At 52.1% G+C, this 133,767-nt stretch overlaps 1 protein-coding gene across 4 annotated transcripts; it reads right to left on the bottom strand.

Moving 5' to 3' along the window:
- Positions 1-12,401: 12,401 nt before the first annotated feature.
- Positions 12,402-120,113, bottom strand: FAM222A (family with sequence similarity 222 member A). Of its 4 annotated transcripts, XM_073312860.2 has the most exons (5): positions 119,200-120,113; positions 97,887-97,995; positions 96,894-97,109; positions 65,451-65,582; positions 12,402-15,534 (listed from the first exon to the last, which is right to left on the bottom strand). In XM_073312860.2, exons 4-5 carry the CDS (start codon positions 65,530-65,532, stop codon positions 14,291-14,293), a joined length of 1,326 nt encoding a protein of 441 aa, XP_073168961.1. In that variant the 5' UTR covers positions 65,533-65,582; positions 96,894-97,109; positions 97,887-97,995; positions 119,200-120,113; the 3' UTR covers positions 12,402-14,290. The 4 variants fall into 4 exon arrangements, with proteins under 4 accessions (XP_073168961.1, XP_073168960.1, XP_073168963.1 ...); XM_073312859.2 differs by lacking the exon at positions 96,894-97,109; XM_073312862.2 differs by lacking the exons at positions 97,887-97,995; positions 119,200-120,113 and adding an exon at positions 97,742-97,853.
- Between the last annotated feature and the right edge of the window lie 13,654 nt (positions 120,114-133,767).

Below are 133,767 nucleotides of genomic sequence, written 5' to 3'. Positions count from 1 at the left end.
ATGCGTGTCTTCCTCTCACTCTTACCTGCCTTGTGGCCTCGCGTTCTCCCTTTAGCGCGCAGGCTTCCAACGAGAGCTCCAGAAATCACATGGTCCTTTTCCTGCCCACGTGGCAGCTGGACAGATTGCGAGAGGCCCGTGTGGTTAGTTCAGGACAGAATAACGTAAGCGGTTCTTCGAGAGCCTTCCACGCAGGCATCTCTGAGCCGGACGGCATCGCGTCAGCCCAGCCACTAAGAACAGCACCCGCCGTTAGCACCAAGGGGAAGAGAGCCAGAGATTTACATACCCGCAAACAAGATCGGACACTCCGTGGCCACAAGTGCAGTTTGATTTCATTGTCCTTCTGCCTTGTCAACTTGAAATATGTGAAGTATTTAGAAATGGCACGAAGCTGGAGCTGTCTGTCAGGCAGTGACCAGGTGCCAGGCAACAGCGAGCTGCTGAGGAAGGGAAAGTTTGTGTTCTGGGGAGACAGGCGGATTCTCCATTGCCGTGGACATGGGTAGCCATTTGCATCTGCACAGGTGGAAATGACAACACAGGCTATAAGGGTACAGCTGCCATCAGTGATTGCAATTGCAACATCTACAGCGGGAAACAATCTCTACAGCTTAAGCTGAAGAGCAGGCTCGGTAACTAGGGCTTGTAATGGATCCATACTAGCCTCTGTGGATTGGGTGGAAAGGGGGACACACGAAGCTGGGGATAGAGACCCAGAGCGTGTGGATATGCGGGTGTGCACACATGCACTCTTGTCAGAACCCTGCTGGGAGAGAGCCTGCCCAAGAACCATCTCAAGGGACATTGTTTTGAAGACTCCTATATTCTTAAGTTGTCTCCTCCCCCGTGTTACTAACACCCTTTAGTCTAAAAGCTGAACCATGCTGAGACCGTGCAGCTATTTAACGCCAGCACATACAAAGCAGGGACTGGAAAATTGGACTGGGCTGGAGTAACACTGCAACACGGGATAACTGGCTCACATCCCCAGTCAAAGATGACACCATGCAGTGGAGTTCCCCTGCGATCTGAACTGAGCCACTGGAATCCAGGTCTTCTTCCCACGCACAGGGGATTTCCATTCTCCGAGGGAGGAAGCTTCATTCTCTTCATGTTTGGCCTTAGAGATCAAATGAAAGCCTAATGAAAATTTCTCCGCAGGGCAGCCAGAAAGGGCTTTAGTGCCCATGTATGCCAATAAATCGCATTGCGATCGCTACGACCTGTCATTCATGCGAATCCTGCATGCACCACTGAGAAGCTGCGCTCCAGCTGGATGCTGGTGAGGAATGAGACCATCAGGCCGTAGTTCTGCAGCAAAGCCTGGTCCTTGCACCAGCCCAGGCTGCCTAGGAGACAGGATCCCAGCAGGAGTATATCATCCATAGCTCCCCTGGTGTCAATGAGGGAAACCCTGAGGTGGTGCAAACTGGTCGTTGGAGTCAAAAGGGCCAGATCCCCAGCTGGTGTCAATCAGGCGTAACTGTACTGGAGTCAATGGGGTAACACTGATTCACACCAGTTGCGGCTCTAGCCCATTCGATGTGAATTTACTATTGACGTGAGGGGCTGGACCGAGCGCCCTGGAGACTGACCCACGTTCGGTTCAAAGCAGTCACCTAGATAGGCAGGTCGCATTACTGATTCCCACGTGACTCAAACCTGAGTCCTGCTAGCAGCATGTAGAGCTGGGTTCGCAGTTTGGCTTGCTTTGCCAGGAGAATTTTCAAATGAGAAGTTGCCCAGATCAGCTGAAGACTCCACTGTTCTAGCCTTGGTTCCTTTCACCGGCACAGTGCCTGGCTCCTCCACTTCCCTTTAACAGAACGGAGGCTGGATCTCTCTGCACGCTCGCTGCTCTAATCCCCATGAAGGGCAGTGGCTGCTATCCATTTTGCTGGGCCGGCTGCTCCCCGTCAGCCGCTGTGGTTTAATACGGCTCATTAACGGCCAGGGTGGTGGAAGAGGAGCAGAACTCCAGGGAGAAAAGAAACAAAGCGTCGGGCGCTGCCAAGGCCAGGTCCGAGCAGGCCGACATTTCTTCTCATCCTGCAGGCAAACAAGGGGTCAGGAGACTGGGGGACGACAACCGCATCCTCCAGCCAGCATGGGAAGCTGGCAGCACCCAGCTTTCCTGCCTCACAAGCTGCTCCCCTGACAGGCCTTAGGAGCCAGCGCCCCATGGTGCTTTACCAGCTGTCCATGCCAGTGGAGATTTGCCCACTGAGGAAGCCGGTGAATGCACCTGGAGCCTCCTGGGGGTCTGGGAGGGGGGGCTCAAGCAGCACAGCTGCCCCGCGGAGGGAAAGGAGTCTCTCTAGCTGAGTGGTCGTCGCAGGAGTGTCACAGGCAGGGCAGTGGAAGGCTAATCCCGGAATGAGGGGTGGTGTGAGGAACGGGCCCGGCTGGGAGACCTTTGTTCAGAGCGGCACCTATTGTGGCAGAGCTGGTGGCCGAGGGAACCCTGCTCGCTCCCGGCCCTGTTCCAGCACCGAGTCGCCCCACGGAAATCTGGAGGGGATGGAGCGCAGCGAGGGAATTCAGGCTGGGCGGCCCAGCACGCGCTTTCCTAGTGGGCCCGTGTCTGCCGGGCACTGGTACACTTCCCTCGGGTATGGCTCCCCACGCCTGACTGGGCCTCTCCTCTGCTAGCGTCTCCAGAGGCTGCTGCTGCCCATCTCGTGCAGATGGCGTCTCGGGAAGGGGTCGTGGCAGCCCTTCTCAAAGGGCTCGTTACAAACCAAGCCCGCATAATGAAGCCCTGGGGGCTGATCCCATGCCAGCTGAGTAAATGGGGGCCTTTCCGCCAGGCCACGGCTCAGGCCTTTGGAGCCTCCGATCTCGCCCTGAGTTCAGCCCGTGGCTGGTCACTGAGCTTGGCCTGGGGCTGGCCCCCAGGGCTCAGGGGGAGGTGCTGAAATGGTTTCACTCTTTCAAAGAAAGCGCCACTGGTCCCAAGATCCGGAAACCCAGTGCCTGGCTCCCCCCAGTCATGTGATCTAACCCCTCCGGGCTGGTGGTTCCAGAGCCCAGCCCAGCCCAGCACTGGCCCGGGGGAACCAAGTAACAGGGACTATAAACACAGGTAAAGTAGCCCAGTCTAGCTTCCCCCTCCCTGCTCGACTCCATCCAGCCTAGCTGCCTTCCCCAAGCTGTGCATAGCATTACACTGCCATCATTACACCATCAAATGCCAGCCCCCCTTACACACCTGCACCCTCACCTTCCTGCAGCAACTCTGCCCTGGCTGCCTGCACCCCCACCTTTCTTCAGGGCCTTCTGTCGGACGTGGAGAGGCACCAAATCACAGAGTCTCAGCAATACAGCTGCTCCCCCTGCATCAGTGAGAACCGTCACAGCAGCGCTGCTGCCATCCATTCCTGCTTCCTTCTGCGTCTCCTCTGCCAGGGTGCAGGAGGCCAACCAGAGCAGAGAAACAGCCTCCTCTCCAGAGTTTCTTCCAAGTCCATCTCTTGGCTTTGCCAATGAGCAGATGAGCCCCGACTGCAGCCTCTCCCCTGCTCCTGGGGAGCCGAGTATTTGAGAGGCAATGCGCAGGTGTGGGGCAATCTCTAAGCAATGCCCACTGGTAATGGGAGCAGAGGTTAGCTCCTGTGTTCTTTGCTCTGACACTGTTCACTACTCACTCCTCTCTCCGGGTCCTTGGAGCCCATCGCCATGCTATCCGAACACTCACAGTATTGTCTCAAATTCAGCAGCTTGGACCCTCTCATTCATATTGTCCTGCAGGCAAGTCCAAGGGCATTTTTGCCAGAGAAATTAACTCCAGGTTTTAGCACTGGTGGGAGGTAGATTTTCACCTCTGGCAGGTCTCACCCAATCAGTGGCCAAGATTGTCTCCCTGCTCACTTGTCTAAACTTCAGTTGATGTGTCTCACTGAGCTCTCACCAGGCTGGATCCTACCCAGAGGTCAGTGCGCGCTGCCCGGCCACCTTGAATCACCGATAATCAAGCACTTGATGCAACGTCGCCCATTTGGTCCAACTCACAGAAGCTGCTGGATTGCAGCACTGGTCTTCGATTTCTCTGGGGACATGGTGCACTCTCCTGAGTCATCAGGGTTGAGAGAAGCTGGGAAGGCTCTGGTTTCTTAAGTCCCTCAGTTCTGTCTCTGAGGAATGAAATATAGGCCCGGCTTGATTTATGGGGTCAGTGGATAGCTTTATCATACATGGATCACCAATTTGCCTCTTTCAATTGTATTCATTACTCCCACATCCACCTCTCCCTGCTATGTCCTTCAGAAATGAGACCCAAGAAAAGGAAAGAGGCAACCAGGGTCAGATGCTGTTCTTACGAGATTAACAGTAAATCAGGTGTCACCTGGCAATAATATTTCAGAGGACTTGTAGAAAATTGTTTTCTGTCCATTCCAGCCATGCTTGGGAGATCAGGCAGCCTAAAGCTTGCTGGGCAGGAGATAAAGCCTGATCGCTCATTTCAGTTTTGATAAGAATATTTGTAACCTTTTGGCACATGTTGAGTGACCTCTATTACTAATCTGAAACAGTGAGATTCTCCTGGTGCTCACTACATGGTGTGTTTACTTTTTTTAAAATATGGGGACCTAATCTAGTGGTTTGAGCAGGGAAGAACTAGGAGCAGGACTCTGGGGTCTGAGGCTCACCTGGGGCTTCTCTCCATGACACTTTTATTTGGATAAAAGGCGTGTAAATGCTAGCGTGCACCAGTGTGTTGGGGACTAACTGCTTCACATGGCCTCTCCTGGCAAGTACAAAACATTCTCTAATGCACTTGAACATAGCACAGTGTGAAATGGGTCCATGTTAACTGCATGCTTTGCAAGCACAACCCACCCACCATGTGGTGTGTTGGGGCAGGGAGCTGGTTCCAGAGAAGCCTGGCTCTCCAATGCACAGTTGCATTACTTGCATAATGCAAATCTTTTTTTTTTTCTTTTGGTTAAAATCTGAATCACTCTCTGGGAAGCGGGGGACATTTGGTTTCATGACAGTGCGTCGTCTCTACTGAACAGCAAGTAACTCACCCAGGAGGCCAAAAGAGGTGTGACGACACCTATGTGCTCTGCATTGTGTGAAAACCATTCTCCCCAGTCCCCGGCACATCTCACATAATTCATCAAGAGGAAAATGAAGCATATAAAATGAAACCAAAATCTCTCTCACTATAGCGTGTGCTCCTTACTTCCCTGAGCGGACCAGTCAGTCCCTTTAGCAGAGGGAAGGTGAGATTTGCTCACTCTGGTGTGTGGTAAATCATGGCCCAGGCTGTATTGTACACCCTTAGGTTTTAATCTGTCCACAGGCTGAGAGATTCCCATTTCCCTCTCCGTAGGCAGCAACATGCTCGTAAGGCTGAGCCATGTTCATTTCAGCATCGTTCTAGTGACGCGGATCAGGCAGCAGGATAAAAGCAATATGCCCTGAAAGGAGAACGATTGCTCCACTGTGCCAACGGTATCCGGCCAGGCACACAAATGGCATTGCCGTGGAAACCCATGTCACCAGGGTGTGAGATGTTCAGCTCCAAGCCAACAACCCTATTCCAGCAGCCAGAGTGCTCGCTCTCACACTCACGCTCTCTCTCACACGCTCGCGCTCTCTCACACGCTTTAACAGAACAGGCACAACTTTCCAGAGTCCCTTTCGAAGGCACGAATGTGCTGCATCGTCACATTTCTTTTAACGTGGCATTTTTTAATAGCAAAGATCTAAGCAAAGATTTTCCTGCCGACAGTTTAATTTTAACGTGCCAGGCAGGCAATTTCAGTCCCTTTCCCCAAGTAGCATTAACCTCTGTGTCCCAATTTCTCTTTGTTCCCTTGATTGGCTGTCCTGCTAGTTACACTGCATGTGACAGAGAGCTCCCCTCCTAGCATGCAATAAATATCAGGAGAAACATGTTCGCAGTTATGGTAAGGGAACAAATAAGACAAATGTCACTGGTTTACCATTCTGGAAGGAACGTTCTCCAATCCCTTCAGGCAACCGGGAGACATCAGAGTGCCTGCAAAAGGGGCAGACAAGGCACCTCTTTCATCATTTGACTATCTCCCCACACTGCTGGAAACCTGGCATTAGTGCCTGAGGCCAGGCCATTGTTCTACGTTTACACACTGCGCCTAGCAAGCTGGGGTCCTGATCCATGACTGGGGTGGCTAGATGCTACGGTTCTATAACGAAACTGACCAGTCGAAGGGGAAATGCAATCAAATAGCATCGATTGTGCAAAGGGTTAACAACACAGGCAAAGAATATTTTTCTACGTAGGATTCTGATTTCACGGTTTCCCTTTGAGGGTTTTAACTGGGGAACTTCTGAGTGAAGTGTCTAGAGATGCTCTGATGGAAAGTTCTCTGGGAGTGTCAAAGGGACACAGGTGATACAACTCAGAACAGCCTCTTGTCTGGGTGAAAGGAAAGAGACAGATGCAAAGATGCAGACTCAGGCCTTGGCTACACTAGCACTTATGTCAGCAAAACGTATGTCACGCAGGAGGGTGGTTTTTCCACACTTCTGAGTGACAAAAGCTTTGCCGGCATAAGAGAGCGTGTGCACAGTGCTGTGTCGCTGGGAGACGCTCTCCCACCTCTCGGTGAGCTTGCTTTATTATGTTGACAGCAGAGCGGTCTCCCGTCGGCACAGCGCGGCTCCACGAGCGTCCTATCGACGCAGCAGTGCCCCTGGAAGCTCGTAAGCGTAGACGTGGCCTGAGAGAGGGGGTCACTTTATTATCGTTATTTGTTACAAGTCGAACAATTATGGAAGGCTAAATTAAAGAGCTACACAACATCAAGACTGACAACACGCAAAGGGCTGCTCTGCTTCAGACCCGTTTACAACAACGGCAGCAGCAGAGATGCACGTATTTCAGACTCCGAGATAAGAGCAGTCAAATGGGAAGAAGGAATTGTAGGAAGGTTTGAGAAGAGTTAGTGCAAAGGCTGCAGCAATTTCAGTGAAAACAAAAAATAATCAGGCTCTGGAGTTCTTGGAGCTTCCTTAAAAACAACCAAACCCAACCCCTACAATAAGACAGGAAACAGGCTTTTAAAAACAAACTCAAGGTGGGAAATTAATGCAAATGGGTGGATTTATCTCAGCACTAAATCCCTGTGCTGTGCTCATCACTGGAACCTGGATCCAGCACGATACTGAACGTGCTCAGTTATCAATGCATTCCACAGAGCCTCCTCTACAACAGTTATTGAGCTCCACCAGGCTAAGCGATGTCATGGGTCCCAGTGTGGGCAGGCTGCAGCTGCTGTTTTAAGCACTGGATTGATTAGACCTGCTCAGAGGAGGGTGAGAGGACACAAGAGCAGCCTGTCTAAGCTGCAACTCCTGGGGTCACTAATGGAGGTGAACGGGTGCTAGAAACAGCGGGAGACTTCTTGCAAAAAGTCCCTAGCACAGAGAAGGCTGAATTGATTCCGGTACAGGATTGGGTCTCACAGCAGCAGTATTTCCGCTATGATCACGTCACAGCTACCCCCACTAGCTCCTGTTAGACTAATTCAATTACCTGGCGCTACCCAAAGAGAAAGCGAGCACGTGACACTGGCCTCGCGGGCTATTAACGTTTGACATGGCAGAAAGAGCCATATTCTTAAAAGGCTCGTGCAATTTTTTAATTTCATTTGACTGAACTGAAACTGATCAGCTTTTTCCCAACCTGCTGTACTCACTGGCCGCCAGGAACCCAGCCACCCCGGATCTAACTCGGCTGGGGCGTTTCAGGAGGGAGGGGGTGGGTGTTTGCTGGTTTAGGAGCGTGTGAATTCCAGTTCGTCAGCGGCTGGAATCAAACACAGAGAGGTTTCCTTGAGACAAACCAGCAAAGCAGAACTGTGGTGCAATATCGCTCTCCACGTGTTCTGAATAAATCAATACCAGACTGGAACACAAGCGCGTTGCTCTCCGCTGTTCTGCTTTCCATCCAGCTCTGATGAGTGTGTTACAGAAATGCATTCATCATCTATGCATGCTTCATACATAGATCACATTTGCCGCTGATCATGTAACCCTGAGAGGCAAAAGCTAGATCAACTTTCTCGAATGCTGGGAGGCTGCAAACCCTGTCGAGGCTGACATACCTGTGTAACTTTACTCATGTGAGTAGTCCTGCTGATTTCCTTTGCTAGAGGATTGGGCAGGGATGAAACATCATGCTGAGTGTCCCTCACCTCTGTTTGCCAGATGCTGGGCATGGACGACAGGGAATGGATCACGCAATGATTCCCTGTTCTGTTCATTCCTTCTGGGGCACCTGGCCTTGGCCACTGTGGGAAGACAGGATACCGGGCTAGATGGACCTTTGGTCTGACCCAGTGTGGCCGTTCTTATGTACAGCCAGGCTAGAACTGGGGCCAGGGAGATCAGCAAACGCCACAGGGCAAAGGACTGCAGCGTGACTGGCTTACGTGGCGGGCAGGAAGCTCCTCAGCATCACAGCGTCCCCTGGGTGCAGCGGGATGGGAGCGTTTTGCCAGTCAAAATCAGCAGATGGAAGCCGATAGGAAGAAGCCGATCTCCTGATGCCCCCCAGCAGTGCTGGAGAGAGGAACGAATCCGGCCTGCTGCCTCCGCCCCTCAAGGATTAGCCGCTCTCCAGGATGCCCTTGAAACGCTGATATCAAGACAAGAATGGGCAGCCCTGGGAGAGCAGCTGGCTGGTGCTGCGGGCAGGGACCCATAGGGGTCTGGGGGCGCTATTCCAAACAGCCAGAGGCCTCGCTAAGCAAGGGAGGCCTTGGATGCCTTCTCAGGTGCTTCCTGGTTTGACAGGAGCTTGCCCCCAGCCCATGAGAGGAAGCTGGAGGTTCCCTGAGGCCAGGGTCTTATTTCCATTGTCCGTCCCCAGGCGGCTTCGGCAGGTCTCCTGCTCTCAGTCCGTCCCAGGTGGCCGCTGGCTGGGGCCATCAAACCTCACTGCAAACAGCCCTGGAATCTGGGGGAAGCTTCCGAACCCCCCCATGCACGCAGCTATTGAAAGGCGACAGCATTCAATGCTCTCAAGAGCACTAGGACCAGGCTGAGCACTGCAATAGTCCACCCGTTACTGGTTATTGCATCTGTGGTTGGGCAGATGTGATTTAAACTCCTGCTCAGCTCCTTGCTGCTGCTCTCCTCCCAGGTTACACCCAGCTGCTTTCGAGGAACCTGCTAGGCCAGGGGGGTTGTTATTAGTTGGTTTTAGAAGCAGCTTTCCACCAGCAGAGGGAATCAAACCGTGTGTCCTGAGGCTCCCTCCTCCCTGCCGCATGCGCCAGGGAGAAACAAATGGAGGCAGTTTGGCAAAATGCAAAGTAGGGCTCAGGCAAGAACCATTTTCCCCTAGATCAAGCGAAGGCAGCACTGGAGTCACAAGGGCTGAGCTCACGGCGCTGGAAATTATCTCATGCTCTGCGATGAAAACACAGCTCCCCCTCCCCGACCGAACTGTATCCTCAAATACACAGCAGCCCTGTTTGCTAAGCCCCCTCTCCGCTAGGCCAAATCTCATTTGGTTAACAAAATAGCAGTAACAAGATGTGAAATATGGAACCAACCCATATTTTTCCAGGATTTCCTCTGTGTATTGTGCAGAATTACAAACAAATCCTTCCTAGGCCTCCGTGCTGAATTTTTGCCCTTGAATGGGAGCCGGGCTCAATGCATAAACATCCAACCATTTGGCACAATCAGCATTGTTATTAGGCTATTTCTTTCCCGTTATTGGGCGACAGGAAGAACAAAGCCACCTCTTTCTGCGGTGCTGAGCACTGCGGGGTGAGCAAGTGAAAACAAAATTCCTTTCAGATTTGTGATCAAATGCTATCCTCAAGTGAACACGCAGAGCCTTCGAAGGCCGCCTCCCTGTTTGTTTAAGCATTAAAGCCTTTTTGCTAGGCCGTAGGCTCAGATAATGGAACACCATATGTCGCACTGTCTCCACAGCTGAGGGACACAAGGGGCTGAGTGATAGCAGCCCGGAGTTGAAATCTATTTGGAATTTAATACTATTATCCTAATGCAAGCGGCTCATTGTTTGGGCCAGGAATCTGCTGCCGCTGCCAGAGTGGAGAGGGTCACCGTAGGTGGAACTGAGTGGAGTTAGCAGAGACAGTGGATTCACAAATAGAGTGGAGCCTGCCTTCCTTTCACACAAAGCCCCTTGCCCCCCACAGCCCCCTAAAGAGGTGAGAATATTCCCCTGAGACGGGAAAACCAGGGGGCTTTGCCTGGAAAAGGGGAGGAAAAACGCAGGGCTGATTTCTCAGCTGGGGCAGTTTGAATATACTACTGCTCCAGGGCAGGGTGGGGAGAGCACATGGCACGCTGGGCAGGACAGTTTGTAGCCTTCAGAGCCTTGTCAGGGCCCAGGGCCCCCATGGAGCCAGTTGAGGTCTGCAGGGCAAGCGAGGATTGCCCCAGCCCGGCTGCCTCTGCAGCTAGATGCCATGCAGGGGCCTTGAACAGAACCCCAGGGAGATTTCCATTTCAGACTAGCCCACGCAGCTGGTCCCCGCCCTCCCAGCCATTCCCCCCATTAACCACATGCCAGGAGCCGCACAGGGGCCTGCAAACCTCACTGCTCAGGCTGTGTTCACCCTAACCCGCCTTTGCCAAACCCGTCCCCACCCCATCAGCTCCAACAACCCAGGCACGCTGCTGGGGAAGCCAAAGGCAGCTTTGGCCACAGAACTTGCGCAAGAAATCCAAGCCTCCGGGAGAGCGATTTGTTTTTGATAAACCATAGTCCAGGTTGTGCTCCCTTCTTCCCTCCCTCCCCCGTAGTCTGAGCTGTCCAGCACAGCTCTCCCTTCCACACTGCCCCTGTTAGCTGGGCTCAGAGAGTGCCATGTTTCAGCATCTTGCTAGGCGCACGTGCTTTGCAAGAGAGCCAGGTGTCTGGCAGCAAGCGGTGGTAAAAACATTAAGTGCAATATACGTATGTGAGCGTGGGGGGTGTATCCCGGTTTGGTTTAATGCACTGGTTTGGGTGAGACACAGATGCTGGAACCGAGGCTGAACTAATGGCTCACCAGCATTAGACATTTATTTACAGACATTTCTTTGGTGCCCAAGCACCCTAAAAATCTGAGCAGCCTACATAGAAAAGACCTCTTGGACCATCGCCTCCACACCCACGAAAGGGTACAATGCAGTGCTTCCCTTTGTGGGGACAGCCCAGAGCGAATACGTCCCAAGGACAAGCTGCAGTGGGCACTGTTCTCCCACCCTGGTGCCTGGGCAGCACCAAGGACAAGCTCTCTTAACCTGGCTCTGTCCCATAGCTGAAAACCCCCAGCCACCAGCCTGTTCAGCTCCTCCAGCTAAGCCTGCAACCCACCACTTGAGACGCAGGCGAATGACAACAGGCCATGTATCCTGGCACCTCCTTGCCCCTTCTCTTTGTTTCTCTTTGCCTTTTCTTCTAAAAGCCGCAGTTCCCAGCACCACCATCCTGGCTGTGACAGTTTTTATGTCTCGGTTCCAGGGGAATTCCTAGGGCAAGTCAAAATGATTGATAGTTATCCAGGTGGCACTGCATCTAATTTGGAATTCTGCAGGGTGACGGCGGTTATGAGCAAGATACATCTTGGCCTGAAAATTCCAATACAGAAAATCGAGAGCGAGCACCTGCTCTGCTTAAAGCTGGGGGAGCGGACGGCAGGAGCAGGTACCTTCCATCTTTTAGGGGCACAGACATGCACAAAGGGAGGGATTGATTCTGCTGACCCAACAGGAGAATTGGCCCTAAGCATAGTGGCCCAGGAGCCTGTCTTTCTATGTTCTTGCATTGTGTAAAGTCCTGTCAGTAACGCACATGCTGCCCTGTGAGAGGGGAATGGAGCGGGGTGTGAATTAAAGATATAACAGTCCAAACACTCACTGGCACTGGGAGGGGAAGCAGGTCACCAAACAGACAACGCGCCAGAGGGAATATGCGAATGGACCTGGGAGCTGACATCCCTACAGTTCCAGCCAGTTGTCCTAACTTTGGAAAGACCCAGACTCAGTATGACTCCCTTAGGCATGAGGCCGGTCAGCACAGGCCTAACCAAACAGTGTTATCAGCTGGTTAGGACACAGCTGGGCAGTAACTGGACCCAATGCAACCGTCCGGTCAAGGCTGAAGGGTCAGGTAATAATCAGTAAAAGGCTAGTTTCACGCTGCCCAAGACCCACCCTGCTGGCTGCAGATTGTTCTCATGCCCGCCCCCGCCAAGAGTCAGGAAATTCCTTGTCTTACTTGCCGCAAGTGCCAAAATCCTGAGCACGCAGTGGGGTGGGTGCCCGGGAACCTTCGTTGACGCTCTCCGCCTTCGCCATTCCTGCCCCCACCCCTGCAGATGGGCTGACATGATCCAGGAGAAGCCGCAGCCAGCGAACAAAATCCAGAGCACACAGCCGATGATATCCTGGTTTTACTTTGGGAAAACAACATTCGGACACACAGCTTGTGGGTTTTGTTTTGTTTTTTTTTCCGTTTTCTCTCATTTTTAAAACAATATAGTGCAGACAGCACTTCTCACAGTAGAATATAATGGTCAATTTTAGTATAAAAAAACATTCTCAGAGATTTGTAAATGCACTTAGTGCTTGAACAGGCCTTTTAAGGATACAGTACCTCTTTTCTGAGCACAATCACATTGGGTTTCGTTGGGGTGGGGTTTTTTTTTTTCCTTTAAACATCAAAAAACTTTGTATTTTCTGTAATGTAGAACCGCTTTTTTAAAAATGAATAAATCTATTAAACACATAATTACACATACTGAATAACAGACCATAATGAACATTTTTGAACTGTTTAAAAAAGAAAAAGTATGCAAATTACAACCTGGTACAATGGCTAGATGCATTAAATGTGATTCTACTTCTCTTCACCTGCAAGTTGCCTCTACAACAGAACAAAGGTATAATTGACAGTAAAAAAAAAAAAAAAAAAAAAAAAAAAAACCAAACCAAAAAAACCACAACCTTGGAAATCTTAGAATTCAGAATGTTCCTGTGATGGGACCTGGGCAGAGGGTGGGGTGAGGATGGGGGGTGGGGGGGACGGGACAGACCATTCCTCTGAGCAGACTGCACAGAGCCTGAAGACACCATAATGGCTCCCCATTCATCTCCTGATAATAAAGAAGAAATTGCTTGTGGGTGCTCAGCTAGCTTTACATTTGTGCCCAGGCGGATTCGTGACTGCTTAGCTGCTTTGAGAGCGATGGAGGGAGATCACAAGCTCTTGTATTTGGGGATGGGGTGAGGGTGGGTTTGTTAAGCGGGTGTGGATTCTTTTACAAATTAGAACAGGGGCCCTGGCTCGGATCGGTCCGAGGTAAGTCACATTTTGCTTCTGCCCTCTCAGACTCTCTTGTTACCACGGGGGCGAGGGAAACACTTGGAAAACCGCAAGAACAACGAGGAGGGTAAAATATCCTTAACTTCGTGCCCTTTTTGCTCACCCAGGTCCCTGGCTCCTTAGCTTAATGCGGCTCTCCCCCCCACCGCGTGGGCAACTGGGCAATAAAACCTTTCCACTGAGAAAGCATCAAAAACGTATGGTTTAATGAAAGTAACAGACTAGGCCCAAGCAATGGGGGCGGGCGGGGGAGGGAGCGGAGGAAGAGACTCTGTAGCAGCCAACACATAAATGTACAGTATATTTAACTAAAAAAAAAAAATCTGTTCAAGTTTTCAAGTGTTTTTCTTTTTCTTAAATAGCCTCCAGACTGTCCCCAATTATTAGCTTTACTCAAAGCAGTGCAAGTTATGGACTTAAACTAGAAATTAGGCATTAGCTCTTTCTGGTCATGACCAAGCTGCAATGGCATAGAATTCTCGGGGATTGGAGCTCTTCTTTTACGTCAGACTTTCCTGGGGACTCAGCGCAGGACAGAATTGGGGGGTCTCCCACATGCAGATCCGCCTGGCGCACGCACACAGACTCGCACTCGCACACACGCACACACACACGCGCACAGAGCGAAACCGTCTCTCCCTGGATAGCAGCAACTTGTGGCGATTCCCTGTTCACATTCGTGGAAATGAAACGACCATTTCAGAGCTCTAGAAACAAGCAGTCCTTCGTCCGTGGCTTCCAGCGGGTTTCAGGTGTATCCAGTTCAACGACCCCAATTAATTCCAGCGTCTTTGGGGCCCCCAGCCCCTTTCGTTAACCAACCCCTCCCTCCCCAGCCCTCGCTTTGTTTCGCCACAGACCCTGGCGGTACCGGAGAGGAGAACGGGTACCAGTCAAGTTCCCACCGTGGCCCTTTGTTTGGAAAGCAGCGTCAGGCTCTTATCTGTAGACGGGCAGGCGAATGTGGGCGTGTTGATGGTCCAGGAGTCTTGGCACAGACACTGTCTCGTAGCCCTTGCCCAGCATCTGCTCTTTGATGCACGGCGGGTGGATGTCGTTGATGAGATACTCCAGCGACTGGAGGCTGCTGCTAAGGATGGAGGTATTGCAGAGCGTTTTGCTGGACAGGCCATCGGAGGGGGGCACTCCGAGCTCGCGGTGCCCGTTGGCGAGCTCCTGGGGGTTGTAACAGTCGCTGTTGGGGGTGACCAAGATGCTGTTCCAAGGGGGGGCAAAATACTGGCCCACCGAGAAGTTGCCATGCATGCCCACACAGTTCAAAGGGGAGGAGCTGACCTTCTCCACCGCGCCCGCCAGGGTGTAGGGGCGTGAGACCCCCGCACATGTCTCCGGGGACTTGCTGACGGCGCCCCCCCCTCCGCTGCCCCCGCTGTACATTCGGAGCTGCTGCTGTTTCTGCTGCCAGAGAAGGTAATCCATGCCATCCGGGTAGAGGCCGGCCTTGGGGCCGACGGTCATGGCCGGGTTGGAGCTTATGGCGAGTTCTGCCCCTTTGCGGCAGTCGGGCAGGACGGCACCGGCATAGGCCACGGCAGCACCCGCCGTCGCCATGCTAGCGAAGCCACTGGCCGCGCCATGCTTGGCGGGGCTGGGGTTGGTCACCACTACCCCTTGGCAGGCCTGCTGGGAGCCCTGGGCCTGGCACTGCTGATTGATCTGGTAGATGATGCTCTGGATAGAGGGCAAGTTGGACTGCTGCAGGGTCAGGTTCCGGCCTGCGAGCGGGATGACGGACGTAGCTACGGTCACGTTTGGGGGGACCGGAGCATCAAGCTGCTTCTGAGTACTGTGATAATTCAAGTGCCCGGCGCACGAGAGGCCTGGCGCTAAAGTGCTTGACACTGGGTAGGGGGCAATGGCCACCTGCGCTGGAGACATCTTAGTCCGCTTGCCCTCCGAGTTCTTCACGATGCTTTTGCTGGAGGCCTTTACGATGGCCAGGAGGCCCTGGTAGCCGCTGGAATGCACAGGGTAGGGACTATAGCGCTGCCCTGTCGTGTCGTACCCATTGACCGTCCGGTTAAGGTGCTTGTGCTGGGGGACCCTGATGTTGGTGGGAAAGATCTTGATCGTTAGGGGGTTGTTGGCGACTTTCTGTGCATAGGCGTCCAGTTCAGCTGGGCTGGGGTAGCGTGGGGAATGCATGGAGGCCGCCGTTTCACCTGCGAGACACAAACGAGGGCAGAGCATTAGACTCGGCCAGGAACGGCACTAAAATGCATGTGGCGAGAGGCCCCGGCAGCAATGGCTGGCACAAGGCCCTGGCAGCTCCAACTCCTGGGTTCCATTCCCAGCTCAGGGACAGGGCACGACTAGTGGTTAGAGCCAGGGACCAGACGCTCAGACTCATCCTGCTCCTAATGTTGGCTCCCTGGGCAAGTCACCCCTCCTATCAGCGAGCCCCCGGTGAAACGAGGACCTGCCGCCAGGTCTCACAAGGGCTGCGAGGTGCCTCGTTAATTGCTGTTTGGAAAACGGTTTGGGAGCTAGAGAGCACGCAGAAGTACTTACAAGGGAATCCTTCATTTCGGCATCCTGCTGACACTGACGGGGCCATCGGTACCCATGGCAAAACGCCATGCCAGCCTCCTACGGGCACAACTGTTGGCAATGCAGCCTGCCCCAACAGCCAGCTAGCCTCCTCCCCACACCTTGTAAGTGTCGGCTGCTGGCACCGGCTGGACCATCCAGCCCCCTGCAGTTTCTCCCCGTCACGCCAACAAGCGCGGCTGGAGAGCAGCCACCCACCCCGTTTACCACACTCCTGGTGCACGGGTGAGCGGCACGTCACCCGTTTAATGCGGCTGGCCTGGCGCGGCTGCCGGATCCCCGCAGAGTACGTTATGAGAAGTACGGCGCTGTTACTCCTTTACAGAGCACGGCATTACGAATGAAATCCGGAGGAGCTGCCAGACCGTGCCCAGCCCCTGCACCAGGCCCGGGAGCCAGCCAGGCTCACGCTCAGGACTGGAGTTCGACCGCGCCGCTGCTGCCATGGGAACTGCTCACTCTGCACCGTCCGGAATGGGGAGCACAGAATAATTTCCGGGGCACCCAATCTGTCCAAGCTGCTCGAGGGAGCATCAGCACTGAGCCCAGGGCACCTCAGAGAGAGCCCTCGCCTCTCCGCGCACGCCCCCGCCACGTGCATGCACGCACCATCACATACACGCCCCCACACAACCTCCCCCCCACAACGTGTGGACACACACCCGGCCACATCGGCACGCACAACTCCCCCCCCGCCACATGCATGACACCCCTCCACATGCACCCCTAGCCCCCCGCAATGCGCACTCCCGCCACATAGATGCGCACACACGAACTGCCCCCACAAGGTGCACACACTGTCAAACACACACACCCCACCATGTGCGTGCTCACACATCCCCTCTGCCATGTGTGCACAGTAACCGTTGCCCAGGCACGCACACACCAACAGCCACACCTACACTTCCTGACACACACACACGAATCCTCGCACACAGCGCAGACTCCTCGCCACACAGACACACGCGTTCATACTTTAACAGCCCCATGTCATTCCCCACAATCCCACCCTTTATATACACTCACCTGCCCCCCCAAATGTCCCCCAATGTCTCACCCCCCTTCTCCCCACCCACATACCCCAGAGACCCTCCTGCACCAGTAGCTTCCCCCAACAGCATCTCTACAGCATGGATCACTCAGGCAGGAGCTGCGAGAGCAGATTCATGTGCCCAGTTCCCGCCCAGGGGCGATGCCTTGGTCATGGAGCCATCCCGAGCTGGGCTTCGGTCCTGCCAGCCCAGAAATGCAGGTGCAGAGCATGAGAGTGTGCAGAAATCCCCTCCCCCCCACAGCAGGGGGACGGCCTGGGGACCCAGAATCAGCCCGGCCAGGCACTATGCAGCCCCCAGAGCCAGCAGCTCCTCCGTTCTCCTTCCCAGCACGGAAGAGATGAATCCAAATGGAAAAATGGACATTTTCAAAGTAAGTTAAAAAGGCAAAGCTGCAATTTGATCGGGTATCTGTTATCTGCCATCCACTTGGGCTAGGGCCATACAGCTGGGGAAGACAAGATTACAGCCATTAAGCTAGTCATGGGGCAAATAGGCTGAAGACGTGTGAGCAGCTCTAGGCTGATGGGGCACTGCTGGCCCTTCTGAACCGGCTCTCTGGGGCCGGCTCCGTTCCCGCGAGCAGTAAGGGGAAGCTGCTCTGGAGAGAAACAAAAAGAAATTCTCTCAATCTTGGAGCCGAATCCATTTCCGAGGAGCTTTGGGAGTGGAGACCGTGCTGGGGGCTCATCAGGCTCTTGATTGAGTGAAACCTCAAAGGAAGCCGTGTCCCTCTCGGGCGGCTGGGCTGGGAGGAGGCTAAGGGGAGGTGAGGAAGTGGGGCGATAACAGAAAGCGCTGGAAGGGCAGAGCCTGCTGCTTAGTCAGCAAGAGGGGAAGTAAAGGCGGGCGCCTCCATGACAAGCCCCCTCGCCCCAGACTCAGCTGCATTCACTAGGCTTCTTGCCGTACCCTACCTGGAGTGGCCTAACGCAGCCCATCAGATGCCATCATCTTGTGACAGGCCATGCAGCCACCAGATATAAATGGGGCACTGCATTCCTCAGTGCACTGAGGCATATAAATGGGGCACTGCTGGGAGCGGTCATTCCTCTGCGCTGCAGGTTGGGGGCCATGGCTACCTGCAGCCTTTCCACTGCACTGGGGCCTTGTTCAGGCAGCTGGCAAGCTGCCCGTGCAGCCCTCAGCCAGGAGCACCTCTTTGGCATGGGTGACCCAGCCGCAGGTGTGCCATCAGCCAGTCTGGCAGCTTCCAAGCCACCAGCAGCTGGAAACACGATGGTGCACTCCACAGGGACAAGCTGCATCTGAACGGAGAGCGGGGCGATGAACAGGCCTTGGGCCCACAGCAGAGACCCTTGTTGCTCCCCGCATGGGAAGGAGAATGCACTGTGACCCCCAGGGCCGCACTAGACCCAGGAGCTGCCCAACATCTCACAAGGCCGACCCAATGAGGCTGCCAAGGACAGAGATCTCAGATTAACAGGGTGCCTGATCCCCTCCCCAACCAACCATTCGGGGCCTTGTGTTCTGGGGGGGTCTGATGGCTCCTGCCAATAGCAGCACCCCAGTAGCAAAGGCTCCTGCCTCCGAAGGGAGAAGACACGCACAGCCTGTATTTCCCACCCCAGCAGCTGGGGACTTTGCCCTGTACTTCCCTACAGCCATCTTCATAGCCCTGAATTGGCTTGGGTAGAGCTGCAGCCCCCTGTACCAGGGCAGAATGTGGACTCCAGAGGAAATACAAGTGGCCCATGGGGACGTAACCAGGAAACATGGAGGTTGGATAAGGGGGGCAGTAAATGATAGTGTATTGGGGGAACATGCCCCAGTTGCATCTGGCATCTAGAGCCCAGCGTGCCAGGTGTAGCAGAACTGCCCATGACAGGCAGATAAACAAGGTTCCACTGGACCTGGGAGAAAAGCTGTTTCCACCCCTGCATGTTAACTGCACATATTCATGCCTGTGCCTCTCTCTCCTGTCCTCTGGCAGTCCCCCACTGCACCTGACTAGTGAGGTATTATTCAGTTTTTCGGGAACGCATTGCTCTCGCTTCTGCTCATCTTACTGCCTGATCATTTCACAGTCAATCATCTCTTCTTCTTGGACAGTTTGAGGCTCCTCACTTGAAAGTTCTTCTGGGTCAATTTTAGAAACAACTTGCACAAACCCAACACCCAGCAGCAGGCTTCAGGGAGCTTCTCGCAAGCAATCCCCATTGAGTGCTCTTTGTACCTCAGCCTGGCAGAAATGAGGTCACAGCGCAAACCTGCCCCCTTTCTCTTACAAAGTCACTTCTAAGTGGCCTAAAATAAACTCAGTGTGGAGAATGGAAATGTCACTTTACCCAACGGGGGGATCTTTCTCTGAGATTGGATTTAAACTACATTATACAAGCAATTTCATGGGTGCTTTGCGCTGCTACGAGAACCTCACCAAAAATGGAAAAGCATTCCATTTACTAGCTATAAATCAGCACTTCCTATAATGAGCACAAAAATGTCACTTTTATGCAATTTTACAGATGAACAAAACTGGTGAAATTAACTGTGGTAACCTACTATAGTCAGCAAAAGCCACTGCAGGAAAAAAAATTATATATGTATATATTTTTGTTCCTCTCAAACTCTTTCCCAAGCAAGTTTCTGCCATTCTGGTGTGAAAACTCATTTGTCGTACCCATTATACTTTCATTTGGAGTTTATCTTGAGTATCCAATGAGCCACCAACTGTGAAAATGATTAAATCTACAAAATCTATCTAATAGATGGAATAAATTAGGTGTTTAAAATCTCCACACACACAAGAAGGCAGAAAATGATGGTTGCTACTGAGTCATTCATAAACTAAACCCTTTCAGGCTTAGGTAGCTGCCGGCCTTCTCCTGTGAGACACAAGGGTCATCCAACCACAGCTCTGACCTCTGAGTGAGTTACACAAAACAGCAACCTGCGGCCTTGGGGCAAGCTTTTTCCATCATTATATTGCGAAAGGGAAGTTTCCTCTCGGGCACTGGGCTGAGACAGGTGAGAATTACCAGGCTCTGGAGCAGATACCCGACTCCTGACAGGACGCACCATGCTCTACAGGGTACATGCTGAGGCATGCCGGGTCTCTACTCCCCTTGAAGCTGACCCAGGTTGGTAGTGGCTGAATGAGACCCCAACTCACTACCATGTGATGGCCAGGTGGCGACGGGGAGGGGGTCTCAGTTAGACCCGCCCCTAGAGGAACCGGTGTCAATGTCACACAAACCACTGTGGTATTGGAGAGGTTTTTGGTCTATTTCAGCAGAGGGGTCAAGGACCTAATGGGCCCTGGAGACGGAACTCCCTTGTAGTCACCCTCCGTTCAGGGGGCGGTATGCTGGGTGGTATACGCGAGGCGGCTGGCCCCGCAGGGACGTCCACCTGCTCCCCTTCACCATTAGCACGTTTACACTAGGTCTTTCAGTGCCGGCATGAGGCACAAAGGCAGTTTCAGCCACATGTGGAGCTCTTCGATTCCACAGGGAAAGCAGGGTTCGTTTTAGGAGAGGCAGTGTGGCCTAGAGGAGAGGGTACTGGGCTGGGAGTATGGAGACCTGGCTCTGCCACTGATCTGCCGGGTGACCTTGAGCAAGCCAGACAAAGCGCCTCTCTTTTCCCTCCCCTCCCGTCTGTATTGTCTACTCAGGCTGGCAAGCTCTCAGGGGCAAGGCTGGCTCTTACTGTGTGCACATATAGAGCCCAGTGCAACGGGGCCCCGAGGTGCTACTCTAATATAAATACACAATACTCGTATCCTGGAGACCCAGGGACCATATTCACACCTCAGCAGCACTAGCTTGCACCAAGCCTGAATTTGACCCTCAGCCTCACCGCGGTTCCCATGAGATTCAGGTAGAAGCAAAACACATTGCCCTGCAGGACCACTCGATTCTCGCTGCATGGAGAATCTTCTGGGGCCCGCCTAGAGCAGGGCAACCTTCTACCAGTCTTCCACAAGCAAAGGCAGATTTACAAGCCAGCAGGAGGTTCCCTGGGGGTTGCCAGAAGAATCAAATCTCCATTACCAGCAGCTTAACTATCGTGTTCCAATGACTCCAGGTGGGGCGCAGAGACCAGCCAGAGGAGTGACAGCACCATCAGTGGGTGAAAGAGGAAGACACCGGAGCTAAACTCTGAGCTGCGAGATCTCCAACACGTCACATGGGCAATGCAAGCCCTCCAGGGACCCCACACCTAATGCACATGGCTCAGCTCACCAGCAGTCTGAAAGATCCCATGGCCTCTTCTCCCCAGGAATTAACCAGGAGATGTAGCAGACACAACACGTCTGTTGTTATTTAGACGTTTCAAAGTGGCTGCAGTTGCTGGGGGAGGGTGTGACACACCCCAGGAGCCCAGGGGACTCATTGCCAGCTTCCCACCTGCTGCAGTGGTGGGTTAATAATAGAAATGAGAGACTGAGTTCAAAGCCCGGACTAAGAGTTGCAGATGTCCCATCTCACTGTCCCAGCATTCCACAGCGATCAGACCAGGGTCTGGGTCTGGTGGGAAGCAGGCTGGACACAGGGTTAGTAGGGGCCATGGACCCAGCCCTCCAGGAAACCTTGAAGTCAAACTCAAAGTGGACCTTTCTGAAAGCCTCAAAACACAAAACTCTCCCCCAAAATTCTGAGTTTCTCTTCTGAACCGGAAGGGCCAAAATGTCTCAGGAAACATGGCTCTGGTGAGATGTCCAACACGCTTTTGCAGATGCAAGAGGTACAGAGGCGGGTCCACGGCCAGTGCCGAGGTTCTGAGCGGGTCAGCCATCACTGCTCGGATGTCACTAACAGCATGGCCAAGACAGGACCTTGCTTTTCAATGACAAACACACACGTTGTCCACATTTCATCCTGTCCCGGCACGCAGGGCACTGGGCCACGTCACCTGCTCCAGGACATGGTTTTCCTTTAACTGTCGCTGGTAATTGTACAAACCGCAGAGCAAAGGACTATTAAAATACTCTTAAAAATGAGGCTGAGCAGTTTGGTGGAAGTGGAACAGCAATCCCACGTAATAGAGACATTAGCCAGGAGGACATGGTTTCACAAAATCTGTTTTCCGAGCATGCTGAGAAACCCTTTTTTTTTTAAAGCCACGGGGAGTCTTTTTTGGAATGCGCACACCACCATATAATGAAGGCACTAGAAAAGCGGTCCCTGTGCAGCACTGTAATGTCTCCCCTGGACTATCCAAATCATAGGAGATAGTCCAGCCCCTGAGGTTCTGGCTGTGTGGGGCAGGCAGAGCGGAGGATGCATTGGGCTCAAAATGCAATTGCACACACTCAATTCCAGTAGAAGCAATGGCATGGAAAAAGACAGCGTATAAGCATTTCACTCATACTTTATGAAGATGGGGAAATCGTTCTACATGACTGGGAAGTGTCCTTGCAGCTCCATTCCCAAAACGGAAGGGCTGCTCCGGCAGGTATGGGAAAAGTGAGCTGGCTAACGAGAGGGAAGGCCCCTTTCCCTTTAACCCAGTGGACAAGGCAGGGAAGTACACGACTGTCCCAACCTTCATTCGGGGCTGGGACGGGTGCACCCTCACCTCCCGAGGCGGATAATGGAGGTGGGGACATAAACAGGCCCTTCATGCAAGAACTCTCCCTGTGCCACAAGGCATGCCCAGCAACGCAGGACAGAGGAGCGGCCCCTGCTGCTGTGTGGCCGAAGGACACGGTGGGGAACGGAGAGGCTGACAGCATTGGGAGCAGAATTAGGACAGCGGTCTAAGCTCTCCGCTTGTGAGCCCATCTCTGCAGCGCTACGGCTCTTAGAGAGCTACTGTCGTGATATACAGATTGCTGCCTTGGGGAAGGTCAATTGCTGAGGTCAGAGGGCAAGGCCTGGATACCTAGATTCCTGCCACAGGTCCTGGGATTGATCAAGTTTGTTCCCAAAGGCTGCCTGACGCCCAGCCCCCCTGCCTCCCCAAATAAAACAGAGCTGATTTATCTTGTTAACACCAGCCAGTCCAGGGCACGTAGAGGAGTACCCCATATCCTCGGGGGGCAGGCTGTTAAGCTGTGCGTGGAAGGCTTCAATCTTTGTGCAAGAGTCCGTGAGTGATGGAGGAGAAGCTCCAAATGGAGCTGGTACAGCAGAACTGATGGAACAAGAGATCGGACCAAGCGATGTGCCGCTGAGCAAGCTGCAGGGAGTGAGTATGAATTACACACGCCACATAAATACCACCCAGCATCTAAACCAACCCTCCAGCCACCCGCTCCCTGCTTGCGTGAGAACAATTACCACTGAATAAGCTCACTGTGCAAAACCCAAGTTAATTGTAAACTGTTCAGAATTCGCCATTGTAGTAAACGTCACCTTTAATTTTAGCTAATTAGCGCCTATCTAGACCATCTGAAATTCTGTGGTCAGCCATCCCTCTGCCAGGCGGAAATGACAGACAATTCGTATTCCAGCGACTGGCGAAACCCCCTTTTATATTGATCAGAACCCGCAGAGAGCCTGGTGCTAGGAAGAGACTGTGGGTAACAAGCAGTGGAATCTCACACACTGTTCAGCTGGTGGAGTTGCTCCATTGCCCCCAATGTCTTCAAATGACAGCACAGCAAATTGAGATTAAATTTCAGGAAAAACTTCCTACGGTCAGAACAGTAGGCCAATGGAACAGCCTGCCTTGGGAGGCTGAAGTTTCTTCACTGGAAGTTTTCAAAAGGAGGCTGGAGCCATCTGTTTTGGATGGTTTAGGCCCAACAAATCCTGCATATTGGCAGCGGGGATGGTTTAGACTGGATGACCTTTGCAGACCCTTCTAACCCGATGACTCTCTGAAATGGAGAGCTCCCTGGCATGAGAGAGTTGAAGGAATGCTGGACTCCACGCACCGGCTGACCCCTGCTTAAATGAACCCTTCAAGTCAGCTAAAATCCTGCAACTGGCATCTCATTGCTGAGAAACACATACAACTCTGTGGCCACCTAATCAGCATCTGGGTCCCCCTACAAAGACATGGGGTTTCTGCTCTAGCTGCCTTGTAGCGAAAAATATTCCCGTGCAAAGAGTCCATCTTAGCTGGTGGAGCGGAAGGTGATAGGTCCTACAGAGACTACAGGTCCCAGAATACTGAGATTGCTTGGATTCATATTCAAATTGCTTGGATTATTACCACTGACATCAACAGGGTCCGGCTCAGGCCCGATGACTGCATGGCATGGCAGGCTGAGATCGTCTGCAAAATGCTCCTTTGTGCGTAAGAGGAAGGCAGCTGCCGTTTGCTCCAATGTATGCACCCTGGGCTGCACTCTGCACCATCTCCCATGCTGTGCGACCTCACTGCAGCCCCTGGGATTGCAGGTGCTGTCAAGGGGCCACGTGCTGCTGACTATCTGGTGTCTGCTACATTGGACAGGCTGCAGTTTGGCCTCCCTTGGCTTATCGCTTGCTTGCAAAAGACAAATCCTGCTCTTGAAGTCAACAATATGATGAGCGGTTGGGCCCTATGCTGTTCTGGAATTCCCTCGGCACCTCCGTGGGGAAGCAAGTTCCATGTGCAGAGGGAGGGCAGCAGTGGGTCCTCTGCTCTTGGTGCCATTAGACGCTCGGTCTATGTCACACGTGGAGGGCACATGCCCTGCTGCCTCGGAGATTGTGACATGGGGTTTTTCTGTCTCTTACAGCAGCAATGAGGGCTGGGAGGTTTTCGTTTTTTAAAGCTGCATGAGTTTTTCCAAAAGGGCCCATCTCAGCCAGCACCTACAAAGAGCCAGAAACTGGCCTCTTGGTTTAGCTTCAGCTCCTCTGGCTCCTGCTGCGTGTGAGAGACAATAACCTGAGCTGGTGTTGAAGATGAATTTGTGGCATTCAGATCCCTAGACCCTTAGTGTAAAGCCAGCTGCGTGCAGACCCACATGCACACACCGATTTCCTTGCCTGTTCATTGTTCTTCCATTAAGCCTCTGTATCAGTAATTCAAAAGGCAGAATGGAAGAGATCACCGGACATTTCTCCCATTAAGTTAATGTTATGGGCTTTTTACAGGTGTCTTAAATAGACATTGTTATTAACAAATCTATTAAGGCAATTAAAATCAGGCCCTTCGAGCAGGATTAAATGAAGCTGCTGGGAGATCTGAGAAAGACACTCCGGATCAGTGGATGCCTTCCTGCAGAACGTGTGCAGCAACCCGGTTCCAAATCAAGAGAGTGAGGGAGCTTAGATAAACCGGGATTGGGGCTGGGGAGAACCAAGGGCTTGCCCAGTCCACTTCCCTGCTACTCCTATGTGGGATGAATATTACCGACAGTTTGACATCTCTCCATCGGAGATGTAAGCTCCAAACACCAGTGGTTCGTATTCAGACAACAAGAATGGACGCATTCTGCCCCTGCCCCTATAGATTCAATGCACCCGATCCTAGCCCTGCTCAGTGCTCAAGAGAAAGAAGGAATCTAGCCTTCCTGCCAGTGCCCTTGCTTGGGAAAATAACCACTTGCAGAGGGCTTTACTTGCCGAACACACCAAGCCAGGGAGCCAGGCCGACACGTCCCCTCTCAAGACAGAAGGTTCTAACAAAGCTGAATGGGTGAAATTCACCCCTGTGCTGAGGATCGGCATGAGGCTGAGGCATCACTTAAGTTCTGCTTGCCCCAGAGGCCTCGCATTGGTCTTCTGCCCAAGGGTGAATTTCACTGGACAGGGATGGGGAAGTTTTCACAAGGCTGCGTAAGATTGTTGGTGGGAGCGGGTTTCTTCCTTTACATTGAAACATCCCTGCAGTGCCACGAATGCAACACAGCATGCCACCTGTGGGAGAGGCCAATCTGGTCTCTGTGGCTAAGGGAAAGGAATTGCAAAGGAAAACAATGTATAGCAAAAGGGGTGATTTTTTAAATGTCTTTCAGTACTAGGAAAAGTAAAAGGCCTTCAGTACTAGCACAGGAGAGGAGAAAACACACACACACACTCAAGTTGCAGTGGGGGAGGTTTAGATTGGATATTAGGAAAAACTTTTTCACTAGGAGGGTGGTGAAACACTGGAATGCGTTACCTAGGGAGGTGGTAGAATCTCCTTCCTTAGAGGTTTTTAAGGTCAGGCTTGACAAAGCCCTGGCTGGGATGATTTAACTGGGAATTGGTCCTGCTTTGAGCAGGGGGTTGGACTAGATGACCTTCTGGGGTCCCTTCCAACCCTGATATTCTATGATTCTATGATTCTATGATTCTCTCTCTCTATTGTAGCAGGGCTGGTAGTACTGCCTAGTAAGGTAGCCTGGCAATTCCTATTATAAGAACAATGAGGAGAAATCAAAATAATGAATTAAGTGTGTACTGGCCATCCTGTGCACTGAATGAGTCGGGGTCATGTGGAAAAATAGTATGTGATCATGTAATTAAAGACTGTATCATAACACGTATGCACTAGAGGACTAAATTAAGGGGACAAAGGCAACCTTAACTATGGCATTCCTTAGCTTCTGAGTGCTTCACTTTGCAACCTTCATTTTTAACATAGTTCTTTGTGCATGCAATATTATATATAATATGTATATGCACCCATATACACACAGAAGTATATCACATATATATGCACACACACACGCATATACAACAACATATCTTGTGTGTGTGTGTGTGTATTATACATATATTATACACACAGAGAAATATGTAATACATTTACATACAAATGTATATTATATATATGCTTAACATATACACACACACTTCCACCTTGCCACCCCAAGTTTTGTGTATATAGACAATGTTTGTTTAAAGCTATCTGCTGATAGTGACAATCCAGGCAGCCATGGACATGTTTTAGCCAGGGCTCCAATTCCGAAGACTTCCTATTAAAAGTGTACAAAGAGAAATCAAAGTAAAACCATGCGGAAAATTCAAAGGCCTAAAACCTAACCTTTCCCCCTGCCCTGCACCCCCCATGCGTCTCCATCACAAAAAAAACCCCACCCAAGAAGTAAAAATTGGTGGCTACAACCTGCCATCTGCTGCCCTCACACTGGTCCCTCTGTTTACATGTTCCACCATGCTCCTCTCCCCCTGGCCTGTCCAGTCCATTTAGACCATGTGCACTTTGTACGCAAAGCACCCACCACAATGGCACCCTGTTCTGAGTTGGTCTCAAGCGATTATTGTAACAAACAAATAACCCTACGTGAAATTTCCGCATCCTCCGCGTCCCGTCAGGAACATACGCTCTGCTTCGATCCCATTTTAGAAGGCAACCTTCAGGAGAATGCTGCTACCAGGCACCTCCCACTCCACACTGTCTTGACATGGCCCTGTGAGATCTGCCCTCCCGGTGCGGCACGGCAGGGGGAGTGCCAGCCAGGGAAGGGCTGTCTCCAGTGCCACAGTAATGGATTCAAAGCCATGTGACACAGACAATGCATGGCAGCCTCTGCTCTGGATCTGCCTGAGAAAAGCCACACTCCATCGGCCTTTCCAGCCACGCTCCAGCAAGAAACTGGCGAATTCCAATGCTCCTGCATCCAGCCAGCTCCAGCACTCTGCGGGCCGCAGGGAGGCCAGTCTGCTCTGGCAAGAAGCTGCTTTGCTAGGCCAGGGGAGCTGAAGAGCAGTGCAGGCCAGAGGGAGCCGGATCTCCACTTTACAGAAGGTGCCAAGGCTGTCAGGCTGCAATCTCCAGGACAGGAAGAGCAGGAGCTTTAACTAGAGCCAGTTCTAATGAGCCCCCCTCGCCCCCCAAACTTATCAGTCTCCCCCTGCCTCAGTTCTTTACACCTAGACTTTAGAAAGAGGACTCATTATTATTACTGTGTTTAAAGAATAGAATGGTTCCAGGGCTCAGGAGGAGCTGGTTCTGTGTGCAGGGTCTAGACTTGCACAATTCCCCAGCCGCTGACTCAGGTCCCCGGGCTTTCGGGAGTGTTTCGTTTGAAATCACCATTAAATAAAGCTGGAAGCTGAGATCAGGCACTGCTTGAGCACACCGAATGCGAGCGTGCCATCCATCCAGCGCCATGGCTCTAGGCTGCGGCTGGGAGGGGAGCTCTCTGCCCCCACTGCCCTCAGGCTGGAGGCTTTACAGCAGAGGCGGCTGATGGCTGGGGTGTGGCTCAGAGCATCTTGTTTGCAGCTCTGTCACGCAGCATCCCACATCACATCCAGGGCAGGGGACTGGGTCCTTAGCTCACTCTCACAGACATAAGGAAAGGATGTGTGCCTGGGGACGAGGTCGGTAACCCACCAGGGGCCACTTGGTTATCAGTGCGGATTTCAAGAGAGGATGTGACCGAGAATACAGCCTCCTGGCTGCAGATGAGGAGTCCACAAACCCCCAAGCACTTTAATCCAGTTCTAAAGACTGCACCTGGCCTGGGAGAAGCGCTGGATGCATTTCATCCAGTCTGGGGGCCCTGCATGATTTGCTTGAGGGTCTGGCTCAGTCAATATTCCCCACACCAGCTTCTCTTCACGGAGCATAGGCAGCTGTGCCATGCTGCTAGCCTTGGACGGCAACCAGAGCACGAAGACAACAGAGCCAAGACCCACGTGCCTCTTCCAAGAGCGGAGATGACATTCTGGGCACTAACTCAACAGCTGCTTGGGGCTCGATTCCCAACATGGGGTCATGACGCAAAGAGCCTCGCTTTCAAAGGACGATGCACTGAATTTGCCTATCCATGCTCCCACTGGTGCAGATGGACAATGCCATATATCTGGCTATCACAGGCCTGGCATGGCAGTGCGTGGGCCCAACACTGTGTGCGTATGCCTGCAGGCACCCCTGCAGTGTCCATTATTGCAGTTCAGCTCATGCCAGGATGGGTGGGCAGTGCCCTCGGAACAAGCACAGAGCTGGGCCCACCAGTGACCAATGTCCAGGCCAGGCCAATTGCGAAGAACTTTCCAACTGGCCAACTTGAATGCAGGGGTCTCTCGGGTGGCCTAAATCCCCTGCCAAGCCACCGCCAATCTGAGCCGTGCATCGTGTAGCTGCTGTAATCCTCCCGACAGACAGGCGGGATGAAAGACACACATCTGCATTCCCCTTCAAGATGGCACCGCTGTCCTTGGAGGTGGCAGCATTGTGAATACTCAATTAACATGCCACTAATTAGCTGGTGACACTTGCAGAATCCCTAATGAAAGCGTTCCATGGAGCAAGGGAGAAAGCGCCATCCATCTCACGGGAGGAAGGATGGAGACGGTGCCTCTGAGTGATGTACCGACGGCGCTAAGCAGAGGCTAGGCTTGCCACAGGCCGAGGCATACTCCATGCTCCTGGCGACCCAGCAGCGAGGCCAGTTGTAAGAGAGAGCGGGTTTTCCCCGGCCGCACGACTCTGCCGTGGCGCTCGGTGGACGGACCCCTGAGCCAATGGGCATTTGCTAATTTAAAGCAGGCAGGAGCAAAAGCACGACAGTGTTTGCAGCACAGGTCCACAGCGGAGCTCTCAGAACAGGGGCCGCCCTGCAGGGATCGGCTCTGAGAGAAGCGCTTCCTTGGGTGGGCTGCCAGGCAGCAGACAGACTCGGTGGAGGAAGATCCCTTTGGATCTCAGCCTGGACAGGTGGGGCAGCTGAAGTTTGCTGCTGTCCCTGCCTCACACAGAGTCAAAGCAGGCAAATTTACCAGCGCAGCTATACCGCTCTCGTTATAGCGGCACAAATCCTGTGTGGCTCTCTGGACAACAGCGTCCACGTGGGCATTCTGCCGGCAGAACCCCTATGGTCGATTATACCGGTGCATTTCCCCACGCAGACAAGCCCCAAGTCTCTCCCCACAAAGGCGGCAGAGCATGCAGCCAGGGAACAGCAGTTCTCAGGGGCAAAGGATGACGGGGGAGCTGTCATGCAGCATGTGGATGCTGTATAGCCCAGCTGCAGGCATCGCTGTGCGGCTCTGCATGGGCTCAGTGACACACCTGGGCTCGAGGGATACAGAGGAAACGAGCACGTGACCATTGCCGGAGGCTCTCTGTGCGAGGTTTGGCCAGGGCGTCCCATCAGGGATCAGCCCTGCACAGCGCTCACAAGGATGCGAAGGCAGGGCCTTCCTCACGGTGCCAGGAAGCACAAAGAGGCGTTAGGCATGAACATCCTTGGTGCGCTCATCTCCAGGAGCCCCGAGAGGAGGGGCTGCAGGTCCCACGCAGGGCGGAGAGATTACAGCAGGCTCCTGGCACCAGCATGGCATGGGCTTCTCTCTGCTCCCCGGCACCTGCAGCTGCCCCCCCCGGAAGCACTTCATAGAAAAGTAAAAAGAATAAGGACGACACAATATACAGAGGGAACAAGGAAAGGCTTTCAAGGCACATAAGGATGGTGTCCTGGAAGGCACAAAAAGGCTTCACTAAAAGTTCATTTATGGAGAGAAGAAAGAGCCCCACTTTGTCGCCCTTCTACACACCAGCTGGGTTGGCTATGACAAGTCACAAATTCAGTGTGTTGTCACATGTCAGGGTGACGCACCAAACCCCCACTGGGAAAATTACAGAGCTACCAATTTCCAAGAGGTTCCTGGCGTGTTCTTGCGCTCCACTGGTAAGCGGCTCCCCCTCTCTGGAATAATTACTGCTTTCTAACGGGCTGTAATTACTGTGAGATGCAAACTCTCCCAAATCTCCGCCATCACCCGTCACGTACAGACAGCTTGCCTGACACTCAGCCGGTCGCCGGCATTTCTTCCCCTCCTCTGAAACTTGAACTGTCAAAGACATTACAGTAAGCCCCCATCTCAGCTCACAGAATATGCCGCAAACTAGGTTTCCTTATGGGGCCAGGTCAGCAGGGAAGACAGAGAATCTGTTCTGTTCAAAAGTTAATCTGTCACGGAACAATGCACCGCAGGGCTAGATCCTCAGTCAGCTAAACGCTGTCAATCCAGAGTAACTCCACTGACTGCAAGGAGGGCATCCTGGAGCTACAGCAGTGTCATGAAAGCTCAACCTCCGTGTCCTGGGCCTGCCTGCAGACAGCCCCAACAGCCCCTGGCTTTCACCAGCACTAAATTCACACACACACAGAAAGTTAGCGCAGGAAAAGTCAAACAAGCCTGGGTACAAGCTTGGCCCAGTATCTGTCCATGTCTTATGTCATATTCTGACATCGGCACTCGTAGGGGGAAGAGAAGATACTGCAAATTTCTTGAAATACACAATCAAATGACAGTAAATGTCTCTGTCCCAGATCGCTATCAGCACTGGAAAAGCCCCAAATCGGACCTCCCTTCTTATATCAGTCTGCAGAACCCATGTAATTCTGGCTGTGTTTGTGTGTGTGAGTGAACCCATGTAATTCCATGTGTGCGTGCACACGCACCTGTGTGTGTGAGGGTGTGTGAATGCGTCTGTGGGCAAGGCTTGCTCTGCAAAACAAATCACTTAAAGCTCTTTCTCCTCGAACAAAACAATGCCAGCAATCCAACTCCCAACAGCAACCCTACAACAACAAACCAGTGGATGCACTCCCAGTTCTCATTAATCATAGAAATGTAGGGCTGGAAGGGACCTTGAGAGGTCATCAAGTCCAGCTGCCTGTGCTGAGGCAGGATCAAGAAAACCTAAAGCAAGCCTGACAGGTATTTGCTGGACATGTTTTTAAAAACCTCCAGTGATGGGGATTCCAGAGGTTAACAAACCTTATAGTTAGAAAATTTTACCTATAATCTAATCTCAATCTCCCTTGCTGCAGATTAAGCTCATTATGTCTTGTCCTCCCTTCAGTGGACATGGAAAACAACTGATCACAGACCTCTTTATAACAGCCCTGAACATATTTGAAGACTATTCTCAGGTCCCCGTCCCATCTTCTTTTCTCAAGACTAACCAGGCCCAGTTTGCATAACCTTCCCTCACAGGTCAGGGTTTCTAAACCTTTGATCATTTTTGTTGCTCCCCTCTGGACTCTCTCCACTTTGTCCAGATCTTTTTTAAGTGCGGTCCCCAGAACTGGACACAGTGCTCCAGCTAGGCCTCACCAGTGCCAAGGAGAGCGGGACAATGACCTCCCAGGGCTTACATACGACACTCCTGTTAACACTCCCCAGAATATTAGCCTTTTTTGCAACTGCATCACATTGACTCTTTCAATTTGTGATCCACTATAACCTCCACATCTTTTTCAGCAGTATTACCACCTAGCCAGTTAGTTAATCCCCATGGTGCACTTGGTTTTTCCTTCCTAAATGAAGCACTTTACCCTTGTATTTACTGAATTTCATCTTGTTAAATTCAGACCAATTCTCCAATTTGTTGAGGTCATTTTGAGTTTTCACCCTGTCCTCCAAAGTGCTTGCAGCCCCTCCCACCTTGGTGTCATCTGCAAATTTTATAAGCATATTCTGCATTCTATTACCCAGGTCATTAACGAAACTATTGACTAGTACAGGAACAAGGACTGACCCCTGCGGGACCCCATTAGATATGCCTTCCCGTTTTGACAGTAAACCCCTGATAATTACTCTTTGGGTATGGTCTTTCAGGTAGTTGTGCACCCACCTTATAGTAACTTCACCTAGAGCACATTTCCCTAGTTTGCTTATGAGAATGTCAAAAGCCTTACTAAAATCAAGGTACAGCATGCCTACTGATTCCCCCCATCCGCTAGGCCAGTAACCCTGTCAAAGAAAGAAATTAGGTAGGTTTGGTGTGATTTGTTCTTGACAAATCCTTGCTGGCTATTCCTTATAACCCCATTATCCTCTAGGTGCTTACAAATTGATTGTTTAATAATTTGTTTCAGTATCGTGGCAGGTATGGAAGTTAAGCTGACCAGTCTATCATTCCCTGGGTCCTTTTTGATTCTCTCTTCAAAGACATGTTTGCCCCACTCCCGTCCTCTGGGACCTCACCCACCCTCCAGGAGTTCTCAGTAATAATTGCTAAAGGTTCCGAGATAGCTTCAGTTGGTCCTTAAACATCCTAAGACGAATTTCATCAGGCCCTGGAGACTTGAATAGTCCTAACGTATCTAAATATTCTTTAACCTGCTCTTTCCCTATTTTGGCTTGTGTTCCTTTCCCTTTGTTGTTAATAGTAATTGTGTTGAGTATCTGGTCACCATTTAACTTTTTAAATGAAGACTGAAGCAAAACAGGCATTAGACACCTCAGCTTCCTTGATGTCACTACTCATTAGGTCTCCTTCCCTGGTAAGTAGAGGTTCTACATTTATCTTGGTCTTTCTCTGGCATTTAAAGAACCTCTTCTCACTTTTATGTCCCTTTTATGTCCCTTGCTAGGCATAACTCATTTTGTGCCTTAGCCTTTCTGGTTTTGTCCCTACATGCTTGTGTTGTTCTTTTGTGCTCCTTTCAGCAATCTGTCCACGTTTCCACCTCTGTAAGATTCCTTTGTGGTTTTGAGGTCATTAAAGAGCTCCTGATGGAGCCATACTGGCCTCTATCTATTCTTCCTATCTTTCCTTGGCATTGGAATAGTTTGCAAATACAATACAATCTTAAGTTTAATGACTGTACAGAACAAACTCTGGGGACTGTCCCAGTGCTCATGAACGACTCTGCAACAATAAACCAGCGTTCATAAGAAGAGAGAAAAATCAAAGTTTCTGGGGTAGAACAGACTCCAGTCTTCTTTTTCTTCCCCTTTATCCCCTAAACTGGGGTCAGTTCATTGCACAAGTATCCGCTATCTTCATCTGAAATATCCCAGACTGGTTTCAGTAGCCTCAGAGATCAAGGCTGATTCCAGGAGACTCCCAGCCAATCCCGGAGGGTTGGCAACCCTATAAAACGCACTTCCCGGCCTCCCTTAGCACACATCAACAATGGCTTCCCCCTTACAAAACTCTGGCTCTCTGTGGGTAATCTCTCCCCCCCGGCTTGTTTTTGAGTGGATAACAATGCTGAAGAATCAGCTTTGGATTTCTCCCCTCCTCCCCTGACCTGTTCTATTTTTCTAGGCCGCACTCAATATCAGCTAAATAATTGAATCTGCTCAGCAGCCAAAGATTTGTTTTGAATTTTATTGGAATTTTAAATTGTTTTGTTTCTTCAGTATTTTATTACTGTAAATGGAAAATGCATTGCCCGCAGTAATAATCCTATGGCTTTTTATATTACTGCAAGCTTCTGCTCAAAGCATTATTGGAAAGCTAGGCAGAAATGAGAAGCCATTATAATGGGCAGCATAGGCTTATAAGATTATGCCTCCAGCTAAACAACTTTTTACTTTAGCAAATTGGCCACCAAACAGTTCAAGATACAGATTTAACTCTCGACCCAAGAATATTGCAATATAAAATAAATCTTAGTTTATGGATTGGGGGCACTTCAGCCTAATTCTGTTCTGAGAAGTGCAGTCATTTCAAAATGTCTGGCTCTGACGGCAAGTAACATTTGGTAGCCACAGGCAGATACCGAGCCCAGAAATGCAATGAGGGCTTTTCAGCCAAGATCCCCTAGAGCGCAGAGCTATTCTGGCCCCCTGCTGAAGGCTGGATCCCTACAGAGAAAGGGCACGGATCTGAGGCGACAAAGAGACCGCAAACATACAGTCGGACCAGGGGACAGGAGACAGGACCTGGCTCTTTAATCTGAGTCGGCAATCAGCAAAAGCTTCCTTAAAAAGCCCAGATGGTTTGCAAGCTGTGAAAGCCTCCCAAAACGATTAAATAATGTTTAAAGTTACCAGTAACCACCCAGTGTTCTCCCCCAGGCCCTGCCCTGGGACAGGTTCTCTTATTGGCAGAATTCTGGAAGTGCACTGAGCTGGTACGTGTGCAAACCTTTAAATAGAAATTACACAAGTTAACGCTGGGCAAATTACTTTAACGCTTTGTGCCTCAGGTCCCCACCTTACGCTTGCACCCTGCAGTGCTGCCAATCCCGAGCATTCAAAAATCGCAAGCCAAGCCAGAAAAAAGCATGATACTGGCTTAAAAATCAAGAGATTTAAAAATCAAGGTGGGGTCTTTTGGTTCTGAGCCTCGGGGGTCACGTTTTCAAACTTTTCTCCGCAGCCATGAGAGCTACACACGTAAGGAACAACATGACTCCAGGAGCTAGGGCTTTAAAGAAAACATCAAATATAGCAACGCATGATTATAGTCCTTCCTCCTGCCCTCTGTGCACCTTGTCTAGTTAGACTGTAAGCTCTTCGGGGCTGGGACTGGCTTCCGCTGTATGTACAAACAGTGCCTAGCACAGCAGGGGTCTCCGCCACTGCAATACAAACATGAGGGGTGAAGCATTACCACCCTTTAGGGGTAGGCACTGCGGGGGGAGGTTTAGTTCATTAAGAAACTATAAGGAGCATTGGGGCAACCACCCCTCCCCAAAACACACCACCACCTTCCCCTGAGGGCAAACCCTCAGATCTGAGGGATGACCAAAGGGAATAATTAACACGCTCATTCTGCGGCCAGAATTACCAAATTCTGGCTGTGACGCTAACCCAGATGAGCCGCATGCTCCCGGACGAGAGGTGCATTTGAGCCCCACGGTTCCCAGCCCTAAGCAGAGAGGTTTGTAATAATCTATTGCATGGGGGGTGGGGGGAGCGTGATGTGCTAAACAAAAACACCCTTATTGAGGGGGAAGAAGAACCCAGCACTAATTGGAAGGCGGACAATACCTGAGCTTGTATAATGCAGGAGCCAGCCAGCCCAAACTCACAACAGTTACCAATTAAACCCGGCAGCACTGCAAACACAGTTCCGGTTATGCTCAGAGACACAATAGACCCTGGAAAAGCCCAGCTGCCAGGCCCCTAATTAACCCTGATTTTCACTGTACACTTTGAAATGCAGGAAGGCAGTTACAAAGTGGAGAACAAGGCAGGGTTAATAACAGAGACCTAAATTGCAGGCCCACAGGGCCTAGGCCTCAATTGAAATAACAGACCTGTCCAGGCTGCTCAGCTGTCAGTCAGTCAAACAATTCAACACCCAGGAGCTTAGTGACAGCAAAGGAACAGCAGCATCTGGGCTCTGACAATCGGTCTCTGCTCATTTCAAACAGCTGCAGGATCAAACTAGCATTTGTAATGAAGTGAGACGGCAGCAGGCTCCAGCCGCCCCGACCCAGCCTGGGATCGTCTCCGTTTGCCTCCCAGAAAAGGGGAGCGCGTCCCGAGGGCCTCGGACCCCCCCAGCATCCAGGCGAGGGAGAGGGCGAGCACAGAGCCAGCGTATGGCTTTAAATGTGGGCCACCAAGTCACAGGTGCTGTATGCCGTGGACGCTGGGCTCACTGGCACGGATACATAGAAAGGATACGACAAGCCACAAGCCTCCGAGAGCTGGTTCCTGTCCTCGGCTGAGCGAGATGGAAGAGATAACACAGCCGCTCTGGGGCTGGGCTAGTTCACGCCTCCGCTCCCCAGGTTGGGCTGCTGGGGAGCTCAGGCAGGCATGTGTGGGTGTCGGCGTTGCCCTGGGAGCATCGCCTATAGAACAAAGGGAGGAAATCGTAACCTGGAGGGTCCTGGCCGCTGCATGCCAGGAATCAGGGGCTTCTGCGCTCAGGGGAAGACGTCAGCGTTTGAGCTGGAACTTTACGGGATGGGGGTAGTAAATTTAAATAGCAGCTTGGCTAGAAAATGGCCCCAAGTCCTAGACGTTGCTTTTGTCTGGTCTCCGGTTACTTCCATTTGCAGCTGTTTGGCTCAGCTCTCCAGGGATAGCCTGGAACTCGGGAAAGGCTCCTGCTTCAGGGGGTTGCTGCAGAGTTGAAATCCGGTCAGGGACAGGCCTAGGCCTGAGTGGGAACCTATGCAGGAGAGAGAGCACTCAGCCTGATGTGCCAGTCAACTGTGGCAAGAATGAGCCAAGGGCCAGAGCAGGTGGATGGCTCTGCAGGGCACAAGCGTCCAGAGAATACATACAACTAACGGCACTGACCATCCAGAATCCAACCGGAGTACATATGGGGAGCATGTGTGTAGCTGAAAATCAAAGGTCTCATCATTCTCTCTGCACTCCATAGCCCAGAGTGGTGATACTCATGGGCTCCCCAGGAACATCCCTCTCAGAGCCCCCTTTCCCCATCACCAGGGATGGGGGGGGCACGGATTTCAGTGGAACATCAGAAGAACACACCTGAACATTCAGGTAAGCGTTCCAGCACTTGTCTAGCGGGCTGCCGAATATTCGGGGCACATCCAACAGGTACTCTCTGCCTGGGGGGACCCGAACTTTCAGCAGCACAGCAGATGTGCTCTAGGCAGACCCAAAGGGACCAGCAGCACAACAGATGCGTTCTACCGGGACACACCTGGAACCTCCAGCATTCAAACCAGTTAACCCTGGGCGCGCTGCCTGCTGGGCGACGGCGAGATTAGCTCCCGGCCTATGAAAAGACGTGTCCCTCCCCCGATTTCTTCACTCCTCTGCAAATAAAATGGGACAAATCTTATTTTCATACATCTAACAGGTGAAAATATTTTGCGACAAATGAAATCATAATCTTTGGGGTGAACCTTGATAATACTCCAGAAGGCAAAGCTGGAGATAGTTATACGCTACCTGGGCCCTGAATCAGTCCCAGCTTTCTGCATCTATAAACGCGGCTCTATTTAATTTATTTATTTTAGAAAGAAAAGAAGTAACCAACGTGACCAGCTCACCAAGCACACAACGAAGTGTATGAGGGCTGAGGCCAAGGTAATTTGTATCGAAGGGATCCAGCTACAGAACAAACGCCCAGAGGAGACTGGGCAGACCCAGCGTCTGTTGGTCTTTAGCCACTTTGGAAAAGCTTTTCCACTATTGCAAGAACAACCCCCTCCTCCAATATGAACACCCTCGTCTACCTAAACACCCGCCTTGGCGAAACCCCATTGGTTTTCCCAGGCCCTCCCAGCACCCTCGTTCACTGAAACCAGCCCAAACAAGCACAAAACCAGAGTTCTGACTCTGAGATAGGGAGAGTCACCCTCCGGGAAGCCCACTGGAGACTACATTGTTGCTATGGATTCTGCATGGAAGGAGCTCCGATACCATGGTGACGGGCTGCAGTCTAAAACCCTAAACGCAACTGATCCTCGTGCCGGGTGGCAGCAGGGGATCAGTACGACACATGCTGCCCATTCACGCCTATCAGTTGCCAGTTGCATTATGGTCGTTTCCTAGAAGTCCCAACCCAGCCCAGGCCCCACTGTGCTGGGGGCTGAGACAACACACAGGCAGAGGCAGACCCTGCTCTGGAGAGTTTATACTCTCGAGAAAGATGCTGGACAAAGGGGAACTGAAGCTCTGACGAATTAAGGGGCTTGCCAAGGTCACACGGGGAATCTATGGCAGAGCCAAGGACTGAACCCAGAACTCTGGAGTGCGAGTCCACTGCCCTAACCCCAGGACAATCATAGAATCATAGAATATCAGGGTTGGAAGGGACCCCTGAAGGTCATCTAGTCCAACCCCCTGCTCAAAGCAGGACCAATCTTTCCTAGGATAGATTTTTCAGCTCCTCTGCTCTGCATCTCTTCCTGCCGACAACACTGTGCGGTATCTAACCCACCCTCTTTGCTCAGGCAGGAGCAACAAACTGTTCATTTCCGCTCTGCATATCGTCCCTTCGCCTCCCGGCTCGAGCTCGGCGTGAGTGGCACAAAGTAGTGCACTGTCAACTTGCTGGTAACCACCTCCCAGGGCATGAGCGAGGCACCGAGAGACGGCAGGATGGAGCGTCTGGGGAGCCCACAGTCGTGGGTTCCTGTCTCTTCTGGGTCAGGGGGGCAGGTTCCTTTTTCCAAACATCCCCCACTCTGCTTCCCGAGCCTGTGCGGCTGGCAGGTGCCGAGTGCATGCTTTCCCTCCTCTCTCTGTACAGACAGGCCACCGGCAGCTTTCTGAAGCCCAGCCCACTTACCAATTGTCCCACTTTCCTTTTTAAGTGGAGTTTGAGCAAGGGGTTAAGAGGAGAGGAGCCAGCTCAGAAAGAAACAGGGGGATGCTGCAAAGATAGCATCACACACTCTCTCTGCACAAAGAGAGAATAACTCTGAGCTCGGTCCTGAGGGGGGCCAAGTGCCCCCAGCTGCTACAGCCTGCCCTCTGGATCAGGCCACTCACCCAGGTCTATCACCCTTACTCACTGGTACTACTCGCAGAGCATGGTACTACTTAACTCTGCCATAACCTCCATGCTTTACTCTGTTCCTGGAGCAGTCCCTTGATGAGCCAGACGCTGCTCTGACCCAGGTCATACCAATCCCTCTTTCTGCTGAAACCGTCAGTAGAGAATTAGTTAACAATGGGATCATCACTAGGGTTCAGAGTCAACGGCCTACTGAAATAAGCCCTGGTTTCAGGCTGTCTGCAGACCATTCTGCACCTGGCTGCAACTCAGAAAGCTTCATTCGCAGCCATAGGGACAGAGACGTTTAATTTGTGTGTTTATTTTAAACAGAAGCTCAGATTCTGCAGGGACAGCTGCTTCCAGCTGAGATGTGCTGGTACAGTGGGACAGTCAGCAGTGGGCCAGCATGCCCCGTGCTGGTGCAGGGGTTCAGTGCACCTAGGCAAAAGCAGGAAATGCAAAAAATATTTTTTTCCCCAAATCTCAAAAAAGTACGTTTGGGGAGGTGGTTTGAGCAGATTCCTCTTGTGCATCCAGATCTGCAGAAGCAGCCAATATGGTCAATAACCCCCTTTGGGGAACAGGCCCTTCCAGCAGACCGTGCGCATGTTGCCTACTCCCACGTTTTATTGCTCTGGCTGAGCAGGAGCATGAAAGCTGCAGTGGGGAATCACCAGTCATCCAGCATCAGAGGAAGGCATCTGATCAGGGTGCCCACTATCCTCTGCTTTCCATCCAGCAAATGTTACAATAAAGCTATCGTGTGTCCAGCGCTGGGCTTCACTCCATCCCCCCGCAGGATGCACTAGGCCTCAGGAAGATGCAGGGGCAAGAGGGCAGTAATTAAGGAGGATTTTAATTTGAGGAGGAGGGAAGGGTTTATAAGAGGCCTTTATATAGGATGGAGGCAGATATTAAAAACAGCAGGAATTGAGAACCCGCAGCTGATCAATACCGCAGTGATCAGTATGCCAATGGTGGTTATTAAGGGATAATAGCAACCCAGTTGCCTCCCCCCATTCTCCCCTCCCCCCACCAGCTCACTCCTCCAAAGCAGATCTGATAGAGCGAGCAGGCTCCCATTGCCTGGCTACTATCTCTCTGATCTGTAGCACAGACCAAAGTCATTGTGGCGGTCTCCAAGCACGTATCATCCTGTTGCTAAGGGCATCTCAGGCAGGGGGGCCGAGGACCAGCCCCGAGGTACAGCGCCAAACACTGGCCTGTCCGGGCTCTAGTGGTAACGCTAGCTGCATGACTTGGGACCTTTGAATCAGACACTTACAAGCCTGAGGCCGGTCTGTTAAGAGAGGGGAAGGGGAGACCCTAGTGAGGGTCAGGGAGCAACTGCAAGGAGCAGACCTAATTCCCATCTTCCAAGGAGGGGCACGGTGCTGCTTCCTGCCAGGGTGATGTCCCTGAATCTTCCTTGGGGACCCTGTCATCAGCATCAGCCTCTGGCTGACGAGGGCCTGATAAACAGGATGCCCCAGTCTGCATGAAAGGAGAAGGCCCTTTCTCTGCCCCCCATCCCAGAGCTTCCTGATACAGAGAGGAAACAATTTGCTGGTATTGTTTTCTGGGTCACCCTCTTATCTCACTCCACTGCCTGCCTCTGCTATTGCTGGCTGCCTCCCAAGGGGCAGAACTGAGAAACTGACCAGATGTGTAGCTGTTTCGCTGATGCCCACAGGCTTGGAATAGCAGCGGCCAGAAAGAGGCCCACAGGTCCTCTAGCGATGGGCAGTGCACAACCCTGCATAGGTTAGGTCATGAAATGGACCAGAGTCCAGTTAACATCACTATGGGAGAGCCCTGGACAGCAGGGAAGGTGCTTGAGGTGTTTGTCTGCAGACTCAGGCAGCTAGTCCCGCACAGAGGGATACTGGGAAGGTTTCCTTCCTTCCTATCATAACTAGAAACGTTTTTTTTTTAAATTGAAATTTTAAATCTTGCAAAAACGGATGGATCCAGCCCCTCCCCTGGCCAGAGAAAGTTCTGTATTCACCAGTAAGGAGTGGATTTTCATTGTCAATCTATTAGAACAATCCAATCAACAATCCCCATTTCTGTGCCCTACATATAAGGAACAGATTTGGAATACTTACTTGCAGAAACCTTTAAAATAAATAAATAAAGATGGGCAACCCCCCCCCCTTTTTTTTAAAGGGTCCCTGAAGTTAGGTTCCAAATTCCATATATAGGCACCTAAGGGCTTGTCTATATTAGAAAGCTTTGCCTTTAACTATAGTGGCATTATGATAGTGGCCAAAACACAAGAAAAATACCCCCAGCAATCCAACCAACCGTGAGGGAACAATTATACTGGGATAAAAGTGCTTATACTGGTATAGCTTAATCTGATTCAGGAAACAAAATAAGCTAATGTCCGTATATCTGAGTCAACGTTAAAGTTTATACTGATATAACTATATTGGTAAAAAAATGATGCCCTGACCAGCATAGTTAGACTGCTGTAGCTTTTCTAGCATAGACCAGTAAGTGGCTTAATTTTTGAAAAGTGATGAGCAACCAATAGCTCCTATTAAAGTAATAGCAAACTGTATTGGGCCCATAAAGAGAGATGGGAAAAATTGACCTATGGTATTCTCTTCTATTATTCCCCTTTCAGTACCGCGCCCAGCGAGAGCTAGGAACAGCACAGAACATATATGGGCTGAGAGTTCGAAAGCTGCCTGAGAGATCGGCATGCCCAAGTCCCACTACAATTAATGGGAACTGGCTTCCCCATTTGTGCAGGAGGCTTTGAAAATCTCAGCCCTACTCCCCGCGCAGAGGGACATTGAATCCAGGCAGACAACATGCGAATGCCGGGGGAGAAAAGGTGGGTGGGTCAGGAGGGGATTAGGATGCAGCAGTACTTTCACCCGGAGATACACCAGCTCCCTGCTGCATTGCTATAGAAGCATTCATGGTCATGAGCTTCGGATGGTCACATTAATGGCATAGGAGCGATGCGGCACACGAAGCCCCCTCCCCCCCTTCCCGAAAGGAGCAAAGAGTATTCAGTGAATACATTGCACTTGTACAGCTCCTTCCACACAAGGGCCTCCAAGCGCTTTACAATGGTGAGTAAATGCCAGTAAGCCCCTTTTACAGAGGAGGAAACTGGCCTGGAGATGGGAAGTGACTTGCTCGATGTCACGCAGCAAACCAGTGGAAGAGCCAGGAACAGAACCCAAGAGCCCTGGCTGCCAGCCCTCGGGCACTCACTACCTCACCACTTCCTCGATAGACAGGTTGTTGTATGCCACCTATACTCGTTTTCTGCCGGGTTCACTCTTCTTTCCAGCCCCTTTGAAGTACCTGTGTTACTAAGGAAGCGGCGTCACTGGGATGAGTGGAGCATAGGTCACAAGCACCGTGAAAGTCACTTCATAAAATGGGTTGCAGTGAATACGCTGCTTTAATAACTGCAGCGCTTTATGCCCTGGGTATCACGCAAACAGACGCAGTGCGTCTGTATGTGCCTCTGTGACGGCTGCCATCTTGGCTGACACACCAGGGATTGAACCAGGGACCTCCAGACCTAAAGCATGAGCTACTACAGCGTGAGCTCAAAGTCTGTGTAGCTGAGGGATGTAACAACTGGTATCATCTGTGGATTGGCACAGAGGGGGAGTCGTACCACACTATCACCGGCAGGTTGCTATATATAATATAGATACCCACAACCCACTCTAGTTCGTAACATTTCATATTCAGTTTTTATCAAGGATTACTGGGATTTGTTGTATCTCGGGGGTGGCAGGGAGAGGGGGGTCTACAGCCGATTTACAACACAATATTTTAGAAAACCGTGACACTGAAAAGTGGTTTTTGAATTGTTGCTGCCGCAGTCACAAAATCTAGCTGAAATCCCGTAATGTTGGACCCTTTCCCGGACCCCTCTGTGGTGGAGCTCAGCAAAATGGCCTTGAAACAACGAACTGACCACGCATGGTTGTGACTCCCTCAGAGCGGGTTCAAAATGACCAGCTCTGAGGAGTGTCTGCAGCAAAGAGGAAAACTACTTAGCTGACTTACTACAAGTACCACACGTTACTGCAACGGATTATTGGTGGTCCCCAACTTTCAGATCAGCAAGGAAATTAAACACCATCCCCCAGGCCACAAAAAATGATGAAGCGAACTAGAACAAAAACATCTCTCAGTGCAGGTCGGCTCGAGGAGTCAGGGAAAAATGCACATTCACTTCAAGGTCTTGAATTCAACCAACCACAACAGCCGGAGAAATCCATCAGAACAAACCCAGGTGGAAAGCCTCGGACAGTGAAAACCCAGCATCCTTAATGTGCAAAGACAACAACCTTCATGACAAAGCACAAAGAGAAGAGCAGAGGGTTTACCATCCCAACATACTCATCCATTAACACATTCTCTTTTTAGGCTGACATGTCATTTCAGATGGGCCTTTTTCTCCCCTTTATTCTCTGCACTGAAGAAGCGAGAGGCTTTTCTGAGACGTTTGCTGGATTGGATCACCCCAGGGCGAGCACTTTATTATCTGCAGTCAAAGCGTCACCACAAATACCATTCTACACACACACAAGTGTCACTTTCTATTTGTCTCCGCTCTGCGCACAGCACCACTTACAGAGAGTAAATGAAAAATAAACACTGCAGGATGGGGGGGGGGGGGGCGAGGCTGGGAGAGGAGCATGGGGGAGGCACTTTCCCTTCACGGCCTTGCAAGCAGAAAACTATTTATCCTCAAAGAAACACAGCACAGCCATCTCCTCTGCTCCTGGGGCTGGGTTTGGCTCCGGAGAGACCAACCACAGCCAGCCATATTCCAGGCACCCCGGGAAATTCTAGCTGGTTTATGCAATATGTTCTCCAAGGTACGCGACTCTAAAAATACTTACACCTTCCAAAGAATGCACCTGACTTTAAAAAGTTGGCCTCTTAATATTACTGTACAATCAAAATAATCACAGGCTGGCAGTGACATCAATAGTTAAGGTTGCCTGACACTTCCCTTTACAAGACCCTGTTTTCAGTTGCTTATAACTTGGCCCTCAGGCATCGACTTTCTAATTTCCCTGGGGTCTGCTCAATCTTGCTCTGCCCCAGGCCACACCCCCACCCCTTCCTCCAAGGCCACACCCCACCCCATCTCTTCCCACCCCCACTCCGCCTCTTCCTGTCCCCGAGCGCACCCTGCCCTCACTCTAGTGCCTCCAGCAAACTGTTGAACAGCTGATCCGTGGCAGGCAGAAGGCCCTGGGAGGAAGCAGGAGGAGCTGATTGTTGGGGCCGCCAGGGGGTGCTGAGCACCAGAAGTTGGCGCCTGTGACTTTGCTAAACTTTAACTGTTTGGGCTGAAATCTTCCATGCCAGGAGCCTGCCTCCAGCTCAATTTTTCTGGAAAGTTTAAGGAAAAATGGTTCAGCCATTTCCAAGATCAAGATTAAGGAAACCTATATTGATTTGTCCATGTCAAAAACTTCCTACAACTGTTTCACTGAGAAGCTCTATCGCTTCCACACTTTTGGAACAGGGACTTCAAATTTGCCAGGGGAGCTCCCCTGACATCACGAGTGTGCCTTTTGCTCTCCCCGCGAAAAGCTACACAAATTTGGCTGAATTATATAGGCTTCTGAACATTGTTGTTTGCAAATGCTCAGTAAAGATTTGTGAGATGCTGGCACCTAAATTATCCGAAGATCCCATCTGCACGGAGCATGCTCAACCCACACAGAGTGCACTGAACAGGCCTTTCCCTGAAACTGCTCCTCCCTGCTGCAGGGGCAGGCTGCTGGGGGTTCAAGGCACCAGAGTGGAGAACAGGGAGACTGTCACATGTACTCACAACACCTTCCCTCCTCGCTGCCTGTGTTTTAGAGGTGGATAAGGAGGCAGCCACCTGGCTGGAATGCAGGGGGGCAAGGGGTACAGGACAGGGGAAGGGGAATCAGGGACAGGCTCAGGTAGAGTGGGCAGTTAGCAAGAGGGGAAAAAAGCAGGGTAGACAGGCGAAGACGGGAACCGGTGGCACAAGGGTCTATAACTAGGGCCCTACCAAATTCATGGTCCATTTTGGTCACTTTTAAAAATCGTAAATTTCATTATTTCAGCTACTTAAATCTGAAATTTCACCGTGTTGTAATTAATCGGGGGTGGGGGTGGGTCACCAGTTTTTGTGGCGGGGGCGGGGGGGTTGTGGCACTGCTACCCTTACGTCTGTGCTGCTGCAGGCGGGGCGCTGCCTTCGCAGCTGGGCACCTGGCCAGCAGCCGCCGCTCTCTGGCCGCCCAGCTCTGAAGGCAGCGCAGAAGTAAGGGGGGCACTACGGCAACCCCCCTAAAAAACCTTGCAACTCTCCTGCAACGCCCTTTCGGGTCAGAACCCTCTGTCTGAGAAACGCTGGTCTCCCCTGTGAAGTCTGTATAGCATAAGGTAAAAGCCCCCAAAAGCCCAGATTTCATGGTCCGCGACCTGTTTTTCATGGCCGAGAATTTGGTAGGGCCCGATCTGTAACCGCTAGAAAACACTCCCCTTCCGAACCTGGAAGTGAACCCAGCATTCCTGAGTCCCAGCATTCCTCTGCTGTCAGCAAATGCCATAGAACCCAAAGTGCACATCTCAGCCCGCTTTAGCGGCTGGCTCACAAAAGAGGATAACAGCCTACTACTGCTGTAGTTACTCCATTAGCTCAAGTAATACAATGTTTGGGCTGTAGATCTAAAGGTCACACCATGCTGTCGACTCATGTGGTTCAATTAAATAGTCTACTGTAAGGTACAGGCACAAGGGGCTGAATCAAGGTTACACGGGGAAACTTTCTGCATTTTCTGACTTGAGGGTTTGACTTTGCAACTGAAATAATGTTCATTGAATGCAGGGGGTTTGGCGTGCGCTAAATCGTAATAATAGAAAGGAGCCTCGGAGGATCTCAAAGGGTTTTGTGCACATTTGTTGAGCCTCCTGGCTCCTTGAGTTCAGCACGGGAAAGAGGAGGAAAGAAAGGAATGGGGCAGGCTCATCAGTGTTTGGAATCCGTAGCAAGGGAGGTTTGGTGAGAAAACCAGGGAGAGGCTTCTGAACTCAGAGAGCAATTTTGAGAGCAGCACTCAAAAGAGACCAAGCTTTTTGTTAATATACAGGAGCGAGCGTTTGCTGCTAAATAAGGACAACGGATGTGTGTGACGGAGGTTACGAGTTTTAGGATGAAATCCTGGCCCCGCCAAAGTCAATGGCCAATCTCCCATTGATTACAAAAGGGGGTAGGACTTTCCAAATGAAGTTCACGCAGCAAGTCAACGGCACAGTTGGGAACAGATCCCAGGATCCAGACTGACAGTTTCCTGCTCTAAATACTAAACAATACTGTATCCATGTAATGATGCCTGGAATATGTAGCCTTTGCTCTTTGTTCCTGGTATATTTACACTTTAGCTATTGTGCACTGATGCTATTACTCCATTATAAAGTGCATATAATGTTTCTGGGTTCAATCCTGCACACAGACAGCTGTTCGCCATCTCTCCGCAACATACTCCCTAGTCACACTGACATGATTTTGTTTTGTTTTTTTAATCACTGTGCATATTCAGTACTTGCTGTTCACAATTCAAGCTGTCCTGGCTAGTTGTGATTTGTCACAATGCCTCACGACCCCTGACTGCATGAGCAGAATTCATACAGATCAGGAGCTTCTTCAAGCCCTGCTCCTAAGGGTTTGAATCTCTCAAAGAGAGGGAATAGATAATCACATTTCGGGAAGTGCAGAAATATTCAAACCCTGTCCTTCTGGACCACACCCTTCCACCAGGCACTGTCCCGGGGGGTGGAGCAGAGTTTTAAACTGGCATGATTACTTGCCCCAAGTTTTATGTGGCATTCACTCAGTTCAAATAGAAATCTGGGGCCAGATTCTATGCTGGTGGAAAGTCAGCACAGCATCATTGACTGTGCCTCTCAAACTCTCTGGAGGGGGCCCTAAATTCAACTGGGGTCTCTAGGTGCTGCCATAGTATAAAGAAGAATAAACTAATGGGACCTCTCCGAGCTGGGCCAAAATCCCATGCTTACAATGACCAGATGCACATTTAGGGCACTGAACAAGCAAACACGCCTATCCAGGGTTGTAGAATTCCCTGTCACACCTTTAGATTTTATGATCTTAAGGGCACGGATTGTGTCTCCTTTGCAGCCCGTTCTGCACAATAGCAATCCTCACACGCAGTTACAATGCTATCTAAATAATCATACACCGTACAACTACCTGGACACACAGAAGACAAATGCACAGTTCAGCAGGGTGCAGTGCAAAGACTGGAAATTTACAGCATTAAAGATTTTCCATGTATTTTTTAGTTACGCGCACCAGGATTTCAGAGAATTGGTTTGCTGTCCCTCGTGCGGGGGGAGTTTAGGAGATGAGCAGACCATCACCCTGAGAGCCCTTCCACCCAAACTCTGGGGCCAACCGGCCTGGCCTGACAAATTTGTCTCCTTAGTCCTCCAAGAAGTCCACGGGAGAGGAGCATGGCAGGGCGGACGCCCCTGCTGTGCTGAGATGAGGGAGACATCAGATCACTGTGAGCATTCAGGCTTCAGCACCACACCCGGCTCGCCAATCTGCTCCTGGTTTTAAATATTTAATCTGTGCTAAGAGACGCTCACACTCCCTCATGTCTGCAGGGCTCCCTCCCCTTGCCTGCTCTGCTCCCTCTCGTTAGGGCTGGGTCACCCCCAGGTCTATTTCAAAGCAAGAGGAGCAGAAAAGCAATGGGGAGGGAGAGGAGAGGAGTAGCCCCTCAGCTGTCCCAGGGCAGGGCACAAGCACAGGCAGAGCTGGGGCCAGAAGAGACGCCCCGGTGCAGGGAGCAGAGCAGCACCCAGTATACACCCCCCCACACACACACCCCTCCCCCAAGGCCCGGGCTCAGCACAAACGGGAAACACGACTGGCACACCAGCAAACGTTGTCAAAACTCATTAGGATGCCTGGGCGGAGAACAAAGTGCCCAGCGCCACGAGGGGGATTTCGCTCGCTCGGAGATTTACACAAATTAACTTCACAGCGCGTCTGGAGTGTTAAGATCAACAAGAGCGACGGGAGCTCCAGGCAGAGGAGCAGGCTGCCAGATGGGATACCAGCCCCCTACTCCCCCCAGCCTGCTCGAGTCCCAGGGCGTGGGGGGAGGCCAGGGCTGGTACACAGGCTGCATGGAGTCTCAGGGCCTTTCCCCTCAAAGAGAGGGGGACAGCGCTAAACCAGGCCCCGCTTCCGCACTCACACCCATTTCAGACCAGTCTGCATCCCCTTCCATGGGGGGTCTGATTTCCCCCAGCGTCGGTGAGAGACCAGCAGGCCTGTGGACTCTGACCCTTGCCCCCCCCCGGCTTCACCTCCCTCTGCAGCGCTCCCGGGAGCCTCTGGGCTGGCCCCAGAGTAACATCCGCCCCCGTTCCGTAAGGAGCAAAAACTGGGGGTTGAACCGTAGCAGTTTCAACTCTGAGCCCCTTCGCCGATGGGCCTGGGCGCTGCGAAGCCAGGGCACTGGGTGGAGAGGTGAGATCGTCCAGGGTACTATGGGCCGCAGGTCACTGTCTAGCTGACAGGCATCCACATCCGCCAGCACGGACTGGCCTTCGTGTCGGCCAAAGACTTGTTACGCCTGGAGAACTAACCCCCCCGCACCAACTCCTGCCGAGGGTCCCTTCAGGTCTCTCCTGTTGGATAGAGGAAACTGCCGGCCTCGGTAGAGAGGGCTGCTGTCTGCACCCCAACTCGGGGGGCCCTAAGTTCCCTCTAAGCCGCGCAGCCGCCTATCAAGGGCTGCCCAGGGCTGCGGTGGGGGGAGGCCCCTCTCCCCGGGCCCTGGAGCTGCTGAGGTGGGGGGGGGGGAGGCGCCTCTCCCCGGGCCCTGCCCAGGGACAGTGGCACTTGCACTGGGCGGGGAAGAGCCTGGCGCTTGCTCAGGGCAGCCATCCGCTCAGGTTCCCAGATCCCATCTGGCAGGACGTCCTCCCCCGCAGCCGGGTGGGCGTTGCCGTTAGCAAGGGCCCCTCCCTGGGGCGAGGGAGAGGTCACAGGGCCAGCCAAAAAGCTCCCTCCCCAAGACAGACAACCAAGAAGGAAAGGTCAGTGTGGTGAGCCCCACCCCGCGGGGCCAAGCCTCTAGCTGGGTTGGGCATTAAATGCAAAGGGTGGAATCCTGGCTCCATTGAGGTCCATGGCAGTTTTGCCACTGTTGGCAACAGGGCCTGGATTTCACCCAAATATCCCTCAGCTCCCTGCTCCAAGCACCCGCTCTGGCCTCAGCACCCAGCCCCCTGTAGAATAGTGGCTGCCGGCCGCCGCTCTCTGTCCGTCCAGCAAAGCACACCAGAGCGGTGTCTGGAGCGGGCTGCTCGAGGTAATTAGAAAGCAAGGCAGAGAGGGGCAGGGATAATGGGCTGCTTTACAGAGACCACAGGCATGTAACCAGGGAGGCAAATGGGGTCAGGCACCTTGTTCAGCAGCCACATAAAAGGAGATTTTATTGGCCTGCTCCCGCTGGCCCTGTGGCTGCAGCCCGGGCTGGTGGGGGCTGGCTGCCCACTACCTGCACACTGTGCAGCCCGACCCACCAGCTCCCACAACCCCCCGGGGAGTGTAACTGCTGTGAAAAGCCCCAGCGGAGCAGCGAGGTTGGCCTTCAACACCCAACGACCATGCTGGGGCTCCAGCGGGTTCCCCTCCCGCAAATACAGGGCAGCTCCAGAAATCCAGACAGACAGACGCTGACACAGAACCAGGGCAGGCTGCCAATGGGGGGTGAGAACGCCATAAAACCCCCTCTCCTCTACTTCCATGGCCGGCCAGGCCCATGCTTCAAAAGCAGAACCTACTGTGTTGGGCAGCCGGCTGGCCCCATACCTGTGTTTCCCTCTGTGCATGGCCCGGATGCTCACTCGAGGGACTCAGACACATCTGCCTTTGCCCCTCGAGCGACTGTCAGGGCTGCGGGACCTGCAGAGAGGGAAGCCCAGGCCCTGGCAGCACCGGCCTCGGCCCTTTCTGCCTAAATCTCCAGCCGGGGAGTAAGCAAGGCCTGATGCCTGGGCCCTACATCAGGGACATATCAAGCAAGGACCTGAGCTGCAAAGTTTGGATCCAGAAGCAAACTTCACCCAACTTGGACGGTTTGAGCTAAGTGGACTCTGAGGGTCCATCCCCACCAGCCGAATGGGCCTCATGCACCGTAGGGCCTAGCTCGATGTGCTGTGCTGGTGTCCCTTATCCATTATTCTCACACAGGCACACGTGACCAATCAAATAGTGTTTTTGCAGCATTTCCTGGCAAAGAGCGAGCATGTCAACATTTTGGGCATGCCCCAACATTTTGGGCAAGGCAGTTAATTGACTCCTCTTTACGGCACGTATATAAATATATAGAGGTAGCACTAACTGATCCCTTGCAGAAGCCGAAAATGAAAGAATTAATCTTATTTCACTCTTGTGTAACCCTTCATGAAATTAAAATGATATTTTATTTGGGTGTACAAAAGCGGAGCTTTGCTGCAGCTCCTTTAATGAAAATGCCCTTGGAATAAGTAGAAGTGTGTAATGAGAAGCCATTAAATGTGTTTTTATCCCATATGCAATTAAACAGTTTTATCACTCGTAGGAGAGTTTCCACTGGTGAGTGTCAGAGCAAACACTGCAGCATCCAGGGGATGAGAAGAGAACACAGTCTAAATTTCTAGGTTCTACAGAATTTTCATGCTTTAATTACTCCTGTATGAAGCCCTAGGCTATCCTCTTCCCGCTGACTTCTAGACTTCCTCCGTCTCATGCTCACAGAGCTCTCTGCTCTTACCGGAAGTTACTGGCATCACAAATGGTGAATTAGGAAACTGAAGCTAGAAGACAGGATAACTAGTAATACAAGTGCTCTCCTCCTTTTCTCTCCCTTACACAGAGCCTTTTCTCTAGCAAGGATCCCAAAGTTCTCTCTGAACTAGAAACCACCATTGCTCCAGCTGCAAGTACTTAACACCCCACACCCACAACAATGCTACACAGTTGCAGTTATCATTGCTCATGGTTTTATTTAATGGTTTTTCTTAAGGCACCAGCTCCTGGAGCCTTGTGATTATTTGAGAATTTCAGCTTTTGTTTTTAAGAAAGTCACTTTAACCCTCCTAGCTGTGGAGAAAAAAAAATTCAGAGATTTTAAGATCAGCAGGAACCACTGTGATCATCTAGTTTGCCTTCCTGTATAGCACAGGCCATAAGACTTCTCTAAATGAATTCCTGCTTCATGCCCAATAGCTGTGATTTGAACTAGGGCATATCTTTTAGAAAAACGTCCATCCTGATTTTAAAATGTTCAGTAATGGAAAATCCACCAGAGTCCTAGGCAAATTGCTCCAACCGTTAAAAATTTGCACCATATTTCTCGTCTGCATTTGTCCAGCTTCAACTTCCAATCATTGGATCTTGCCAGACCTCAGTCCAATAGATTAAAGAGCTCTGTCACATCAATTTTCTGTTCCCCATACAGGTAAATACAGCCGGTAATCAAGTCACCCATTCACCTTCTCTTTGTTAACTAAGTAGACTGATCTCCATCAATCGTTCTTCTCCATCAATCGTTCTTTACTGAACCCTCTCCAAGTTTTCAGCATGCTTCTTGAATTGTAGACCCCAGAACTGGACATAGACTTCCAGTTGCAGTCACACCAGATAACCTTCCTACTTCAGATTCCCTTGTTTATACATCCAAGGTTCGCACTAGCCTTTTTGGTCACCAACTCGTACTCGGAGCTCACATTCAGCTGGTTATCCACCACAACCCCCAAGTCTTTTTCAGAGTCACTGCTTCCCAGGATAGAGTCCCCCATCCTGTAAGCATGGCCAGCGTTCTTTAGTCCTAGATGTATATATTTACATTTGGCTGTATTAAAATACATACTGTTAGCTCGCGTCCAGCTTTCCAAGCAATCCAAATCGCTCTGTATCTGTGACCTGTCCCCTGCATTATTCACCACTCCCCCAATCTTTGTATCATCCATAAATGTCAGCAGGGATGACCAGGTTTTCTTCCAGGGCATTGACAAAAATGTTAAACAGCATAGGGCCAGGAACCGATCCCTGCTGGACCCCCCGAGAAACGCAGCTGCTTGAAGACGATTTCTTGTTTACAGTTACATTTTGAGACCTTTCAGTCAGCCAGTTTTTAATGTGATTTTTTATTGTTCTTTCTTAATCAAAATGTGCTGTGCCAAAATACATGCCTTAGAGAAGTCTATTACCTGGACATTATTACCTTTACCAACCAAACTTCTAATCTCGTCCAAAAATGATATCTAGTTAGATATATATTTTCCATAAACGCATGCTGATTGGCATTAACTAACTTAATTCTTTGTTAATTGAGTCCCTTCTCAGCCATTCCATTATTTGGCCTGAGTTTGATGGCAGGCTTACAGGCCAATAATTATCAGGGTCATTCCATTTACCCTTTTTAAAATACTGGAACAATAGCTTTCTTCCAGGCCTCTGGAACTTCCTCAGTGTTCCAATACTTGTTAAAAATCAACATTAATGGTCAAGGAACTACTTGGCCAGCTCTTTTAAAACTCCTAGATGCAAGTTTTCTGGACCTGCTGATTTAAAGCTGTACAAGTTTAGGAGCTGCTGTTTAACATCCTCCTTAGTTACTTTAGGAATAGTAAGTATTTCTTCATCATCATACGATCCTGGCTGTCTCGCAAACACAGAACAGAAATATTTATTGACCCTCTAGTACTCTAACGCTTCTGCATTATTATTGACAATTCTACCATTTCCATTTAATAATGGACTAATACCATTGTTAGAATTTACTCATAAATTTTAAGGCCAGAAGGGACCATCATGATCATCGGGTCTGACCTGTTGCACATTGCAAGCCACAGAACCTCACCCACCCACTCCTGTAATAGACCCCTAACCTCTGGCTGAGTTACTGATAGAATCCCTTTTTATTGCCCTCAACTCTGCCATAGAGTTCTCCTTGTGTTCTTTTGCTTCCCGTATCAATTTCTACAATTTCTAGCTTTTAATTTTATATTTATCACGATCAGCTTCCTTTTTTCCATTTCTAATTTATTTATTTTTAAAAAATTATAGCTGCTTTCACCGCCTCTCTAACCCAGGCTTGTTTGTTTTTTAAACCAGTGCAGTCCTTTCTCTCAGGTGTGGCTTTGTGGGCATCCAGTAAAATGCCCCTACAAAGTTCCTAATTAGCATCCACATTTTCCAGATTAAATTCTTTCTTCTAGGTGATTTGGCTCGGAATTGTTTTCAGCTTTGTAAAACTGGCTCTGAAAGCTGGGAACATGGCCCCAAAGGCTCAAAAACCAAAAAGCAAATAAAATAAGTGGGGTTTGTATTAAGTCTCATGTTTTTTGGGCTCTGAATCAGGGTTTTTGACTGTTTGGGGATGCCAATACTGCAATAGCTTGGGACAGGAAGTAAAGCAGCAGCTGTATCCTCCTGGTTCAATCCGCACCACCCCCTCCAACCCGCCATCCTTTAACCTGCAATGCACTCACTTTCAAGGTCCTTATCTTGTACTGCACTTAGTAGAAAGTTTGACAGGGAAGCTGCGAATCTGCAGGTTGAAACCCACCCTGTGTAAGAGCCTATGCACACCTTAAACTGAGAGCTCTGCATGCTCTCTCCACTAGGACACATTCCCCTACTGAGTAAAGCGGAGTGTAGCTCTGGTGGGAGACAGACATGCACTCAGGGGCAAAGCACCTTCTGTCTTCATTTTAAAACACACACTGGCCGACCAGTATGATCCTCTGCCTCATTGTGTTACTGTTTTGGGGGTTTCACATGTAGTCCCCTTCCCCTCCAAAATGCTAATTCTGCAAATTAAAATAAGCGTAAACTGCCAGGATCCTTTAACAGAGCCCAAGATGATGGCTCTCCTTAGCATTTTAATAACACACTCAGAGCTGCATTCAGAGCTCTGTACAGGGTGGTGTAACCTTTTAAAACCCAGCTCTTGCGCCCTCCACAGCAAACTAACGCACAGCATCCTTCAGAAGGTAACGAAATGCAAGATCTCCCCCCCCCCCCCCGGGGGAGTAATGATACACAGGCCCCCAGCCTGCTAGAAGAGGTGCGCAGGATCTACTGGGCCAGGCGTGAAATCCAATCATGCTAAAACAGTGTTTACTGTAAAAGGCGGCGTTTTATGTTAGCAGCCAAACCCCTTTGTTCCTTGGCAGGCTTTGGTAAACAAACAGCACTTGTTATCTCATCTTCCTAACAAGCACCTGTGAAAAAAGTAAAACACAGCTCAGCAAAGCACTTGATGTGCTGGGAACAGGTGGGTTTATTCCACAAACCTTTGATGCAGTTTGTTCAAAGCAAGGACACGGAGCATCACACTCTGAAGACTTCTCTGCCGCCAATGCTTGGAGCTACTCATTTGTTTTAGTTTCTGCCTAGCTCACTCTTCCTCCACCCCTTCCACCCAGCAGCACACGCAGGGGAACCTGCTAGCCACGAACCTGACAAGACTTCGCACTTATCTAGTGCTTTACATCTTCAGAACACTTTGCACACCATTAACTCATTAACCCACATAGCACCTCTGGGAGGGGAGCATTTTATATCCTCATTTTACAGACTGGGGGAAACAGAGGCCGAGAGTTAAATGAGCTGCCCAAAGGGTCTTCCCCTATGATTCTATTAGATCTCCTGGCTCCCAGTTCAGCGGTCAAACCAGCTGCAGTTCAATCACTGCAGAGAGGCCGTGTGATTAAAAATAGGACATGATCAGAGGTTCTACTGGGCTGGCAAGCAAGCAAGCAAAGAGAGTTTTCATTTAATTAAAAAAAAAAAAAAGCAAAGCTGGGAACCACTGTAAAGTGCTCACACTTTGAAAAAGCCTATTTAGCATTAACATTCTCAATGTCAGGGGAGCTGTGGGCCCCATTCTGTCCTTGGAGGTGCATGTGGGCCCCATATTACCTATGGGTAACAATACAGCAGGTTCTCCAGGTTGGTTCTCTCTCTCCAAATTAGCAGTCAGCATCTTCCCAAACTGAAAGCCCTCAGGTTTGAATACAGCTAATATGCTCGGCAGCAAAAAGTGACCTGGCAAAGGGGCTCATCTGGTTAATCCATAATCAATATTTTCCATGGTGCAGCTTTAATTTTAGACAGCAGTGTGTAAATTAAAAAATATTTATCAGCCAATAAAAGGAGCAATTCAAATAGGCGCAGTAATTACTCCCCCAGAGTGGCACTAAATCTCTGGCAATCTGAGAAGTCTCTCTCCACAGGGGACTGGTCAAGGCTGTATTTTACGCATGAAACATGCAGCACAGAACCAAAAAACAAACAAACAAAAAAAAAAAACCCAGCCAACAGAATGGATCCTCCCCCCAGCCCTTCCAATATGTACCTAATCTGGAGTGCACAATCTGCTGCCACTGATGAAAATGACCTTTCTGACCAATGTCACCCAGACCTTCACCTCCCCTGCAGTAATAGTGCAAGTGGGAATTACTAGCTAAGGCTTCAGCAGCTGTCACAGCCCCCGCAAATAAGCTGATCGAGAAAAGCACTAGTGGAACAAATCCTGGCAGAAACAGGTTCTTTAATTCCTTCACTCAACTTCTCTTTTAAGTCAGCGTTCCCTAAAACGCCCACCCGAAGATCCCCATGTCCACTTTGAACACATGTCCTTCGCCTGCCTGCCTGCCTTCGGGGCTGGCGGTTCTGCTCTTTGGGCTGATGCCAGGACAGCAAGCGCTCCAAACGCCGGGGTTCTTGGCTTCATACCATGGGCAGGAACAACAAAGACTTCGGAAGTGGCATCAAAAGCCAAGCTAAGGACTTCAGAAGGCAGACTGAAAACCTGGGTCTGATAAGCAACCAAAAGGCTTGAGTAGCTATACAAAGGAAGTAGTGTCAGAAAAAAGGCATGCACTGAAATGTCTGAACAGCCTTATCGATGCCGGCACTCTCTCTCCGGGTACAGCACCTCTGTCAGCACAGAGTGCTCCGCCGGCCGCCCCCAGCCTGCACCGAGCCCTGGCATGAAGCAGCCATCAAAAGAACGAGAGACGAGACCACGACAGGGCGGGCGGGGTGTGGGGGCGGGAATGAAACTTGCTCTGTTAAGAAAACGTTGGCTGTGAAAGATGTGGCTTCATGGAGCGGCCAAACGATCTCTCAAAGCCAAACGCCTGCCGCAGCTCTACCTGCTGGTGTGCACACAGAGCGGGGCCCAGACACCCGCGCCGAGACAACGGGGAGACAAACGGAAACCTCTGTGAGGCCCTGGACCAGCAACTGCACCTAGTGAGCCAGAACGGAGGCCAGTGGACAAGCAGGTGGAAACTCTTCTTTGCTCTTCCTCTGTGCAAAGGTTAAAGTCACCTTGAAAGCGAGGTAAGTGCCCCAGCTACAAGGTGAAGCCCAGTCTGACGCAGGCAGCTGGAATCCGAAACGGAGTTGGACTGCACAGGCAAAGAGGAAGGCTCCTTTCCTGGGCCGCCAGAGCTGCTCTGTGATCAGCTCCACCCGGGGCTGCTGTGATGTATTACGTGAACAGCACCCCCTGGGTGAGGGCAGGGAGATTTGAGGCTCCCGTTGGACAGGAGTTGCCTGGAGCACTCCTCGGATCCGGAGCAGCCCGCGCAGGACTCCTCAGCGGTGTCCACTGTTGAGATTTCCCGTATGGCCCGTTCAGAGCCAAGGGCTTGCTCCGCTCAAGACACAAATCCAGGGAGGCAATGGGCGCAGAGATCCAAGAGCATGACGCTTGCCCCAGCAAGCCAGCTGCATGCGGAGCCCAGAGCAAGGAGGCAGTTGGGCCCCTCATTTAGGTTTATTCCTCGTAACGTATTTTAGCAGGGCTGTGATTTGTCTCCTCTCAGCACGGAGATGCCAATTCTCCCCAGCCAGCCCCTTATGTGATCAAGCCCACCGGTGCCCAGGGCGGTCGGAGGGAGTAACACACCATCAGTGCACAGGAACCAGTGGTGGGGGAGAAACTAGCCCAGTGCCCAGACGCTCTCTGCACTGCAATACATACCGCAGCTACACACGTGGCCTATAAAGCCCTAAATGGTCTCTGGGGCCAGGTTTGCAAAGATCTTCAGGTGCCAAACGATGCAGATAAGTACCTAGTGGCATTTTCAAAAGCATCATAGGCCCCTAGTGCCGTTCTGCATCTTTAGGCACCTAAAGACATTTGATAAATGGTCTAAGCTACCAAAGGCCAGGTTATCTATCATATAGCCTCAGTTCCTCCTTCTTCAGGTTGGCCACTCTCCTCCGGCCACAGCATTTGGAGAGCGACAACTGTAAATTCCCCCTTGTCAAACCTGTTGCTTGACTAATTACTTTCACAGTCACCCACTCCCGATGGAAGCTAGTGTCCGGGCTATGGCCACAGGCTGCATACCCTCAGAAAAACCACAAATGCAATAGTCAATCCGAGCAACCGACCAAGAGTGGCTTCCAAAGGGGGCGGGCGGGGACGCCGCGGCAGAGGATGACCTGTGCTCCCTAAAATGTTGATGGCAGGCAGAGGCCTCTCCTCGGAGTCCCCTGCTGCAGGGAGCTGCGTTGGGGGCTCTGCCTGTTGCATTAGTGCTGGATGAGGGCCCCAGCCGTGCTGGGAAGAGGCTCCCTGTTGATAGCGTTACTGTCTTTCTGACCTGGCGCGCTGTCCAGGAGCAGAGCTGTTGCCCCAACATCCTGGCCCAGCTCCAGTTTGGAAACTGCATTCAGCCGCTTCTAAAATTACTCAAAAAGAAAAGGAGGACTTGTGGCACCTTAGAGACTAACAAATTTATCTAAGCATAAGCTTTCGCGAGCTACAGCTCACTTCATCGGATGCATCACAAGTCCTCATTTTCTTTTTGCGGATACAGACTAACACGGCTGCTAATCTGAAACCTAAAATTACTCCGATGCATCCGATGAAGTGGGCTGTAGCTCACGAAAGCTCATGCTCAAATAAATTGGTTAGTCTCTAAGGTGCCACAAGTCCTCCTTTTCTTTTTGTAAAATTACTCAGGCAGCCTCAATAGGATGTGGGAGCCTCTCACTTCTTGCTGGCTTTTGTGATCTGTTTACTAAGTAATGGACTGAGACCACAAGCTCATTTCCCACAGCCCAAGAGACAGCCGTCCGATACGAACAACAGGCAATCCTTATTGACCCGGGCCGGAACTGAACCAGCAACCTAGAAATCGGAGACTCTGGTACTATATACCAGCCTCCTGAGCTGTCCAGCCCCACCACTTGCTACAGTTCAGGCGCCCCTGAGAATCGGTTTTTAATTATTTTTTTTAAATAGAAAGCGAGCGCCTGGCTCAGGAAGCGCTCCATAACGCTGAGCTAAATATCGATCCCAACCAATTACAGATGTGCGCTTCCTGCTCACACCACCGCAGATGCACTAACAGCCCCGGCCTAGCAGCAGATGCACCCGTGTCTAACGGAAGGCACATATCAAGTGACATTTAATTAAATATAAGCCATTGCTACATCAGTGCAGAGAGCAAGAGAAGCACAGGGCTTGGCCAAGCTGAGAGGGGTATTATTTGATTTATAATTTAAATAAAGCTCAGAGTTCCTGTAACGCAAGGAGAGTAAAATCAAAGGGGCCCAGCGTGCTGAAGTTAATTGGATGTGATATTTTTCCCAAGGATGCCGCCTTTTGCAGCGCATCCCTACTCCTCTGCGAGAAGGCCCGGAAAGGGAGAGGGGGAAGGTATGGACGGCCAGGGCATTGGCTCACTGTGCTGGACCCCTCCCTTCCCTCTTGACCATCTGCCCAAAAGCTGGGTGTCCATGCAGGAATTTTCCTCAGCCGAAAGCAAACAGCCTCCTCCTCCTCGCTCACCCAGGGAGCGGAGCTTGAAACCACAACACCAAGGGCCTAGCCGAGCAGCTCGATAAATCGGACAGGAAACACTTAGAGATGGCAATAAGTGGGTACAAAGGGAGGCAGGGATGGGCGGGCGACAGCCCAACACGCTGGCTTTAAGAGCTATTACTGGTTTAAAGCCTAGCTGGAGAATGATGCCTGTGGCAGCTGCATCAGAGCCGACATCCCACAAGGCTGCAGGACGTCCCGCAGTGCTCTGGGGCATGCATGACAGCCTTGCTGGGGAGCCCTAGCAATGAAGAAGCTGTAATGAAACGCATCTCTTCACACAGCAGAGATGGCCTGTGCTGTCCCCACAAGGGTACCTTGCCTTCCCCTCTCTGGGAACCAAGTGCCCATTGGTAAGGAGGAGATCAAACGCTTCCAGGAGCACAGGGCTGGAACGTGGGTCCGGTCCATACAGACAAGGCACTCCTTACAGGAGCTGACTGTAGTGAGGGTCCATTCAATTCTCCAAGCCAGCACTGGGATAGCGCATGGAGGGCAGGGGATATCTGTCAGAGTTAAACTGCAAACAGCAACATCTTCTTGCCTCGGGAACACAGACACACACAGCAGACAAGGCCTAGAACGACCCGCCAGGGATAGGTCTCTGCGGGGGAGGCACACTGGAGCTGTTTGCCAACAAATTCGATAGCGTCCTGGAGGGACATCCCAACGAACGTGGTTGAGTGGAATGCTCTTATCTTCAGAAAGGGAGGAACTCCAGCCACAGACAAGATCCTTATTTACAGCTCAGTGAAGTTTGTGATTACTGGTGGAACAAAGACTTTAAACTTGTGGCACTAGGACTTGAAGCCCCTAGGCTAGGGGATTCTAAGGAGCAGACGACAGATGTGTAACAAGAGGCAGCATGGCCTAGTGGATAGGACTCTGGCCTAGGACTCAAGAGACTTGGGTGACCTTTGTTTAGCGTGCCCTCTTTCTGCGGACTGCTGGCTCTTGGGAGCAGGGACTGCCTCTCACCGTGTGTTTGTACAGCACCTAGCCCAATGTGGCCCAGATATCGGTCAGGGCCAGTAGGTGCTACTGCAACAGAAATAGCAGGTGGGCATTTTTGAAGGCTTCCATGAAGCAGATTCCCAGGTAACTTTAGCTTCATGATGCTCTGGCTACCTTGAATGCGGGAACAAAGGCTGTCTAGGCAAATGTGGCTCAGGTGCCCTGGTAACCTCCAACATGTCTGGGTAGTGGTGGTACAAGAGGTTTCAGAACTTGCTGGATTGTTTGTTTTTCCAGAATCTCTGGGGGGCTTTTCCAAGATTGAGAAAAATGGTTTGGCCTCCTGGTAGCAGCCTCGGTGCAGTGGAGAGTCTGAAACTGTCCAGTCCGGACTTGGGACAGCAAAATAGAGCACAGATGCCTTCAACTAGCCAGCAGCCTTCCCCGCTACGGGCCCTGCCCTGCTCCTGGCACGGGCTAGGGCCCCTTATCCAGCTCCGGCTCTCTCCCGGAGGGGTGCAAGAGCAGGCATTGCTGGGTCTTGGGGATTCAGATGAGAATCAGGCCAAAGGCCCAAAAAGTTCCATGAAGGATCTCGCAGTGGATGTGGCGTGGGTCTGGAGAAGACACTCTTCTCTCCTCTGTAGGAAAGGACCCCTCTGGCTGGAGAAGCCCTGCTCGGTTCCCCAGCCCCAGCCTCTCCGGCTTCACCTCAGCCCAACCGTACCTCAACACTCAGAGCCACCCGCTCCAGTAAGACCCTGCATGCGGTCTGGGCAGATTTACACCCAACGTCACCAGCAGCAGGCTGGCTTGGCCAAACTAAACAGCACCCCTCCCTGGGGAAGTATGGGGCCCTGAGGTGGCACCCACACAGGCCACCCAGTGGGTGAAACAAAAGGCCAGAAAGCCTCACACGAGATGCTCCAGTCCAGCTCCAGGGAGCCCCGCGAGACCCCACGATCCCTTCGCCCGCTGCCCTTAAGGCACTGGGAAGCAGAACCCTTCCAAGCAGACACTTCCGGCTTATTCTGGTCCTGGGGAAACCGGAAGTGGATTTCCCCCCACAGCAATTCTCTTCTTTTCAGACATTCACACCGGGGTAGAGAGTCCCCAGCCCCCAACCCAACCATGCTATCCCCCCGAGGACGCTTTGGGAAGCAGGCCACGGAGCTTCTCTTCAAGGGCCCTCAGCTCCAAGGCACACTGGGGACAAGCAGGCAGACGGCTGAACCAAAGAACCTCCCCACCAGCACAGCGGAGCCGCCGCCCCAGACGGACGCCAGCTGGGTCAGGGTGGGCTGCCCTGCGGCCGAGGGTGCCCAGCACAGTCCCTCTGGCACTGCCATCCCCACGAGAGGGAAGAGGTAGAGAGACCTAAAGAGCACTTTGGGGGAATGTGGTTCTCCCTTCCACCCCAATCCCACCCCCCCGACGGGCTCACCTCCGCACACGACAGCGCTGCTGAGGTATAGCTTTTCAGAGCAGCCCCAGCAGTTGGGACCCCACTGCGGCCCCCCACCGCCCTCCCATACCAACTAAGCAACTCACAGAGCGCGGGTGCAAAGGTCGCTTTCCAGACGCCATGGGGAAAAGGTGTAAAGGGAGGAAAAGCAATTAACTAGCGAGAGAGAGGAAGGGAAATCCTAGGGCGGGGCCACACCTGGGAGGCCAGGGCACCGGGTCCAGAAACGGCAGCGACTCATGCAGCTCCCGGCGCAGGCGGGGAAATTAGGCAGCTCACCTTTTACGTGAAATTAATACAAACATTAATCAGAGGCGCAGGCAGGAGAATAGGATTTCACAGTGGTGCCAGGCCAGGCGGCCACCATGCCGAGCGCCAGACTCATTTAATATCGACAGAAACAGTGCCAGAGGACAGAAATAAGACCCATAAAGATAATTACTGGGATACTCAGGAGCAAATTAAGCAATCAGAGGCACTTCTAAATTGTGGCTTGTTGGAAGAGAATGCTATCTTTTTCGATTACCTAAGCAGGCGTTTAGCAGGAGGCTCATCTGCCCCACACTGCACAGGGTCCGGGCTCGCCTTTCATTCTGCATCACAGGGCGTATGGCGGCTTCCCCTCCCCGCTTGCCACAGGTGTAATAACTAAGGAGGGGAAAATTATACTCAAAACCAGATGCCTGGCCCCGGATGTCACCTACAATTTAATCGGAATGAACAGGCGGCTGAGAGAAAGAGAGGCATGCAGCATTTTCCCATAATGAGCGGAAACATACGGTCAGCTACACTTTGATTACGGTGACCTGGCTGGCAGGTGGGCGGAGGCAGCAAATGCACTGTGGGGTAGCGGGCTAGCAGGAGACTGTTGCCGAGAGAGGACAAAGTCGCTCCAAAGTGGCATAAAGTGAATGAGTGGCCCATGGATCTCTTCTTACCCACCCCTTGGACTTGGGGGGGGGCACTAGGGGGCAGGAGGAGGAGAACCCGGCTGAATAAAGATAGCGGCAGTGAGAGAAAGGGGCCTCTCCCACAAAAAAAATGCTACAAGCCAAGAGACAAACGGGTGCGCCGGGCCTGGCTGCCCCAGCAGAGCAGAGGCTGCCAAGAGCCTCCCACCATGCCGTTATCAGGCACAAACGCTGTCCCTGCACTGACTCTCCCTCCTAGCACCCTGGGGCACCGTGGCGTCGGCCAGCAGAGCATGCGGCACCCTCTGCCTGGGCTGGTGCAGGTGGCATGCAACCCCTCCCAGATTTCCCCCGGAGAGGCCAGAGCTGAACCCGCACACGGCCCGGCGGCTCAGCAGCCCAAGCTAGCCCTAGCGTCCAGAGAGTGCTGGGATCCTCGCATCTGGGAACGGCAATGTACCCTGCTGCTGCTCCTCTGCTCACACTGGGCATCACACCGACGGTTACCAGCCTGGTAGGAAATGCCTTAAATAATTCAAATGAAACCACGGCTGTCAAAAGAGACACAGAACGGTCCCTCTCCCATTGAATTTGCAAAATCCTGTTGGTTGCCTTGGAGCCAATCGGCCAGGATCGGCCGCATGGCAATTGGTTGCTGTATAGACTTCTCAGGTGCCGGAGCTACTGGCCCCCAAGGGCAGCCAAGGACTGGATGTGCACGGAGGCTGCACGCCACTCTGTCCTGCCGAGGGTCTCTCCCGTCCGCACACTGGGGATGCCTGCACCTGTTCTACAGGAGGGCAGGACCCCTTGGAGCCATCGCTCCAGGTCTCCCTCACAGCGCTCACATTGGCGCTGCACATGCTCAAGGGAGGCTTAGGCTCACAGAGCATCAGGCCCAATCACAACCCTGGGAGCCAGGGAAGGTCCCATTCAGCTGCGGCATGGATCGGAAGTTGGGCAGCCAGCCACTGCACCAATTCACCTGGTCCCGCTCTCTCTCCGACACGAACGCTTAGCTCGCTCTGTTATTCCACTGGCTACATGGAAAACCCTTGCCACTCAGCGCACTAACAGCAGGGCAGCTGGTTTCAGACACTACAGGACTTCACTCATTCCACAACACTGGTAACATCTCACACAGGACTGGGTGCACAAAGGCCTATTAACTCCCCCACTTCCAAAGCTCCTTGGTAATTTAGACACATTTCAGACAAGGACTCCTCCCGCAGGCTGAGCATCCATAAGGCAGAACACAGTAAGAACCCACCCCTTGCTCGTGAACCTGCCAGCACCCGAAGTAGATTGTGCACTAATTGATCCATTGAAGAGGCTCGGGATTCCTTGCGCCCACTCTGTCCTGAATGGGAGGAGGAGGAAGGTGATGGTCTTTCCAAACTTTCCTCCTCCTTTTACTGAGTGCAGCACTTGGCAGGGCTGGTGTGTTTCTCAGGATCAGCCTCTATGGTTCAGAATCCCTCACAAACAAGACAGCTTGCAGCGCACCTGTTGCCAATTAATATTGGAGAATGACAAGCCATCCTCAGCTCCCTGGGCCTGCCCCCAGCGCCGATTCCCATGGCAGTCAGAGGTTCCCTTCCCCGAAGCCCCGCGCGCACATTTCCCTGAGCCTGGCTCAGGGCTCGGCTGGCCCAGAAGAAAGGTAGCTCGTTATCCAGGCAAAGAGGAATAATTTTACAACAGCAACACTCAATTTCTTTCCAGAGGCTAGTAAGAAAAAGACCTGAGCAACACTATAAGCTCTGAGCAAGCGTCTACACACACAACCACACGCTCAGTTCGCTCCGCACACTGATCAACAGTGGACTGCAAGACAAAGCCCTGCGAGAGAGGAGAGGCTCCCATGTTTCAGGGGTGGCAACCTTCCCGTTTTGGCAGAGGGAGCAGCTGAGTGCTCAGTGGTGAGAGTCCCTTGTGTCTTTCTCCACTGGACTCTAATGGAAACACTGGGCGGGTTCTTCCCCTGGGGCACAAGAGAACTCAGAGACCAACATGAACTGAAAGGAAAGGTGCCTTCAGAAAACACAAACAAGTTTGTAGATTTTGAAGGCCACGTGGGCCCAGTGTATCATCTAGCCTTAACATAGGCGTTTCCCTGAACTAATTCCTGCTTCAAGTCCAATAGCTGTTGTTGAACTTGACTGTATCTTTTAGAAATAACATCTGATCACTTCAGACCCTGTCCTCCTCTACTTAAAAAGAAAAACTCAGCAGACTGGTTTGATTGTGCTGGGGTGCACAGGTAGGGGAAAATACGTCTCCAGGTAAATACAGATCATTAACCAAATACCTTGGGGCTGTCACACGGTAAAAAGTGGAGCTTTAGTAGTTGATTTGTCTTCAGCCCGGAACGCTTAAAAATCCAACCGAGACCAGTAGAAAAACATCCACTCCCCTCTTTAAAACACACATTCATCACTTGAGAATCTTAATGTGTCTTTCCCAGCCGGAGAGGTCAAACCTGCCTGCCTAAAGCAGGCTCATTAAATATACATTTAATCATGGTTTGGATTGAGAGACAAAGGCTGCTCGAGACAGGTGCTTTACCGGAGTGACCTTTTGGAACCCATTTTAATGTAACTAGTTTACAGCGTATCTGAAAGGCCAGCTCATCAGGAACAGCCGAGCTACAGCAAACCTGGGAAAAGTCATTATAGGAGAGGGAGGGGGAAGGGAGGGTTAGAGATATTTTAAGGAGGCTTCAGAGCAGGTGTTTGCCATGGCGCTTTGGAGATGGGGCTGCAAAATATTCTGAAGTTTGATCAGCCAAAGCAACCCAATTTAATTCGCTGATCGTGTCTCCTTCCTTTCCCCTCTCTCCTCTCTGGCTTTTCCTGTTCTTGTTAATTATCCATTAAAGAAATGTCTTTTTCAATGAGACAAGAAGCGTCAAAGTAGCAAGAAGGCAAATGCTTTCTATCAGGGAGGAAGGGAGCTGGACACGGGCTGTCTTCAGTCTCCCATAACAGGAGAGGCGCAAGGCAGAGCTCAGGGCTAACCCGCGACAGGGCGCACCATGCAACAGGGCGCTTGGAAAAGACAGCTCAAGGGACAACCGGTTCTTGCTTTCCAAGCATGAAGCCCGACAGAGCCAAGGGAGGTTTGAAGGTCAATGAATAACCTGATGTCAGGAAATGAACTGGGGAGATCAGTACAGGAAGCTCCCTCTCAGTGCACAGCGTACGCTGTCTCCCTCGCAAACTCCCGACAGGCACTTACACTTCCGTGGCTCCAGGGTCTTGTTTGGACACGCGAGGTGCTGGGCTGGCGGGTTCTGGGTTCTCTGGAGACAGGCCAACATGGTCCAAGCGTTGGAGGGCGCTGCTGGAGTCACGCCTGGAGACCCTCACGCTGCAAACGGACAGAAAGGGAAGGCGTCAATAAGCAAACGGGATCGGCCCTGGCAGCTGAACGTCTCGCGGCCCCCCCCCCGTGAACGCTGCATGTGGCCAGGAAAGCCAGCCTGCGAGTTAGAGAGAGCGTGATGGGTGGGCAATGCTGGGTCTACGTGCATTAGAAGCAATGTTTGTCATGAGCCCAGTGGCTATGGCTGGTTTAAACATTTCCTGTTAACGCGGGATGGGAGATTACCTTTCTTACACACCGCGGAAATTTATCCCAGTCTAAGTTTTCTCCAACAGAAAATCAAAACCCGAAAAATTTGTATTTTAAGACTGAAAAAATTTGTTTTTCATACCCTCTGTTGCCCCAAAATCCTCTCTACCCCCAAAAATGTTGGCTTCTTTCCAACTGTTTCCACTCCAGCTCCACAGGTGACACCCCCACAGCAGGGCAGCACAAGACACAGCCACGTGACTTTCACGCTTGTAGAGTTTAAGACCAGTGTAAAGCGGGGCATTTGCAAGGGCAGCTCCAGAAGGCTCTGCAGGTTACAACAGTCCTGGGCTGTCTTCACTGCAAACCAGGTGTGATTATATCTAGCGCGAGGTAACTAGCTACATGCAAAGCCCTAGTGGAGACAAAGCTCTGCAGTTTTTATCTTGATGTAGATAGGTGAGTTGAGGGGGACATAGTGTTGACTTGGCTAGCTACATGGAGGTAGAAAGCTACCTGCGCCTCGCCTGCGCTAGGTCTTTACAGCCTGGTGGTTATTGTGAGCAAACTACCTTGATGTTAGCACACGTCTCCTTTGCAGCGACACCAGAGGCTGGCTGAGGCGGGGCTGTGTGTTCGGAGTTCCTTTAGCAGCCTTAGGACAGACTCCAGGTGAACAGACCAAACCCCATCAGCGAGGGAGCCCCCAGTCTGCTGAGAGACATGCTGACATCACACAGAGGGGGCGAAGGGCGATGTGTGCGCGCCCCAGACCACTCACTAACACCTCTAACCCGTCCTGCCCATTCATTATCCAGCCTCCTGAGCTGATTCGGCACGGCTGGCTCCAGGAGCCAGGGTCACGCAGGGCAGTGCAGTGCAGTTCAGTTATCAGCATCTAGCTATTATGACCATGCTCTCCACCCAGAAAGGCAGCGAGAGCTCCTCTCCCAAAGAACTTGCTATCCCAGATAAAGGGCGAAGGGAGGGGAGCGATACATACAGAGATTCTTAAGTATAAATCAATGAGCCACTCCCACCTGCCCCTCAATCTAACCATGATTAGCGAGCCAGTTCCTCCCAGGTGGCCTGGCCGAAGTGGGTCCCAAGGAGGGACCCCAAAGAGAAAAGGGTTTCAGTTTGTTCCTATTCTGCCTCAGAGGATGCAGCCTACATACCCAGAACATCCCACTGCAACGTGCCGATGCCAATGTCAGACAGCGGGAGACAGGCCGCTTGATTGTTCACTGGATTGATGGACACCATCTCCTCGCAGCAAATCATAAAGCATTCGATTACTTCCCCTGCCAGCTGGCCATTAAGATCCCAACCGAGATCAAACCCTCCATTTCCAGGGGATATTGGGAAAAGCCCCTCTTAAGAACCACTCGAGTCCTGGCGTCTGCCACCAGAGCTCAGGCTGGCCTCAAAAGCTAGTTGACTAGAGTCAGAGAGGTCAGGCCAAAGTCATCCCCAACAACAATTTGCACATTTGGAGCTAACTGTATATCCTTCAGGAGCCTAGATGGAAGGCATAAATTAGAACTAATTCCTCCTGATGATGTCACTGCCTCGAGTGACTCCTGGTCTGAGCTTTCCTTCACAGACGGGGTAAGTAGAGGTTGACTTGAAGCATAAGAAAAGCAGGCTGCAGTCTCTGACCTTCAGAGCCACAAGTTCTGATCCATTGCTCTCGCTGCCTGAAACTGACGGATGGCTGGATGTCACAGCCGAGACATCACATGGCCCAACGCTTTGTCACAGAAAGTCTGCCCTATCTCAGCTAAGTTCCAGGCAGAGAGGGGACAGTTCTTACCCGCCCCAACCCAGACCTCACGGAGGGTGCTCTCGGCAGGCAGGGAGCGCCACTGGCCAGGAAAGAGGCAGGCCAGGCTACAGGGAAGAAGATTCAACTGGCTTTACATGCATTGGGTTATTTTGTATATTGTGCACGTACAGATACCCCCAGAGCAGATCACTACTTTCCCCTCCAACAGGTGGGAGTGGTGTGCACGCAAATCCCCTACCCCCGTATGCAATGTCTTCTTCAAGAGGGTCATGGAGTGCATGCTTTCTGTTTTCCCAGTTTCACTCTCACTCTTCTAAGTATGAATCCTGTTCATGGCATTTCCTGTTTACACAGAGCAAGGATCCAGAACCAGGACCTAAACCAGCTCTCCCTGCAGGTCAGCACAGAACACCAACTGGTCAGTGCAAGCTATTCCAGCCCATTGCTCCAAAGACTCATTCAGACAGCATCCAAAGCATGCAGCTGCTGTACAGACAAATACCATCTACACCCTGATGTGCTTACGAGGTAACTTGTAATAAAATAAAAATGATTAACAATCCCCGCCCCACTCTGCTGGTCTCTAGTCCCTCCCACCCACACAAGTCACAGTGCTAGGGTTTGCCAGGGGTCCGGTTTTTGACCGGAATGCCTGGTCGAAAAGGGACCCTGGCAGCTCCGGTCAGCACCACTGACTGAGCTGTTAAAGGTCCGGTCAGTGGTGCAGCGGGGCTAAGGCAGGCTCCCTGCGTGCCCTGGCTTCGCACAGGTCCCGGACACGCCAGCCACTTCCGGGAGCCTCCTGAGATAAGCGCCGCCTGGAGCCCGCACCACCTCCTGTGCCCCAACCCCCTGCCCCAGCCATAAGCCCCCTCCTGCACCCCGAACTCCCTGCCCCAACCCTGAGCCCCCACCTGCACCCCAAACCCCACATCCCCACTCCCACTCCAGACCCTGCACCCCCAGCCGCAGCCCTTACCCCTTGCCCGAGCCCCCTCCCATACCCTGAATCCCTTATTTCTAGCCCTACCCTGGAGCCCGCACACCCAGCCAGAGCCCTCACCCCCTCTTGCACCCCAATCCCCTGCCCCAGCATGGTGAAAATGAGCAAATGAGCAAAGGTGGGGGGGTGGAGTGAGCGGGGGCAGGGTCTCAGAGAAGGGGCAGGGCAAGGGTGTTCAGTTTTCTGCAAAGTTGGCCACCCTACCAAGGGCCCCGGGGGGAAGGAGAGTGCAATAGGGTGCAATTTACAGATAAGGAATGTGGGGTGCAGAGAGGGGGAAGTGGACATACAGCAAGTTTGTGTTGGGACCAGAACCAAGGAGACCCCAATCACTGTCTCCTGACGAAGCTACTAGAGAATTCTGTCCCCGAGCCACAGAGATCCTTGGTCTGCGCATGCCAGGGGAAACCGCTCACGGACCAGCCTGTGGTGGGTTTCCATGGCCCAGGCCCCGATGCTCACCTGAGCAATGGTGTTTAATGCCAGGGCTGCTGCCAGAGACCCTCGCTGCAGGCTCAGAACATGTGTCCCCAGAGGAATCCCATGGTGTCTTTGAGTGGGAAGCAGATGCTCAGTCTGACCAGCCAGGTCGACAGTGCTAACAACGGGATGCGGCACCAGAAACTCCTGCACACACGGCCCCCACTCGCCACCTTGCGGGGGGGAGAGCTCACGACTCTGCCCCCCGGCCGGCTTTGCCGACAGACACAAAATGGCCTGTAACTCACTCTACATAGTTCTAATGCTGGGGAACCCCAGGGATGGACACGGAAGAACAAGTCCCCTTTTCATTATTTCCAAAGCAGCCAATAATCACAAAGGGGGAGGGGAAGGCTCATCAGGGCTTGGTCACTTCATCACACGCCAGCAGGATGTGCGAGCCAAGCTGAGATGAAGGAGAATGACACGCCATTAGCGAGATCAGAACGGGTAAGAACACTGCTGCTGTCCGTGACTTCCCGCTACCTCCCTACGGGCCTCCAGAACAGACGGCAGCCAAGTAGGAGGGTGCCTGAGCCAAGGCGAGAGGCGTCCACAAATCCTAGCCTGGGCCTCCTGCAATGTGCACTTAGCAAGCGAGCGAACCCCGAACCACAGACCTCGGCCGCTCCCTGCCATTTGAGCGCAGGGCTCAGACCCCAGGGGCAGGCACCCGAGAAAGATCTGAGATAGACACCCACATAAATAACCTCCCCCCAAATCCCCCAGTGGTCTGCAATAAAGTTAACCCTCTGCCCACATCACGTCTGTCCATCCAGTAGAGTTCCTTTTCCGAGGGACTGAGCGCTACAAATTTGTTAATGACCAATATCAGAGAGGGAATTGCGGTCTCATCCCTCCCGCTCCCCCCGCCCCCACACCTGACTAGTACAAACTGGTCTCTTCACTATGTTCTCGAAGCTTGGCCCAGGTTAGTTTTATGGCAAGTTCCTCTGTGCTCCTTTTCTGTACGGCTCAGAGCACACAAAGGACTCCAGGACAGATCCTGCCCAGAACCTTCTACCCGTCCAGTGCTCAGACCCGAGCGCCACTCAGGGAGACCTGCCAGCTGTTCAAGCAGGAAGCCCAAACCCATGCTGCTCCCAAGCACAGCACATACATGGGACCTGCAGATGGAGGGCTCCACCGGTGCCCCTAGGGGAAATCTGCTCCATCACCCAGATCCTATTAGCGGACATGATCTGCAGTTTCTGAACATCTAGGGTGTTGGTTCCTTCCAATGCAAGCCACAGACATCTGGCCAGGTTCCAAGCTCAGGTCCTGGATTCCCAGGTCTCATTAGCACCTATGGAAAATCAGGGCCCACGTTTCTGAGGCTGGGCCCCCAAAAATGGAGACACCCAGCAGAGTCACACTGTGACTTTTCTCAGCTGCAAAAATGCCTTTTGGTTAAGGCGGCAGAGTCATCCGGGTTGGGGTTTGACGTGACACAGAGGGCACCATGCATTCAGATGCAACGCTGTCACAAGCTTCTCAACTCTCCCCCAACTCAGGATGGAGCAGCCAAAGAGCGGATTTCTCTTCGCGGCCTGGATCCAGGATTGCATTCAGCTGCCGGGAATGAAGTTAGCAGCAGTCAGAGCGAAGCTCAGTAAAATATTCCAGGCACAGCCTGACCCACTGAGTTGCCTGAGAGCAAGGGGAAAGAAATGCCTGACAACCTGGCAGATCTCCCCTACCTAACAGAACAGGCAGGAGCAAATTAGGGCAGATCGGCAAGTTGCTCTCATTTTCACAGCATTTGTTCCTATTATTTCGTCTTTGGCTCTTGGATTCTGCTGCAGCGTGAGGAACAAATAGACTGAACACACGGGAGTTACATACATGCCACATACATGTTATTTGTATTGCACATGCCCTGCTATCCACAGTTGTCCATACACATAGCCTGCAGAATTACAGGCTGTCCAATTTAGCAGGCCTGCCCCTGTGCCCTGCCACACCACAGAACAGTCAGGCCAGTGTCTTGTCGTGACAACACAACCTCAGGCCACGACCCTGGTTCTGTGACCTGGCTGCACGCACATCACACCAGACACGACTGGCCTGCAGGCCGGACATGCTAGCAACGACGCACCTGCTTACGTGAATGTACTTCTCGCGAGGACACAGCACGAGGCTCAGGGGATTGGAGCCTTTAAATTGTGGAAAAGCAGCATCACTTGCCCCATAACCTCAGCCATGCGGAACGCAATGCCATCCACAGCCTCAGAAACAACTCTGACATCATAATCAAAAAGGCTGACAAAGGTGGTGCTGTTGTCATCATGAATAGGTCGGAATATGAACAAGAGGCTGCTCGGCAGCTCTCCAACACGAGTTTCTACAAGCCATTACCCTATGATCCCACTGAGAGTTACCAAAAGCAACTACAGCATTTGCTCAAGAAACTTCCTGAAAAAGCACAAGATCAAATCCGCACAGACACACCCCTGGAACCCCGGCCTGGGATATTCTATCTACTACCCAAGATCCATAAACCTGGAAATCCTGGGCGCCCCATCATCTCAGGCATTGGCACCCTGACAGCAGGATTGTCTGGCTATGTAGACTCCCTCCTCAGGCCCTACGCTACCAGCACTCCCAGCTACCTTCGAGACACCACTGACTTCCTGAGGAAACTTCAATCCATCGGTGATCTTCCTGATAACACCATCCTGGCTACTATGGATGTAGAAGCCCTCTACACCAACATTCCACACAAAGATGGACTACAAGCCGTCAAGAACACTATCCCCGATAATGTCACGGCTAACCTGGTGGCTGAACTTTGTGACTTTGTCCTTACCCATAACTATTTCACATTTGGGGACAATGTATACCTTCAGATCAGCGGCACTGCTATGGGTACCCGCATGGCCCCACAGTATGCCAACATTTTTATGGCTGATTTAGAACAACGCTTCCTCAGCTCTCGTCCCCTAAAGCCCCTACTCTACTTGCGCTATATTGATGACATCTTCATCATCTGGACCCATGGAAAAGAAGCCCTTGAGGAATTCCACCATGATTTCAACAATTTCCATCCCACCACCAACCTCAGCCTGGTCCAGTCCACACAAGAGATCCACTTCCTGGACACTACAGTGCTAATAAACAATGGCCACATAAACACCACCCTATACCGTAAACCTACTGACCGCTATTCCTACCTGCATGCCTCCAGCTTTCACCCTGACCACACCACACGATCCATCGTCTACAGCCAAGCTCTGCGATACAACCGCATTTGCTCCAACCCCTCAGACAGAGACAAACACCTACAAGATCTCTGTCAAGCTTTCTTACAACTACAATACCCACCTGCAGAAGTAAAGAAACAGATTGATAGAGCCAGAAGAGTTCCCAGAAGTTACCTACTACAGGACAGGCCTAACAAAGAAAATAACAGAACGCCACTAGCCGTCACCTTCAGCCCCCAACTAAAACCCCTCCAACGCATTATTAAGGATCTACAACCTATCCTAAAGGATGACCCAACACTCTCACAAGTCTTGGGAGACAGGCCAGTCCTTGCCTACAGACAGCCCCGCAACCTGAAGCAAATACTCACCAACAACCACATACCACACAACAGAACCACTAACCCAGGAACTTATCCTTGCAACAAAGCCCGTTGCCAATTGTGCCCACATATCTATTCAGGGGACACCATCACAGGGCCTAATAACATCAGCCACACTATCAGAGGCTCGTATACCTGTACATCCACCAATGTGATCTATGCCATCATGTGCCAGCAATGCCCCTCTGCCATGTACATTGGTCAAACTGGACAGTCTCTACGTAAAAGAATAAATGGACACAAATCAGATGTCAAGAATTATAACATTCATAAACCAGTCGGAGAACACTTCAATCTCTCTGGTCACGCAATCACAGACATGAAGGTCGCTATCTTAAAACAAAAAAACTTCAAATCCAGACTCCAGCGAGAAACTGCTGAATTGGAATTCATTTGCAAATTGGATACTATTAATTTAGGCTTAAATAGAGACTGGGAGTGGCTAAGTCATTATGCAAGGTAGCCTGTTTCCTCTTGTTTTTTCCTACCCCCCCCCCCCCCGATGTTCTGGTTTAACTTGGATTTAAACCTGGAGAATGGTCAGTTTAGATGAGCTATTACCAGCAGGAGAGTGAGTTTGTGTGTGTATGGGGGTGGGGGGGATGTGAGAAAACCTTGATCTATGCAGGAAATAGCCCGACTTGATTATGTAAAGAGTTGTCACTTTGGATGGGCTAGCACCAACAGGAGAGTAAATTTGTGGGGGGGGGTGGAGGGTGAGAAAACCTGGATTTGTGCTGGAAATGGCCCACCTGTTGATCACTTTAGATAAGCTATTACCAGCAGGACAGTGGGGTGGGAGGAGGTATTGTTTCATGATTTCTGTGTGTATATAAAGTCTGCTGCAGTTTCCACGGTAAACATCTGATGAAGTGAGCTGTAGCTCACGAAAGCTCATGCTCGAATAAATTGGTTAGTCTCTAAGGTGCCACAAGTACTCCTTTTCTTTTTAAATGGTGGGTCACTGCTCCTAGGGCAGCCCGGACTAGCAGTGCCAGAAATGCATCGCCCTTTGATGGCTGCTTGAAGGCCGATGGACCCTGCAGCTCATTTCACATTTCCCAGCAGACAGCTATGGACGTGCCTTGGACCATCACCACAGCTGGCCCCCCTTGGCTAGTGGCAACAGTGGAGATGGCCAGGAGTGAATGGCCCAGAGATACTCAACTCCCCATTCCCCCAGAGGGGCTGGAGCTGAGACCTATCCGGAAAGACAGCGTGTGGGGATGCTTGCCTGGAGATGCTCGAAGGATCCACAGAGCAGGCTGCACTCACCGAACTCACTCCCGAGTAATAACTAACACCACCCCTGAACTGCCCTCAGGGCTTTTCCAACCTGTCCATTTTATTCCTGGGGCGTCTGCTCACAAAGATACCCAAGGACCCAGCACAGACAACATGGAGCGTGCCCTGGCTGAACAGGGAGTTTGCTGACCCAGGAAATGGCTCCTAAATACCTGCTATTGTACATTGATGTCTCCCAGGTCACTCCTGGAGCTGCCTACGCTGAGGGGGCTCCCAGGCCAGCTAGGCAAGCCCCAACCAACCTATCGAGGGAAGCACCCATCCAGCTGGGATACAAAGGGCAGACCTTCCTCTGCTGGGACCAGACCTGCACCCTCTGTCCATGCAGTTCCCACTGCACCAAGGATTTCCCTCCTCCCACTCCCCACGTAGACACTTTCCCCCTCGCGGCGGCTAAAGTTGGAATAGCCGCTCACTCTGCTTTAACTGCAGTGCACTGGCTAACGGTTGTGTCTGAGCAATTATACAAATAGCTTTTTCCTGAGCACACTGGACAGACGGTCTTGGAAACCGCTTGCTTTCGTCTCTGAACTGACGAACGATCTTGAACACACGGGGATTGCTCGCTCCCTGTCTCCCCCTCCACCTCCCAGGAGCGGTCTCTCCCCCTGTGGGAAAGCAGGCTGCAGAGTACCCTGTGTAACTCCCAGCAGAGGGCAGGTGCAGACGGGGCTGATAAGGTGGGAGCTGGTTCTCGGGGACATGCGCCCTCAGATTCGTCCTTCAGAACCGGCCCCACCTCCGGAGCCAGGCAACGACATGGAGAAGGGAAAACACCACCTGTTGCATCACTGAAGCAAAACCTTCAAGTGCAGCCATGCTCTGGCCTACGGCCAGCTAATCCAGCCAGTTCCAGCTCCCCTCAGGGACAGTCAGACGGCCCAGGCCAAGGGGCTGGTTGGCTAGTCCTGCAGGCTGGGAAGGGATGTTCAGCACTGCTGCCCCAGGTTCCCACTTGTGCACAGAGGACAGCACTGTTTTGCCAGCTGCTTGGTCAGCCCGTCCTTAGCAAGGCTGAACTGGGTGCCTTACGCTGAAGCCTTGATTTAGTTGGGATTGGTCCTGCTCTGGGCAGGGGGTTGGACTAGATGGCCTCCAGAGGTCCCTTCCAACTCTGTGATTCTATGATTCTAAGCCCAAACAGCTCATCACAACCAAGCTTGGTGCCCCCTGGAAGCGCCAGAGATGACGGAGAGCTAAAAATGCAAAACTGGCAGGCAAGGAAACCGGCTGCCAAAATCCCACGTGCCCAGCCTTCTTTCAACCTGCTACCTCCCCAGATGGGAAAACTCACTGCCCTCCTCTCCAGCAGCAGCAGGATGGAGGCAGATTGGAGCAGGGGGGGGGATTGCTATTGACCCTAACAGAGATCACAGATCACACTCTAACCCCATCCAGGTTGCCAGCCCAAATGCAGCTCACGCTTCCCCGGGGAGTCAGCCTGGGGCCCTCCTTGCACTTAGCTGCCCTCATGATGTGCAGTCCCAGAAGTCTGCACAAAGGAGGGGGCAATAAACGGGATCTCTCCCTACGGTGAAAGGCGACCCGCGGGGACGGACCGTCCAGCGATGATGGATGAGGAGCTCAGCAGCAGCAACTTCCCTCTGTTGCTATTTATGCATAATCCAGTGCTTGTCATTAGGAGCCTCCAGGCTCAACCCGGTGCCTGGAGGGAAAGTCAATCCCGCAGGCGCTTCAGAAAGCCCAGCAGGTTGGTTAGAGCGAGCCAGTATTTCAGAGATGGCATTGATCTGCCTTTGAGAACAGCCCTCCAAGACTCTAGAGCCAATTTCAGCTTCCCAGTCTCCCTCCCCCAGAACTGGTTGGGCTGAAAAGTTCAGCACACGCGATACTCTTTTCAGAGACAGGTGGGGTGGGAGAATGGGAAGAAGTTATTTCATGCTGAACAGGTGTCTGGAGAACCCAAATTGGGCTGTTTTCTACTAATAATGAAGTATTCATGAGTAAAAGCCTTTTCACGACTTTCTTAAGATACTAATTTCACAACAAGCGCCTTGTTACCACGCAATTATTCCAATCTTGTATTTTGCTGAGATTCCATCTGTCCTAGCCGCTCTTTAAATGAAAGACAATCATGTAACCACCTTTCATTATTCACTATTTTCCTTTCAGCAAAGGTACCCTAAAAGAAATGATTTCCTCTGAAAGGGACTTTTATTCAGTTTCAAAACCAATTTTCTCCTATTACTGTCTTAAAAAAAAAAAAGGGAGTGTTTTTATTTCATACATTACGTATCCCTTGTTAATGCAGCTCACAGTAAAAGCAGCAGTATCCATTTTCTGGCTTTGATTTCTGGTAATTTTAAAATATGCCATTACAATCAGGCAGAAATTATACAGTTTGAAAAGAGAATGAAGTGCTTCGTGTTCAGACTGAATGCACTTGACTGTTCGCTAGTTCGCACATCTCCGCCGGGACTGGGGGTTCATTACACAGCCCTGCTAGGAGCAAGGTTTCAGATCGCTCGCTCCCGCGCGTGCGAACTGCCCCACCACCCTCAAGTTTGGTAAAAGCCGGGAGGAGGATCGATCAAAGCAGGAGCTTCCCGGCTAACTGCCCTGGGCATCCCAGTAAACCACAGCACCGGGGTGTCCCCCCCAGGAAGGATCCTGCTTTGTTGGTAAAGGAAAGCGCCTGACAACGGCAACAGGCCGTGCCTCTGCAGTGGGAGCCAGAAGGGCAGCGTGATAAACCGCCACCGTTAAGTGTTGTGCGTGCATGTAGGTGAGCAGAGGTTAAGGGGAGGACTATGAGCCTTGGACAGGTAAAACAGACAGGTACCAAAGGGAGAGCTTTAAGCAGATTAGAACAGCCCCAGCCATCCAGCAGAAGACCTCTGTGCAGGCAGAGGTGTCTGAGCTGCAACGCTCACTGTGCAAGGACCCTAGCCCGAGATCATGGCAGGCCACGCTCAGCACCACTCCCTCCTGGAGACCTGCCCATCTCCCCATCCTTGAAATGTTCACAGCGCCTCCAGCGTGAGCGCACGCACCAGAGGCCCAGCCCAAGTGCCACGCGCATTCCCGGCCTGCAGGAGCCCATCAGACGCTGAGCAATGCAGGGCAGGTGGTGACTCGACTGGGGGAGCGTGGGGTTTGCTGCAGAGATGGGCAGAGTGAAGCGACTGCCCCTGCAGGGACGGACGCACCGAGCCAGCGGTAAGAGGAAGGCATGGACCCTGCCTGGTTTAGTGTAGGTATCCAGCTTACCTGGGTCTGGCCCACGCTGACTGACAGCTAACCCTAACTGCAAACCCCATCTATCCGGGTCTCCACTGAGCCTTCAGGGCTGCCGCAAAGAAGCCACCATCTGGCTGATTAGCAAAAGCATATCACCTCCTCCCCCACACAAAGGGCCCTCTCCCCCCCACGGCGCTGCGCTAATCCCCACACCTCTGCTGGCCTGGCATCACCTATTGTAATTCTCTCCTTGTCCTTCCCCCACAATTCACCCAAGGGAGCCAGTGGGGGTGGGGGAGCTGGCTCCCTTCCTCCCCACGTACCCTGTGCTTGCACCTTTGCAAAGGCGACCCGAGCACAGCTGTCCTTGGAGACTCCCTGCTGATCAGGGACCATGTCTTAGCAGCAGGCTCTTGATGCTCCAGGGTTGAGGGGAGAAGTCGGCAGAGGGGAGCCGGCTGGCGCCAGGCCCGATGCAACGCAGGAGAAAGAGCAAAAAATGCTGTCAGATGCACAAAGGAAACAAAAGCAGAGGGGAAGCCATCTTCCCATGCTAGCCGTCTGCCATGCTCCGAGTAACAAAGTTTGACCCCATGGAATACAATGGGAAGCTCAAGGCTTTGACTTGGATCTTCGAGGCGCTCAAGAGGTTGGGCTCAGGACACCTAAAAGGTACCTAAAGCTTCTGGCCAAGAGCGAGAAGGAAAGCTCTGCTCCTCAGGCCGAATGCAGCCACCCACCGCAAGGGTACAGCTTGTCTGGGCAGGAGCGAGAGCTTTCTCCAGAGCCGGCCCGAGACTGAACCAAATGCCCCCAGATCTAAGCATCAGCACAAGCCTCCCCACCTTCTACTCCAAGTGCAAGGGGCATGTCTTCTGCCTGGCTTGGCTAATGCAGACACCGAGCCCAACGCATATCCAACATGAAATCACAGGGCAACTCCCACTCCACTTCTCCTTGGGGAGAGGGAAGGAGAAAGGACGAACCACACGCGACGGATGCTGGTCACATCATTTAATGCATGACTGGATGCTGCAGTGATGAGGGCCTGGACAGAGCAGAATGTTCTTGTTGGACGCTGCCCCTTTAGGAGAATGGGTCAAGGGGGCGGTCTGAAGGGGATGTGCACACCTCAGGGTGACACTGGCATATGGGGAGCAGTGGATCGTCACTACCAGATCATGTTAACATGAGCAGGAGCTACTGTAAGTAAAAAAAGGACAAGTGAAGCAGCCCTAAAGTTTGTAAGCAATAACGATGCTTTACATTCATATTGGCCCTTGCATCCCAAAGCACTTTACAAGCAGAAATAATTTCACCCACCAGTGGAATGCAGCCACCTCTGGAGTGGAACAGAGCAGCTGTTTCACAGCAGCACAACACACAGTTGAAATCAGGAAGTGAGGAAGAATCCTGTCTCCAAGTGAAACTGCCAGGTGGGAATTTAGGGAGGCAAAAATGTAATGATGGAGATTTGGGCTGGACACCTGGACTGATACCCTGCCTCTGGTGAAGCAGACACATGATCATAAATGACTGAGTGGGTCAGAGCCTGGGTTTTAGGTCTCATCTGAGTGGCCGCACAGTTGCTGTTAGGGCGTCACGTCCAGAGGGACCACCATGCAACATGGAGCTACCAGGACTGGCTGGAGTAGCACCCAGGGATTTTCCCGGAAAGGCTGCCGACAAAGCTGGGACATTTGAATCGCATCCTTGCTCTCCACTGGGTCCTGGCCCACGTGTGATAATGCTGACCACCTATTTTGCTGTAGCACATGGGGCTGAGACGAGACACTTGCTGTCCTTCCCTGGGACCTACAGGAAGCAGCTAATTGCTACTTCTGTAATTAGCTGCAAGCAAGCAGCATTCTCCCTGCAGGCTCCCAGTCCAGGTGACCAGCATGGCCTGATTGTTGCTCACACAAGGGCTGAGAGCAAACCTCAGAAGGGGCATCCCTTGGTCCTACTCAAAAGGCACCATAACAAATGATTAAGGCACTTTCCAAGCCAGGATGCAAAGCAGCCTCTCCCCTGGAAACTTGCAAGGTCTCCCCCTAAATCTCTTCAGGCTGGGCCTGCAGCAATCTGAACTCGGCTGCGTGCTACCTGCCTGCGAGCGCGGCCATTCCCTTCTCAGCCAGTGACATGCCCACCCTAGACCTCGAAGGGCCAAAGCAACCTGACTGTACAGCAACAATGGCAGCCCTGGCACAGCCGGAGCAGCAGCGTGGCAGGGCCTGGAGAGACGAAGAAGCCACATGCCAGACTAAATAAAGCCACCGATTAATTCAGATCACAATTTTGCCCCAGTCACCCAGTGTCACACAGCTCTTAGCAGAGACAATTTTTAGACAGCTAAGCTAAGCTTCGCCCCATATTAATGGGCACATCTAATAACGTCTGAGGCTCCCAGCTTGAGATGCTCATCCCCAAGTGCTAATGATTCCACCAGCCCTTCTGTCCTTAAGTGTCTTTGTCTTGTCACCCTTTAACCCTTCCCAGCCCAGCAGCACTTGGGGCTCATGCATCTCCTTGACAGCTCTCCTTCCCGGGCAGCACCGGCTGCCACCCTGCACCTCCTTGGCCAGACCAGTTTCCCGCTGTTTATTTGGAAAGAAGTCCCATTGGGGCCTCCTGCTGGGACGTGGCCGCTCTTGCATAGGACCTCACACTTCCAACGGGGAGGCAAATCGGCGAAGGGAAACCCCCACCCACACTCCAGATTATTCCCCGAGGGCTTCTCAAAGCTGCACTGGCCTCCACCAGTCCGGCGGTGCTGGCCACGTTCCCCAGACCAGCTCCCTGGAAAGGCACATCGAGATCAGACCCCTGCCGTCTACTCTCCAGGTCAGCTGAATGGTGAGTGCCCCAAGGGATGGGACATCTCCCCCTTCTCCGGGAGCTGTGCCAGGCCAATAGATCTCACTGCTAAGGACAACGTCTTGGCCACCAGCCCAATGTCACCTTGTCTCCTTCCATCTCCTTGTTCCCTCTCCCCTAGGGCGTCTGTGATCCCGGGTTTGGGCCCCAGTACCACAGCCCTTCACAAAGAGCTAACCTCTCCCCCCACTGTGAGCTGTCACTACCCCACGGTAGAGAGAGATTCAGTGACACGCTCAAGGTCTCACAGAGCATGTGGAATCACACCCCGGTCACCTGGGTCCCAGACCAGTGGCTTGGCCATCCTTCCTGCGGATCACACCCTGCCCGTGCTGCAATTTAACCTACGACCTGGTGAACGTACCCTGGCCCCTGGGGTGAGGCCTCTCCCATCCGGTGCCCTGGCTTGGGCAAAGCCTCACACAGTTTGTGACGGGCCATCAATCAGTGCCATCCCCTTTAATGCAGTATTGATGAGCACTGCTGCAATCAGCCTTAAGGGGGCAAGTTAACTGCATCTGCTGAAATGAAAGGGATTTATCTCTCGCGCTCTCTTTTTTAAGGCAAAAAAGCTGCGGCTTTTGACATAAAGCAGCCCCGGCAGCTACGCTAATTATCAAATTAGATTTTCTGCTACAGTTCCCTGCGCATACTAACGCAGCTGGGGGAGCCAGCCCCGACACCTCCCCCCGCTCACAGCAGGCCTGGGGTATCTAGCACAGGAGTGGGGGGTGAACCTGCTGGAGGAAGACTGAAGACTCTGGCAGCGGAGATCAGGCGCCTTCGCGTCCCTATAAGCAGCACATTTGGAACTTCGTGGAACCCCAAGTTGCCCCAGTGTTTGACTGGGGGATTTGCTTACCAAGGAGAGAGACGCCTCCCCCCACCCCCTGGGGACCTCGCCCCTCGCAGTGCATCCTGAAGCAGGACTAAAATCTAGAGGCCAAGCTGCTGATTCTTCAGGAAGTGAAGCCAGAGGCCCAGACACTTTCTTGAGCATGCAGTTCCTGGTCTTGGACACACACTGTGGACAAGCAAATGCACACAGACCTCAGGACTCAACCCTCAAGAGGTCTGATCCCAGGATTGGCATTTGAGCCTTTCCACTGAGGGCTGAACTCCTCCCGTTTCCTCCCACCTAAATCTCTGTTTCGAGGGCTTTATGCCACAGGCAGCTTCTCTGGATTCCCACTGAATGGAAGGGGCCAGTTCTTAGAGCCTAGAAGAACAGAACTGTCCAGAGGCCGGACAACTCTGCTACTGCACACACGAGACCTCATCACCCCACGTCTCTACTCACCAGCCCAGAGTCTAACAGAGGGAAAACAGTGTCTCTACCCCCATGTGTCACACCAGCGACAGGGGCTGCATTGCAATGGGTGACCTACAGGAAGCTCAAGAAACGAAGCACTCCAGTGACTTCAAAGGTCAGTTTCAGCCCAGGCCTAGGGCAGAGCCTGGGCTTTATTAGGACTGGACACCCGGTCCAGACAGCACCGGCCTCAGCCCAGCCTCAGGCCTCTCCCATGCAGCCTGTCGGCTGGGAGAACTCAGCCCCGCAGCAGGTTATAGCGACCAGGAACCAGCTGGCCCTGCTGCTCTCCAGACCTGCATCAGTGCAGTGCCCCGCGAGAACTCATGCCCCAGGGCCGCCGCCCAGGTAAAGGCCATCACCACAGCAATGCGTCAGCCAGCGCGGGGCCCGCAGAGCAGGGCAGCATGGCCCCTGGAGGCTGCTGGGATGGAGACCAAACACGACACCGTCACTGTGGGCGCTCTGCACCCTGGAGAGCTGCCTGAGGACGCGGCAGGAGAATGGCTCTGAAGGCAGCGGGGCTGCGCCAGGATGGGGGGGGGGGGAGGCTAACACAAGCAAGTGTCGGCCAGCCCACGCCTTCACCCCACCCCCATTCCAACTCCTTCCCGCAAAGTCCCCGCCCCCAACTCTGCCCCCTCCTGGACTCCTTCCCCAAATCCCTGCCTCTTCCCGGAGCGTGCCGTGGTCGCCCTCCTCCCCACTCCCTCCCAGTGCTTGCCGCCACAGAACAGCTGTTTCACAGCAGCAAGCGCTGGGAGCTAGTGGGGACGTGGCCCGCTCAGAGGAGGAGCGGAGGTGAGCTGGGGAGGGTGGGGAGGGAAGCTTCCGGTGGGTGCAGAGCACCCAGAATCAGCACCTATGCTCGGAGCAACCCTCACTGGGGTAAGGCCTGGCCATGACCTGGGCACAGAGGAGCAGAGGGCTGGCGGCTCGGGCGTCAATACTGGGTAATAGAGACTCGTGCACCGCTTGGCCATTGGTTCAAACGTGCAGCAAGGTCGGAGGGCTGGACCTTCTCCCTTCCCCCACAGCTCGTGCCCTGCGGGCTGAAAGGGCTGCCATGGCCTCACCCGGCAGGACACGGATCCTGCAGATTTGTAGAGCCCTGCATAATAATTGTGCTGGGAGCCAGGCCCAGATAATGCACCCTGTATGTGAGAGGGCGGAGATGGCCCCACCGCACAATAGGCATCTGTCCACTCGGTGGCATTTCGTTAATGCTTTTCAGAAAAGCCTTTGCATCAGCTGACAGGAATTGGACACTGGGCTGTTCCAATGCTTACCACTAGCTTAGTTAGCTCCATCTGCATTTGAACTAATTCCAGTCAGCAGGATCCGATTTAGTTCAAGCTGTTCTGGCTCTTTCGCCACAAGAAAGATGACACTCTGCACTTTTGCTAACCTGCCCCGAATTTGGAAGGCCTCTGCTGAACATGCTCCGAGGAGCTGGGGTGTGAGTGGGAGATCTGCAGGTTTAGATCCCCTTCCACAGCCTGTGCAATGGGTAGGGGTTTCGTGCGTGCTGCAAACTGGGAGGCATGGATGCACAGAAATGTGTTCTCAGTGCTTGAAACAGCCACTTGGCTACCGGCCACTGACAGAGGGGAACCTTTCCCTGGTGAGGGATGGGATCAAACCCCTTCATTTAAGCTATCACTAAATGATCTAGTCCTTACCACTGCCGAGACAACTTTCCAGTGGGACTCCTTTCAGTGCCGGTCCTCTAGCCTGCACACGGTCTGCTCCAGAACTCACAGGTTTAGCCAGCAGCAGCGTGAAACTGGCCAGACGCCGGTCAGCTCCATCCCAGTATTCAAAGCTGAGCAATCCTGGCAGGATTACCCTGCTGCTGCTTCAGAAAGCTCTGAGCAGCTGCGGAGGGAGGTTCTCGCATAGCTGCTCCTAGACCTCACAGAGGGACCTTCCCTGGTCTTTTGTATTAACCTTACAACCGGAGAGGCAGGCATAGCCCTCCCGATAGCAGGTGTCTGCTCTTGCCTAGATGTTCCGCAGGGCAGGAATGAAAGCCCACGGCGCGTCTGAGCAGCATCCCCCTCTGGGCTGAGTGAGGCACCTACCGTTCCCTGGGAGGGGACTGCCATTCTCCTCTACTGCACTCTCCGGGGGGAAGACCGTCTCCTTCCCACAGCAGGGCCCACAAGGCTGCTCTTCTCATCCTGTTTGGAGTCACAAGCCCCACCCATCCGGAGGAAGGGGGTTTCCCCGGCAAAGAAGAGCATGAAGAGCAGAGGCTGCATTAGCAGGTGCTGTCAGTGCAGATCCCCGCCCCCGTACCGGGAATCACTCTGACAAGTTGCACTGGGAAAGGTCACGTCACTCTTCATTACTGACAAAAGGGCTCCTTCCCCATCCCTACCCAGGGGGAGGCTGGCAGGGGCGGGGGACCTGGAGATTTTAACCCTCTCCGCACTGGGAGCCCAACCATCCCCTAGTTCTGGGGAGGGGACAGGCTGGTGGGGAAGGACCAATGCAAGACAAAGGCCTGGTCTACACTACTGCTTTCAGCCCTTCGTGCACACCAACACGGCTCCCGCAAGCTGGGATCTGCGCTGGGGCTGCTTCCAAGCAGGTGCAAAGAGCCCTGTGCACACGAGGGGTTTGCATGGATGGAGCTGCAGCTGGTGGTAACAGGGGCAAATCCCTTGTAGAGACAAGGCCTAAGGGGCCCCGTGCGGATGACCGGGGGGAGGGGGGGGGAAATCAGCATGCAGCACTCAGCACAGGCTCACAGATGTTGGGAGCTGCAGGGTTTCTGGGGGGATAAGCTGTCTTGGAGACCGTCTGGCTTCCTGCTACTGCAGGTGGCTGCTCTGGGAGAACCAAAGAAGTGGGCCCTTTCCCCGTTTGACTCGAACCACTCCTGCTGGGCTTCATTTAGGCCAGGGCCTTGAATGATCCTCGCCCATCACGGATAAAGCTTAAAGAGCACAGGCACAGCCATTCCCCTTGGGAACAGGGATCAATCGCTACTGCTATCCTGCCTCTGATGGAGGACAATACCCAACACTTCAGCAGAAAGCAGAGGCCCTCCGCCTGGCTACCTGTGTGCACGTGTCCCTTCCTGACCCCTGCAGCAATTAGCCAAAACTCTGGAGCATGAGGTTTGATCACTTCCCTCCCAGGACCAGCCTGCTTTGGAGTAAATGAGGGAGAACATGTGAGGAAAGAAGGAAGGAAGGAAGGAAGGAAGAAGAGACGGATGGGATGAGGAGTGGGGACGAAAGCACGGCATAGCTCAGTCTGGATTCCCCTAACAGTAGCCTGGCTCTTCCCAGCTGTAACACATCTTGTGACTGAGGAGCTCCTAAAGTGCCCCTTCATTCCCAAGCCCAGGCTGGGCCCCTCCTGGCTAGGCAGCAGGCAACAGCACCCTCCTGACCTGGGCATTTCACAGTGTATCTCCGCGATGCAGCAAGGCTGCTCCAGCGCCAGAACTGGCCCAGGAATCGAGATAATTCACGTTTCTCTCCACATCACTCTCCAGGAGTCGCACCAGGAAGAAACGGCGAGAGTGGATCTGAGCTGCTGGCGGATTCCGTTCAGGACGGGTGCAGCAGAAAGCAAATGGCAAGCTGGGTCTTTAAACGTCCTCCTCCCGAACCCAGGAGAGCCTGGATCTTCCTCCTGAGCCCAGGCTGCCAGAGGCAAACACAGCGTCCTCAGCTAAAAGCAGGGTCTCCGTTCTATATTGACTGCTCTGGAAAGCTGCCCTGGATGTTTGGCTGGGGCACTCCCCTCCTTTATTAACTCCATTCCACAGACTTTTTCCAGGGCCTGCTAATTTTGAAGCCCTATCTCTAAATCAGACTATTTATAAGCCCAAGGTCTTTGTGACTTTAATAAAAAAAATACCCTATGTCTAAAGCTCCAATGACAGAACGCTTTGGCACCTTCTCTGACATCAGAGGCTGATAAGACCTTCTTATCTCCTCCAAGAGCCTCAGCGAAGGTCCCTTCTGCGAGATAAGGCCAGCGCAGCTGTCGATAGAGGCTTTCATAGGCAAGGATTTAGATAAAAGAAAATGTGACAAGGGGGAGAAAATAGGAACTTTCAAAGTCTAAGGCTGAATTGAGTTTGTGCCGCTCCCCTCGGGAGCACAATGACTAAACGGGATTTTAGAAGCAGGCCTCTTGTTCCAAAGAGAATGGAGGATCTTTGCAGCAAGGCCGGCTCCCATTTGTCATTTGTGCCATCCGTGCTGAGACGCTAATAAAGCTGGGGGGGAGGGGAGGGAAGCACGGATCGTTCCAAGGTGGCCCATTCTGGAGGAGGCTATAGGTGAGAACAAACATGTTCCCCCAACCTCTCCCCCCTCCCCGATTTCAGCGAACGCTCCAGCTGCTGCCCAGCACAGTGACGGGCGTGGAACAGCACTCGGATGACTCGGCTTTGCAGTACAGAAAGGACCTACCAATGGCACTGTCCCCTCCTGCCACATGAGCAGCCTCACCCCTGGGGCAGCCCCAGCTGGAGTTCGCCTGGCACGCCATCCAGACCACCGGTGTCTAACAGGGGCATGGGGCTGGCAGGGGTCTAGTACAGTGTCGGTGAGTGGAAGGCATTGTGGCCAAGATCAGCGAAGGGGTTCCAGTAACACAGGGATGGGGTGGGATAAGAACCAGAAAAGAAGGGAATTCTTGGAACTGGGAGAGACCAAAGGAGCGGTTACAAAACCGAGAGGAAAGGAAATATTTTCAGGAATGGATGGAAAAATATCTGTTTTAAATAACTCCCAAGCTTGGCCCTGCATTATTACGAACCCGTAAGCACAACAGTATCGGGCTCACCTGCAAGAATGCGAAAGTGAAACCGAGTCCTAGCAAGGTGAGGAAATGAAACCCGAGAGCTCTTGGCAGCAACCTGTGAAACTGCAGGAGGGTGCTTGTAAAGATACAGACAGGCCTCGACTATCCCGACAGCGAGGCGCTGCACCAAAGCCTCCCCCATCGACCAGCCGGCTCTGGCTGATTCAAGCCAGGCCCAGAACGTTCAAGAGACACGTTCAGTTCAGAGACTGTGTTTTACGCAAGCGTGACTCCTTCCCTAGGTTGGCAGAGCGGCAAGAACGGCCGTACCTCAGGTCACTTTTCGCCACGGGGGGGAGTTTTAGTGATTTCTTTCCTGCGTTGGTCCCAGCTTGGATAACGAAATCCGAGCCCTCCGATTCACTGCTACTTACCGTCCGGTTCACCTGCATGCTCGACGGGTGGCTCAGGGGCAGCACTCTCTGGGGCTCGGTTTCCCTTGCCAACCTCTTCCGGGTGCAGTGCCTGGCACAGTGGGGCCTGGCTCTCAACGGAGACCTTTCGGGGCGAGGGCAATACGGAGAATAACCAGAGTTCCAAGGTCTGGGTTTCGAACAGGGGAGGGAAATGTGCAGTCAGTTTGCCAGTCCCAGCGGCCACTCGAGCTCCAGTGGGCAGTGCCCACGGCAGCCTGGGGACGGTCCAGCTTACCCCACCGTGGCGATGGCGCTGAAGCAGCCAGCAGCAGTGACATTGCCTCATGGCCTTGCCCTGTTTGGTGCCGCCCCCTTCACACGTGGGCCAGCATCAGGAAAGGTGCCATGCCCAAGCCACCTCCTCAAAGCCGTGTTCGTTCCTCTAATTGCTTTTCCATAATTAATGTACATCTTCGAGCACTTTAATCAGGCCGGTAGCTGCGGCCCCAGTGGCAGAAACCAGCGGTTGCAGCCACAGAGAGCGGGGACGTTCTACCCAGCCAGCCGTCGCTTGCCCTGGCCTTCCTCCCAGCCATCCCCCCCCTGCCCAATGGAAGGCAGGGAGCCTGCCCGCTGGCAGGACCTCAGTGCCAAGCCACTGGCTGTACGCCAGGGCGGAGCCTGCCTGGCTCCAAAGCTCGGCCCCAAGAGCCACGTTCCCAGCAGCAGGCTCAGACGCTCCAGGAGGCCACGTCTGTGCTTCGCCGGAGGCGGCCGCCTAGCCCAGTCCCACGGAGAGGGGCCAGCATGACCCTTACCGCACTGTTACAATGATCCGAGAAGGGGGAAGGTGGGAGACCCCCACAACTGGTCTCCGGCCACTCTGCCAGCTGGTGGATGGGGCATCCCCAGCAGGCGAAAGGCAGCCGGGGGAGGCCAGAGCCGCGCTTTTGGCTTGCAGAGGCTCCTCCTGCGGCCAAACGTCAGGGCAGCAATTGCGGCTGGCTGGCAGGCAGAGCTGCGCTCCCCTAGTGAAGGCTGAGCCGGCCAAACTCCATTTGTCGTCCCCGTAATGAGCCCAGCGGGGAAAACCAACGTTCTGGCACGTACAGCCACCTCCGTCGCCACACCAGCACTTCCTGCCCACCAGCCGCTCCCCAAGCTGAGCGCGCCCTGCGGGCATTACGGTGCCTGACTCTGTACCAAAGCAGCGGCAGAGTCCGGTGGCCGGATCTCATCCCGGTGGCCCAGAAGCCAGCAGGGGACCATGGGGCACGACATCTGAGCCCAGACCCTGCAGTCTGCACCCTCTCTGTGCGCACACAGGGCGGCCTACAGCCGGGGACGGCAGGCTCCAGAGCAACGCTCCGCCTTGCCCCAAGCAGCCCTGGGGCAATGAAAGGCACTGCTGAAAGGCAAGGATATTACGGAGGTAGCCATGCTCCAGACAACAGATCAGAGAGGGGACGCCAGGGGTTTGGGCCCAGAGAGCTCAGTTCTATCAGGTAGAAGAACCACTTTGAGAGGAACTGAAAGGTGGCATTCCCCAGATACACCACGTCGGAACAGAGCTCCTTCTAACCGCCTCCAAATCCCCTCCCTAGGCGGCACGGGCAAATTGCTTTTGTGCTGCACCTCGCACAATGGGGTCTCTGGGCTTTACTGCGATACAAAGTAACGCGTTATCGCCATTCTACAGAAGGGAAAACCGAGTCACAGAGCGGTTGAGCGAGTGACTGAAAGCCCTCTTCAAGAGTCACTGCGTGTCCAGGCTCCCAGGCCTGCACGCAGACCCCTCTCTTATCTCTAACTCAGCGCAGCCCCGCTCTACGAACAGACACGCTGGCAGTGCTGGGGATGGCGGTGGAGAAAGCCTGGCTTCCCGAGCAGCATCTCTCAGAAATATTCTGTGCTGGAAGTTACCAGGTAATTTATGCTCAACCTCGGCAGGGAAGGGGAGGGAGGGGAGCGAAAGAAGGGCAGGCTAGTCAATTAGCAAAGCTGACAGTTTGGTCCCGGAACGAGTTAACATGGGAAAGGTCACCCCTCGGTAAATTATGGGAAATATAAGATAAAATCAAAAAGAATGTTTGACGACACCTTGCCGAGGGCTGCAATAAAGCACGGCGCGTTACCATCGGCCACGCGGCGACCTTCCCCTCTCGGCTTGCAAATGTCTCCATCAGGCCTGTCTAATACATTCAGAGCCGCCAGCTCCCTGCTCTCCCCCCCTCTCGCGCACACAAGCCCCAGGCCTTCCAGAGAGCCCTGTTAATAATTAAATGTTAATCTAAAAAGCAATTTTAGCTGCAGTACTGAAGATCTGGTTAGAGATTACATTAGCATGTAAGAGTCAAGGGTAATTTTCTCTAACCTCTCTTGTGATCTTTAAAACCCATAGCTCTTAAAGCAACACAGACGCCTCTGATTAAAACTGGAGGTTGTAATGGAGAATGATGCTAAAAGTGATTATTTTCCTGCTTATTATTTAGCTGGTTTCTTTACATTTTTGGGCCAGCTGGTGAGGAGTTCTCCTGCCCTTCACCCAGCTCCCAGCCCCCCCACCCCGTCCCCCGCACCATGACAGAGACAGGAATAAGAAATGAAAGTGCCTGGTAATGGCTAGATGGATTTGCATACTGCCAGATTCTGCCCCAGCTCCTCTCTTGCTTGGTCTTTAAAGGACGATTTGCATAACAGAAGCAGGCTCAACTAGTCAACTGGAGGCCCAGCGGCCCGGATAACCTGGTTAAAGGTCCCCAGGAAAAGGCAGCAAGTGCATTGCAAGGACAGTCATTTTCCCAGGTTCATGCCAGCTAAAAATAAGACCAGCTTGGGCTGCCTCTCCTGAAGGACCCCAGCTCAATCCCTGGCCCGTACTGCTCCTCCTTTTATTACAGCTGGGGAGGTTTGGATGGAAACCAAAGCGTTGTTCCTTAGAAGGGAACCAGCTGATCCTCCCCACTGCCACACCCACCACCACTGCAGACCCACTGGCCAGAGGAAAAAAACATCCGCCCCATAGAGCGGGTGACTGACCTGCCCCGCATACTGCCAGGGAATTGCTCAGCGGGCAGACAGTGTTCAATCCCAAATACCCCAGGGAAGATGGGGGAGCAAACAGCCCTGCCCCCAGCCAACTGGAAACTAGTCTATGAAGAGACACCAGTGACTCCTGGGGGGAGAGGCGAACACAGGACAGCCCTTTAATGCACACCTGTTCGTACCTAAGGCCCTGGTCCCACAATCTCGACAGCTCAAGGCAATGCCAGCAGGGCGCAACCACTGCACCAAGATGGTGCTGCCTAACCCCACGCCCCGCCCGAGCCGCAATGGCACATCTGTTCTGCGGGGAGCGGTCCCTGAGGCCAGCGTGCCGGCAGTCCCCACTCCGGCTGGGGGGCCTTGGCGAGGCAACCCCAGGAACGGAGAAGCCAGTGAGAGCAGCATGGGGAGCTGCAGTACAGACAGCAAGACGCAAGGGCCCATCTGCACTAGTCTCTGCTGCTACCACGGTGCAGGGCGACGGGCCCGTTTCCTAGCAGAGACCGAATGCAAAGCAATGCTTGGCATGGAAGCCTGATACTTCCATCACTAGTTCTCCCATGGGTCAGCACTCACGTCATCTCCGGGGAGAGCCAGCCTGGGGCTCTTCCCTCCTCCCTGCTGCAGGTGGGGACAGGGAGCTAACACTGTGTTCATTCACCCAGCTGGCCGAGGTTTGGCTGCAGTAGAAGGAACCGGTGGTCACCAAGCTCTGCCTTGGTGCTCAGGAAGAAGTGTACGTATGGGCGTGCTATAAGCGCTGGGTCCTTCTCCCTCTCGCAGGGGGAACGTCACCTCCTGCAAGGCAGGCCCCCAATGGGCATCAAACCCACTCCCTCTTATGGCGTTCCCAGCAGGCCTTTATATAGCGAGGTAACATTTGGCTGCCATCTCCCCACTCCTCTTTCCGTTGCCTTTTAACACCATGGCAATAAGACAAACTGCCCAAGGTTGCCACGCAAGCCAGGAGTTTCACAGCTCTAAAACCCAGGGAGCTAGGGGATGTTATTTTATGCAAAACACCCGTCTAAAAAAAACCTGAAAAACCCCAAAGCAGGTCCCTGCTGGACCGATTCTTCAATTAAAAGAGCAGCAAAGCAATGAGCACAGCTTGGTGGCTTATCCTTTGTCCTTCTGGAATGGTTCTTTTAATTAAGATAGCAATAAAGTGGAAGTTCGGCTCCGCCATGACCTCCTTAACACGGCCTTGGGCTGACTTTGAAACTATTCATAAGTCAACTCAACTTAAAAGGCAGAAGAGTCCAGGGTAATTGCAAAAGCTACACTCTCCTGCCCGCCTCCCCCAGTGCTGGGCCTTGCAGGTTTCTCAGCGCAGCCTCATTCCCCAGACCCACGCCCAGGCAAACGGGATACCACCCAGGATGCCAGCACCTGCAGGTCGTCTGCCCTGTGCGTGGAAGAGAAGGAGCAGAACCCAAGGAGATGTCACCCTGGGCTGGTACCTCGCCCGGGATGATGCAGTCGTGTCACATGCGTACAGCCTTCCAGGAGCATGGGCCCTTGAAGAACGACAGATTAGGAGAACAGCTCACAGATAGGGGCACAAAGAGAATCGCTAGTGACCAGGGTGGGCGCTCACGCCCCCCACTTTCCCCCGACCCTGGGCCAGTTGTCCTGATGTTGGCTCCCCACACACCTGTCGTGGCACCTCAGGCTTGGCCCGTGCTTCTGCCAATGGACCCCGACCCGGGCCTGTCGCACCCAGCGAGCTCCCCATGCCCCTCTCAAAGCACCTCAAGCCCAAACTGCTATTTTGGCCCAGGCGTGCTCCAGAAGAGAGCCCGCTACACTGCATCGTGCCAAGTCGGGTGGTGTCGGAGCTGCAAGCGCTCAGTGTCGGCACCAGAGCCTGCGCCCCAGAATGTGGAGGATACCGCAAGTCCGACTGGGATTCCCAGAACGAGACCCCAAAGGGCCTAGCCCCAGGAATGCCTGTTGCCTGTACTCAGCCCACAGAAAGGCCTTTGGCAACCTGCAGTGCATGGAGCTTGGCAGCTGGGGAGAGGAGTGGTGGGAATACATGCGCCGTATCAGCTTGTTAGCTCTCACCAGCACTCCCCACCTAAGAACAGCCGCCTCCCGGACAGCCCCGCGAGAGAAAAGCCAGACTAGCTTTAGCACCACAATACACCGGCTGAAAAGGCCAATGCGACAGCTTCAGCCCCTGTGATCTTCAAAGCCTGGTTATTACCTATTTCCTGCCTCGGGGGGTCTTACATTCAAACGCCATTTAACAACCTTGTTCTGAAACGCAGCCTGCCATACGGCACCCCCTGGCTTGGGCCAATACCAGACACAAACAAGCCACAGTTTGCAGCAAAAGCTGAAGTGTTGAGCCAGTGCCTAGTCGTGCTGGCTGCACAGACCCTACTCGCCTCGTTTGGGGGCCAGGTTTTGAAGTTCTTCTAACAACTGTCAGCAGATAGTTAAAGAAGCTGCTGAACTTTGCACATCCCCATCAGAACCAAACCACCTGGCAGGGAAGCCATCAAAGCCCAGGTTTGCTATTTCTTCACCATTCTCCACTCATCAGCTACAAATAAAGGCAAGAGGATCAAGAGGGGGAGTGAAGTCTAGGAAGTGAAACTCACCAGTCTAATTTTGCAGTCCAACCTGAGAGGGACAAAGGAAGTAAAACAAGCAGCATCAGCAATAAAAGGGATGGAGTCAACGTTAGATATTCTTTCAATTCCAAGAAAGCTGCAGGGCTGTTAGTACCAGGCTCGGGTTTCCCACTCACCCACAAACGATAAGGGCTTTGCTAAAACAAACCGACACCCGTGGGAATTTCTACAGAAAATCTTCCAGGATTTGAGCCATTTCTTTTTTAAATCTCCCAAGAGCATCCCTTTAAGGCACTGCTCAGCAATCACCACACCACTGATTCTGTCCTGATCCTCGGCTTCCGACCAAATGTTTTCCCTTCCAACTCTGCTTCGAAAAGTGCCTGTTTTAAAAACAAACCCAAACTCTTTTGCTTCTCAATGAGGCCACAAAAGAAGGGACGAGGACTTTAAAAATTCGCCCTGCATAGAAAAATGGCTGTGACAGCACAAAGAGTAAATTGAATCAGAGAATGGGAGTAAATTGCCTAGTGACTGTTACAAATGATCTGATGGAAGAAATAAGGTATCTGATGTGTACATAACAGAATTAAAAAAAACAACCCAAGTGCTACTGAGCATTTGCAGGCACCGAGGTGGGGGCTGGGGCAGCCTGGTGAAATGTGTGTGTCAGCTTTAAGGAGGCCTCCCATCAAATGAGCTATTTTGGACAGAGATTAAAGATCTATTTTAGCTGTGAGCAAGAAGAGCGCTCTAACAGGTTAATAATGATCCTCGAAACCAACATGCCTTGGATGCCTTTGTAATGGCTGCCGACTTGGACGGCAAAAGAACCAGAGCTGAATAACCAGGTCGAGAGAGAGACTAAAAGAAAATCTGGAAGAAAATTCCTTAGCTCGGTTACTAGCGACACCTTTGACTAGGAGGAGGATCTTGTCCATCGAAGACCCCAGTTCTGCAATGTACGATGAGGCACAGGAGCGCAGCGCTCTCGGGGCTCCACAGAAAACCGGCTGTTGAGTCCGATTTGAGTCACCCCGCAGGCCCACGCTGGGCACTGGGGTTTGGAGCCAAACTTTTCATCACTGAAAAACCTGGATTTTTGTACTTCCCTCAGGGCTTGTCACACTGGCAAGTTATATTGGTGTAAGCGGAAGTGTGAATCCTATCGCTATAGTTAGACTGGTATATAACTCCCTAGGTTGACTTTTCTCCTGGAATAAGAGTGGCTTTTGGGTTTAATTTATGTTGCTTTGGAAAGGGGTATTAGCTAAACAAAAAAGCCACGCACTCACGTACGGTGCGTTTACAACACTAGTGGAATCTTTAAATCCAAGAGCCACATTCTGGTTTCTTTTTATTGCAAAATGCTCAAGGAAGATACTTTTTTGTTTTAAAGCCACTGCAAGAACACAGATCTAGCAATTTCTGGAGTTGGTAAAACCCCTTTTTAAAAGTGACTACACGTTGTCCTTTACTTCAGAGCCATTTTACGGGGCCATTTCCATTGCTTTGGCGGATTTGCTGTAAGCTCATGGAACAGGGTCACCGCCTTCACTTTGGCAGCCGGAGCAGGGTATGCAGATGCAACCCCCAGGTGGAATGGCCAGGCATTTATCAGAGAAAAGTGCAACATGAAAAATAGAGGTAACATTACTTCTGAGACTTGAGAAATCAGCGCACTGCACTGAATCCAATAACAATGCCTCCAGGCCTCGCTGTACTGATGAGCTACAATTACTACTTCATTACAGGCAAAAATGCACCACCGATGTCCAGTAGAATGGGCAGGAAATAGCATGCCCATATTTCTTTAGTCCCACGTCACTCACAGGGGAAGGGCACAGCTCTACTCCCCTTGGCAGCCCCTCCCCCCCAGCCTGGAAATTACAAGAGGAGATATTCTGAACATGAGACGTTGATTTCAGGTAGGCAGGTAGAAGATTTTTGCTCCTACAGTAACCTCAGATTCCTGGAATGTCACTCCCATCCCCCAGCCTCAAACACCCAAACTGATATAAAGCAAAATCACCAGGAAAACAATCAAGGCAGATTCACAGACCTGAATTAGCAACTGGGTATGGGGCACACACCCTAGACGCTCTGTTGAATGACCCTCTATAAATACCTAGCAGAGGGAAACGTGCTGCCATTCTGATGGAATAGAGCCCGTTGGTATAACTGTGCAATGACACGCTGACTTCTCACAAGAGAGAGACAGACATCTGAAGGAAAAATTACAAGTGGAATTATAAATTAAGCCCCTCCGCAGCCTATTGATCAGGGAAACGTTTGTTGAGAGAGGCGTCTTGTTTAACACAAGCTGAATGTATCTAACAATCACCATCTTGCATTTATATAGGACAACCCAGGCTGAAGGATCCACAAAGTGCATCACAAACAGCACCAGTGAAATGCAGCCACCTCTGGGGAGAAAAGCAACAGCCAATCAGCACACAGGAGACAGAGGAGAAAGGACGCTGGGGCCAACATTCACTCATCAAACAGGGATAAGGGCTCTTTAAAGGGCATGCGGTGTAGACGGGACTTTCTGCCATTGTTGGGGTGGAGCTGGAGTAAAGCAGAGTGGGCGAATTGTGTTTAATGTGAGAAGGTCTGAGCCCAAAGGCAGAGTGGCATGACAGAGTGGTTGGAAGCTGGAAGGGACATGTCACACCTGCCTTGATTGGAACTGGTGGCTCCAGAGAATCTTGACATTTTAAATGGGGGAGCTGAGCCCATGACGCTATCAGCCTGCACTGGCCACTGTCAGAGACCAGATATTGGAGTAGGTGGGCCCTGGTCTGATCCAGTACAGCCATGCCTACCTTAGAATAGCTATCGGGGCTCAGATACGGGGATGGGCATAGCATAAAACCCTGAGCAAACCATTTCATGCAGGCCCCTACACTTCAGGGGTTTGCTTCCCCTTACCCCCAACCGATCTTGACATAAATCCAAGGATTGTGTGATATCCATTCCCAACGTGAGCAGGAGGCCTCAGGAGTTGGGTGCCTGCTTCAATCCAGCTCCTGGCACCACAGCCCCCAGATGCGGCTCTCCTTGCCCAGTGATCACCAGGAGGGAAGAGCTAACATGCAGCGGAGCTGCCATGTAACCCTCCCCCAGCAGGATGAGTCATTGCAGCACCAACTCCTGGCCAGCCTAGCTGCCTCTTCAGTGCCCGATTCGGAAGCGGCTGCCTGGCGTAGACAGGTCTGGGGGCAGTTCGTTAGTGGCTCTCCACTTAAAATTAACATGAGGCCCAAGGTGACACCGAGAGCAGCCACGTGCTGCCGGGGGCTAGATTAGGAGGGCTTATCTCTTGCCAGCTCATAAAGAGACACAAACACTGCCTGGATGCTGTCTGCTTCGATTTACAAAGTCATCCTCGAGGGAAGAGGAGGAGGGTGCAGCTCGCCGCGAGACAGAGCTAGGTGAAAAGCAGCTGAAAGAAGCTGACTGGGGTGTCTGTAATTGGAAGTGGAGCATGCGTACACATCTCCGAGCAGAAGGTCATTAGGTGGGACCAGAAACAAAATGTCAGACCCCAGCCAAGGCAGCAAACACGCTAGTAAAAGGTCAAGCGCCGACTTGGGTGGTTTCATTTTGGGGCAGGAACAGGAAAGAGCCAACGGACGCACAGGGCCAGCGCGCGTCGGTAGCAGAGGCTCCTGACGGCGCAGGCTCCGACCATGCAGTGTTTAAAATCGACAGATTTCCCCTCGCTTTTACACTCGCTAAGTTGCGTAGGATCAGGGCGCGCGGGAGGAATGCCGCCTTTCAAAGAGCTGCACCGCCATCACTTTGAAAAGAAATCACGCTTGTCGGACACAATTACGCTGTGCTTCAATCCCGTGCGCGGCTCTGGCTGCCGCACGTTCATAGGAGATCAAGGGGAAGAGTTTTCAAGGTGGCACCGCGCCCCTGGGGGCTTCGCTTCTCGAGGACCAGCCAGGCAGCCTGAAATCTCAACCGCTTCCCCAAGGACCTGCCTGCCCCTGCACTGCTGCTGCTCCTGCTCTCCCCTGGGGAGGTGGGTTTTCCCCGCTGCACTGGGACCCTGACACGGCCGCACTGGGACGAAGGCTCAGGGCGGGGAGCCGGCAAACACAGAGGCATTTTGCCAAGCAGCAGGGAAGGGTCACAGCACCGGGGATTCCAAGTGCCAGCCTGCACTGGCAGCTCAGGTTCAGGCCACAGCCATCAGGAGACACAAAACCCGGCTGTTCAGACAGCCATAGGAAATGCTAACTGCTCCAGCCAGGCTTCCAGTCCTGAATGCCCCCACCCTGAGCAAGACGCTAACCCAGTTACACACACACACATAGAGCACACTGCCTCCCTTTCCACGGTGTGTGCAGTAATCCCCACTCCCAGCTGTCCTGCATGCATTTCAGCCTACATGGCTCTTCTGCACAGGACTTCGTGCTGAGTTTCATTTCAGTAGCACGAATACCCTTAGCCCCTCTGCTCCCACCATTAAAGGTGGCTCCAAGAGTGAGGGGGGCTTGGCAGAGCTCAGACAAGCTCCTGGAACGCAGAGGTGGCACGGACTGCCGTTTGAGCAGGGCAGCCAAACTGCTGCTCTGCTAATCCACTGGGTCTCTACAGGGAGGCCTAGACGGGACTGGCTTTGCTACATCTACACTCCCTGCATTTGGCCCAAGAGCTGCTCACGCCACACATCTCACGAGCTCCTGAAGCGTCACACCAGGAACACGCCGCTCACCTGCGCAGACCCAGGGCGGCAGCAGCCAGGGGGCAACTAGCCCAGGTCTTTCCCAGCTACGCTGCAAACCAAGGCAGAGCTGCACTGGCTCATGTAATTACAGGCCCAAGGGCTTGAACGGTGAAAGAATCTAAGGAAGGAATCCAGGGTAGATCACACTGCTGAAATTACTATAATCAAAGGCTTTCACAAAGACTTCAAATGCAACCAATTATCCTGAAAGGCAAGGGAAGAAAGAAAACAAATTAACATGTTTGCATAGAGCCTTTGCGGGCCACACACACACACACAGAGCACAACCTACACACGTCCGACCTTGTTAACGCAGACCACAAATTCACCCCCGCGCTCCAGCCTGGCAAGTGCCCCAGCCGGCCCGCACACCTGCACAGAACCACGACACCGCGGTAGCAATGCAGACAGCACGCTTAGGTTACTCGTTCCGGGCAGAGCACTCACTGCTCTTGCCTTGCCCTACACGCTTCCGTCTGTAAGCGGCTGGCACCGTCTTCATCAGAACTAGCCTGTGCTGGGGAGCACCCTCCTCCAGCCTACACAGAGCCTGCGGCTGACATCAGACCCTTGCCTCCACGTCACCTCTTTGCTCTAAACTCTCTAGTCTTTTCGGTTCCACAGGAGAGTTCGCCACAGCCCTAGGTTGGCGCCCACCCTTTACCCTCTTCTTACCACGCTGCTGGATACAATAGAGCTCTCGGCGAACGGAAAGCCCATTTTTCACCCCGCTCTGTAAGTTTACGGGCAGCACGACTCCCCCATGTCCCTTTTCCCGCCCACCCCCTTCCCCTTTGCCCTGGGACCAATGAACAAACACAAAAGCCCTATCTCACATCGGCTCACTCCTCTTGGGCTTGCCAGGATGGCCCGAGGAAACCTCATTCTCTCTGGGAGATGGCTCTTTTCACAGCACGAGGGGAGGTGGCAGGGCCCCGGTATGTAATCAAAGACGTGCATTGAGGAAAGCGATACATTTACCAGTCGACAGATGGGGAAGCTATTCAAGGCGGTGATCTCCTAAAGCTGCAGCGGCTCCCGTCCCCACCATCCTCGCCTAATTAGGTTATGCTTCGTCTGTGCTGCAAGTCTGCAAAAAAAATAAAAAAAATAAACTCTCTCTTTTAATATTTAAAAAGAGTCCATCACCCTAAGTCTATTTTGTAGCACAAAGCTCAGGAGATTTAAACCCTTCTCACCCGGGGAGATGGAAATGAATGGTATTCTTTAATGAGCTGGTTCAGCAGAAAAGATAGATTTTTAAGATTACAGTAGGAATTCTTATAATTGATGTGTACTTTTGTACCGGGGATTATACCACCATCCGGTCAAATTCCAGCTTTCCCCACCCTGCGCTCTCTCCCCTTTGAGATTTCCTTCGAGAGGAAACACACGCAGAAAACAGCACAAGTTCTGAGCAGAGAGACGAAAAAGCTCCCTGCAAAAGGAAAATTAACAGGCTTTTCTTATTTAGCTGTAGATAATCCAACATAACTGCTGAATGTGAAAATAAGGTATCTATCAAGATTTATATATTTGTTTTACAAAGACCTACTTTCTCTTGCTATTTGAGGCCAGATGAGCCTCTGAATGCAAAGTAATTAAAACGAACACAGAACAATACAAGAGCCCTCTGAAGAATGTGGAGTTTCCCTTTTATGTTTATAGCAATTGTATGAAAATGTACAACACAGAATGGCAACAGCTGACAAATGAGATGAAACAGACATGATTTCAAGTTGGCTTATTCCTGAATCTGATTGGCATTAATTGTGAGCGTTTGCAAAGCAGAACACAAAGTCTGACATTAGCTTCAAGCGAACATTTCCTTCTAATAGTCTTAATGATTACAATGCGAGCTGATGATCATTGTGGTGCGTTAATAGCACGGCTGTGCTGCCGTTTTCCTTCGCTGGGGAGTCAGCTCCACTAACCCACAGCCCCACCCACCGGTCTCCTTTCCGGCGGAGCAGCCCCTTGTGACCCAGCAGGCAAAGCTCCAAGGATGGAGACAGGGTTCTGCAGGGTGATCTGGGTGAAGCCCTCAGCAGGGTCCCCCCACTTGTGGCTGGGAGAGGAACACGGGATTTTTGTTTCCTGCAATGATGGAGGTGCAGAGAAGGGAAGAAGGTGCGGGTGTCGATTCAGGCCAGCACCTCTGGGTTCAGGAACAGGTGTTCTCCCCCACCCCCCGCCCCTTTGTGACTGGAGCCCTTGGCCGCACGAGACCTGCAGCTGCGGGTGCATATTCCATCCCGAATGCCTCAGCCACCACGCTCAGGACAGGCAGGAAGCGAGCTTGAGGGCCTTCCCTGGCGGACTCTGCACGAGCAGACAAGCGAGCTTAACGTCAGCCCAGACACCATGGAGATGGGCGCAGCACAAGACCTAGACAGGGAGGGCGGGGAGCGAGGCAACGCCGCTCAGCGGCCTGGTCCTCATACTCCGATGGTGTTTTCCTGCCGCAGGGTTACCCACTGCTGGCAGCTCCAGCCGGAGCGCTACATGGAGACCGGCGCTGGTATTCCAGCCACCGCATCACCGTGCTCTGGGCGCCATGACTGGCATGACGGCCACTGATCTACGCTAGCGCCCCCACCGGGTAGTGACATCTGTGGAAGCTCTTTGCCAAGAGCCCATAGTTCAGAACACCCCGACACACATGCTCCTCTGTACAACAGATCAGCAACATCCCACACCGTGTGCTCGGGAGCCCTCCTAGAGCTCTCCGGGCCAGGCGCTGGGCGGCCCCCCAACCCTTGGGAGTGCTGCTCTAGGACGGCGTGCCCTGACCGGATCCCACTGGACGGGACAGACAAGGGAGCGATCGTTCCTATTCCCGCAGATGGCTACCCTCCGCCCAAGCTACAGACCCCAACGAACAACTGAACTCCACTCGGGCGGGTTTAGAGCGATGGCTAGCAGCAGGGGTTTGTGCTTGCCGGGGCAGCGCTGCCCGCGAGGCGTGCAGGAGGGGTGCCGCGTTCGGGTACCCGCAGCTCGCACAGCTACTGTCACTGCAGGCACAGAAGGACACGGCCGGCCGTCGACTCAGCAGCTTCCTTCTCCCCCGAGCGCAAGGGCGACGGGTGAAGAACGCAGCGAAGGGAGCCACGCTGCCCCGGCTGAGGGGAACCGACTACGCTGGCCTCCACCATCCCCCATTCCTCACTGGCAGCAGCAGCCCTGCCAACACGCTCAGCCTTGGGGGTGCAGGGAACGGCCCCCATGGCTCAGTCACTCAGTGCCTCCTCTGCCCACAGGGCGGCAATTAGTGCCAGCTGTCCGGGGCTAGGGGGTGAACAGCTCGTTTCTTCTGCAACAGACGAGCAGGAACATTCCAAGGGATCAGCCGCCCTTCGCTTCTCCGAGCTAACACCAGCTTCAGGCTCAACGCCTCTACCCCAGCCCAGCCCATTCCTGGTCACGCCCAAGGAGCTGCATTTCGGAGTTCCTTTCAAGAGCCCCAGCAGCACAATACTGGCCCCAAACTGGACCAGGCCTGACAGGAATAGAAACGGGCCACTCTGGATTTCAAGGGGAGCAGGGCCTGCGTGGATTTAGCCCTCCCGCTGCGCTGAACTGGAAACGCACACAACTCCCTGCTGGCACACTGTGGGGAAGACGCCCAGACGAGCCCCTCCGATTTTGTTAAGCAAGAGGAGTGAAAAGCAACAAGAAAATACCCCACACGAACACAGACTCAGACTGCAAGGCCAGAAGGGACCATCGCGATCATCTGGTCTGAGCTCCGGCACATCGCAGCGCGCTGAACCTCACCCATCCACTCCTGTAACAGACCCCGGACCTCTGGCTGAGCTACTGACATCCTCAAATCATGGTTTAAAGACTTCAAGTTACAGAGAATCCACCATTTGTACTAGTTCAAACCTGCCAGCGACCCGTGCCCTATGCTGCAGAGGAAGGCGAACTCCCTCCCTCACAGGGTCTCTGCCAATCTGACATGGGGGAAAATTCCTTCCAGACCCAAATGTGGCCATCAGTTAGACCCTGCGCATGTGGGCAAGACCCACCAGCCAGCCACCTGAGCAAGGATTCTCTGGAGTAACTCGGAGCCGTGACTATCTAGTGTCCCATCACCAGCCGGCGGATTGGTGTCAGTTATTAAAAGCGCAGCTGAATTACCTCAAACCCAAGCTTTCAGCACCGAGGTTTTACTAGGCAGTTTGTATTGTGGGTAACCTGTGAAAGCCCCAGTTTTTAGGACAGTCCCAAATGTTGCGGGTGAAGCCTGCATTTGGGGGCAGAGTCTAAGCAGAGGCAGAAGCACAGGGGCCTGAGGACCCAGAAACCAGGCCTCAGAAGAAAAATGAAAGGAGAGAAGAGCTCAAGCTCTCTCGGTGCCCGGAAAAAGCCCTCAGCCGTCCTGACCGCTTCAGGGTTACACAGGAGGCAAATCAATTGTCATCGATCAGCAATATCAAGCGGGAACACAGCGCTATGAGATGGCAGACATCTGGTTATCTAGCCGATACTGTGCAGGGGACAAGACTGTAGGTCACAGAGTAGCAGCGTCTCACAGAAGCTACAGAACACCCATTTGCCTTTCCCTTAAAAGGAAAAAGCGGCTTAGATTAGCGACGGCCACGTGCCAGCCAACCAAAACAAACAGCCTGGCTGGGTCCAACGACCCCCAGGCTCATGCGCTCCCGTGACGGATGCCATGTCTGTGACAGCCCAGGACAGAAGCGAACAGCCCTGGAACTCAGCCGCCCGTTCAACCCACGCTCAGCTACTGAGCACCACGCTCAGAGAGCGCAGCAAGGGCCACCCTGCGGCCCCCTGCACGGCACCAGCTCCTCACGACGCCCTGCGTGCCCCCAGCACGGAGGGCTTTCACGGTCACCACGGCTCCGTACAGTGGCAGCAGGCATGAAGCGTGGGCCCACGGGTGCCACGAGTGGAAGCCATGCCCCTAGAAGTGCTCCTTATGGCAAGCTCAAGAAAGGTAACTTGGGCCCAGAATGGTACCGGGCTGCTCGGCCCATGCCACACGCAGTCCCGGTACTCACACCCAGCCTGGGACGCCTGGCTGGGAAAGGTCACATTTCAGCTTCAAGCAGCACTCGAAAGGCACCACAGGGCAAGGGCTATTTTCAAACACGGGGGCCACTGGTGTCCTGATACCCAGCGATGAGAGGGCACCAAAATCCATCTGCACTGCTCCCCTTAGCCAAAGGGCACCTCCTGCAGCTGCTGGTCAGGAGCTGCCTCCTGGGTGAGTGACTAACAGAGCACTGCTCAGTGCCCCAGAGAACAAGGGCAGGGGAGCCGCCAGTGCCAGCCCCAACACGAGCTGGGCCTCTTGCCTGGATGCGGAAGCTGCTTCTCAGAGGCAGACCGCTAGCCCAAGAGAGCCAGAGAGGGAAGAGTCAGGGAGAAAAGCAGCAGGTCTTACAATTAAGCCACGGGGGCTACTGGCGGAACCCAGCCCTGTGCCCCTCGGAAAGGATGAGGGCACCATGGCATTTTGCTCCTGGTGCTGGCATACCGTAGAATGTAAAGCTGTGTCCTGCCATCCCTTGGACAGAGCGCTGGCCCTGGGGGCCTCCCTTCACAGGCAAAGGAGCTGCCTCTCCAGGACGCAAGGAAAAGAGTGGGCAGACACAGACCTCCCTCCGAGCCCAGCTCTGCACGGGGTTCGGATTTCCCTGTACCAGCAACATGCTGCTGCTCTCACAGAGGCCTGGAGCTTTCCTTCTGCCAACACAACCAACCCCACTCAAACTCCTCGGCCTAGGGAGGAGACAGACAGGAGCCACGCCTTGGAATCAGAGCAACACCGTTAACGCCTCTAGCCTGAAACAGGCACTCCAGAATCCTGCCCTCCATGCCAGGCAGTCAGAGATGAGGCCTCAAAAGCCGCTCCCTAGATTCAGATGCAAATGGGGAAGGGGGCTTGCTTAGGAGTCAAAAACCCCTCATGTCCCTAGAGCAACTCAAGGCAGTACATTCAGCAGAGAGCGGAACCGGGGAACCCTCCGGCTGAGGACACAGGGCAATTTGCCAGTTAATGGGACATAAATCCTTATCCTAGCAGATAAGAAATATTCACTGCACACACACACATCCCTCGTTTTATTGGCCGCCAATCTCATAAAACTTATTGCCCACACGACTAACTAGAATCGGTTTTTAATGTAACATTAATAGCACTGCAACAAAAAAACACACACACACACACACACACACACACACAACAGGAGATGAAGCCTCAACAAGCTGCCTTCCACCAAATCGTTTCACTCTCAGCCCAAACGATGCACGGAGCTGCACGGAATGCCAGACATGGCCATGGAGCCAGAGCCCGCTCCGTACCCCCTGCTCCCTGAGCATCTGCAGCCCAGAGCTGAGATGTGGTTTACAAAGACAGATAAAAATATGTAAAAAGATCTCACTAGCTCCTGATTTGAAGCCTCCAACTGTGTTTCTTTCCAAGTGGATTTGTTAGGGTGAGAAAAGATCAGGGGTGATTTTGTTTTGTTTTTTTGCATATGGCAGCACAGATGCGAGCACAATCCATAAAAACTGTTTGCAATTAAACTCCCACTTTGCATGACTTGATTTGTCAGTTATCTGACATTAGATTGTCCTGTTCCCGTGCTGCTGACAAGGGAAGACAAAAAAGCAAAGGCAGATTCCATCCACATCCAGAGGGAGACCGAGTCCCGGTTACCAATACAGCCCGGAGGGGGAGAAGATCCCATTTTACACCCAGAAGCCCAAGGCACGGCTTTGAAAAAGGAATAACCATTTTGGAGAGGGGAAAACTCATTCTGTAACAAACAGGCCATGGTTGCCAGCTAGAGCACCGAGCCAGCACGTGGAAACAGCCACTGGGCCTTTGGTTCCGTGGACCAGGACCTGGCCTGCTCCCCTGGAGCTAAAAGAGGATCTGCATTAGCTACACTCCTACTAACTCTTATAATTCCCTATACACATCCATCCTTGCCCAGTCTAACATGGCTGCCTAGCAGAGGACAGTGACCACCGCCCCGCCCCAACTGAAGCCAGATGTTCACTATGTTATTTAAGGTGCTGAGTAGCAGGAGAGCACAGTAAGGTATCAAGAGTCTGGCCATAATTTAAAACAAACATAGGGAGGCAGCATTTCCTAGTGGATAAAGCACTGGACTTTGTCTTCAAGGCCTAGGTTCTATTCCCGGCTTGGCCACTGGCCTTGTGCAAGTCACCTCGCTTCTCTGTGCCTCAATTTCTTCATCTGTAAAACAGGGATAATGACACTTATCTCCTCTGTAAAGTGCTGTGAGCTCTGCTGATGAAAAGCCCTGCAGAAGAGCTAGGCGGCTCCGCTATTCTATTGAGAGACACCCCCGTGCAGCTGCTGGACCTGCGCGGGCCATAAGTCTTCAAGCTCTCTTCAGAGCATGCATTGCACAAGGGCTTCAGAAAGCCAAGCATACGCCAAGGGGAGGGCTTACAACGTGCGACTCTGCAGTCCAGAGGAAGACGAGTGAGAGATTCCTGCTGTGCAAGGCATAGGGACGGAACAGCGCCCGCCAAGATGGGAGGGACTGAATAGGCATGAGCCATGGAGTCAGATGTATGCAAGTCCATGCAGGGATGTAAGGGTGGATGGGAAAGACAGCAGAGATGCCCCTCCCCCTCAAGATCGCCCCACCTGTGCATTGAGGACCCTGTGCAATTGGGCAAGCAAGGAAGCCACGCTGCATGGAAGGGCAGCGGCGGCAACAGGAAGCAGTGAAGGCGCAGATAAGGGAACAAGCAGAGCCAGTGTCAAGGCCTGGATGAACCCCAACAGAAGTCGCTGACCAGGAACTTGAGGCAAAGGCAGAAGCTCAGGAACAGGGCTGGCTGTCTGCTGCAGTTGAGAGCATAGAGCACCTACCTTCCCTCCCCTCCCACCTCTTCATATGCAGCAGCCTCACCGGGAGCATCTACTCAGCATCAGCTGAAACGGAACAACCCCCAGACAGGATCTGCCCCTGTCCGTGCTGGGAAAGCCAGGTGGTTGTTTCCAAAGACCTGCATTGATGGAGCACCGCTGAAATCCTTGACCATCACTAGCTCTGCATAGGGCGAGTCATTCCCTGAGCATCGGCTGCTTTGTGGTGGCACCAAAGGCCAGCGGGGACAGCGTTGTTCTGGTTATGGAAGCCAACAGGAAAACTCAATAGAACGGAGAGGATCATGCACATGCGTCATCAGGCGCATTGGCCATGGCTTTTCGACCTAGAGCCCTTTCCTACAGCCTACCCTCCAGCCCAGCCTCACATGACTCACCTGTTGGACAGAGATTTACTACTCAGCCGCTTGGAGTAACATTTTTATTAGTGAGGCAACACATGAAGTGATTTGGTGACTTACCTGTGAGGAGCTCACTGGGACATGCTACACACATCTCCAGGACTAGGCCCTTCACAGGTTTCCCACTACCATCTTGTGTACTTTTTGCACATGCCATACCAGTTTCTTAACCCACTGCTCTGTTACGGTGCCCCATGGAGTTATTTTAGTCACTGGGTAATGAATACATGCTCTGAGAGTCCCATCTCCCTTCCAGCCACAGCCTCAATTGCTATCCTTCCCCTGGTGGCCATCAAGACAAAGGCTTGTTTAACATCTCCATTTTTTCATGAGTTGCTTACCAGCTTACTAAGCCCAGCTGTCACAGTGCAGTTGGCCCGTTCCACCAATCCCAAGCTCTGGGGGTAGTAGGGAACCTCTGATCAAGTTCCAGTATCTCAAACATCCCGGGGCACCTTTCCCACAAATGCTGGACCATTATTACTTAGCCTTAGCAAGACCCCATCTGAAGAACACCTGTTTGACCTTACTTGCCATGGTGGCTGTACAATGCCGAGTTGGGATGGCTTCTCTCCACCTAGTAAGCGCATCTAGTTACCAAGAGACACTCCGGTGCCGTTCACCTGTATTCTTTCCCAAGGGCCCATCAGAGTTTGCAACCTTAACACCGAGCAGTGGGACGCCCAACACTTCCTGCGGGAGCCAGAACTCAAGATCAAAGAAGAAAGCAACAATTCTCCTATTGCACTAATACCCCAGTTAGCGCCTCGCGCTGCACTGTCTGCGGTTACGCGTTATTCCCTGCAGGTGTTCAGCCGACAGCCTAACGCCCGGGGCCTGTGGAGAACAACCCTGGGGCAGACAATTCTAATAGGAAACCAGGGCTCTTCCTATGGCAGAGTGCCGCCAGCTACACAGGGCCATATGCAGCCAGCCAACAAGCAGGTCAGAGCTCACGTGTCCTGTGGGGAAAAGCCAGTGCGGAGAGCAGCCCCGAGCGACACCTGTGACGGGAACTGGAAGGCCTGTGTTAGCAGGAGCCACCCGCTGCTCCATCCCCAGGCTGCCAACGGCTGTATTTTAACCATTAGGCTTTTTAGTGTTTTTGTTAACAAATGTATCATTTGGCTTTGGAAATTCCTAGATCACTAATAACTGTTCCCTGGGGAAAAGAAATAAAGACTTGATACCCCCTTGTTTTGTAAAGTCTGTAAAGAAAAGTCGTAAAAATAGCTTGTTATCTCACCTATTCAAGCTCCGACTGTATGTTATTGCTAATTGGGTATAACATCCTTGTCTTGTTCTGCTCTCTGAAGCTAAATCAAGAAAGCGTCACTGCTGCGAACTAATTATATCTCTGGACTGCAGACTCCAGCTTGTCTTTCCCTTTATTGAGTTAAAAAATGGTCACCAAACTTAATCTTTCATATCCCCCAGCATTAGGGCTGTTGAAAACCTACTGCGTCCATCTGTGTTCCTGGCAGACGCTGAGAAAGACAGAGTCCATGGCTGGGAGGGGCACAGGTTTCGGGGCAGCAGGTCTCCAGCCCTGGCTGTGCCCCGGAGGAAGCAGGAGCAGACTGGCCCAGGTGACCAGCAATGGGAGCAGAAGCCTTTTGCCTGTTTGCATTCAGCCGGCAGCATCCTCCATTGCTACACGGCAGCTGCCAGGAAGGAGGGGCACGCCAGCTTAGCTGAAAACTCCTGTCCACCAGGAACTCTTATAGCTCTGACCCAGGGCCCATTGCAATGTGCAGGCTCAATTAGGGTTTGTCTACACCCCTGTGACGTGGGCAGTGAGGTCACGCTTTATCACCAGGGCGAGCTCTCCCAGCGATTAAAAAAAAAACCCATCCCGAATGAGGGGTGGTCGCTTTATTGCTGGAAGCTCCTGGCGATGAAGCGCTGTCCATAGTGACACTTTTCAGCACTCAAACTTGTGTTGCTCGGGGGGTGTTTTTTCACACCCCTGAACGACTGAAGTTCTCGCTCTGAAAGTGGCAGTGTAGACACAGCCGTGGGGAGCACCGACACTGATCTACCTCTCACCTTCAGGGGTAGGCGGAGGGAAGTCTACAGCTCAGAGCTAAGGCACTGGGGTACGGGAAAGCTTGCATCGTCATGGCACATTGTACCCGCCCTTTAGGTAACAACAGGGCTTCAGCCTGCATGTGTACAACCAAGGTGCAGGGAGGGACACGGGAAGAACCCTCGCCATGTGGCAGGGCAGGCCTGAGCTGGGGTGACTGACGTTACCAAGTGCCCAGGGGCTGAGAGTCAAGAATGGAGCAGGCAGTGCACACGCGGTCCCAGCCATGATGCCAGATCGCCGGCTCTCTTCTTACCTAGCGTTTAGGCCATCCTTGGCACTGTTCTCTTTCCAGCCCAGAGCAGGGCCCCTTTGCTGTAGGGCATCCACAGGGAAGAGGCTGCGCTAAGGGTTACATTGCTACTGGTTCAGTCCCTGCTCTCTGAATGCCACACAGGGCAAAAGGCTGTCCAACAGGAGGTCTGGATCAGGGGAGTGACCCCTGCCGTCATGACCCAGCCAGTGCTTGGAGTGCCAGGCCGCGGGGGTCAGAGGCAACTGACCTTGGCTGTGCTGTTATCCAGAAAAACCTGACTGACCCTTTCACTCTTTTCCAGAGTGCCCAGGAAGGTTGGAGCTCCCCCCGCCGCCACAGAGCTGTTTGCTTTGACAGAGCTACAACCACAAAGCTGCTGACACAAAATCCATGAGAACCGTCTCTCCCCTTGGGACATAGCAGCCCAAGAGCCTTGCTGAGATCCATAAGGACTGGGTTTGTACACCACCGCACACGGGGCACTCGAAAAGACCTAGGATCAATATGGAAAGTCCCATATTCACCCCAAACCAGAGTTTTAGCCCCTTTTCAAAACTATGGTGAAGAATAGCTCCTCAACAGGGGCAGAAAGAAAACATCCTGACCCCAGAGCAGCGTTCTGCTGGGGATCTGTCACTTTTTCAACAAGCATTTTCCTTTATTAACTTCAGCAGTTGCTTTTATACCCAGCTCATTAGACAGCATTAACATATAGACATGTCTTTCCAGGGCTGGGACCAGACGCTATTACTGGATTGCTGCAGATCTACATACAGGGAGGTGGTTAGGGTGTTTTTCCAGTATACTTTATTCATTCTATCCCCAGTGATTTATTCTCTCAGAAACTCATTGCCGACTGTCTAGATATTATGCATCTATTCTGGTCTGTTTAATTCCCATTGACATTAATGGGAATTACACAAGAAAAGATAAGCCCTCCAAGATTGTAAAACTACAACAGATATTAATGGAGTATTTCTATTACACGCACACTCCGATTCAGTACTTCGGAAGCCAGAATGGGGCTGCAGAACCCTGGAGGCAGTGAACCATCAAGAACAAAAGACAGAAAAGGTAGCCAATGAAGAATATACATAAACAGACTCAAATGCCATATTACACGGAAGTCAGCAACTTAAATGATTCCTTGACCTGGTCTTAACAATTCAGGATTGTTAAAAAAAATAAAATAAAAACCCCACTTCTCTAATTTCCTCCCCCACTTCTATTGTTACAAGTAACCCCAAGATCACGAAGACTGCAGAAAATAATGCCCCTCTATCTGAGTCTACTTTGGGCATCTGACAGTACCTTGCTTCAAGTCAAACCTGCGACTGCCCCTCTACGATCAGTTTCCCTTCTCTGTGGGTTTCCCAAGAGAAACATTTTTTAAAAAGCTAGGAATATGCAACGGCGAAAGCATGAATGTTCTCCGGGTGACTCACAGGAAGGTCCTGAACCTCAAGTTGTTGGCAACTCATTTTTGGAACTGACCCCACAGCACTTGGACGATGGCCCTACAAGCCAGAAGGATTTCTGACGTGCCATTCCTTAATTTTATTTCACTCACCTTGGACAGAGGAATAGGCAGCTCTGTTTCAGTTCGCTTTGTTTATATTTGTTTTCGGATTCTCGAGCACTAATATGATGCTGCACTTCTGAACTGCAGAGCAATGCACTGAATCTAAAACTTAGCCAGCGTCTTCTTAAAAGGGAAAACTGTCCTGGTCTATATCAGGCTTTGTAAACCTCTTGAGGAAAAAACCGAAGCTTTGATGCTCCAAACTAGCCAAGAGCATCCCTTTAAAAACTGATATTCCCCTGACTACTAATAATTAACCTGAATCAACTTAAAGCCTCTTTCAATTTGTCAGCTTTAACTGCCAGCTCTGCCCAGGAAATCAAACCAAGCACGTATATCCAGGCAGTGTGTATGGGGGTCGCGAGGGGTTATCAGAGCAAGAGACTAGGTCAGTAAACATTACCCGACTCAGTGGCCCTGCTTCCGGCTATATCAACAACAGTACAAGCGCACATGCACGGAACAATCTGCATCATGCGAACAGTCTTGTAATTCAACAGCATTAACGGGAATATTTACATCATGCAATTAGCAACAGCGCAGTCTAAAACTGACGGCCAAACACCCGAGCAGGACCTCGCCCTATAGAAGCAGTGACCTACAGTGGCTAGCAGCATCACCAACATTAAAAAACACCCGGCAGTATTTGCATCTTTCCTCCCCACCGCTCCCTTGTTGCGGAGCTGAAGCTGAATTAGAAAGCAATATGAATATTTATCTCTGACAGCTAAATCTCTTCACTGCAGAGTATTAAGGCTTTATTAGTGTTTGGTTACCACTGATGATAAGCCAGCTTTAGTTCTAGCCTGAAGCATGACAAAAATGACCTACAACTGGCAGATGTAAAAGCATAGAAGATTCCTTGATTCCAGGAGAGGGGGGGACCCCATGGAAACGCATGCATGCACCCACACTCCATCTATCAGTGGGCCAAGAGCTCAATTCAGACCATCAATAACGGGTTAAAATCCCCCTTTCTGCTGCAGCTGCTCTTCGCTAAGCCCTCGCGCCTTCTCAGCTCCTGCTCGGGAGCGGCTTGTTCTGAGGGGTTTGGGCGTGTGCGGCTTGCCATTTTGGGTTACAAATGCTGATCGACTCTCTCTTTAGCAAAAGGAATCCCAGGGACTATAAAAATTCCCAGCAGGCTCTTGTCAGTTTCAGGTCATTAACTTTCTTTCATTGGGAGTTTGTTTACAGTGAGCCATAAACGGATACTGCTCACTAGCAAAAAACACACACCAAAAACCCCACCCCACCCAGACCCTGAAAACGGCTACGTGGGAAGGGGGGCTGGGACGGAAAGAAATCCACATTACTAATATCCTACTCATCTTGCACAACAATTTAGAAGCGCGATCAGGGAGAGAGCGCTGGTGCACGGTCCCCCAGCTTGTCCTACAGGGACGCTACTGGCTTCTTACTCCCCTCAACTCAATCTACCCTTGCTTAGCTCTGAGGGACCCAAATTAAACAGGTGCATCACATTTTCCATGGATTTTTGTTTCCACCTCTACGTGTCAAGATAGAGTTGGCAGAAGCAGGCTAGGCACTGGGTCACGGGTCTCTGCGCCAGCCACATTCTTCAAATGCCAAATTCAAGAATTACCCTCAGGAAAGTTCACTACTCCCTCCTCCCCCACGCTGCTGGCCAAGCCAGTGGTATTACAATGGTCTTTGTAGGCCATCCTTCATGAACCCATGTCAGGCCTGCAGGGCCACAGGGTCAGCTCATAAACAGCAGGCCGCGGGGGATGGTTCTCAGACCCGTGGTCAAGTTAGGGCTAAAGCTCCCACGTTTACTGAGACGTTGGGTTGGGCTTAGTTGATGCAGTTCATGGAATTGTGGCTTCGCCCCCACACATACACAGAGCCCAAAGGGCACCAGACATGTGACCACCATCAGGAATGCGTGGGACTCCTAAGAATGCAACAAGGGTCTCACTGCAAACAGCATCTGCAGGAGAGCCTTTGCCAAGGGCAGCATGCGGCTGCTTTCCTGAATCTCTGGGTTTCAGGATTCCTGCGTTTCTACCCAAGCACTCAGGATGAAAGCCTGGCCAGGCAGACAGACAGCCTTTCCAGATGGCAGGGTTGTCGTGCGCAGACGTGGGCTGTGAAGACCTCCATTCTCCAATGTGCTGAGTAGGGGATGTGTCCAGACTTTCTCCAAACGAAGACTGCATTAACAACTGCCCAGAACACTGGGTCCACACATGATCTTCATAAAGTAACCTGACTGCACTCACCTAGTCTGTAATATGAAGGACTGGAGTTCAATGCCAAGCAGCCAGCTCCCTGTGCATGCTCGGACTTATACTCTCTACAGGCCATACGTCCATATTAAGGGAGAAGGTGGCCAAGGCTGAATTGCAGAACACCGATGTGTACATGGTCTGCAGGCCATGCCATGCAAATCTCAGGTCGCTATCCAGGGCCCATGTATTTTGCATGACAGAAGCAGATACCGCCCCTCCTCCAAAAGATGGTTCCAGCCTTTAGGGCAGTAAAGAAAGCCCCTTAAATGTGGCCCAACTGTAAAGAGATGCAGCTATCTCTGCCCCAACCTACAGACAGCCTGGAACAACAACCGAGAGCTGCAGACTGCCCCGTTTATCTCATTGGAGATGGACTCTGAAACCTAAAAATGAGAAAGTAAATGTCAACATTGTTAACTATTGCATAGCCGGCTTGTTTTAGAGCTCCACTCACAAAGTGTTTTCATCCCACAATCCCAAGGCACCTCACCGGGTACCAAAAGCCCCTAGTGTCTCCAACTCAGCTTCCAAAGTCTCCAGCTTCCCTCTGGGAACCCCTAAAATGCAGCTACACATTATCACCACAAACACTTGCAGCCATGGGAGAGCGAGAGCCTAGGGGGAAGAGTAAGATGCAAGGAACGTATTACCTAAACCAACACCCCGCGGATATTACACAAGGCAACAGTTCATCCATTAGTCTGAGCTCCAAGGAAGTATCTGGCTAACCCAGTGGTGGCTGGAGCCAGGCTGTATGTGTGACCAATTAGCCATGTGAGTTTGCCTCATGTCGATGGGTTTGCTGCATTCCATGTTTTAGCGGCGGCCAGCCAAACCCAAGTTCTCTGCACAGGGAACAGCTCAGCAGGCTAACAATCTACGCTCGCTTTCCCACCAGTGCAGCTATACCCGGGGTGGGGGGGTGTTAGAAAAGGAGTGTAGCATCCACACAGCTCAGGACGAGCAATCTCTCAGAATGGCGCTGCTACAAGCCTGCTGCCTCTGTATATTTATTAAGAGAAATTCGTTGAGTGGAGTGGTCCTAACACACAAAGCTTCAATTTGTGAACATGCATCCGATGAAGTGAGCTGTAGCTCACGAAAGCTCATGCTCAAATAAATTGGTTAGTCTCTAAGGTGCCACAAGTCCTCCTTTTCTTTTTTTGAAAGGAGAAGCACTCCCCCAGCCCTAGTGGAAAAAATCCATGGAAAGTGATGATCATCAGATAGGGAATTCAAGGCCACGCCAAGCCAGTCAGCTGTTACTGGGACATACAGTACTAGACAATCCTGAGTGGGAAACAGAATCAACCACGCTTTCACTCCAGGCAGAGGTTCACTATAAATGGAAGTCACAATGTGCCTAGAGGGCCACAGCTTTTGGGTTCATTCTGTTTCTCTGCAGGGTGGGGCTTTGCCAGTCCTAAATTCCCAGGGAGCCATTTCCACTTTACATGGAAAATAATTTTTTTTAACTATATACCCACGCAACCTGTAGTCAGAGCAACGCAAATAGCCCCTTCTCCCCATGTAAATTAAAACACCCATTAGGCAGATTTCAAAAGATGTCAGTAGGCTTATAATTATCCACGACATCCTTCTGAGATAAAAGTGATTACCGGGGATGCAAATCACTTAGCAACCAATCAGTGCCCTCAGAGTGCAAAGCACTGACCAGCCAGCCATTTTCGCCTCCTCCTTTTCTTCCCTGCACCGAGCAAATACAAACACAGATAAAAAGAGGCACAATAGCTCTTGACACGCAAATAGGTTAACATAATAAAGCCAGCTTTAGCCAGCTCACTCGAGGGAGAAAAGCAATTCTGAGGCAAGCAGGAGGTAATAAAACAGGGCTTTTGTGTTCCTGGCTTCCATTCTCACCCTGTGCCAGCTTTGCTGCATTAGCTGATAGGAATCACGGTTTGATTGAATTACCTTTCATGAATATTAGGGTTTTGAGGAATGTGCAGGCACAAGAGAAAGGAGAAATGTCTTATTTTCTCATGCATGCGTGCTGCAGAAGTACATCAATTTCCACAATCACTTGCAGGAGGACGGGCTCCCTCTTTGGGAGCATGGTCTCTGCTCGGAAAGACGTTTTTTCTGCCGCTGCAAATCCAAATACCCACCACCAGGCAATTGGGTGGCACAAGCAAAAAGGCCAGCCCGATCCCAACCCAGCTGCAGATCAACCCTGTAGATACACATCTCTCATGCTTGTAATGCATGTGTATTTTACTAGTGCACATGCATTCTACTCACCGTAAAGCGCTGGTGAGACTGGTACTCCGTAAACAACTCTCGCCCGCCCGGCAAAGCTTTTAGAAACCCAATTCTAACTAAGATGAGGGAGGGGAAAACCCACTAACGGAAGCACTGGCCAAACAAACCGCAATATCTGACATTACTGGGGAAACAAGGAAATGGAATATGCAGGGACTTGCATTTTCCCTCAGACTGGGCTTTATAAAAATCGAATCCCCCACTCCCCCACCAACCTACAACTACAGCTCAGTCACAGCTCCCACAGGGTGCGGTGTAAGAGCCGGGTATTATGATGAATTATCTTGGAGATCTGGCCACGGAGTTCAGTTACAGGATTTTAGAAGAGGCCAGCGTTTTACTCACAGCTGCGTGAGATACAGCTACCTCTGCGTCCGAGGTGCTCCAGTGTTTCGGCCTCCTACTCGGGGATCTGTGAGTCAGACAGTGCACCTTGCTCTAGGGACCCTCTCAAACCACCCCTCGAGACACCTGTTCAAGCAGGTGGGGGAAAAGAATGAATGGGGGAAGTGTGTGCTGGTCCCTACTGGACATTTATCCGGACCGTCAGATCACCCAAGTTTGCCGTGCCCCTGGCTAGGACTCACTAGCAGAGGGCGTGCGAGCGTCAGGGTGTGCGAGGGTGAGGTGGCCTGGCACGGCACCCACCGCTAACAAAGGAGTTCAGCCACAGCTTGCTGCACCAAGACGAGCCAACTGTAAAAGTCCAGCCGCTGCTGCAACAGAAAGGCCCAGAGCATCAGGCCCGGGAAGAAAGCGCCCTACATTGGCCCTGCTTGGAACAGAAGAGTACAGGGTGACTGCAGAGACAGCAACTGGGCACCCATCAGCCACAGGTTCAGGGCCAGCTCAGATCAGGTGCCATTGCTGCCGGCAGGCTGTTTGGTGGCTTGTGAGAGAAGCATTTGGGGGCTCAGTCAGCGCCCGGGGACATCATCTCTCCAGCAGAGAAGGCAAGCAGTAAACTCCCTCTAGGGACACCCGCTCCAGGTCAGGCTTGAAGTTGACGGGCTGTGCAGGGAGAAGCCGGCACTGCTGCTGACCACGCCACACCTGTGCTGAAGATCACTGGGGAACCCCAGGCACCAGCACCTCCCACAAGGGCTACACGCTACGTTTACTCAAGGATACCACAAGAGCAGCATCATGGGCAAGCAGAAGTTCTTAATTCATGAGGTACAGACAGAGGTGCGGGAACTGGGGGGGCTGCCGCAGCCCCGGCTCGAAGTGGTTTCCATCATATCCAGGGTTTACAGTTTGGTTCAGTGGCTCTAAGCACCCCCACGACAAACTGTTCCAGCACCCCTGGTGTTCGGGATCACCCTCAAACACCTGGGATAGCTCACTCCTACCCCCAGCCTCAGAACGGACGGCAAATTGTGATATTTACCCACCCATAGAAAGCCATGACGAGAGAGCACCCAAATCAGAGATTCCCTCCGAAAGCTCTAAAGAACCACAGCAAATCTGATGCATTCGATGGTAGCTCACGAAAGCTTATGCTCAAATAATTGTCAGTCTCTAAGGTGCCAGGAGTCCTCCTTTTCTTTTAGCATATCTGAAGACCATCATAGAAAGCGAAGTACACAGCGCAGCTACAAATTGGGTTCCACGGCTTCCTAACAGGGACCTTTTGTTCTCTGCAGGTCGATAGGGGGAAAGAAATCAGCGCCTAGCTAAGAAAGTGAGCCATTAAAAACCACTCTAGTTTCTATTCAGAATAACTGACCAATCACATCATTCCATAGGTTTCTTTATTCTGGCCTTGGGATAAATATTCAGAGATGTAGATGTTTAAATGTTTAATGATTGGTCTTATTTCTACTGAACATATCTTGCAGCTTGAACGGAGAAAAGAACTTGCACTGGTATTTACTCAACTGTTAAACTGGCAAGGAAGCAGTATGCAAGGACAGGAAGGAATGCCAAGTTCCTAAAGACCAAGATTGGCTTCCTCCCCTTTTAACCAGTAGGGACTCAAAGACAAAAGAAAGGCTTTTCCTGCTAATTGGATCAAAGCACCCTTACCTAATTCAGACACACACACACACCCCCAGCACATAAGAATCTTCCAAAAAGAGTCAACAAATGATTTCCCAGACTAGATTCAAACGTTCCCTAACACATCAGTTCTATTTTATATGTTTGCAGTTTCTTAAATTGAGAAGCTAAGTGAGGGAACCCACACACTGGAAAGCTGTTTATCAAACTCAAATGCCCCAGCCAATCTTTCCCCTTAACGAGTACATCTGACAAGTCCTCTTGTGCATAAATGGGTTACACTTCTGCTGCATTTCCTGTTTTCCTCCAGTAATTGGCCATGTCTGTTAGGAACATTACAAGTTCCTCTTCTCTCCCTTGCAGTCATACCTGTTACGTGAAAGCTATTGGCAGGTTACATTTTCTTCTAGCAAGCAATGTACTTTTAAGAAGTTCACTTAAGAACGTCAGATGTATATTATGAGTTGACACTGCGCGGACAGAAAGACACTCCCCTCTATTAAACCAGTCACTTGCAATTTTGTTGTGTGTATCACTTATGCATGCCATTTACTAAGGAAGGCACTACACGGCTACCTGAAGTAGTGCAAGCTCAGAATGGGAACCTGAGAGGTGCCTAAGACATGTGACTTACAAATACATTTTCTAACCTATGCCTTTCACTGGGTTTCATTCAAAATGTGACGAGATTAATTTGGTCAGAATCCGAGTGAGCACACACACACATCTTTATCAATAAATGAAAACACAAGCCCTATAGTTAAAAAGGCTACACAAGAGCCAAGGAAAGCCATGAACACTAGATCCTTCCTCTAAGCTCAACATTCGTCCCACTGCAGTAACCGGGGACACTTACCGAGCTGAAAGAGAACAGAACCAAACCTTGGAATTTTAAACCTTCACTGCCACCACCTTGGGCAAAAGCATGTCATAGCTGTGCACGCTCTGCCCTTAGGAATATGCCGCCGTGACAACCACGCAAGGAGAGGTAACTGGCACACAGGTTAAGTGTCAGAGAAGCCACACAAAGGGAATGAGGCATGCACAGTGCTGTAAGAGACCAAATACTGTCGGTATCTTGAAGCATCAAGAGCCAGTAATGTCCTGAGTCTTTGATCCAGGCAGATCATCTCCCCTACAGGCATTTGGCACAGTACAAACACAAGATACCATTTTAAAATTACACTCCTGTTCTTCCCTGGAACTAAATTTACAGTGATGAAGCAAACCCTGGGTATTTTGCTTTGGACATCCTAAACATTCCCCGATAAGCAAGTGCCATCAGACATCGGACCTTTGACTTGGACTGCTCAATATTAAAACATTGCATATTTAGCATTTTAATTGTCTTGATTTGGCAGCTCTCCTCAAAGCTAGATTTAGATGCTCTTACAGGTTCTTTGTACCTGGCACTAGGAACACCTCTAACTTTCTGTTCTCTGCTCAGCCAGATAGGAAAGATATTCTGATCATCCTTGGTCATGTGAAAGGAACTGACCTCAGCTTAAACAGCGGGAAGCCACAAAATGCCCAGCAGTGTTATCCATTTAACTCTTGCAGGCTGTTCTGCTTTGCTTCTGGCAGTTCAAATTTCCCTACGCTGAAGTTATAGGAGATATTATGGGGGATTCTCTCTCTACCCAAGAGCTAGTTTGAATGCATTTCAGGAAATTTGTTGGGTTTGAAGACAGGTCTGTCGATAACCAAGTGGAGAGAGCTAGAAGTGTGAGAACGGCTTCTAAAGAGGAAGATTTCTCAAATGTTTTGTTCTCCTTCTTTGTTACTCGTGATATTCATATAAACACAGGGGCTGGCATTAAATATTTCACGTTTTTTCCCTTCTCATGAATTCTGTTTGCAACAACCTAAGTGTTTCCACAGCTACCAAGGGATCCGGATGTTAGGCAGAAAAACAGCAGCAAGAACAGGTGGGTTATTTTTCCTGTAAGAATCCAGTTCCACACCATCAGGGTCAGTGATGAAACTAGAAATATATATAAAATATATATGGAAATAAACTATCCATCTCTGTCTCATGCGGAAAACTTAAAGAGACATGGTCCTTTAAGGAGAGAGTTGTTTGCATCAAATACATATCCAGTAGTTCAGCCAACAGAAAAAGGAGAAAAAAACAAACCACATTCTGGTTTCATCACTGAATTGACAGATGAAATTAAGAGGAAAGAAATACATAATCGCTGCTTGTTGAGAAAGAAAGCAATCCTGAATACGCCAGAGCTCTCCTTGAAACAATCTAAGCAGGTAAATCTGCCAGGTCTGCCTGAGCTATCCCAGTTTGTGTCGCCTAATATGTCATTGGGGTTTATTAGCACTGGACATAACCTTTCAACTGCTCCTCATTAAGCTGAGAAGCCCCTTTCAGAGCTAAAAATACCAGAAGGTCATCCCCCAGGTCCCAACAGGAGGGGCCCAGCCTGCGTTAACAGAGTCAGAGCTGCTCGGCTCAACCACACAAAAGAATGTAGCAGGAAGAGGACATTGCTGGGTTCACATGTGCCCCTTGTGTGTGTGTGGGGGGGGGGGGGGGGCAGGGGGAGTCTTCCACCACAGATCCAGGCCGGTCCCATGCTTTGAGCCAGTGGCAGGTATTTAGGAGAAGCCATCTCTCTCTCTCTCAACCCCCCCCCCCCCCCCCCAAGAGTCAACACCTAGTTGGGTTTCCAGGCTTCCATTCCAGGCACTGCACCCAGTCAGGGCTCCTGGGCTGGGTGACACCCTGGGGCAGTTCACAGCCGGGTGAGAAGAAGCCCTGGCAGGTGCCAGCTGCATGGCCCTGGGAGCACAGGGTGCGAAGAGGCCGGCAGTGCCTCAACTCGGGAGCAGGGGGAGTTACTCGCCAAGTTAGCACTCACTGACCCGGCCGCGGCCTGGGGCCCGGGGGAGGACCCCGCAGGGAGGAAGAAGCCGGAGCAGCGCTGGGGCAGGTGGCGGCGTTGGGGGCCTCTGGGTGGGGGCAGGGTGACCTGACAGCAAGCGTGAAAAATCGGAACAGAGGATGGGGAGGAAATAGGAGCCTAGATAAGAACAAGCTCCCAATATAGGGACCGGCCCTATAAAATCGGGACCTCGGGTCACCCTAGCTGCTGGCGCCCCGAGGCTACACGCGATGGAGAGGAGTCGTGCGCGGCCCCCCCCGGCCCGGGCTCGGCACAGCCAGGGGTCCCACTTGTCCGAAGTCCGGTCCCGAGCAGCGGCCGGCAGCGGGGTCGGGGGCGCCCTTGCCCGGGAGGGGCTGGGCCCCCCTTCCCCGCCCGCTGGCCCCACACCCCGGGGAGCCGGGGCCAGCTCCGCGCCGGCCGGCCCGACCGCGGCCACACGGCCGCCCCCGACGCCGAGCCAGCCCGGCCCGGCTCCGCCTGGCGCCCGGGGCAGGGCACGGCGAGAGGAGCGAGATGCCGGGCGGAGGCGACCGGGGCAGGGGCGCGGATCCCCGCCCGGCCCGCGGGCAGACAGCCCGGCGGGAGCCGCCTTCCCCCGCCGCCCAGCCGGCTACTCACCATCCGCGCTGCGCCGGGCGCCGCCTCTCCAGGACGCTGCAGGCCGGAGCGAGCCCCGCGGCCATGAACCGGCGGCGGGGGCGGGGGGTAAATCCCTGACAACAGCGACCAAATCCTGCCCGGGGAAAGGGCAAATCCTGGCCCGGGGCCCGGGCGGGCTCTGGGCGTCACGCCGGCTACGAAAGGCCCATCCCGGGGCAGCGGCGGGGCGGAGGTCGCTATTCCGGGGGCAGCGGACCGCGGGCTGCGCTGGAACAGGGGGGAGCCGGAGGCGAGTGGCTCCGGCGGGTGCACGGGCGTTGTGTAGCGGGGTCCCCCCCTCGCCTGCAGCCTCCAGCGCAGAGAAGAAGGGCGGCGGCGGCGGGCGGCGGGCGGGGCGGGGGGGTTACATCCTGGGGGCCCCGCAGCAGCCGGGCGGCTGGTCCCGGGGGGGTCCCCGCGCTCTCTGCAGGGAGGGGGGTTTCTTTGTGGGCCGCCCGGGAGAGCCCGAGGATCCGGCGCGGCTCCCGCCTCTGCGCAGCCCGCTCCGCCCGGTGCCTTCAGCCCTCGGTGCAAACCGGCCGGCCAGGAGGCAGCGGCAGCTCCGGCGCCTCCGCGCCCCGTCAGCCCTTCATCGCCAGGCGGCCGAGGCCGGAGAGGACGCGCCGCCGGCCCGCGCCCCCGCTCCGGAGGGGTCGCGGCAGCTCCAGCCCCGCTCGGGCGCCGAGGAGGGAGCAGCCCCGGCTCGCTCAGCCCTTCCCGGGGACGCCCGGGCTGCAGGGAGGAGGGCGGCGGCGGCGGGGATGCACCAGCTCCGGCCCCGCTCGCCCAGCCTGCTCCGGCGGCTCCTGCCTGCACCGGGGCGGGCCCCGCACGCACGGGCGGCTGCAGCGGCGGCTCCGGGCCCGGCTGCGCCCCCTCCCCGGCCCGGCGGCCCCGCTCGCGGCTCCCCCTCCTGCCCGGCGCGCGGCTCCGGCGACACTGAGCGGCGGAGCCGGGGCCCGGCACCCGCACGCGGCTGAGCCCCGCCCCCTCCCCGGCCCGTTACCAGGGTGACGCCCTGTAGCGTCCTGCGGGGGCGGGGCTGCTGCCACGCGTTCTTTTCGCGGCAAAATTCAAAGGCCGCCAGGCCGCGGGCCGCCCCCTTCAGGACTACAGGCCCCGGCATGCACCGCGCCATTAGCCCCCTCCCGAGCTCTGCCTGGGGGCCGCGGGGCAATCTGGGAGTCGTAGTCCGCAGGGGGGCTGCAACCCCTGCCTTCAGGCCGGGCCCATTGTATTGACAGCACTCTGGGACGGGGGCTGCTGGGCAGGGCGTCCCGTGGGACGGCCCTGTTGGTACGCTCCTGGGAGAGACACTGAGGCACATGGGGGATCTTGAGGGGGGACCCGCTGGGGATCACCTGGAAGGGGATTTATGGGAGGGGTGCTCCTGGGCAAGGCGTTTAGGGGATGCTGAGGCATCACTTGTGGGGCTCCTCCAGGAATCTTGGGGGTCCCATTCCGGACATCCTTTGGGCTCAATGGGTTGCAAGCCAGCTGCTATACTATTCTAGCAGATGGTTTTGTAACTGGAACACAGGGATGGCTGCAGCACATCCAACCAGCATCCATCAGCTTTAGTCTCCCATTGTCCAGTTATTCCTACTCTCTGTTTTCTGTGCTTTAGCCAGTTTCTAATCCATGACAATACATAGTCAGGGGGTGAGACGTAGTTTCCTTAATAGACTCTTGTGAGGGACTTCTTCACAGGCTTTTGACAGTCTGCATAAATTATATCTATTGACTCTCCATTATCCACTAGTTTGCTAACATTCCAAAGAACTCTAGTAGATTGGAGAGGCATGATTTTCCTGTACAGATGTCATGCTGGTTTTCCCCATCACAGCATGACCAGTTAGATGCTTTATAATTCTTCTCTGTAATTATTGTTTCAAAAAGTTCTTCACAGTGAAGTAAGACTGATTACATAGAGATAAAAGGCCCTAGAACCCATTCCCAATCCCCAGAGCCAACCATTTTCCCAGAAGGATGTTATAGTCTCATCTGCATGGGTCTCCCCTTGACACTTTTTCCCATGCAACTTCATGCCACTGACGTCTTGCTGGTAAAACACATAAGGTCTGAACTAAGGCTGTAAATCTTCTGCTCTCATCTTACAGACAATCCAGATATTAGAAGCAAGAAAGACCTGGCACAAAGAGCCTGGAGTAAATGAATGACAGCTGTCTGCCTTGATGGGGCTAATCATTTCACAATGGGCCAACTCATTGCTCCATGATGTTTGCCAGCAACATTTTCACGGAGAAGCTGCACAATCACCTCAAGTGGCCAGCGTTTTCATAGACTGAATAGACCCTAAGACCAAAAGGGACTCTTATCATCATGCATAACATGTGTGAAAGAATTTCTGCCAATAATTCCTGCATCCAGCCTAACTAGAGTGTATCGTTTAGAAAAACATCCAGTCTTGATTTAGGCCCTGATCCTAAGGCTCATTGAAGCCAGTGGACAAGCTGTCATTGATTTCAATAAGTGACAGAGGATTTAGCACATCCCTTATAAGTTCAAGGCATTCTAAGCAGGTGCAGACAAACCCAGATACAGTAAGATCTTCCCACTCCCAGACAGTTACCCAAACTCATGCAGCACCTTGATGGAGATGCTAAATAGTTCAGGTGACTTTCTCAGTTTTTCTATTATTTTTTGTTTTCACGGAAACTCTGAGTTTTCTGTTATAGGTCAGAACACGAAGCAGAAGTTTCAAAATACCTTGGCTTGTCCTCTCAGTCTTTCTAGCTCCTTTTTCTCAATGAAGCCCTATTCATCTTTGCAGACTTCAGGGAGTTAGGATAGTTTAGGTACTGAAATTTTGGGCATATTTTTATAAGGAACCAAATCTCCAAACCCCTGGAGATTCCCTCTTACTAGTTCCCATCCAGGGAACGTTAAGGTTGAGAAAGTATAATAAAATAATAGCTAGATATGCTTTCAGGAGAGTGATTTCTCTGTGTAATTATAACACATATTATCCTCCCTATGAAAATACATTATACTGAATACATTATCTTGAGCAGGGCTATTCATACTATTCATTTGTTTCATTTCTTTCTTTCTTTCTTTTTGCTAGCATATTCACTAGGTTCTTGTGCAACTTTATAAATCTGCAATTGCTTATTTATCTCCTTTCTATGTTGTAGTCTAGGCTAGAGATTAGAAAAAAACTATTATACGTTTGTGAATAGGAAATAGATTGTTCAAAGATAATTTAATCAAGGCTATTAATAAGTCAGATAGAAAGAGCTTTTTATATTCAGTACAAAAAAAGGAAACCTCATTTTTCCACAGAAATGTCTTAACTACCTGGAGTCACTCATTGGCGCTTGGAAGCGTTGCAGTGTGTTTGCTGGGGAAGAAGTCTCTTTTGAATCAGGTGAACATTTTAACTCTGTATTAGTCTGTCAAGCAGTTTCAACCTAAAATGTAGATATGCAATACAAATGCTTTTACAGGATAGAAATGTTTCCATGATTAAAAAAGAAAAATGAATGAACTATTTTTTTACATAAATATTTCCCAACAATGTTGGGAACCCACACACATTATCCTGGGAATGAATGAGACCCACAAAGTGAAATTGACTATAAATGTTAAATGAAACTGACCAGTTTAATTCCAATGTTCAAGCTAAGTAAATTGCAAAAACAAGCAAAAAGCTTCCATCAATGGTGAAAGATAAAGATTTTTAAAAGTCCTTCAGCTTTAGCACAAATAATGTATGGGCCAGATCCCCAGCTGGCGTAAACCCCCTTATACCAGTTGGGAATCTAGCCCAAAGGTTTTAAACACATGTGGTCAGATTCTGATCTTGATTCCACTGGGGAAGGGGAGTTACTCTAGATTTAACTGAGAGCAAAATCTGGTCAGCAATATGTAAGATGACAACATCCCTTAAATTTAATATAATTATTTTTGACTGGCACAGGAAATCCAAACTGCTGAGCATTTTCATCGCTCATTGTGACAAATGTGTGCTGTAATTCTTTGACCAAAATGTCAGTCAGCTCTGAAAATGACTGGCCCTGGAATGAGAGAGATTTCCAGGGGATTAAAACCAGGCCATTACTCTCCAGTTTAAATGCATTCAAGCCTCTGAAAGCCTATCTGCTTTGGCTCCTTTTGTATGAAAAGTTATTGACTTATCAAGGTTAAAATACATTCAGTACGGTCCAATAAAACAGGGATATCTCAGCATTCATGCTGTCATTTGGAGGTCCGTTTTCATGGCAACAGGGCTCTTTTCTGCACATTAAATGGTTCAGTTGTGCAAAGTTCAGACATTACATAAACAGAGAGGTAACAACAACAACAAAAATCAATGAGCGCATAGGCATGGAAAAAGGAGATAGCATTGATTTGTCCCACCATCGATATTTGCTTCTTGCCCTGTACAAAATCCTCACATACTGGCAATATAGACACCAAACAAAGCTTGAAGGACCCGCTGGGAGAGAATGTGCCTTCACGTCACAATCAGCCATCTCCTTCTCTTTAATTAATATTGTCTTCGGTAGTCACAGACGAGGAGCTACCAGCCGGGCTGCTGATTCCTGCAGGCCAGGCACAGTGAGAAACTGATCCTTTCATTAAAGAAATGGAGAGAGACCTTCTACTCTGACGATTTATTATCGATAATGCCTTGTGCTGCTACAGCTCTGCGTGCTGGAGGGCCTCAAAGTGCCTCCAGGAACTAAGTCAACCTCACAGGCGCTGCGTGTGAAGCTGGTAAATACCCCGTTACACTGCTGTGGAATCTAAGGCTGGGTTTTCTCCTGCCAGGTGCTGAGCACTTTATGCTCCCACAGAAGTCAATGGGAGCGGAGGGCTCAGCACCTCACTAGTGGGGCTCAAGAGACGTTGGATTGATAGTCTTTGGCTAAAACACCAGACGAGGCTACAGATCCAGGGTCAATTCCAGCTCTGCCACAGAGTCCTTGGGTGAGTCACTGCATCTCTTTGGGTCTCAGTTCCTCGCAGCGATAGTAATCCTTCTTTCCCCACCTTATCTGTCTTGTCTAGTTAGCTTGTTGGTTCTTCTATGGAAGGGTGCAGGGACTGCCGCTCACTATGCGTCTATGCAGTGCCCAGCACCCAGGGATCTGATCTCAGTTGAGGCCTCGAGATAACTGCAGGAGTAGCATTAGAGATTGATTTGTAACACCATGTGTGATTTGCTATGGTATTTCCTGGAGTGCAGGCTTCACTAGCTCCAGGCCGGGGTGCAACCAGAAGTTTGCTAAGGAGGGGCCCAGGGTACCTGCCCAGCTGCCCTGTATTTGAGTGGCCTTGTGACCCCGGGAGACAGGTGGCAATGGCACTCACTTAAATTTGCCCCGGCTGCTCCTCCATCTTCTGGGCAGGGGCCAAGGGGGGTGCCTGGCCCCGCTTCTGCCTTGTTGCACCCCTGGCCCTGGGGAAAGCCTTTTGAGATCTCTCTCATTTCCTGTGGAGTTTCCCAGAAAACAGAGCCATTTTGCACACACCTGTGTGTGCCATAGTGAAGGGCAAAGTGTTCTGAGAACATAAGACCCTGCCATGCCCTCAGCCCATCCTAGAGGGCTGGGAAAGTTCAATCAATGGTCTTAAAAAAGTTTCTCTCTTTGCTTTAGTGACCTACCATGAGAATGGCTCCTCTTGTGACATTTCCAGCCCGGGGGAAACCAGGACAGGCTGGAAGGCCCCAGGCGGCAAGGTTTGGAGTCAATGGGCCTTGCGGGTGCTCAGCTCCTCACAGGCTCGGGCCTGGAGTCTCTCACTGTCCCATTGCAAATCTGTCATCTTCCTGTGTGTAGTGCTTGTCAGCGGGTGCCCTTTGAATAGCCCTGGAGCATGACGCCCTCTCGTTATGCTCTACACAGTAGTGACACGGATGGCTGCTGGGCAAACTTCCCTGCAGAGCTCTGTCCTGATGCGTAGGGACCCCACTGGAGCAGGGACAGGGGAATCCAGTTTCCATGGCCCATCCAGGCCTTGGCCTCTCTGCCAATCTAAGGGCTGATTGTGGTGGGCGCTTGGCCCCCCTGGGCACTGGGGCTGAGGCCCAGCATCTCATCACATAGACACCAAAAACCCCTGGGATGGTCCAGGCTTGACTGACCCTGTTGACCCAAAAATGGAAGGCTGTGTATCCTATTCCCAGCCCGTTGAGCCATCCAGTCTCCCTTCTCCTTATTATTAACAGGCCAGATCTTGAGGCCCTTTCTCTGCCCTGACTTATGTCTTTTTATATGCATGTGAAGGCTGCCTTTCTCAGCTGTCCCCTTGCCCCCTGTGGGACCTTTCATCTGAAGGGGGGGAAGCCATGTTCATTGTGATGCTGCAGCTCTGTGCTGGGCTGGACCGGGGAACCTGTCTGAGCTACAAGCAGGGACTCGTGCGAGAGGTCCCTTTGGTGTGCGAGTGCTCACTCATGAGCGGGAGGGTTCTGTCACTGACCTGTTGCGCCTAGAATGGAACTCCTTCTCCAACCCATCAGCTAGGTAAAACATCTCCATGCAAAGAGCTTTCCAGTCCCTTGCAAAGGCAGCTTCTGCAGGAGACATGCTGGAGATGGATGGTCTTTGGAGGTGGGCTTAGGTGAAGATACAACCGAGAGGCCTTCATCTTCATTGGTTAAAACAATCTCCTGGTAGTGGAGGGAGCGCTCCTGTCCGGTGTCAGATCTCCTGAGTCCTCAGAGTTGTCTGGAGAACGGGCACAAGGTGAAAATAAGCATATTCCAGGGGACACTGCACCCAAAAGTCAAATGCCTTCACGTCCGTCCAGTCAGCGCAACCTGAGTACTCCAAGAACACCCATCTCCCCAGAGAACACCGATACTACCAGACCCACGAGGAGCAGATCTCCAGCAGCAGCAGCCAGCTGACAGAAGGCAAAGGGGTTCGGGGTTTTTTGGCATGTGACTTTGATGCTGATGGTATATGTCAAGCTTTTTGCTTGCCAGTTGAGGGGGCAAGAGAGATTCCAGTGTTAAAATGCTCATTAGAGGAGAAACACCAACATCTGTTGCGAAAGCAAACGGAGAGCTAGGCGAGGAAACAAGATGACCATAGCGATCGAGCGTGAAGAGAGGAGGAGAAGCAGGGACCCTTCTGTGGCTGCTGCTGCTGCATCACAGAGACACTGACCCAGAGACAAGCTGCTGTTGCTAAGTTCTTATCAGCCCCACAGGAAACCCTGGGTAACCCCTCTGGGGTCATTGCAGATCTACGTAATTGGAACAAGGAGTCAGGCTTGGTCCATTCTTCTCTTGAAAGCCTCAGAAGTCCCCAGCTTGAGGGCCCTGCAGAGATACTGCTCCTCCTCTGCCCTTCATCTCAGAGCGTGCTGCAGATTAGTTAGCCAAGCCCATCACACCCTGTGTTGGAGGCCAGTACTGTTACCCCATGGGGGAAACTGAGGCATGGTGCAGGGAGGTAACTCATTTATGGCCACAGAGTGAGTCGGTGGCAGAACCTGGACCTCCTGACCCCCAGGTATCAGCTACAGTCACTGAAAGAAAAGTATTTCCTCCCATAGTAGCCACCAGCACTGGCTCCAAGTTACGACTGATCCATGGAGTGGATGGTAAGCCCTTGGGGCGGGGTCTGCTTCTACCTCACAGGCTGTGTGTTCACTAGAAAATTGGGTTGTGTTAGAACACGACTTGGAGGAGTCGTGCTAAGTAACAAGCTGTTAAACATGACTTTGCAGTCTGTGTAGACAGGGACAAGTCATGCTGAACTTAACCCTATGAGCCGGGCATGGCCCAGGATGCCAAGAGGGCTTACCCTCGGTCAGCTGACACAGTGTTAACCCTGATACTCCCTGTCTACACTGATCGCTGACACAACTGCATTATCGCAGGAGGACAAGCCCCAAGCCATTCCGGATCCGATGCTGACGGGGGCCTCTGGGCGCTGTGAATCTTCTGTAACAGCACCGGCAGCTCTGTAGTTATTGGTGGATGCTCATAGCACTTTGCAGTTGCGTGACAAGGTAGCTGTGGGGCTTCCCCTTGCCCCTCTCCCCTGTGCCTTTCCCCAGGTTTCCGGCTAAGTGCTGCTGTGCCAATAATACAGCAGCAGGAAGACGGCACACCCAGGTGACCCTGCGCTAGTGAGTCTGCAGAAACCTTTGTTTGGGTGGGCAGGAGGCACAGGCCGTCCCAGACGACCTGAGCTCCTGGCGTTCCCGCGAGGGTTCCCACCCCGGCTTTGGAAGGGGCAGAGGTGCATGAGAACAGCTCCTCTGTGTGATTTCAGTCACTCTGCTCCTGGTCCTGGCTGAGGCCCAGACGCCCAGAGCCCTGGCAAGTGGAGCCTAGAGCAAGGCCTGGGGGCGCTGACGGATGGATGTGGGTAAAAGCCTACATACATGCCTGTGTCAAAGGCAAAGGGCTTCTCCACTCTTGTTAATCTCCAGCTGGTGGCAATGGGGCCAGGATTTCGAGGTCAGCATGGCGGCCCATGCTGCGTTTTACACACGGTGGCTTTCCCGTCCCTGCTGTTGACTGGCGCGTTCCCCAGTGTGCTATTCACTGCCATGGCGCAGCGACGTCTGGCTGTCCCTCCACACAGGAGAGGAGGACTTTGGAGGCTGTGAGACCAACAGCCAGGCTAAGGACAGAATTGGGGGTCAATTCCCTTCAGTCATTCAAGAGGGCAGGACTCTGCTCTGTATGTTTCCCCCCGTTTATTTATAGATTCTGAAGAGTTATTCAGCTGAAACAAATTTCTGTTTCAGTCAAGTCCTGGGGCAAAGGCAGCCCACATTACAGGCGTACATTAGAGAGGCATATTATCTCTGGGTACGGTTGAAGCCCAGCATAAATAATCCCAGCTTTCCCTTTCCAGCAGTCCAGGGCTTTATAAGAAAGGCCTTTGTCTGGCACAAGGGGACCCATTCTGGCCTGACGTCAATGGTCATGGAAGTCACATGCTGGCAGTGAGCTCCCCAGGAAGTGGTTGTTCGTGGTCAAAGAGTGGAATTTGGCATTCAGCGGATGTGCACAGTGAGTATGATGGAGTGGGGAAAGCCACCAACAGCAGAGGCAGACCCAAGGGACAGAGGGGTTTAGTGACTTGCCTATAGTCACACAGCAAGTCAGTGGCCGAGCCCAGAAAACAAAAGCCCATGTCTCCTGGCAGCCAGTCCTGCGTTCTTAACTGCCAGCCCACACTTCCTCCCCTTAGCAATTCAATGCAATACAAGATGTGCCAGAGTCCTGCACTTAGGACGGAAGAATCCCATGCACCGCTACAGACTAGGGACTGAATGGTTCGGCAGCAGTTCTGCAGAAAAGGACCTAGGGGTGACAGTGGACGAGAAGCTGGATATGAGTCAAAAGCGTGCCCTTGTTGCCAAGAAGGCCAATGGCATTTTGGGATGTATAAGTAGGGGCATTGCCAGCAGATCGAGGGATGTGATCGTTCCCCTCTATTCGACACTGGTGAGGCCTCATCTGGAGTACTGTGTCCAGTTTTGGGCCCCATGCTACAAGAAGGATGAGGAAAAATTGGAAAGAGTCCAGCAGAGGGCAACAAAAATGATGAGGGGACTGGAACACATGACTTATGAGGAGAGGCTGAGGGAACTGGGATTGTTTAGTCTGCGGAAGAGAAGAATGAGGGGGGATTTGATCGCTGCTTTCAACTACCTGAAAGGGGGTTCCAAAGAGGATGGCTCTAGACTGTTCTCAGTAGTAGCAGATAACAGAATGAGGAGTAATGGTCTCAAGTTGCAGTGGGGGAGGTTTAGGTTGGATATTAGGAAAAACTTTTTCACTAGGAGGGCGGTGAAACACTGGAACGCGTTACCTAGGGAGGTGGTGGAATCTCCTTCCTTAGATATTTTTAAGGTCCGGCTTGACAAAGCCCTGGCTGGGATGATTTAGTTGAGGATTGGTCCTGCTTTGAGCAGGGGGTTGGACTAGATGACCTCCTGAGGTCCCTTCCAACCCTGATATTCTATGATTCTATGACTTGAGTCCACCTTTGTTCTCTGCTGAAAATAGCACAGACCAGGTCACCAGCACTTGTTGGAACAAGAAGCCTCCCAGCTGGACAGGTAGAGATTGTCTCTTCTCTTTTATTTTGTCCTTCAGAGGAATCACGCATTTCGAAACATCAGACAGAACCAGGGAAAAATTCTGTGTGGGCCATTTGCACCTTTGGATCTTTCTGAACCCCTCACTCCTGCTCTGTGCATATGGACGGTGCTACCAAGACAATCCAGACTGCAAATTCAAAGATACTTCAGGCTAAACACAGCTGAAAAGCCCAGATCTCACCAATTTAATCAGCAGCAAGTGCTGCACAGTTGTTTTCTAGTAAATATTATGCCAGCCAAATGAGATGCATGAGTCAGGCTTTTCACACAAGTCCGTTGCGTTATTTGCATATCGTAGCAGCTCACAGATGGCGTGTGTGTGTGAGCATGCGCATGGCGATTAGGGGAAGTCAGTGTTTTGTGTGTGAGATCGAGCATGTGCCTGTCATGCCCATGTTAGAAATGGGTGAACCAGTCTGGATGAAATAAGAACTGACCTGCACTTCTGTAGACGCACAGAGTTTAAGGCCAGAAAGAACCATCGTGATCATACGGTCTGCCTCCTTCTCTCTGCAGGCCACAGAACCTCACCCACCCACTCCTGTAATAGCCCCCCAAGATTTACACCGCATCAGAACATTTTAGGCGTATGAAAAAGTTCTGTTACTATGTTTTTATTTATCATTGACTTCCGTGCCCTGGGAACTTCCTGCTTTCATCTGTGACTGCAACCATCTCGGAATTATTGAAAAGCCCCCAGAGAGGTGTTTCTCTTCAGGCCATCTCCAGCCGCACTGAATCCAAGCAGCACCAAGAGTCTCAGCCCCTGGCAGCTCCAAAGAGATTGGAGAAGAACCTGAATATCTGGCTGCTCGTCCAAGCCTGAGGCAGCTCGTTCATCAGGGGTGTATGTGTGTAGATGACAGCGATGCTGCAAACTTCACTCTCCCGGCTGCACGCATCCATCCTGCTGAGTTTAACTATTGCTACAGTGCAGAAGAGGCTGCAGCTGAGCATTGATTCTGTAACATTTCCCCCGAGAGTCATGGAAGTTAAAGACAGACACGACCTCTTGGTCATCTAGTTCCCTTTCCCTACAGCTCTCAGCTGCTCCCTGCAGAATATACTGCAGAGCGTTGTCTGGCCTGGTTTTCACTGTCTCAGGGAATCACCAGCACTCATCCTCTCCTCTCTCTGTGTCATCAGTCGGGCCTGCACTTCCAGCAGCCCTGTCCACCTTGCTTCAGAGAAGAGGGTGCAGACGACGGTCGCCTCTCACCGGCAGCCTGCCATGCTCCATGCATGGGAAGAGGTCTCTCTCAGCCTAAGGCCTCTCACTCCTCTCTCGGTGCATGTCAGACCCTTGTTGCACATCCATAAGGACAGATTTGGGCCCTTACTTCTATTATGACAAATTCTCATCGGCTCTAATGAAGTTACACCAGGGGTGGGTCTGGCCCATTGTTCAGATCTGATCTTTATGCAGCCAGCTGGGGGGATGTTTTGTGCACCCTTCCTTGCTGCTGTTTCCCCATTCTTTGCCCATGCAGAAGCTGAATTGCATAGCTTTCCGTGTCGTCTTTTTTAATTTGTAAAAAGCTTAGATCAAAATCCTTGCGAGAGGAGAGGAGAGCATGGCGGGGGGGACAGACAAACAACCCTGTAATATATTTGCTAAGCCTGTTCATCGGAGCCTCTGATGCCACTGGAGATAGGAGGATGAATGACAGATGATTTGGTCTTATCTCACTTGGCTACATTTCATATCCTGTACAGGCCCATTATATGGTCTCTCTGTACCAGGAGTGCTCAGAGCAATATTCTGTTCCACTGGAAGGAAACACAATGGGTGCAAGGAACTGAGGATGCAAAGACTGGGCTTGCAGCCTCCCATGCTGCCAGTGGTACCACAAAGAGGCCAATAACGCACACAAAGCTCCACGGGGCTTGGGGGATGGAGACGAGTAGCAGCCCCAGGTAGGCAGCCAGGAGAGGTTAGTCCCTGGGTGAGACAGGCACTGATTGCAACATTTCGTCCTTTTTTTGCATACAACCAAAGTGCAGTTCTTGGGAACGTGGCCTGAGGACTGAAGTCCTCTATTCTAGCCCAAGAATAGGCATGGCATGGGTAGTAGCCGCGCAAGTTCCAGCCACGCTGTCCCCTCCCGCCCAGAGCCCCCCGCCAGAAATACTCCAGCCCAAGCTAGGCTAGAGAGGAGAGGGCAGTCTGCAAGGACCAGTCTGGTTCTGCCCCTCTGTTCAGACTGCTAACAAGGGGGAAATCTAAGACTGAGGCGGATGGCAGTTTTTGTGGCATGGGCACTTTCTGATGTGGCAAACAGACTGAGATCCACCAAACTCATTTTGCGGACGTCACCAGCCAGCCATCAGGGTGGTGATACGGCGAACTAGAAATGCACATCTTTCCCTCCTGACTTAGGGTGAAAATCTTCATCAGGGACAGGACGGTGGAGAGTTAGATCTAGCCTTATTACCCCCTGGATCGTTACGTATTTAAACACTCCTCCTTTGCTTGTCTTTCAGAAATGCTGGCCAGAAGAACCTCTTATTAACTATTATTTTCCTGTTCTCACTAGGATGCCCATTAGGCACAGAAGTGAGTGCTCTTTAAGAGTGGAGCATGCTGGGAAAGCCAGCCTTTTAGGAGTTCAGTCTAGCGGAAGGACCTATAAGAAGTGAAAGGACCTAGGGCCTGGCTGGGAGACCAAATATGCTGCCAATGGATTGTCATTTGATTTTTGTTGGGGTTTTTCCCATTCTGTTTCTTTTGATCGCTAATAAATTAGAGCTGATTTTAACCCCCACTGTTTGGGACTGTGCATTTTTGCCAGAAGCTCCAGCATCCCATGCCAACAAGATGGCAACAACTTGTGGCCATTCCCAACCATACATTCAGCTTTGAGCAGAACACACCTGACAGTCAAATGCTTCCAAATACAACCAGACAGTGAATCATGTGTCCTTTCTCTGGTGAATTTCACCTCCGTGTTCTTGTCGCAGAGTGCATGCAAACAGGCTGAGATTTTTCTCAGGTTCAGAACTCCAAATCTATCCGTGAAGTAGTGCTTGACTTTCCTTTGCTCAGTGGCTTGTTACATCGCTGCGATTGGGTATGTGTCTCCTACTCCCTGGCAGTAATCAGTGAAATGCTGGTGAAAATGCTCAGGGGAAGCAAATTTAAAATTCACCTGCTGCAAATATTGGGGCATGCAAGCTGAACATCCCCTTTCTAAGTGCTTGTGCTAATCAAACCCACCAATCCAATTGCTTCCGGAAACCAACACGAAAAGGGCTGTGAACAAAGGGATCTGGGTTAAAAGTGATAAAAAACTTGCAACGTTCACCCATCTCCAGATCTAAACCTTCTGGGTCTGCAGTTCACTACAATGTCCGCTAGGTTAGGCTTAGAGCTAGATCTAGGTGAGTGTTTGTTCAGGCAGGATTTGAGCTAGCTACACATCTCTGGGCAGCAGAATTTATTGATGACTGGCGCTGTTTGCAGGGTTAGAAATGGGTGCAAAAGGTTCCTAATGTCCATTGCATGGATTTTTTTTAAAATTTCCCCTCCAGTTGATAGGAAGTTAAGTCCCCCCCCCGAAACTTGGCAACACTGAATTTAACTGTCTGTCTGGAGCAGGGCTAGCATGTGCTGGCAGTGTAGGTTAGTGGGTGGTCTCTCTGTGCAGAGAGGAACCTGACTGGGGAGTTGCTCTGTGCATCTGGGCCCGGAATTGGTGTGTGAGCGAGAGAGAGAGAGAGAGAGAGAAAGAGAGTGTGTCCCACGGGATTTTCACCTTTAACTTATTTGCTTTTTTCCCTCCAAACCTGCTGACATTTGGAAAAGGGAAATAGTTGTAATTTGCTTGTTTCAGCAAGTTTCAGACCCACTTTTTCTGCATGTGCTGCCTCTTTAAAGGCTGTGCACGGCCCCGAGCATTAATTACAAGCTCCCAGGATGCGTGCAGCCACCGAGGTGGCAGAGGGCTCTGGTTTTAGAGAGCTGAAAGCGAGAGACCTGTGGAACACACAATCCACAGACCCCCTGGAGATGGGACAGCGCAGCTCCCACATCCACTCTTTCCTCCCAGCGCGGCACTTCCGGCGGATTTTGACCGTGTGGTGAAACCCAGCAATATTCAGTCTGCAAAAGCTCAACAGAAGGTGCCGGAGGAAACCACCAGAAATCAGAACATTTCAGAGCCGTGGTTCTCGTTGCCTCCCATACAGACGGCCGCACAGTCAGGACATGCTTCGTTGGGCTTCAGGAAGCTAATGGTCAGGGCTCTAGCTCGGGCCTTTTGAGACCTGAGTTCAATTCTCTGTTCTGCCACAGACTTCCTAGATGAGCTTGAGCAAGTCACTTAGTCTCTCTGGCCCAGATCCTCAAAGGAATTTAGGTGCCTAGCTCCCACTGGAGTTCGATGGACTAGCCTTCCAAGGGGAATGGTTGGGAACCATTAAAACTGCTTTGGCCAAGGC

This window comes from Lepidochelys kempii, chromosome 15, assembly GCF_965140285.1.
Source record: "Lepidochelys kempii isolate rLepKem1 chromosome 15, rLepKem1.hap1, whole genome shotgun sequence".
NCBI lineage: Eukaryota > Metazoa > Chordata > Testudines > Cheloniidae > Lepidochelys > Lepidochelys kempii.
Note: the sequence above shows the minus strand (reverse complement) of the source record. Positions and strands in the feature narration are given on the sequence as shown.

Bases quoted from the DNA above. Each gene is read 5' to 3' on its own strand.
- FAM222A (XM_073312860.2), bottom strand. From the start codon at position 65,532: ATGTTGGCCTGTCTCCAGAGAACCCAGAACCCGCCAGCCCAGCACCTC. The intron at 15,535-65,450 runs GTAAGTGCCTGT...TGTGTCTCGCAG, and splicing joins GACCCTGGAGCCACGGAAGT to GTGAAACGGCGGCCTCCATG.